This window comes from Tamandua tetradactyla, chromosome 12, assembly GCF_023851605.1.
Source record: "Tamandua tetradactyla isolate mTamTet1 chromosome 12, mTamTet1.pri, whole genome shotgun sequence".
Taxonomy (NCBI): Eukaryota; Metazoa; Chordata; class Mammalia; order Pilosa; family Myrmecophagidae; genus Tamandua; species Tamandua tetradactyla.
The window spans coordinates 4,915,322-5,037,786 of NC_135338.1; the positions used below are offsets into that span (position 1 = coordinate 4,915,322).

Consider the following 122,465-nt stretch of genomic DNA (forward strand, 5'->3'; position numbering starts at 1 on the left):
CAATTATTCTTGGACACTAATGAGAACAGAAATGTCCCCACACTCCCAGAAAAGACTCTTTTGTGGCCATGAAGCCACTGGTACCGATTATAAACTTATTTAATCATTTAAACCAGGGAAATAGACATGGACTCTCTAGAGCTGGTTTGAATCACATTTAATAATTAATAACTCACCTCAGTAACCATGCTTCTGCAAGGTAATTAAGCAGTGATAGCCCCTTGCTTTGGAAAGCTAGCCAACTGACATATTTTTCACCTAAAAATACTTGACTGTCCTGTGTACAACTAGAAATGCATTAAATCTCTCTAGAATAAGGGGAATATCTTTGGGTAATATTCACTCTTAAACTTGATATTCTATAACTTAAATGCTGTAACATGAACAATACAACTTATGTCATCTGATAAGGGGATAATACAGAGAGGAAAACAAGGACATTTGCGTGATGTACAGATCCAAATATACTCATAACAAAACCAGGAGGAAATGTTCATGTCATTACAGTCCTCATTTCTATAACTGGTCACATTGTAGTCGTTTATATTTCTCACTACCTTCTTCCACTACCCAGTCCATGTCCCCTTTACCCTGAGCAAGCACCTCAGCTGAGTGTGGTTCTATGCCTGGTGGGGTGACCCAACCCTTCATTCCTGAAGTTTCTGCAGCCCTGCCTATAGAGGGTTGTTGCAGTTCTCCATTGACTTTAACCACAGGGCCTGGCAGTACTAAGAGATGCCCTAGGGGATCGCCTGTATTCCAGGAAAACTATTCTTCACTTCCTTTGTGTAGTTGCAGTCTTATTTCCCCTTGAGTGTCAGGATCAATCACCCCAGCCACTGCAGTAATTCTCTTCCTTGCTTGTTGATTCAGAGGCATGAGAAGCTCAAAGTGATCAGGTGGAGGTCTTAAGTTCCAGTTCAATGGAATCATTATTGTGTCTCCTGGTAGGGGCACTTCTCCTTTGAGAACTAAGACCTGTAGACCAGCAGACCTTAATGTTTCAGAGGCAGGAAGAAAATTTTTTCTAGTGGATCACCATGGATGAGTGGTGCCACTCCCATTTCCACCTGTTGATTTCTAGACCTGCGACTCCTGGCCATGGGAGAAACAGAACCATAGAGTGGACACAGATTCAGAGCATACACAGCCTCCTGGAGAACACTGTCCCAGCCCTGCTAGGTATTGCCACCTGGCTGGCTTTCTCATTGAGTCTTCAAAAGGCCATTCCACCAGTCTATCAATCCAGCTGCCTCTGGATGATAGGAAACATGGTAAGACCAGAGAATTCCGTGATCACGTACCCATTCTTGCATTTCATTTATTGTGAGGTAGTTTCCTTGATTAGAAGCAATGCTTTGTGGAATACCATGATGGTGGCTAAGGCATTCCGTAAATCAATGGATGGTAGTTTTGGCAGAAACATTGTGTGCAGGGAAGGTAAACCTATGTCTGGAGTATGTGTCTATTTCAGCTAGAACAAATCTTGCCCCTTCCATGATGGCAGTGGTCCAGTATAATCAACCTGCCACCAGGTAGCAGGCTGATCACCTGGGGTCAGGGTACCATATCATTAGAGGGTGGGTCTCAGCAGTCGCTACAGCCAGGTCAGCCTTGGTGAGTGGAAGTCCATGAGGGGATTCTGCTCCTGATACCTGGAGGTTGCACACAGAGTTTGGAAGCATTGACATCTGGCTTTGTTCAACCTGGATACTTCCTTCTCCAGTATAATGGAAATCCAGTTCAGGCTGTACATTTGGACGCTGTTGGATTCCAGAAATTAGAGAGAATGCATGTTTTGCTGTATTAACATCTGGAACTTTCCCCATTTGACAAGGGATTGTTCTTGGACATGGCCTAGTTTCTATGCACTCTAACTGGGCCCCCAAGAGGCTTATAGATTGAAAACCCTCTTGCCCTTAAGAGCTTAACAGAAAGAAGCTTCCTATTGTGATGCTTGTCTGACCATGCTGGTATGTTCCAGGAAGCAATGAAATGTTTTGAAGCTCATTTCTAATGGAAATGAAACAAGAATAGTATCTTAATAGTTTATGTGTTAAAGTAGACTAGACCATCAGTTTTTTTTTTTTTTTTTTTTTTTTAAAGAGAGAGGGAGGAAGGGAAGGAAAGAAAGACAGAGAAGGAAGGAAGGATGGAAGGAAGGAAGGGAGGAAGAAAGGGAAACATCTTTTAAACATTTTCTTATTTTATTATATTTTGTTTGTTTGTTTGTTTTTTACATGGGCTGGGGCCGGGAATCGAACCGGGGTCCTCCGGCATGGCAGGCAAGCACTCTTGCCCGCTGAGCCACCGCGGCCCGCCCAGACCATCAGTTTTTACTGTGTGGTTTACATTAGGATGTGACTCTGGACTTACTTGGTTAAGAGGAAGATTTAGCACCAAGCAAGGGTTTGGTATGCCGAAACAGGTACTTTAGCTGAGGAAGGTGACGTGTGGGCAGGACCATGTTGTAACAGACTGCGGTGTAGAACACAGTTTCGGTCCTTTTTTTTTTACCTCTCACTTGGAAAGGACGCATCCTCACTTGGTCCTTGCAGGGTCTTGAGTGGTGACCACATTGCTCCTTCGGTGCTGCCCCAACCTCAGGAAAAGGTACTGAGACTTAGGGAGACTGAGCAGCCCAAATGGGAACGAAGAGGGCAAGTGTGACAGAGATTGTCCTCTTATCTCCTGGTGTTTTCCTCTCTTGTTCAGAAAGGAAACAGTATGACTCATTTTTTGCCGGTATATAGGCATTTGACTTCCTTAATTAGTTTATTCTGGAGATTGTTTTCACTCTTTTACCTAGGGTTTTCGTGCTGAATGGCTTTGTTTTCTATCTGTTCTTTGACATTCAGCTTATTCCAGACATCTACCATAGGTTCTGCTTATCTGATCAAAACTTTCCAGCTCTGGTTTTTCTGTTTCTCGCCCTGCCTATTTGGAGCCTTTTTTGAAGAGATTCTGCTTGGGTATTATAGACCCCAGTGAGATGTTCCCAGATGTTGCAGACGATTCTCTGAGGGCTCGAGCAGTTGGCTGACAGCCGAGGGCATGGGGCACACGCACACGGTGCTCTGCTAATGTGGTAACTGCTGAAGCAAATGCTCTCAAGAGTGCTGACTCAAGAGCCTGAAGAGACCTGATTAGAGAACATTCTGATAAGTAAGAAGCAGTTCCTGGGACAGGAACTGTGAACCAAACTTTGTAGCTTTGCAGGCATGACAGATATTCAAGAATAATCTTGCTTTGATTATACTCCCTAAAGCAGTTCCTGTGTACAAGCACAATAAATGTGTGGCTGTCAGTACATCCGGGGCTCTTGCTCCTGATGAGCTTGAGTCCCCTGACCCCACTGGACTCATTTCTTGTGTCTGTCATTTCTTAATCCTGCGCAGCGCCCCTTCTTCTCCCCTGTTCTCCAGGGAGGTCTTGGCAACTGGTGCCCGAGCAGGGACCTGAAGAAGGGACGGCTCCAACTGAATGGAGAGGATTTTGTCACATCACCAGGACCCAGAAGGAGGGAGAGTCCGGACTCCCAAGAACTTGGTAAAAGTTTTGTTCTGGAAATGCATTAATCAGGGTTGCAATGAGGCAATCTACTTCTTTCCATGCTGAATATGAAACCTCTTGTATAATTTGTTAAATTATACATGCATGGGGTGAAAGTAAAAAAGGATAAAATCAGAAAGTTACTTTGCATTATTGATAAATATTGTCACTGGTTTCCAGAAAGAGGAACTTCATGTCATTGATAAACAATGACATGAAGTGATAAAGGAATTAAAGAAGGTTTAGAGACACGGGGAAGATATTCCTGTTTCTATTTGGTCTTTGTGTAACTTAATTACAGCTGCATTACAACCACTTCAACATAGTAATTCAGAAAGTGAAAGTGACAGTGACCATGAAAGTGATGGGCCAGCTGATGCCACAGATGAAATGAAAAGGGAGGAAAAGGCCACTTCTTTCCATTTTGAGGAATTTCCTTTTTTTGCCCTCTGTAAATAAATTATCCCATAAATGAATTTATTTTGAACAACCAGAATATATTCAGTGTCCTCGTCCTTTTGCTCTTCCTAACAATGTAACAAATGAATGTCCCCCACAATTTTCGGTTGTGGTTCCTAAAGGATCAACAGTCTCACTGGGAATTTGACAAGCCCAATTAGAGGGGGATCTGAAAATTTATATGTTTCTAGTACAAATTACTCATACTCCTCCTAATGACCAATTTCCTCAAGGAGGGCACCAATTTGAGCATGCACCTCTTCCTTTTACAATTTTAAAAGTTAAAAACTGCTTGTACTCAATATGGCACCTCCTCCCCATATACTGGGGGACTTTTAAGAGGACTCGCATGTCTGAGAGATTAATTCCGCGGGACTGGGAGATGCTTGCTTGTGCTGCCTTCACAGCTTCTCAGTTTTTGCAAAGGAAAATGTCCCTATTAGATGAAGCAAATCAGCAAGCACCTCAAAATGCTGATGCACAGCCAACAGTACCACTCACAGCAGGTCAAATTATGGGCACTGGACCACATGCCAGGATTGGAGCTCAGATACAGTACGATGATGTGGCTATCGTTCAAACTCAGCTTGCTTGTATTAGAGCTTGGGAACAAATTACTCCTCCTGGGACTTTTACCCCCTTCTTTTGGAAAAAGTTTACAAGGAACTAATGAATCATATACTGATTTTATAGCTCGATTTAAAGATAACATAGAAAAGTCAGTATCTCAGGTGGAATTAAGAGATTTGTTATTACAAAGACTTGCTTTTGATAATGCTAATACTGAATGTCAAAAGGTTTTACGCCCTATTAAAGCTCCTGGGGGATGTTTAGAGGATTATCTGAAATGTTGCAGAGACATTGGTTCAGAACCACATAGAATGCAAATGTTAGCTGAGGCTATTGCTGGAATAAACATAAAAAGGGTCCCCAAAAGGGAAATGTTTCAAATGTGGAAAACCTGGACACATGAAAAAAGATTGCAAAACTAGAAAATAATTCTGGAGCTCATGCCAAAACTAATAATGGTAATTTGGAAATTAGATCAGATGGAAACGCTCCCAGAAAATGTTCTAAATGTCAGAAAGGTTATCATTGGAGCAATCAGTGTAGGCCTTGATTTGATATTGAAGGCAGTTTGTTATCGGGAAACTGGATATGGGGGGCTTGGCCAAAAAAATGCTGAGTGGATGCAGTACCCACTACACACTCGCTCCGGCGATGTAGGCAAGATTTGTCCCCTGCAACCAGCAGGAGTGCCACAGTGGACTTACCTACTGCTGAATCTAATCCTAGAAAGATTAAAACAAGAATATATGGCCCTATTCCTGCAGAAACAATAGGATTTATGCTAGGAAAAAGTAGTTTAAGTAGTAAAGGCATCTTTCTTCAAACAGGAATCATTGATAAGGATTATAAATATGAAATTCAAGTTATGATTTCAGTGCAAGGTCTGTATCAAATTGTAGAAGGAGAACGGATTGCTCAATTATTAATTTTACCATATTATAAAACGGGACATTCAGGAAAGGAAAGAATAAGAGAATTTGGCAATATTGGAAAACAAGAAGTATATTGGCAAGAGTTATTAACAAAGGAAAGACCTGAATGCATTATATGGATTGAAGGTAAATCCTTTAAATGACTTGTCGATACAGGAGCAGACGTTACTATCATTGCTTTAAAATACCGGCCATCCAGCTGGCCTCTGCAAACACTGGAGCAGCCTTCACATGGGATCGGCAGGTTTAACACCGTCCAACAAGGTGTTAATATCCTACCTTAAGGGGCCGGATGGTCAGACAGGAACCATTCGGCCTTATGTTCTGGACATAGCAATAAATCTCTGGGGTAGAGACTTATTAGAACAATGGGGAGCATATGTTAATATTCCATTCTTAGCTCCTGCAGTAAAGGACATGATGAAAAATATGGGTATAACTCACTTCAGAGCCCCTCACAAAATTTTAATATTCAAGGACAAAGTTCTCACACAGGTCTCAGCTACCCAAATTTAGAATTGGGGCGGCTGATGGCATTACACCTCAACCCATACCTTTAACTTGGAAACAGTGGCCCCTATCTAAAAAAAAATTACAGGCTGAAACTCGATTAGTTCAAGAACAGTTTAAAGCAGGACCTGTAGAGAAATAGCATAGCCCCTGGAATTCTCCAGTATTTGTTATAAAAAAGAAATCAGGCAAATGGAGAATGTTAACTGATTTAAGAAAAGTTAATGCTGTGATTTGACCTATGGGGCTGTTACAACCTGGTTTGTGAAAACTGATTTATTTTTAGGATAGATATAAAAGATTGCTTCTTTACCATGCCTTTAGCAGAGCAAGATAAAGGGAAATTTGCTTTTACTGTGCCCACATACAATCATCAAGAGCCAGTACATGGATATCAGTGGAAAGTTCTCCCTCGAGGCATATTAAATAGCCCTACAATACGCTAGAGATATGTTGGATTGGCTTTGCAACCACTCAGACAAACGCCCTGAAGCATGTATCATTCACTATATGGATGACATTTTAGTAGCCATAGAACGAGAAGAGCAGTTAAAAATTCTTTTTAAAAGCTTAGAACAAAGACTAAATAAAGTAGGATTACAAAGATTAAAAAACCAGTTCCATATAAATACTTGAGCAGTATAGTAGACAAAACTAATATTACACCTCAAAAGGTTCAGATAAGAAAAGAACATTTGCAAACACTGAATGACTTTCAAAAATTGTTAGGAGATATTAATTGGTTACCACTCATGCTCGGAATTCCTACTTATGCCTTACATCATTTATTTGATACTTTAAAAGGAGAGCCTCAGTTAGATAGTTCCAGAAAGTTAAACATTCAAGCTGAACAGGAAGTAGAATGCTTCAAGAACATACTCATTCAGCTCAATTGCATAGAATTCAAATTGGAGTATCTGTATGGCTTTTAATTTTCCCTCAGAACATTCTCCCACAGGAATTTTTTTTTAATTTATTTTATTTTATTTTTTTAAATACCAAAAAATGCAAAGCAAATGCAAACATTCCGACTTTGACATTCCATTCTACATATATGATCAGTAATTCAAAATATCATCACATAGTTGCATATTCATCATCATAATAATTTCTTGGAACATTTGCATCTATTCAGATAAAGAAATAAAACGGAAACAGAAAAAAATTATACGTACCATACCCCTTATCCCTCCCTTTCATTGATCACTAGCATTTCCAACTAAATTTATTTTAACATTTGTTCCCCTTATTATTTATTTTTATTCCATATGTTCTACTCATCTGTTGACAAGGTAGATAAAAGGAGCATCAGACACAAGGTTTTCACAATCACACAGTCACATTGTGAAAGCTGTATCATTGTTCAATCATCCTCAAGAAACATGGCTACTGGAACACAGCTCTACATTTTCAGGCAGTTCCCTCCAGCCTCTCCATTACATGTTGGATAACAAGGTGATATCTACTTGATGCGTAAGAATAACCTCCAGGGTAACCTCTCGACTCTGTTTGGAATCTCTCAGCCATTGACACTTTGTCTCATTTCACTCTTTCCCTCTTTTGGACGAGAAGGTTTTCTCAATCCCTTGATGTTGAGTCTCAGCTAATTCTAGGATTTCTGTCCCACGTTGCCAGGAAGGACCACACCCCTGGGAGTCATGTCCCATGTAGACAGGGAGAGGGCAGTGAATCTGCTTGTTGTGTTGGCTAGAGAGAGAGGCCACATCTGAGCAACAAAAAAGGCTCTCTTGGGGGTGACTCTTAGGCCTAATTTTAAGTAGGCTTGACCTATCCTTTCTCTCACAAGAATTTTAACACAACATGAAGCTATACTTGAATGGATATTTTTGCCTCATTCCACAAAGAAAAAATTAACAACTTATCAGAATAAAAGTATCAAATATCAATAAATATCAATCAATAAATAAATATTGATATTTAATGGCAGGTACGGCTAAGACAATTGTGTGGGCAAAATCCAGAGAAAATTATCGTTCCAATTGCCAAACAACAAACTGAAAGTGCTTATTAAATTAATTTAAATTGGCAAATAGGCCTTGCTGATTATATAAATGAAACTGATCATCAGTATTCTAAAACAAAATTATTTCAATTTTTAAAGCTTACTACTTGGTTTTGCCTAGAATAATCAATGGCACACCCTTAACTAATGCTGATACTTATTTTACAGATGCCAATAAAGCAGAAAAAGCTGGATATTCTGGACCAGATACAAAAGTATGGGACACCAGGTGTACTTCAGTACAAAAAGCAGAATCAGCAGCAATTGTTCAATTAATAAGAGAGAAACCAAATTCACTCAATATTGTAGCAGATTCACAATATTCTGTTACTGTCACTTTTAATATTGAAACAGTTCATTTAAACACCGACAGCTCTGAATTAGGTCAATTATTTAAACAACTACAAAATGCTATCCAACAACGTACTCATGAGATTTACATTGTTCATATTCAATCTCATACACAATTACAAGGTTGGTGGAAGGTAACGATAGAATTGATAAATTATTAATTGGAACTGCAGGGCTTCCAAATGGCATGATCTTACACACTGCAATTCTAAAAGTTTACAACAAAAATTTCATTTAACTCGTGCTCAGGCTCAGCAAATTATTCAGTGATGTCTAACTTGTGGTCCCTTACATTCTATACCATTCACATCCAGAGTGAATCCACGGGGTTTGCAACCAAATGAAATCTGGCAAACTGATGTTACACGTGTCCCCTCATTTGGAAAACTGGCTTATGTTCATGTTTGCATTGATACTTATTCTGGCTATATTGTAGCTTCTCCTTTAAGTGGAGAAACAGCTACACATGTTATTGCCCATTTTCTGGAATGTTTTGGACATATGGCAATTCCTCCACGAATTAAAACAGATAACGGAATAGCCAATAGATCTAGAAAAGTTCAATTATTTTTTCAATTATAGAACATAAAACATACAACAGGAATCCCATACAACCCACAATGTTAAGCTATTATAGAAGGAGCTCATCAAACACTCAAAATGCAATTTCAAAACCAAAAAGGGAGAAATGGGGGGATATTCTCTCTTACTCCTAGAAATCAATGTAACCAAGCTAGGGTAACATTAAATTTTTCAATATTAAAGGAGAAGGTTCTGAGACAGCCACAGGGAAAAAAATATTGGTCAAAGTTATTACACAAATAATTTTTAGAACAACCTGTTTGGTGGAAAGATTTAGATAGGGATGGATGGAAGCCTGGATGGGTAAAAGTGTGGGGAACAGGAGATGCTTGCATTTCTGCAGGTGATGGACAGTCATTGTTCTGGATTTTTCTAGAATGAAGCTGAGACATGAGCAGGAAGCCACAGAAGAAACAATGTGTGGTAACGCCCCGCACCCAACAAGCTAAGCTACCTTCTTGGGGGCAAATAAAAAAATGAGCACAGGAAGCTGAGGTCACTCTTAAGGAGTCAGGCAAGGAAAGAGATACACTTAATTTGTTCCTTTGGTGACCGTGGTTGAACTATCCGTAAGTCACCTTGTCTTACACTTTAGTAAGCACTTAAGTAAATTGATGTTGCTTGTTCTCTTTGCAAGTGTATTAAATACACCTGTAACTAAGGCTGAAAATTATACCTATTGGGCATACATACCTAATCCTCCACTGTTAAGACCTGTCACATGGCAAGATAATTCTGTAGCTGTTTCTATCAATGATTCAACTTATCTTCCTGGACCAGTTGATTCTCATCTCCCTGACTTCCAAAGGAGGAAGGAGAAAAATTCAATATCTCTACGATGGCATTTCAAGGCTCTCCTTTATGTCTCTCAAGCCATGATAATATTCCTTGTTTGAAATTAGAACTTCAAAGATGGCTAGGTTATGCTCCTAAGAAAAATAATTCTCTGGCTAAATTGCATTTGCTTTCTGGAATGAACTTGCATATATATATATTTTTTTGCATGGGCAGGCACCGGGAATCGAACATGGGTCTCCAGCATGGCAGGAGAGAACTCTACCTGCTGAGCCACCGTGGCCCACCTGAGCTTTGCATATAAAGAAAAATCAATTTCTGTGCCTGTTTCTAATGAGCTGCCTTTATGTAAAAATTCATATACATGGACACCTGAGTCAGAGCATATTCAGTGGGTACAATGCCATGCCAAACAAAAGTCAGTACTTGTTAATGGTTCCTATGGAATTGTAACAGATTGGTCCCCTAAGGGGTACACAATTCAAAATTGTAGTTCTGACTCGAAGTGTTCGGTTAAGTTACCTTGGTTTACTCTGAATAATTATTCTACTGAGATTTATACCAATGCTACAAATAAAATCTTGTGGCATGGGATGGGAATAGTCACCCCAACTCCTTTTGTTAACTCAGGTTCTCGACAAATGGCGATTTGGAAACTGGCCATGAGTTGAGCCCCTATTCATATTCAGAAAGGAAATACTCTTTAACAAATTCAATCTAGTCTTTTAGATTTCAAATTGATTAAACTAATTACATTCAAGCTTGTGTGATTAATCCTTATGCAATTTTAGCAAGAACAATTGCTTTTAATTCATGCTCATCAGAAATATAATGTTCTGATTATCAATTATTTACCTATCTTAATTCTTCTGTTTCTAAAAATCAAACTTTTCTTCTTTTCAAAAGGTTCCTCGGAGTATGGCTTCCTGGAACCACACTCAATCATGGGAATCTTTACCTGAGATACACGTTTTGTTCGAGACTTTACAATATATGCTTAAATGTACCAAAAGATTTATTGGTGCTTTAATTATGGTGCTATGGGGAATCATAGCCCTCACTACTACAGTTGCAGTAGCTGGAGTGGCTTTAACACAAATCCAAACTGCACATCATGTGCAAAAATGGCATGAAGATGCAAATAAAGTATGGACTCAACCAGTTAAAATAGATAAGAAAATTAGTCTCCATATAGATGACTTAGAAGAGACTGTAATTATGTTGAGAGAAGAAAGGTAATCGCTTAAAATGCAATAGCACTTGTTGTGCAATTGGAATATCACATCGTTCTGTATCTCTCCATACTTGTATAATGAAAGTGAACATAAGTGGGAAAAAATTAAAAGGCATTTATTAGGACATCAAGATAATATAACTCTAAATATTAATTAACTTCAAGCAAGAGCAGTAGCAATGCGAAACAACGCTCCAAAATTATTAGAAGGCACTGATGTTATAAATGGGATTGCTCAGGGGTACAATCTCTAAATCTACTAATGTGGCTGAAAATATTAAGAGGACTTACTATTAGCTTAATAGTGATATTAGTTCTTCTCTTGTCTTTTATGCATAATCTGGAAATGCTTCCAAAGAAAGCAACATGATCCAAATTAAGGACTGCTGCCTTGACCTCTATCATGCTAGTGCTACAGAAGTAAAAAGGGGGAGGTGTTGGAGACGGGGCTCTGAGGGCTCGAGCGGTTGACTGACAGCCGAGGTGCTCTGCTAATGCAGTAAACTGCAGAAGCAAATATTCTCAAGGATGTTGACTCAAGAGCCCAAAGAGATCTGAATACAGAACATTCTGATAAGTAAGAAACAGTTCCCAGGACAGGAACAGTAAACCAAATGTTGTAGCTTTGCAGGCATGGCAGAGATTCAAGAATAATCTTGCTTTGATTATACTCCTTAAAGCAGTTCCCATGTAAGCACATAATAAATATGTGGGTGTCAATTTATTTGGGGCCTTTATTCTTTCTCCTGATGACCTTGAGTCCCCTGACCCCACTTGAATAACTTCTTGTGTCTCTCGTTTCTTAATCCTGCATGGCGTCCCTTCTTCTCCCTTGTTCTCCAGGGAAATCCTGGCACCCAGACCCTACTGACCTCCTCTCAGGAGGAAAGAGTCACCGGCATCAGTGTTCCCTGAGGGTGAGACCAGCAGGTTGACGGACTTTCCTATGAAGCATCTGGACTCTGTGTTTTTCCTGTCCTGCGCAGTACGTGGCGCTTGTCTGCCTGCGGGTCCCGCCAGCATAAGGTGATGCGGTGCCTTTAACTGAGTTCTGTGTGGGGTCTCAGCCGGTCCAGCTGGTCCAGACTGGGGTACGCTGTGTGTCCGGTCACTGATATGGCCCCAGCAGTTATCTGTACTGTTCCTGACCATGTACTAGCTGCTCTGGAGAATGAGCTAAATTTCATGCCACACTAACCCACATCTTGCCCCAACCCAGAGAGGAAATAATGAAGCTCATGTTTGAGTCAGTTTTTGTATTATTGGAATTTTATATAAAAATGGTTAAAATTTTGTTGGCTTATGAACGGAATGTTCCCACAGAGGTCAGAGTTCTAATGTTGATTTATGTACCGCAGGACTTAGGTGAGTTCTTTTATTTGTTTCTCCATCCTTTGTTTGCTTTAAACACTGTGGTTCTAAATTTTGAGACAAATACTATGCAAAATGGGAAAAGGCAATCCTGAAGGAAGCCATTTGTGGAAAGAACGTGCTTAGTGTCTTCATCAGAAGCAGAATCTGAGATTGGATTTTTTTTTTCACAAGTGAACAGAACGAATGAAGATAATTTTGCCCTGCAAATACATTATTTCTAATAGTTCGGTTGTCTTTCTGCTTATAGTGATATATATATATAAACATACAGTTGAATTCCAGAAAGAATTATGCCTCTATTCTGATAAAATGAAATTTCTGATATTGATTTGGTTTCCTCTTCCAATATGAAAAAATTCTCTGGTTTTAGGATAGTTTGTAAATTAATAAATGGGATCCTTAATTCTATACCTAAGATTGCAACAGGTATGTACCCAGAAATAAAGGAGACATTCATTTGGACGAAATCATCAGATTAAAAGACAAAGACATTCAGAGAGAGCAGAGAATGCTGCAGCACCACAAAGCAGAGAGTCCACCAGCCAGTGACCTTTGGAGATGAAGATGGAAAACACCTCCCGGGGAGCTTCATGAAATAGGAAGCCAGGAGAGAAAGCTAGCAGATGATGCTGTATTCGCCATGTGCCCTTCCAGCTGAGAGAGAAGCCCTGACTGTGTTTGCCATGTGCCGTCTCACTTGAGAGAGAAACCCTGAACTTCATCGGCCTTCTTGAACCAAGGTGTATTTCCCTGGATGCCTTTGATTGGACATTTCAATAGACTTGTTTTAATTGGGACATTTTCTTGGCCTTAGAACTGTAAACCAGCAACTCATTAAATTACCCCTTTTAAAAGCCATTCTGTTTCTGGTATATTGCATTCCGGCAGCTAGCAAACCAGAACAGATTTAGCTAGAACAGATTTTGGTACTACCGTTCTGGACTGGGGGGTTCAGAGAAGGGACACATTGGAGGAAAAATAACTTCAGAGGCAAAACCATGGAGGCTGAGGTCTGAAGTCAAGAAGCCTCGGGCCAGGAGAGTGGACCCACCCAAGCCCGTGGAGAGGGCAGAGAGGCAGAGGATGGGCCTTCCACCTCGTTGCAGTGGAAGAGTCATGCCGCCTCAGGCCTTAGAAAGGGTGAAGCACATTCCTTGGGGTTTGGGGAGAGCCTGGCTGCCACCACATGGAGGGGTTGAGCGTGTGCCCCGGAGATGGCAGAGAGCCTGGGTGCAGCCCCAGTGCTTGGAGAGGGTGGAGCCGAGAGAAAGGTGGTCTCCCCAATATCCCCCAAGGTTGCATTCAGAGAGAGGCAGGCATAGGCATTTGGAAAGGGTGGGAAATTGCCGCTTTCTAAAGCCCTGAGGATAAATGAGTCTCAGACTTTGAAATCTAATGGACTTTGCCCTGCAGGTTTTCGAAACTGTATGGGTCCGGTGACCCCTGTGTTCCTTCCTCCCTATGGAAATGTGTATATGTATCCTATGACTGTTCCTCCTTTGTATGTTGGCAGCAAATAACTTGTTATGAGTTTTCAAAGGTACAGAGCAAATGAAGAGAATTTTGCCTTAGGACAGACCAAGACTGTAATTGACTTGATGAGATTTTATACTGTCTCTAATTTGATACTTCGTTTGTATTGCAACTGAAAGGTTTAAGGTTTCTGATATTGTTATGAAATTAATGTATTTTGTATATGGGAAAAACATGTCTTTTTTAGGGGCCAGAGGGTGGAATGTGCTGGTTTGAAAGGAAGTATGCCCCCTAAGAAAAGCCATGTTTTAATATAAATCCCATTCATAAAGGTAGAATAATCTCTATTCAATACTGTATGTTTGAAACTGTAATGAGATCATCTCCCTGAATGATGTGATTTAGTCAAGAATGGTTGTTAAACTGGATTAGGGGATGACATGTCTCCACCCATTTGGGTGGGTCTTGATTGGTTTATTGGAGTCCTATAAAAGAGAAAATATTTTGGAGAATGGGAGATTCAGAGAAAGCAGAGAATGCTGCAGCACTACGAAGCATAATCCACAAGCCAGCGACCTTTGGAGATGAAGTAGGGAAATGCCTCCCGGGGAGCTTCATGAAACAGGGAACCAGGAGAAGCTAGCAGATGATGCCACGGTTGCCATATGCCCTTCCAGATGAGAGAGGAACCCTGAGCCTGTTCGCCATGTGCCTTTTCATTTGAGAGAGAAACCCTGAACTTCATCGGCCTTCTTGAACCAAGGTATCTTTCCCTGGATGTCTTTGACTGGACATTTGTATAGCCTTGCTTTAATTGGGACATTTTCTCGGCCTTAGAACTGTAAACTAGCAACTTATTAAATTCCCCTTTTAAAAAGCCATTCCATTTCTGGTATATGCATTCCGGCAGCTAGCAAACTAGAACAGTGGTATTCAAACTAATGCTAACTCCAAAGCTACTAATCTCTCCACTGTAGGAAAAAATATTAAATGTAAGGGTTGGACTTAAGAGTAGCTTTGCTATAAGAATTTTAAAATAAACAAATTCAAATGCAAAAAAAAAAAAGACAAAGACATAGTTTTGAGACATCAATGTACAGAGCTCACACGGTCGTCTTCGTGTTCAGGACTCTTAGGGCCATATTTTTCCAAGTCCTTCTCCCCCTGTCCTCTCCCCAATTCCCACGATTGCCATTTGCAGGCTGTTTCCTGTCACCCTCCCCACAGCAGGAACCTGTGGAAGAGAATTGAGTTTACCCATCTATGATATGGTCTGGCGCAGGACACTAAATCTAACCCAATCCTTTTATTTTACAGAAGGGGAAACTGAGTCTCAGAGCAGCCTTTTGCATAGTGTTTTTTAAAGCAAGTGGGGGTATTTTAAAGCAAGTTATTTAAAAAGTCATTTATCATAAGGGAACCCCCCCCCAAATAGGACATGTAATTTGTGAATTTACGAGTGGCAGAACAAAAGTGGAACCACAGCTTCAAAAGAAAAGTGATGCGCTGTATGCCACAGAATAATCTATTTACTTTGTTTTTTCACTTTATAAGCCATATATTCTGGGGACAGACTTAATGAGACATTATTATATGTACTAATGAGGCTAAACATTGTTGTAGAATAGTATCCACAGTAAGAAATCATTTAAGTAAATTTTATAAATTGCACAAAATAATGTTACATATTGTTTATGGATTCATATACACACATACATATGTATGGCAAATAGACTTGATATACACTAAATTCATGCTGGTGATTGCTTCTACAGAGGAAGGGACGGAGAGACAGGATGGCACTTTGAGGATTTCAACTAACTTTTATTTCTTAAAAAGAAGTGTGAAGAAAATATGCTGTTTTGGTGTTAGTGATTTTTTTTTTTAATTTTAAGTGTGTTTGAGTGGAGGCTGGGAGAAGTAAACGTGGAGTGAGTTGGGGAGTAACTATTTCCTCAGTAAATGTGAAACCATTTCCTCAGCTAACGTGGACCAGGAAGCCATCCCAGGAGGTGTATATTCTTCACCGAGTAGAAGGTAACCCTTTTCCATGTGCGGGAATGTCACATCCAGCATCCAACAGCAGAATGTCACAGCAAAATGTCACCTGGCCCGACGGGAGTTCCTCCTTTAGCACCCACTTTGTGAGGATGGACAAGTTTGCTCAATTTGTAATTTTCCCCACAATCATTCATGGGGGCAACTCTTGGGCAATATTATCCCAAGTTGTAATTGGGGTAAACAGTCAAAATCAAACTTCAGGGAATCCAGAACCAGATCACCACAGTTTGATTCGTCACAATTTAAATATTTTTACTGCTCTTTCTTGGAGGGGAAAGCGATAGCTGCAGCGTACGGCAGTTATTATAGTGTCCCTGACTTTCAGACTGGAGTCTAAGAGATGATAGTTGCAATGGAAACAATAATGAATAACGCATGATACTTAGTAAATAATTAACACTAATATTCCCCAAGGAAAGTTTAAAGATAATTGCGTACCAGGCACTGCACTTTTCTCACCTGCCTACATATCGTTTACGGGAGCAGATAAGGAAACACCTTACTCTTGGGCGCAGCTACAGGGCTCCGCCGTGGTGGGTGCAGCTCCCCTCGGCTCATGGACAACACTGGCTGAAGCAGCACTTTCTATTCCAGCAATGGGTGACATTTGCAACTTGCTTTCCAGAGTTAGATTGACACGGGGACAGCCCAATTTAGCGTCTGGTTTCACTGGTGGTGGTGGTGGTGGGGAATCTGATGGAGTAAAAAAAGAAAAAAAAAAAAAAAAGGAGGGGGAAGAGAAGATGGACTTCAAAGGTTGCAATGTTTGTGTTTCCTCTGCAGACAAAACCAGAGTCTAAAAAACATTAAATATTTCCTCCAAACAATTGTTAAATTATCATTCTCGTCATTACAAATCCTGTGGTTGGATCAACAGGAGTGAGAGCGAGGTAACTGCGCCATCCTGGCACTTAGCTCCTCTTGCAACCCTTCTCGACGAGGCGCCCCTTTTGAGGCGCACGTTCAAGCCACAGGAGCGCAGCAAACGCCCTGGACGCGGCAGCCGCGCCCGGGCAAACCTCTCCCCTCCACGGGGTGCGGCCGGGAGGGCGCGCGAGGGGCGGAGGAGGGGGCGGCTCCCGGGCGGCTGGGAGGTCCCGGGGCGCGTCCCGGCCGCGGCCCCTTCCCGCCCGCCTTGTGGGCGGAGCTCCGCCCTTGCTCTCCGCCCCCCGGCGATCTGCAGGGCCGAGGCGCCGCTCTGGCTGGCGAAGAGGCGTCTTTGTCCGGCGGGGTGGAGGCGGCTGTGCACGGGCGCGATGAGCTGGGAGCTGCTGCTCTGGCTGCTGGCGCTGGGCGCGCTGCTCCTGCTCGTGGTGCAGCTGCTGCGCTTCCTGCGGGCCGACGGCGACCTGACCCTGCTGTGGGCCGAGTGGCAGGGGCGACGCCCAGGTGAGGACACCCCGCGGCCCCTCCCGGCGTGGGAGAGCGAGTTCCCAGCGGTCGGGGCGCACCCTGAGCTCTGCTGGCTCCACGCCCTTTCCGGTTGCGTGAAGCTTTGGGACCACGAGGCTACCCCTTTCCCGGGGGCTGCGGGTGAGGGTGGCAGGGGCCGGGGCTAAGAGAGCGTTTCTGCCCCTTTGTCTTCTGTCTCGATGAGTAGATGGCATGGAATTGCCTTCCAGCCTAGGAAACCTCTCGAGGGGCTGTCAGACTACCGCAGCGCTGGAGCGCGCGGGGCGCCTCGGGACTCCGAATTGTTTATCCGTATCCCAGTAAGCAAAGGGGGAATTCCGATCAAGTGTCACCGGGCGGTGCTTTGAGAACGATGCGTGCCAGCCTTGGTTTGTAAGGGAGACTCTGTTGTGAGGACGTCGCGAAGTTGTTTATCCTCCACTTCTCACTCTCCCGAAGTTTTAAGTAAAATCGGAGATGATCTGGAGTCACCCACCAGAAAAAGCTGGATTGGAATTTTGCCTGGAGAGAGATTATTGGCGTACTTGGGGGACATTCTACCTGTTCCACTTGTATCTGCGCTTTGCTTAATAGCAATCTGTGTCTTGCTTAATATTGATGGCCATTTACTAGCACATTCTATATGCTGGGCAGCGTACCAGGCATTTACACATGACCTTTAATCTTTACAACAAACCTTACAAAGTAGGCTGCAATTTCCAGAGAAACAATGACTTGTCCAGGGCCTCCTAGAAGCTGGGAGTGGGGTTGCCTGTACCCAATTTCCTGTATGAAAATAACCAAAGCTTTTGGTGAGGTTTGCTGGAAATGATAGCCAGTAACTCAGAAGATTTGACCATGCCTTGGACGGAGCAGGAGTTGGGAGTGGGGCTGTCGCTCCTAAGAGGGTGAAAACTGGTTCTTGGACAGTGAAAACCATCTTAGATATTACAGTGGTTTGTGTCCTCCAAAGCTCTGTTCCACCAGGCAAAATCTTGTCCTTTAGTATTTCATTACTCTTGTTGGACTTTCTTGGGTGTCACCTGACATTGGTTCATGGAAGGTACACAAAATGGAAGATACACAAAATATATGCGAGATCAGTGCTGCAAAATGATGGCAAATAGGAAGCTGTGACAGGCAGACCTTCTCTTCTTCAGTTGCTCCACCTGAAAATCATGTCTCAAGTGGCCTTCTGGCTGCCATTGACTACTTTTGGGTGTTTTGTTAGGGCATTTGTGTTAACTTGGACTTTTGAGAATTCAGTAAAAACAGTTTTATCTTGTATTATTTAATTCTACAACAGTTATCCAACCCCTCAATTTTGTTAAGTGCTGAAAAAGAAAAATGTTGGCAATGTGTGAATAAATAGCCAGCAGCTAGTTAAATTTGAAGTTATTTTCTCATGTCAAGCAGAAGTTGAAAGTTATGTCAAGAGTTAAGTTCAATTACATGATATAAAGTTAATGTAATAATTTTAAAATTCCAATTTAACTTTTAACTTAATTTCTAAATCGAGTCATTTTAAACCTGCACTGAATGGTTTATGCATAATTATCTTCTATATGTACAGTACATAAACAGATATAGTATGTTTGTATACACTAAGTATTAAAATTTCGTAGGGGTAGTGATTAGGAAAAATGTATCAAAAACGCCTCCTTGGGGTTAGAGGGGAAGGAATGATAATGAAAAGGAGGTTAAAGGAACACGGAGGTAGACTCAGATTCCCAAAACAGCTTAGGTTGGAAAGATAGGCAGATTCTGTTAAGATAAAAAACAAATTTATCCTCCTCGACTTCTCTCTGAGCTTATTATTATTTGTTACTTTTTAAAAGAGTTAAAAAGCAAAAAAATAATAAATGAGATAAGACAATCACATATTCACATAATGCAAAATTTTGAAAGTACAAAAGGATGCACCATAAAAAGTAAATCTCTCTCGGTGCTTGTCCCCCAGTCACCCGGGATACCTCTCTGGAGGCAACCACCATTTCCTGTGTCTTGTATATCCTTCTAGAGAAATTATCTGCATTTCCAAGCCTGATGAAATTTAAGGGTGGCTGATTTTAAATATTGCATATAGATCGAGAAGAATCTCGCGACCCAGCTCCAGAGTTGGAAAAGTCTCATCAGCAACACAAGAGGGGAAAAAGTCAGATTGCGTTGATAGTACCCTGTGACTCAAGTGTGAGGCAACAGCCAGAAGGTTGGACAAGCCTGGGCTGTGTGTGCAGACGCTCACACAGTTGGGTCTGAAGTCACAACTGCAAACAGCAGACGTCTTGTAAACACCCGCTGGTTTGTGCCAGTCTGTGTGCTGGTTAAGTGGGGACACAGGGGTGACTGAGCCAGCCACGGTCTGGTCCCCTCACAGAGCCTGCATTCTGGGGGACAAAGGAAGTGGTTTCCTTATCTCACCCTGACCTGTCACCACTCTTCCCAGCGCTGGCCAGACCCCATCACAACTCTGTGCCCTGCGCTGCCACCTCCCTTCCCTAGGAAAATTGATCAACTAGAGCTTGTAAAAGGATTGCAAGCAGAAGGGTGAGGAAATCTGCTGCCATGTCACGTGAGGAAAGTTGTTTGTTTAGTCTTAGAGAAGCAAGGGAGGAGATGATGAAGGGAGGATTTAGGGATTGTCACATGGAAGGCAGGCTTCATTTTTTTTCTTTTTCATGCCAAAAGGCAAAACAGCTGCTGCTTGCTGTGGGTCAGGAGAAGTCAGAGGCCTGTGTCACACCAGTATAAGAAAGAACTTAAATAATTAGACTTTTACAAAAAAGGAGTGGGTGCCTCAGAGATAACTGGCTTCCTTATCCTGTGAGGGCATTTAAATAGAGGCTGGTCTACGGCTTGATGAGAGAATTCTCAAGCTGTAAGTTTCCTTCTAATTCTAAGAATCTGCTTTCAGAGGCACCTCAAGGAAGGCCATTATGTGCGTTAGATTCTGTGGGATTGGTAAACAAAAGCTGTTGGTATATATAAAAAAAACGGTTTTCTTCTCTGGGGTAGGAAGAAGTGTGCCAGAGCTGTAATTGTACTAAGACAAACATGAGCCTGGAATTTGGCCCACGTTTGGTAATATCTCCTCATTGGTAGAAAAATGAACCTTTCAGCTCTAGGTTAGTACATAGTTCCAGAACAAATTCTGTCCACCCTCCGGTCCGAGTATTATTGCAGAAATTTTGGAGTGGTGAGTAGTAATAAATGAGTAGATGATTATCTGAATACATAGTCTCATGCTCCTGATGAAGTCCTGCGGGAAAGTTTTCATTTAGACCTTTCCACAAAAATGCATCATATCGCAGGAAAACATTGTAGAGCAGACATGGAGCTGGGATGTTTCCGTCCGTAGTTCAGGTATTACATGAAACTTCTTTCTTGAGGATGAGTTGCCTCTTTTTAAATGTCTAAGAAGCAGAGTTAGAGCTTTAATCATACTGAGCATATTAAAATATGCCTCAGAGGATAAAGGTCAGATATGTAACTGGGCTCGGATCCCAGCTCTGCCACGGGTCGTGGGTGTTTAACTGTTATTTTTGGAGTCCTCTCTATTTTCCAGTCTCTGTGACAGACTCTGAGGACATGGCAACTGTTCTAGTTTGCTAGCTGCCAGAATGCAATATACCAGAAACGGAATGGCTTTTAAAAGGGGTGATTTAATGAGTTGCTAGTTTACAGTTCTAAGGCCGAGAAAATGTCCCCATTACAACAAGTCTATAGTAATGTCCAATCAAAGGCATCCAGGGAAAGATACCTTGGTTCAAGAAGGCCGATGAAGTTCAGGGTTTCTCTCTCATCTGGAAAGGCACATGGTGAACACGGTCAGGGGTCCTCTCTCAGCTGGAAGGGCACATGGCAAATACAGCATCATCTGCTAGCTTTCTCTCCTGGCTTCCTATTTCATGAAGCTCCCCGGGAGGCACTTTCCTTCTTCAGCTCCAAAGGTTGCTGGCTCGTGGACTCTGCATCGTGGTGCTGCAGCATTCTCTGCTCTCTCTGAGTCTCTCTGAATCTCCAAAATGTTTCCTCTTTTATAGGACTTCAGAAACTAATCAAGACCCACTCAAATGGATGGAGACATGTCACCCCCTGATCCAGTTTAACAACCATTCTTAACTAAATCACATCAACCAGGGAGATGATCTCATTAACAGTTTCAAATATACAGTATTGAATAGGGAGTATTCTACCTTTAAGAAATGGGATTTATATCAAAACATGGCTTTTCTTAGGGGGCATACTTCCTTTCAAACCAGCACAGCAACGAACAAGGAAGATACAGTCCCAGCCTTATATATGAATTATAGTTCAGTGGGGATAAATTAATCTTTTTAAGCCTCAGTTTCCTTTTTTTTTTGCATGTGAAATTGTGATCATAATAGCTATTTCGTAAGGTTCTTATGAGGGTTTAAATGAGGTCCTGTGTTAAGCACATAAGAAGTAAGGAGCAGGGTTAAGCTATTATAGTAGTAACCTCGTTATCCCTGGCTGGAGAAATTGGAACATACAAGTTTAGTGAATATTCCATGTTTTACTGCCATGGAATCCATCTGTTAAAAACTTTTAGCAATAATTATGGTTGATTTAAGCACGGACTGTGTGTCAGGTACTGCTCTAAGTGCTGCACCTGTTTTAGCTTATTTCTCTTAATAAAACTGTGTCAGTTTCCTAGCTGCTAAAAACAGACAGTACTCAGTGGGTTGGCTTAACAGGAATCTATTGGCTCATGGTTTCAGACACTCGAGGGCTTGCTTTCTCCCTGGGTGGGTGTCCTCTGGCTGGCCAGCAGCCTTCGTTGTTTATTCTGTCACATGGCAATGCACACGGTGGCACTTTCTCCTTTCTCTTCTGAGCTCTCGGTTCCCTTGACTTCTGGCTTCATACTTCTCCTGCGGCTGTCCCCTAAGGGAACATCCCCTTCAGTAAGACCCACCCTGATTCAGCTGGACCACGCCGTAACGGAAGCAACCTCATCAGAAGGTCCGATTTACAATCGGTTCGCACCCACAGGAATGGATTAAGATGAAGAACGTGTCTTTCTGGGGTCCGTAATTCCAAGCCACCACAAATCCTGAGGGAGGTTTTATGATTATTGCCACTTTACAGTTGTGTTAAAAGTAAGGCTCTGAGTCCTCACATGGGAGCATTTCACTGCGGTGTGTGCTGGGGCTGGGATTTGACCCCTGGCAGTCTCCAGAGCTCATACCATTAACAGAACTGTTTGACTCCAGTAGATAACTCGTGTCCTGATTTCAAGTTTTCTGATCTTAAAGCAGAAACGTGTACGTTAGGTGATAGCTTGTTTATTATTTTTATTAAATAACACATAATTTAATACATAAAGCAGACAGAAACTTTGTACCTCAGTGACTCTGTAGGAATTCGGAGAGTGGCTGTCATGTCCTGCAGTGCAAACCAGCTTTTCATTGGATAAAAGGAGAACAAGCCACAGGGATTTCCGTATTTCTGTGTTCTGTATGCTGTAGCATTTTTAGTCTTTACCCAAGAACATAATGGACAAGCAGAGTACAACGTTTCAAAATCTTATACAAATTGCTAGATTCTTGAGCGAACTGCTAGATTCTCCAAAAATGAAAGCTCAGGCATTTGAGGAAAACATTTACAAAATGATCTTTAGCTGATTAGGCACCAGATATAATTGAGAAATGGGAAACCATGACTTTAAAAATACAGGATGATTCCACCATACCACACAGTAAATCTTCATATATTTGGATTCCTCATCGATAACTCCTTGGCAAGAAATTAGAGTAATAGAATTGAAAACAGACAGGACCGTTAGCTGTCATCTAATCTGAATCTCTCATTTTATGGATAAGGAAAGTGAGTCCAAGCAATGACTTTCTATTCATTTAGTCTTACATTTCCTTATCAGATACATAGATGAATAGAGCCTTGGAGTGAGATCATGAAGTTGTAAGACTTATGTGGAAGTAAAGCCTGCAAAGCTCACCGAAAATTTGTATTATATAGAATAATGTATTTAAAAAAATAATAATAATGTATTAGTAACTGTTACGGGTAGGTTCCGGTGTCCACTTGGCCAGGTGATGGTGCCCAGTTGTCTGGTTAGGCAAGCACTGGCCAGACCGTTGCTGCAAGGATAATTCCATCAGTCGGTTGATTGTAGTTGTGACTGATAACAGCTCTGATCAACTAAGGGCATGGCTCCCGCAAACAAATAAACCAGTCACTTGGGTTTGGGCCAATCAGTTGAAGACTTTCAAGGGAGCAGAGAGAATCTGCACTGCTTCTTCAAGCCAGCGAGCCTCTCCTGCGGAGTTCGTCGACAGCCTTCATGGGAGGCGCCATCCTCGCAGCCTGCCCTATGGATATGAGACTCTTGCATTCCCCCAGTTGCACGATACACTTTTATAAATCTTATAATTTACAGGTTATCTCCTGTTGTTTCTGTTTTTCTAAAGAACCCTAATACAGTAATTGTTACTCATAAGGTTTGTTGAAAGCTTTTTGAGTCATAGATGTAATCCACGGTGCATTTCTCACCTCAATCCTCAACTGCTTTCTCGACAGAATGGGAGCTGACGGATATGGTGGTGTGGGTGACGGGAGCCTCAAGCGGAATTGGTGAGGAGCTGGTTTACCAGCTCTCTAAACTAGGAGTTTCTCTTGTGCTATCCGCCAGACGAGTGAGTGAGCTGGAAAGGGTGAAAAGAAGATGCCTGGGTGAGTAAATCTATCATAGTAGCAGTACTTCCTAGAAACAAATCAGAGTCCGAACTCAAATGTAGTTTTGGAAATTTGAGAAGAATGGAATTTTCCCAGGCAGGATTCCCTGGCTGCAAACACTCCTGGGACTTTGACCCCAAACCTCTGCCTGTTGTCATTTCTTCATTAGTTCCCCTTGCCGTTCTCTTCTCTATTCTGCTACCTTCCTACTTTCTTGCACTGACCCTTGACATTGGGGAGTGACTACCAATTCTTTCAAATGCTGGTGGCTTTTTAGCAACCAAGTGACATACAGCTGTGTCTTAGAGAAATCACCTTGTTCTTCTTATGCATGACATATTTATGTAAACAGAAATTTAATTAAGAAGGATCCTTACTAATTTTGCTAAAATGTCGGGTATTAAAGTCACATGGAAGAAATAGGATTTCTGTTATAAAGGATAAAAGAGCAGGAATAGAATTAGATTTAAAAAATGCAACTTGAGGGGGATGCAAGGGTAGTTCAGTGGTAGAATTCTCACCTACCGTGTGGGAGACCCGGGTTCAATTCCTGGTCCATGTACTTCCCGAAACAAGCAAAGAAACAAACAAAAAACATTCAAAAATTCAACAAGTGGTGCTGCAATAATGGGATATTCACATGGCAAAAGAACGAAATGTGGCCCTGCCATACAACATACAAAAAAAAAATGCAACTTGAGGGATTATCTTTCATTTTCTTATGGCAGCATTGAAAGCATATGGTAAGGCAGCAGTGTTACCATGTTCTTTTGTGTTTTTTCTTTTTTGGTGTTCACATTGAAGGCATTCTCAGTACAGTTATTTGTCATGGGGCATTTAGTACCTAAGCTGAGATAATCTTGACTTTTCCTGAACACCATTTGTCAACCTGCCATCCTTTAACAATCTTTAACTTTATTTATTGAGCTAATTACCTGGAAGTGAGAGGTCATTGCCAAGTTGTTACTCAAGGCTACAAGACCTCTTTCACAACCTCGCTCTCAAAGGGCTCTTGTATTTCTGCACGGGGTCACTTATTTATGGCAGCCTCTCCTCCACGGCCGTGGCTCGCAGGTCCCTGCTGCAGAGCAGATGAATCATTGCAGTGTCTTTTAGCTGGAGTGTGTCCGATTGTTCTGCATTTTTCCGTCAGATAATTGGTGCAAACTTTTCCATTTCTTTTAATGCATTTGATGTTGCACAGTCTCACCTTTGCTCATAATGCCTTTATACCTTCGTATTTTCTCTCCTTGTTTTTCCTTTCTTATTGCTATTTCTGGTGGCATTTCAAGGATAGAGTCCAAGAAAATTACTTGCAATTATATTTTTAGATGATCAGAAATAGAAAGGATCACTTACAGTTCAGCATGTTGTTTCTTGGTTGGAATGTTAGGATTGTGTCCTTTTCCTTGTCTGCATCCTGGAATCCTTGATGTCTGGGGGGAGGGTGGTATATGCCATTTGGCGGAACGGCTCTGAATGTATGATTTTTAAGAATACACACATATATATGTGTATATAAACATTTTTTATTTTGAAATGTTGTCAAACTTACAGAACAATTACAAAAATAGTACAGGCTCCATACAGAGGACTCCGGCAAACCTCTACTCTCCCACATACTCAGATTTGCCAATTTAAATATTTTGCCACATTTGCCAAATCTGTCTATCTATCTATCATCTATCTATCTATACCTATATCTATTTATTCTTATTTCTGAACACTTGGATGTAGGTTGTATACAGTATGCTCCTTGATCACTTAATATTACCATGTACATTTCCTAAGACAAGGATATTTTGTAATCACCTTAAGTGCAGTTATCAAGTTCAAGAAACTTAATATTGATATAAACCTTAGAGTCTATATTCCAATTTTTTTGTATGCCTCAATAATGTCCCTTCAAGACTTTTCTCCTCCTTTGCTAGATCCCATCCAGGATCATGTATTGCACTTAATTGTTATTGTCTTTTTAGTTGCTCTTTCTTTCTTTAATCATGGGTGTATATATATATATATATATATATATTTTTTTTTTTAATGTGTGTAAAAGAACAACTAAACTTGGTGAGCTTATCACAAAAGAAAATGTACCTCTGTACTTCTAATTAAATTGCTCTTAAGCGTTTGCTTTTTCAGCTTGTAGGATAGTCTTGATTTCTGCCAAGTCTGTTCCAAGGTTAGTCTGTATATATTCAAATTGAAGTAAGCCATTACACTTCCTGTGAGCCCCACTAGCTTTTTGTCTGATAAAGGGTTGCATATCACCACCATCCTTGTCTTGATTACGGAGAGAAACTCTTCCACAGGGCCAATTAGATATGAGAGTTATTTGTACTCTTGTTGCACGATGGGTGTTAAAACTTTTTTTTTTTTTATCAATGGTGATTTATTAGTTTACAAATTTACAGTTCTAAGACCATGAAAATGTCCAAAGTAAGGCCTCAAGAGAAAGATACCTTCTCTGAAGAAGGGCTGCTGGCATCCAGGGTTCCTCTGCACATGGGAAGGCACATGGTGACGTCATCTGGTCCTTCTCTCCTGGTTCTGGTTTCAGTGGCTCTCTCAGTTCCTATGGGTCCCTCTTAGCAGATCTGGGGCATTTCTCTCTCTGAGCTCTCTGGTCTTTTACTGTCTTTTATCCTTTTTACAAAGGACTCCAGTAAAGGATTATGACCCACTTTGAATGGACTGGGTCATATCTCAATTGAAATAACCTAACTTAAAGGTCCCACTCGCAGTAGGTCTGCACGCACAAGAATAGATTAGAAGAACATGGTCTTTTCTGGGGTACATAACACATTCAAACCAGCATAGGGCAGAAAGAATAATTGAAGGAATAATGGCCAAAAGCTTGTCAAATATGATTTTTAAAACATTAGTCTAAACAACTAAGAAGCTCAGCAAACCCTAAACAGGATAACCTCAAAGAAATCCAACACAGACACATCATAATCAAACTTTTGAAAGCTGAAGACAAAGGGAGAGCCTTGAAAACAGCAAGAGTCCAAGGGATAATAAACCAGTTTTGCATAATAAGGGTGTTAAATTTAATATAAGTATGAGGAGCTTGATTGAGCCATGACATGGCTTCCATACTAATTTTTAAGTGTATTTGTTTAGAGAATGGCAATTTAAAAGGAAAAGATATACTCGTTTTGCCCCTGGACCTGACCAACAGAAGTTCTCATGAAGCGGCTACCAAAGCTGTCCTCCAGGAGTTTGGTAAAGTAAGTTGCATTTTGAATTGATATGGTCTTCTTTGAAGTAGAAAAGAAAAAGAGTTTCCTATCCATGGCACTGTCCTCAAAAGGGCTTTAAACAAATGGGATCCATGTAGTGAGAGCTGGCCCATGAGTTAGGTCTCTTGATCTCTGTCTTTGGCTTTAGGTAATTAAGCCACACTTTTCATATCTTTATGAGTATTAATTCCTCCATAGAGAACAAAAGAAGTTAAAAATTCACTGCTGCTGCTTTGATTTTTTTGACATTTATTATCTTCCACAAGAAGTCACTTAAATGGGAATTTAATTCCATAGGTGAACGCCATGGTTATTATTTGTATCGCTGACTTCTGGAATTCCAGCTTTGTCCCACTGATTCTTCAAGTTAACAGTGTAATTGGTCTTCCCTAGGAATTCCATTCGTCCTTTCACAGGGCACACCCAAAGCATCCCTTGTCTGATTTTATTGAACTAGATTGACATTCTGGTCAACAACGGTGGAAGATCCCAGCGCTCTCTGTTTGTTGACACCAACCTGGACGTCTACGAGGAGCTCATAGAGCTGAACTACCTAGGGACGTTGTCCTTGACGAAGTGTGTCCTGCCTCACATGATCGAGAGGAAGCAAGGGAAGATCATTACTGTGAACAGCCTCATGGGCATCATAGCTGCCCCTCTTGCTACTGGGTATTGTGCCAGCAAACACGCTCTTCGGGTAAGGCTCCTCCAACTGGGTTTTAATAGAATAACCTAGATGTGTGTATCCCTTATGGGGACTATGGCCAGCACTGCATGTGATGGTTAGAACTGGGCACTGAGGTAGGGAGCTGGGAAGAGAGGAGCAAGGAGGCTTTTTTTTTTATCGTCTAGTTGTCCCGACTAGATGATAAAAAAGACTTGAGCCACTCATGCTTCTAAGTTATCCAACAAACATGTACTGAGTACCGCCACTACGCCGTACAGCCTGGGGATATGACAGTGATGGGCTGTGGTCCCTGCCCTCGAGAAGTCTGCATTCTTGTGCACATGTCACTCTTCACCTTATGTTCATTCCTACTAAATCTTCATTGCAACTTGAAGCTCCAGCCCTCCTCCCTTCTACACACATTTCAGGATGTCCTTTTTCTCTGCATTTCTGTGACTTCTTTTTCCTTCTCTCTTATGCTCAGTCTTTATTTCACCTAGTTTAATTATAATAAGGATATCCCACTGAATGATTTGCCCTGTACTTCATACCCCTACTGGGACTTGTCCAGACAAAATTAACCTGGTTTCACTGGAAGAAGAAAATCTAGTCAAGACAGAGGCTACGAGAAAAGCTTGATTTGAGTTGCCCAACCTATATGAGATGTAAATGTTAGAAATGAGTGAATTTTTAATGTTGCCTTATGAGTGGATATAAAGAAATTTTATTAAACTAGTAACATGGAACAAATGAAATAATAAAGCCGGTAGGGAAAGAACAAATAAAGAAGACTCATACTTTACATTTAATTCTGTCAACCCCTTACCAATCCCTTTCATTGATCACTCATATTTCAGTCTACTCGATTTGTTTTAACATTTGTTCCGCCTATTATTTATTTATTTTTAACCCATATTTTTTACTCATCTGTCCATACCGTAGATAAAAGGAGCATCAGACAACAAGCTTTTCACAATTACGTAGTCACATTGTGGAAACCATATCATTATACAATCATCTTCAAGACACATGGCTAGTTTAGGTAGAATGTTTCAGGGTTGGAATAATGAATGCAAAAGCTGGATGGGTGTCATCATAGTTTCATGAGAATGTGAGGATGTGGTTTTTTAGGACATCCGCCTTCTGCTCGGAAGAGCAGACAGCTCCAGAGAGTGATGAAGTGGAATGCTACACTGATGAGTTCCTCATTTTTATTTATGAGTTATTCGTCACTTCCTGCAAGCAGCTGGGAACAGCCTCAGTCCGGGAAATGCAGGAGGTGCCCATCCCCATATGTTTGACACCATGTATTTCATAAGACATGCAGGATGCTTTCAATAAAATATGGGTAGATTGTCTGGCCTGCTCTCCAGGAAGCACTGTTTTACTATGGATGTGATCTTCTGGTAAAATGCGGCAGGGGAGACTATTTCTAACAGGAGTTGACTACTGAGGTCAGGAGGCTCTTTTATGAAGAGCACATTTCTTTCCCAGCTTCTCTTTGAAGCTTCAGTGTTTATCATTGAAAAGTTTGCACATCGTACGAGATGGGACTTCACACAAGGAGAGGTTTCACTGTCTGATGGATTGGCTTGGGTGATTCTCTCTCCTCATTTGCTATAGAGCAGAAGGTAAGGGTATGGAGGTTCATTTACCATGCTTTTTTGTTCAGTCCATCTCTGAGTTAGCCTCTGTGTTCACTCTGACAGCATGAACACTTGTAGGCCTGTGTTTGTTAGGGGACAGCATTAAAGTCTGAGAACTGTTTAATGTCATTGGGTCATGTATGAATGCTGTGGGTGAGGCATTGAGGCTTTTTAATAGGTTACCCAGCTTAATAGGACAATGTCCTGGGACGTTTCCTAATTTAAGAAAAAAGACAAGGGGAATTAGATGATCTTTTACTCCTTATTGGTTTAATGATCAAACAGACCAACAAAAGGTGAAATGACAGTGTCACTCATTCTAGAAGGTCTAGCTGGTCTTAGCAAAAGTCATTCAGTAGGTAATCATGTGACATTTTTAATTAGCCATGTACCTTCTTATCATCCCCCCAAAGATAAATGTTTGCTGAAACTAATTCCATCTGTTAAAATAGTAATATAAATTGAAAAAATAAAATTCTTTCTCTTTGATAGTTTCTGTTAAGTACTAATCCCTCTCTGCTCCTCCTTACCCCAAACATTGGCACTTTAGACCAACCTCAGTGATTCTTTTTTTTTTAATTTTAAATTTTTTAAAAAATTTTTTTATTGAAAAAAATCTTCACACACGTATATACTTTCCATACATGGTGCACAATCAGTGGCTCACAATATCATCACATAGTTGTGTATTCATCACCATGATCATTTTTTAGAATATTTGCATCACTCCGGAAAAAGAAATGAAAAGAAAAATCTCATATATACCATACCCCTTACTGCCCCCTCTCATTGACCACTAGTATTTCCATCTACCCAATATATTGTAACCTTTATTCCTCCTATTTTTTTTCTATACCCCTTACCAATCCCTTTCATTGATCACTAGTATTTCAGCCTACTCAATTTGTTTTAACATTTGTTCTGCCTATTATTTATTTATTTTTAACCCGTAGTTTTTACTCATCTGTCCATTCTGTAGATAAAAGGAGCATCAGACAACAAGCTTTTTGCAATTACAAAGTCACATTGTGGAAACTATATCATTATACAATCATCTTCAAGAAACACGGCTACTGGAACACAGCTCTATAGTTTCAGGCACTTCCCTCTAGCCTCTCTAATACACCTTAAACTAAAAAGGGAATATCAATATAATGCATAAGAATAACCTCCAGGATTACCTCTCAACTCTGTTGGAAATCTCTCAGCTATTGACACTTTATTTTGTCTCATTTCTCTCTTCCTTCTTTCGGTCGAGAAGGTTTTCTCAATCTCAGTGATTCTTAATGCAGAACTTGTAACCCTTTTGGAGTGGGGAAATGGTATATCAGAATCTCCAGGGATGGTTTTTCATCTATCCAGTGCTTGCCTACCATAGAACTCAATGACATGATGAGCTGCCACTGCTAAAGAGGGTGAACCATTCGTATCTGGAAAGAGCTGCCGCCAGTCAGTCATAAACTAAAACTGCCTACTAAGCTTGCATAATTATATTACCTGTATATAATTAGGCATTTCAGAACATATTTTTTTTTTTTTTTTTTTTTTTTTTTTTTTTTTTTAAAGGAAAGACAGAGAGAAGGAAGGAAGGATAGAAGGAAGGAAGGAAGGAAGAAAGGGAAACATTTTTAAACATTTTCTTGTTTTATTGTATTTTGTTTTTCCGTTTTTTGTTACATGGGCTGGGGCCGGGAATCGAACCGAGGTCCTCCGGCATAGCAGGCAAGCACTTTGCCCGCTGAGCCACCGCGGCCCGCCCTCAGAACATATTTTGATAAATGTGCTGCCATTGTTCTTCATAAAAAGTTGAAGAAAAATAATTTCATGCCTGTAGTAAACATGAGATTTGTCTGCATTTAATTAAATTAATTATTATTATTATTTGCTTGTTAGGGTTTTTTTAATAGCCTCCGAGCTGAACTTGCCGCATATCCAGGTATAACAGTTTCTAATATTTGCCCAGGACCTGTGCAGTCAAATATTGTGAAGAATGCCCTAACTGAAGAAATCTCAAAGGTAAAACTTTCTAGTTGGGAAATAATTTGAATGTATTAATAGATACATATTAGTGTTATGTCACTCCTCAGAGTTTTAGCATTCATATCTTATGAATTATTCAGAAAACTTAACTCATCAATTGTTTTCACATCGACTTAATTCATGGAATTATGAAAAGTGTTAAGGTTAGGTTATAGTGCTTTGGCATCCAGTTTTAATAGAGGCCAATGAAATTGTTAAGATATCATTTATAAGTAATCCACTATTAGATATAGTCAGTATTTAAGAAGCATACAAAATATAATTCACAAACTTAAGCAACATTGAAAGGTTCTGCCGGGCTTAAGTTTAGTACGTTAAATATTCCTGGGATTTTTAGAGGGATTCTGTTGAAGGAGCTTAGAAAATACCTTGTTGCTTTGTGAGTATTTTAGATTAGCCTTGCCAAGGCCTGTGCTTCCCTTAGCTCGCAGTTTGCATCCAGTGATCTATCAAATGAATAGCAAATGTCTCATAAAGAAGAATTCAGTATTAGTTGATAATACAGAATCCCTCTCAAGTCCTTGAAATGTTCCTTTTTCTTCAATTAAGGTCTATTTTTTACACATAAATCTGTATATGCTTTATGAGAATGTTCACAGATGTAATTTATATTTTCACATATTCTGTAGAAGCTCAAGATAAAATGGGATAAGGAACTATTGAAATCTAGACCTGGTTCTACTGTTAATGATTTGTGTGAACTCAGATGAGTCAGTATCTTTCTAGACCTCAGTTTATTTGTTTATAGAATGGTAGTGGATTAACTAGACTAGTGGTACTGATTTTTTTCACTTGCAAGAAATCCCTTTCATTTGTCCTTCCACTTTATCCCCATGGACTCCATGCTTTACAGTATTTTATTTGCTAAATGCCCTTCCACTTTATCCCCATGGACTCCATGCTTTAGAATATTTTATTTGCTAAATGCATGTATTAATAATTTGTTTAAATTCTTCCAGGGCTATACCTAGTAGTGGGATTGCCAGGCCATGTGGTAATTCTATACTTAGATTTCTGAGAACCCGCCAAATGTCTTCCAAAGTGGCTACACCATTTTACATTCCCACCAGCAGTGAATGAGTGTTCCTGTTTCTCCACAGCCTCTCCAACATTTGTAGTTTTCTGCTTGTTTAGTAGTGGCCATGTAAGTGGGTGTGAAATGAATCTCACTGTAGTTTTGCTCTAGTTAGCAATGTTGAGCAGCTTTTCATGTGCTTTCTAGCCATTTGTATATTCTCTTTGGAGAAATGTCTGTTCAAGTCTTTTCCACATTTTTAAATTGGGTTGTTTGTCTCTATATTGTTGAGCTGTAGGATTTCTTTATATATTCTGGATATTAAATCCTTATCAAATGTATGGTTTCCAAGTAGTTTCTTCCATTGAGAAGGTTGTCTTTTCACTTTGAGGTACAAAAGTTTCTAATTTTGTGGAGGCCCCGTTTATCTATTTTCCTTTTGTTGCTTGTGCTTTGGGTGTAAAGTCTAAGAAACCATTGCCTAGCCAAAGATCCTAAAGATGTTTCCCTACATTTTCTTTGAGGGTTATTATTGTCTTGGTTCCTGTATTTAGGTCTTTGATCATTTTGTGTTAATTGTTGTATATGGTGTGAGATACAGTTACTCTTTCATTCTTTTGCATAAGGGTATCCAGTCCTCTCAGCACTATTTGTTGAAGACTTTTCTTTCCCAATTAAGTGGACTTGACTGTTTTGTGAAAAATCAATTGGCCATAGATGTGAGGGTCTATTTCTGAATGCCGAATTCAATTCCCTGGTCAATATATGTATCCTTGTGCCCGTTCCATGTCGCTTTGACCACTACATCTTTGTAATATGTTTTAAATTTAGGAGTCCTCCAACTTCATTCTTCTTTTTCAAGATATTTTTGGCTATTTGAGGCCCATTACCCTTCCACATAAATTTGAAAATTAGCTTTTCCATTTCTGCAAAGTAGGCTGTTGGAATTTTGATTGGGATTGTATTGAATCTATAAATAACTGGGTAGAATTGATATCTTAACAATATTTAGTCTTCTAGTCCATGAGTGGATGCCCTTCCATTTATTTAGGTCTTCTTTGATTTCTCTTAGCAATGTGCTGTAGTTTTCTGCATACAAGTTCTTTACATCCTGGATTAAATTTATTTCTAGATATTTGATTCTTTAGTTGCTGTTTAAATGGAAAGTTTTTTTTATTTCTGCCTCAGATTTCTCATTATCAGTGTATAGAAACACTACTGATTATGGTGTGTTGATCTTTTATCCCACAATTTTATAGAATTTATTTATTAGCTCTAGTAGCTTTGTTGTAGAATTTTCAGGACTTTCTATATGTAGGATCATATCATCTACAAATAGTGAAAGTTTTGCTCCTTCCTTTCTAATTTGGGCGCCTTTTATTTCTTTTTCTTGTCTAATTGCTCTGGCTAAAACTTCCAATATAATGCTGAACAGCAGTGGTCACAGTGGAGATCCTTGTTTTGTTCCCCATCTTAGAGGGAAAACTTTCAGTCTTTCACTATTGAGTATAATGTCAGCTGTGGGCTTTTCATATATCCCCTTTATCATGTTAAGAAGTTTCCTTCTATTCCTAGTTTTCTAAGGGTTTATATTAAGAAAGGATGCCGGATTTTGTCAAAATGCTTTTTCTGTGTCAATTCAGATGATGTGATTTTTCCCTTTGCTTTGTTAATGTGGTGTATTACATTAATTCATTTTCTTGTGTTGAACCACTCTTGCATACCTAGGGTAGAACTCACTTGATCATGGTGTATAATTCTTTTAATGTGCAGTTGGATTTATGTGCTAGTAGTTTGTTGAGGACTTTTGCATCAATATTCATAAAAGAAATCTACAATATTCTTCTCTTCTATCTTTATCTGGCTTAGATGTTAGGATGATGTTGGTTTCATAGAAGAAGTTAGTGGTCCCTCCTCTTCTTCTTTTTTTTTTTTTTTGAAGAGATTGAACTGAATTGCTATTAATTATTCTTGGTATGAACGGTAGAATTCACCCATGAAGCCATTGGGCCTGGGATTTTCTTTGGTGGGAGATTTTTGATGACTTATTCAATCTTTTCCCTCTAATTGGTCTGTTGAGGTCTTTTATTTTTCCTAGAGTCATGGTAGTTTGTGTGTTTCTAGAAATTTGTCCATTTCATCTAGGTCATCTAATTTGTTGGGACACAGTTGTTTAGATTCCTCTTATGATTCTTGTATTTGTGGGGTCAGTGTAATGTTCCCCCTCTCATTTCTGATTTTATTTGCACCTTCTCTCTTTTTTCTTTTCCAATCTAGTTTAAGGGTTTGTCAATTTTATTGATCTTCTTAAGAACCAACTCTTTATTTTGTTAATTCTATTTTTTTTGTTGTCAAACGTCTTTATTTCTTCTCTAATCATTGTTATTTCTTTCCTTCTACTTTCTTTGGTATTAGTTTGCTGTTCTTTTTCTATTTCTTCCATGTCTGCAGTTAGGTCTCTGATTCTAGTTCTTTTTTCTATTTTAATGTAGACGTTTAGGGCTACAAATTTCACTCTCAGCCCTACCTTTGCTGCATCCCATAAGTTTTGATATGTTGTGTTCTTTTCTTTCATTCATCTCAAGATATTTACTGATTTTCTACTTTGACTTGTCATGAGCTTCTTCTACCGTTTTTAAAGCTATGTTTTCTTGATTTTGCACTCATCCAATTACTGCAACTCTTTTACTGTTTTCTGGAGTTTTGAGGAAGAGGGCACTGTCAGTTTTTGTGAGTTGTTTAAAGATTCTGTGGGAGAGTTGCCCCTTAGAGCAATTGGTAAATCCCAAACTTTTATCTTTTAGTTAGCTAGAACAATCTTATCTGGTAAATGCGTGAGTTTTGTTAGGCTCTTTGAAATATTAAAAATAGTTTATAATCCTCATTAGTATCTTTGGGGACTCATAAGGGGTGTTAGACTCTATTAAAGGAGCCATTCAGCTAGATGGCCTCTGTGTCTTTGGCTTAAAATTTCTGTCAGATATTTTAGATAAAAACTCAGCATTTACTTTAACTTTTCAATTTTCTTAGCCCATAGAAAATAGTGGAGACCAGTCCTACAAGATGGCAACTAGTCGTTGTGTGCGATTGATGTTAATCAGCATGGCCAATGATTTGAAAGAAGTTTGGATTGCAGAGCAACCTTTTCTATTAGTGGCATATTTAGGACAATACATGCCAACCTTTGCCCTGTGGCTAACCAGCAAGTTGGGAAAGAGAAGGATTGAGAACTTTAAGAATGGTGTGGTAAGATCAATTTATACATTTCTTAATATATATCAACCTTGCAGAAATATACAAAATTTTCCAGTGATTAAAAAGCTTTTCTTACTAAACCTCCCCTCAACTTTATGATGTACATCCAAAACGTAAAAAGTATTCTATTCCTATGCATATCTGCCAATTTACCGTAAATCATTAGGTTTTAGAGAATGAAGATTTTTTACAAGGTAAAATCGAAGTCAAAGATTGCCATTTTTTATCTACACTTACTATTTGACCAATGTGTTCTATAATCTATCCATGGAGGATCTGAAAAAGTGTTCCCTACATTTTTCATTGAGTACTATTTAGAATTTTAGTCAGGGTATTTGCCCCAGAACTCATCTCTCACCACTTGCATCATCTATTCCTGACTCCCACATGTGGCAAGTAGAATTCCCTCTGCACAAAATTCTCTTTCCCCATTGCTTCTCCCCACAAACTCCTACCAGTCCTGCTTGGCTCAGTGTCTCCTCCTTGGAGTGATGCCTGGCCTCCCTTTCTATTTCTCCTCAGGACAAATTGTACCTCAGATCCCGTGCTTGCCTCTGTCAAAACACTTATTGTACTGTTAAAACAGATGCAGGTACAACGTGTTGTTCTTGTCCCTTTTACCTCATTCCTAAGGTGTCTGCACATCTAAGATGTGCCTGTGTTCATGTCGAATGCTGATCACTCACTCTTTCAGCATTCCTTCTTACAGCAAATAGTGGTAAACACATACTATTTCTCAGGAAACCGTCACTGTCAAAATTGACTAATGTATAAATGCATGGGAAATGTAATGAGTTAAGCCTAAAGTTATAAATTATGATTATGCAAAGACAGATTACTGCTGTGATAGTTTTTATTATTAAAGCATTCCTTTCCATGATTGTTACTATAATTTTTTTTTTTTAGAAATCAACCAATAGAGATTGGTATATAAGAAAAAGAATATTATAAAAATGTGATCTTACTGTATGTAACATTATATATTTAAGCACTAGTTAAGCAATCCACTAATTGTTAGACATTTACTTTTATTCCAACTTTTTGCTGTCAAGCTTGGTGGCTCTGAAAATGAATTGGTGAGGGGTAGGGGTGGGGCAGAAAAATGGTTAAAGAAACTTAAAAGTTATTAAACTGTCCAGAGCTTGAAATATCATGAAGGGGCAATACATTTTCTACCAGGTTGGAATGCAGACCGGTTTGCTTTGAGCCAAATCATTTAGGAATGTTTTGGTAACATTGAGGCTTGATACCTAAAGATAGAGCTTTACCAAAAATTATTCCTGAGTTTTGGATTTGAAGACAGCTGACACAATAGCATTGTGCCCAGTGATGGGTAAGAATTGGGAGGAAAAGTCCACATTACTAAAGAGAAGGCACAGCATCCTGGTTAAGAGCTTGGGGTTCATGCCTGTCTCCCTGGATTAAATCCCAGCTCTACCCCATACTAACCTCATGACTTAGGCAACTTATTTCTCTGTAACTCGATTTCCCCATCCAGAAGATTGAGCTCAGTGATGGTGATAGTACCTAGTCGTAGAGTTGTTATTGAGATTAAATTAGTATATGGAAAATTTTTTTTGGCATGGGAAACGAACCTGGGTCTCCGGCATGGCAGGCAAGAACTCTGCCTGCTGAGCCACCGTGGCTCAGCCAGTTTATGGAAAACTTTGAAAGCACAATCTGGAATGTTATGCTTACTCAATGTTAGAGGCTGTGCTTTTACTTTTCATCCTGAGTTTGATGGCAGCAAGATATTCAGCTTATAGATAATAAAGATGAAATTCCTAAATAATCGGGCAGAGATAAAATGCAGTAAGCTGTTTCAGGAGGAAAGTGGGACTAGGGACTAGAGTTTCAGGACTTCATAGTAGTTGTTGCTCTTTAAGGAATGTTCACAGTGAAGGTTATTTTGTTAGGTTTCAGAATATATGACTATAAAATATAAGCACCGGACTTCCGGGAAGATGGCCGATTAGAGTAGCTCGAAATTAGCCCTGCTCCACAGAAAAGTTAGAGTAGGGACAGGAGGGTGACTGAGGCAGCGATTCAGGAGTGCAGCTGACCTGGGAGAGCCTCCTGCACCGCGTGCGGCAGCCCTGGCTGCAGAGGCCGAGGAAGTGAGAGGCAGAAAGCTGGAGCCTGCAGCAGAAGTGCGGAGTCCAGAGCCCGTGGGAGTGCATGGATGGGTACACGGGACTAGGAAGCAAACCAGGCCACGTTTCTTGGGCTCTACCCTCACCAGTGCAGCCCCCTGAACAGCGACTCACCCTACGCCGCACCAGAACCCCATCACCTGCTCCCATTCCCCGTGCTCCAGGCGCCCCCACCCCACCAGCCCCCAGTGCACGTTCCTGCCTCACACCCCCACCCCAAGTGCAGCCCAACCCACCTCTCCTGCACCCCGCCTGAGCACTGCCTCCCCCTCCCTGTTCCCTGCAGGCTGTTGCTGGCACGTAAAGGCTGCGGGCCTGAACCTTCATATCTGGGCCACCCCTGCCCCCCGCCCATAGTGTCGCACAGCCTCACCCCGCCCTCCCTGAGCTCAGTGCATCCATTTATGGCACTCCCGGGCCCACGCATGTGCACGGGCCCCCAATCACGTCATTCAGCTCTAGGAACCTTAGTGATAACCAAATCAATAGGCCATGCCCTCGATCAGGAGGCTTACTCTTGTGAAGCTTATGTAGGTAGCGGAGAACCTTAGACTACCTATAGGCATGCCTAAGAGTTACTTCTGGAGGACCTCTGTTGTTGCTCAGATGTGGCCTCAGTCTCTAAGCCCAACTCTGCAAGTGAAATCATTGCCCTACCCCCAGCATCGAGACATGACATCTAGGGGTGAAAGTCCCTGGCGACATGGGAGATGACTCCCAGGGATGAATCCAGACCTGGCACCATGGGATCAACAATTCCATCCTGACCACAACTGGGAAAAGAAGTGTAACTAATAAAGTATCAGTGGCAGAGAGAGTTCAAATAGAATCAAGAGGCTACTCTGGAGGTTGCTCTTACACAAGCTTCAGGTAGACCTTGCTACCTATCATAACCTGCCAACCCCCAACCAGGACCTTTCGAGCCAATCCTAAAGAACACCTAGGGCAATTTATAAGATTCCGCAAGGGTTCCATGCACTAGAGTAACTTTCCATAAACCTACAACCTCCAAATGGGTCCCTCGTCCAGATAAATCCTGAAACCTAGCCCAGCCTCTCCCGAATATCAGATAGTTCCATCTCCCTACCCCATATCAGTGACAGACCTTCCAATATAAAAAATTTAGAATTGCCATAGCCCAAACAACCCCAAAGAGAGGTATGGAAAGATCAAAGGTGATGGTGGAATTATTCATAGAAGATAGGACTTAACAAATGAATATGAATGTTGAATCATTAAATTGGTATCTTTTAGTCTTAAGGATTTTAGAGCATCTAGAAATAAAAACCTAAAATTGTGAAATTGTAACCTATGTCAAAGTTTGAAATATGTTCTACAACTAATTGTGGTGCTATGCTTTGAAATTTATAGACTTTTTGTATATATGCTATTGCTCACAAAAAAAGAAGGAAACAAAGTTGATTGTGATGATAAAGTATTTAAGCCCCTATATACTGGAGCAGCTAAAAGGAAAAATATGAGAGGATTGTATGGTAGCCCATGGCAAACCCGGGGATCTGTCCTTTAACCACTTTTTGAAGAATGCTTTGAAAACTATTGTTTTTTTATTTCTTTGCTTTGTATATATGCTATACCATACAATAAAAAAAAGTTAAATCCAAATATATATATATATATAAACACCACTCAGCAAATCTAGCATTTGATTTACATCTAGTGTTCTCTAAAAATGATTGTCTTTTTTTTTCCTACCATGGTCTTTAATATATTGTTTATGACATAGTCTTATTTATCACTCTTTTTAATGATAAAACTGGACATCCTCTCAATTCCCAATACTATTAATGAAAACAATACCTCATTTTTTACACAAATTCATAGAAACTTTTTTTTGTATTTCATTTTCATCCTTCTCTTCTCCTGCTTTTTCAAGCTCTCTACAATTATTTTCTGTAGCATATCTCCATTACCTTATTGAGCTATGCTTATAAGCATTAAGTTAAGAGAATGCCAATATAACTTAACCCAAACTAAATGTACTTGTTGGATTTCTTTCTATACTTTTGGCTACAAAATGTACATCTGTAACTTTGAATGTTTATGAATACTTATTTTTTTTTAGAAATCAAGAAAAATAACTGAATTGAAGTTCATGCTATGACTTTTTTTGTCTCAGTGGAAATTCTTGGAAGTGGTAAATGCATATCCTACCAAATGAAACATCACATCTAATGGATTACCAACTTGTCTAGTTTTACACTTTAAACAATGTACTAAATGTTTACAAATCATTTTAGAGTTAGTCCTAAATTATTTTAATTCTAAATACTCTCATCTAGTCTTTGTATTTATGAATACATACATACCACCTTGTACCTGCTGCCTGCTGACGAGAAGCTGCACGCCTGCTGCAAGTGCTTTTTTCCCCCTTTTTAAAAAAGTTTATTTTATTATCAAAGAGAATGTCCAGAAGCATTAAGTACTGAAGCATCTGTTCATGGCACTGTTTTACAAAAATTTCTAATGGAGTGCGTATATTTTATTTTTTGCTGTGTCCTTCACTTGTTAATGACAAAGTGGATGAACGGATGCAATTACTTAAAAAAGCCAATCAGATAACCTTATAAAGGAAAAAAAAACATCCATTCTCAATTTTAATTTGTTGATTGGAGTGAATTCAATGGTTATAACATCACTGCTGGCTAAGAGTCAAGTTTCCCCATAGTCGGGAACTGTTCAGTTCTTCTCTTTAGGTCACAGAAATCTCTCAGATAAAGGCACCAAGTTTGGAGTCTCACACAAAATGTGTCTGTGTCAGTTAAGTTACATCAAGTGGCAGTGTTTGTATGTTAGTGTAGGTGTGAGGGGCAGATCCAGAGGAGCAAGAACTAGAGAATTCAGCATTTAAGAAATGGCATGAGAAGATGTCAGCCAATGATATTTATTACCAGATAAATATCAGAGTTAAGTCCATTTGAGGCTTTTGTATGTGTATAGATCTAGCTATGATTTCTATTCTAATTTAGGCATTTTCCTAGGTTTTGTAAGAATTCTTAATGGTGATTGATAATGATACAACTCCTCAAAGCAGGAGAAGGTATAAACAGGGATTGATTTGTAGTATTCTCACTCTGTTACAGGATGCAGATTCCTCTTACTTTAAACCCTTGAAGAGAAAGCATAACTGAAGAGCCCTTGCATCATGGTCTTGGAAGGCGAGATGGGAGAAATGAAAACAGCAATCTTTTTATGCACTGAAGACTAATTTGTGAATTTATTTTTTAATAAATATAACTTTTCTTTCAACATGTAATGAATAAAAAAAGTCAAAGATTGCCATGAATCTTGCCCACACTACATTATTGGATAAAAAAATTTTTTAAATAGTCTAGGATATATGCTTAAAATCTAGGTTAACAGGATGCTAACCAAAGAACTACAGCAATTCATTGAATACAAATGTATGGAATATTTTACTCAAGGCAGAGTGCTGGTTTATGAGCAGATACAAAGCAGTATCTGAAATGGTCCTGCCTCCAAGATGCTTACATTGTCTTAGGAGACTGAGTTAACAGGTACACCAACATCTGTAATTGCAAAGAGCAGGTAGGACTCATACCAGCCATCATTTATTAAATACCTGTTATATGCCCTTTCTTATGCTGGGGTACTTTGTATCAGTTAATTAATTTATTCCTCATAAAAGTCCTATGAGGTCTGTAGTATTATCCAAATTCATTGATGAAGAAAGAGACACCCAAAGCAACTAGGTGTTACTTTCTAAAGGTCACAAAGAAGTAAAGGGTAAAACCAGGATTACACTCAGCTTAGGATGACTCAGTTGGCAACTCATGATTCTAGTTACTATAATTAGTTTTACTTTAAGCATCTTACAGTAGAAAACATGGTACACAACAGAAAGTCAACAAATATTCCTTGATTATCTACTGTCTTCTCCTGTAATAGGAGAAGAAAACATGGTTCTTCACTACAAGTGTAAAATTTAGCTGGAGTCCAAGTAACATATACACTATAACGATGGGATAGGTGAGGGTGCTGGAGGCCACCTGGTGGCTATCCTTGGGGAAGGGGGAAGGCGGTGTGGAGATACACCATGGTACAGCAAGTGGAAGCAATGGAACAAATGTACATGTAGCAACATGGATATACCTTAGCATGGTGATGAGTAAAGAACAACGAACCATAATAATACTGTTTACATACATTAAAATATACTCACACCCACCAGAATGGCCATTATCAACAAAACAGAAAATGACAAGTGCTGGAGAGGATGCAGTGAAAGAGGCACACTTATCCACTGTTGGTGGGAATGTCAAATGGTGCAACCACTGTGGAAGGCAGTTTGGCGGTTCCTCAAAAAGCTGAATATAGAATTGCCATACGACCCAGCAATACCATTGCTGGGAATCTACTCAAAGGAATTAAGGGCAAAAACTCAAACGGACATTTGCACACCAATGTTTATAGCAGCGTTATTTACAATTGCAAAGAGATGGAAACACCAAAATGTCCATCAACAGACGAGTGGCTAAACAAACTGTGGTATATACATACGATGGGATATTATGCAGCTTTAAGACAGGATAAAATTATGAAGCATGTAATAACATGGATGGACCTAGAGAACATTATGCTGAGTGAGTCTAGCCAAAAACTAAAAGACAAATACTGTATGGTCCCAATGATGTGAATCGACATTCGAGAATAAACTTGAAATATGTCATTGGTAACAGAGTTCAGCAGGAGTTAGAAACATGGTAAGATAATGGGTAATTGGAGCTGATGGGATACAGACTGTGCAACAGGACTAGATACAAAAACTCAAAAATGGACAGCACAATAATACCTAATTGTAAAGTAATCATGTTAAAACACTGAATGAAGCTGCATCCGAGCTATAGGTTTTTGTTTTGTTTTGTTTTGTTCTTACTATTATTACTTTTATTTTTTTTCTCTATATTAACATTCTATATCTTTTTCGATTGTGTTGCTAGTTCTTCTAAACCGATGCAAATGTACTAAGAAACGATGATCATGCATCTATGTGATGATGTTTAGAATTACTGATTGCATATGTAGAATGGTATGATTTCTAAATGTTGGGTTAATTTCTTTTTTTCCGTTAATTAAAAAAAAAAAGTAAAAAAAACATATATATATGCATAGAAGATAGTGCTCATTTTGCAAGAAAACATCACAAAAAGATACACATTAAATGTATTAAGATGATTGTGTATGGTGGGGAGGGGAATGGGGATGCAGTGTGAGAATATGTATTCTTGCACACCAGTGATGCAAGTGTGCCATAAACTGAGAATTATGATTTAATTGAATACATGGCCCCTGAAGCAAAACTAAAAAGGCTAATTGTTGGAACTCTTGAATGCTACAGAATGACAAATATCATGAAGGATGGAACAGACTGTAAGTACAACAGGAGTTCAGAAAGAAGAGTTCTGCAATGGTAGCCCATTATGGAGAAGGTGTGCCTTGCACTGAGACTTGAAAGAAGAGTAGAATTAGACCCAAGAGTTTGGAGTACAGTGGTCAGTTTTGTTTCGTTTGTCAGTGGATCCACAGCACCTGCTGCTGCGCTTTCCAATATTAAGGGTTTGTTGAGAGTACGTAAGGAAGACATTCCTGGCCTTCAGAATGTCACGAATGAAAATTTACAGATTGAAATTAGCAGGGTATGGGGACGAGGGAACACAGGGAGATCAGGTTGTTCAATTACTCCAGCCGATGAAGGGAAGAAGAGGCATACATAAAGTTAAATGATTTTAAACTTCGCTTACTATATGAGACCAAAGGAAGAAAGATTTATTTTTTCCAGAACCTAAATTTTCTGTAGCACATAGTCTAACTCAACCAGTATGGATAGATCATTTAAACAATCCAAACACAGGATACCCAGAATAAGAATAAGGGCCTGTAATCCTGTAGAGCTTAATGTAATTCCTGGATACATCCCAGAGTATATGAAGCAGATAATCAACAAGTATTGGCAGCCTGCTGTGCCAGAGACCTGGTTTGATTCCTGGAGCCTGCCCATGCAAAAAAAAAAAAGTATTGGCAAAGTCCCTTGAGGGATGGGAGAAAAAATACGGAACTATTAAACTTTACCATCTGATACTGATACTGTGTCAAGCATTAGGGACACCCTTTATAGGCCAAGCCCTTGATCCTGAGGCTTGCTCTTGTGGAGCTTATTTATGTAGTGGAGAAGCTTAGCCTACCCATAAGTACGCCTAAGAGTTACTTCCAGAGAACCTCTTTTGTTACTCAGATGGGGCCTCTCTCTCTAAACCCAACTCTGCAAGTGAAATCATTGCCCTCTCCACTATGTGGGACATGATATCCAGGGCTAAAGTCTCCCTGGCTATTTGGGAGATGACTCCCAAGAATGAGGCTTGTCCTGGCACCGTGAAATCAACAGTGCCATCCTGACCAAAAGGGGGAAAAGAAGTGTAACAAATAAGGAACCTTTTGGCTAACAGTGTTCAAATAGAGTCGAGAGGCTACTCTGGAGGTCACTCTTACGCAAGCTTCAGTTAGACATTGCTACCTATCATAATTTGCCAGCGCCCAACCAAAACCATTCTTGTCAATCCTAAAGAACACCTAGGGTGATATATAAGATTCTATAAAGGTTCCATGCGCTAGGGTAGCTTTCCAGAAACCTACAACCTCCAGGTCAGTCTCTGGACCAGGTAAATCCTGAAACCTGGAGGGCCCAGCCTCTCCAGAACATCAGCTAGGTCCATCCTCCTATCCTATATTATTGACAGCCCTTCCCAACATAAAAAAGTTAGAATGCATAGCCCAAATACCCCTAAAGAGTGAGAGAAAGATCAAAGATGATGGTAGAGTTCTGTAGAGAAGGTCGGGTTTCACAAACAAGTATGATTGTTGCATCATTATATTGATATTTCTGCTAAGCTCCCGTGTCTTGGAGCAGCTAGTAGTACATTGTGGAACTGTAACCCATACCAAACTCTGAAATCTGTTTACAACTAATTGTTGCGGTGTGCCTTGAAATGTATTGCTTTTTTGTATATATGGTATTTTTCACAAAAAGAAAAGAAAGTCAATTGTGATGATCAATGCATGTAGTAGTTAAAAGGTTGTTGTTTAACCTAAAGCTTGCAGACACATGTCTATGAGGAAATGCAGACTTGAGCTTTCAGGATCTGGAACTTCAATAGAAGCTGAGATACGCAGATAAAGCACAACGAGGTGTGGAAGAGACTTGCTTAAGGGAAATTAACATCCTAGCGTTAGAAGTATTTACTTCCTGGAACTTGTTTTTGCATTATATAGCTTTTGCATGCAAACAACCTTTATCACCTTTTTTGGTAGTATATAATTTTGTACTTGGCTGAAAATAAACTTGTCTGAACACTGATGTCTCCAGATCCCCTGATCCCTTTCTCTCTCTCGTTTTACTTTAACATTCCTTAGGGTCATAGCTGCGGCCAACAAATGCACAGCTATATGATATTGTGAACCACTGATTGTATACTTGGGATGATTACATTATATGTGACTATATAATATGTATCAATTAAAATGATCTTTAAAATTTAATTTCTGTGGTGCTTTTCTATAGCAAGTAATTAATTACACATGCTTTATCTATATATACCCTTTATCTGCCTTGGGCTTGTTTGTTGACAACCCAAGATGAAAAAGCAACTTTTTGCTAAAGTTCACTTTTTCAAATTTAGTCAAGAGCTATGAAATCAAGTATTCACATACAATTGTTTTGAAAGTGTCTATTGTTCTGCCATCTCATTTCCTAATCATTGCCTTGAGTGACATTTTGTAATGCAAACAAAACGATGTGTTCATTCAGCATTTTCATGCTGAACATGAGCCATAGATAGGGTTGCGCCATGTAACAGCTCTTGAGTTGGTAGGAGAGCTACCAGCAGAAGCTATGGTTTAGGGATTAGGCTGCTCAACTACTGGCTGCACCAGTAAGATAAGTGACACCTCAGTCACAATCGGTTATTCAGAGGCAGACTTAAACATCCTATCCTATTGTATTCTTTATTTTTATAAAAATCTATAATTGAACATACTATTTAACAATCTTTTTTCTCCATAACAATATAGTTTGACATTGTCTTATAACAAAGCCTAATTTTTCTACAAATTGATTTTTTAAAGCCACAGTGTGGATGCATAATTTTGTTGCCTGGGCCATGCCTTTTCCACACATTCATTTATTCAATAAACTTATAAGGATATTTTAATAGACTGGGTGTTAGTCAAAGGAATAGTTTGGTGTATGGGCAGCCATAATGGAATTTCCTGCTGGGCTTCCAGGAACTTCCCTGTATATAGACTCTACAGCTCTTTTATGTGTCTGAGACCTTGAAAAGGAAGGAAAGGAGGGAGGACCTGGGCTATTACTTTTGCCAGCATCTTATCAAGTAAGAACTGCCAGAGGGAAGACCTTGAACCACAGCATTTGGTGGCATTTATGGTCCCCTCATGTGTCCAATACCTGCTCCAGAGCCCTTCTTATGGAGATAATTACCACAGGACTGTTAACTCATTCCAACTGATCTCTACTATTCTACAATTTTAACATTATTACCGAGATAAAAATTGACATATAATAAGCTGTATATATTTAAAGTGTGCAACTTGATAAGTTTTGACATATGACACACTGTGAAACCATTCCCACAATCAAGAGAGCAAATATATCCATCAACCCCCCAAAGTTTCCTTAGGCCCCTTTATCATCACTTCTCCCGGTTCAGCCCCATTCCAGGAAACCACGATATGCTCTGTCATTATAGATTAGTGTGTATTTTCTAGAGTTTTATATAAATAGAATAATAGAGTTTGTACTCTCATATAGTGATGGTGGGAATGTAAAATTATTATTATAAATTGTACAACAACTTTGGAAAATAGTTTGGCGGAATCTTAAAAATTAAACATAGACCTACCAAATGATCCAGTCATTCCAGTTCTAAGTATTTGCCCAAAAGAAATGAAAACATGTCCATCAAAAAAAAAATGACCATCAACAGGTGAAAGGAATAAGCAATTGTGGTATATTCCATACGATGGAATGCAACTCAGCAATAAAAAGGAATGAACTATTAATACATGCAACAACATGGATGAATCTGAAAGTAAAGAAAAAAGATCATTAAGGCCTGGAGATTCCTTCTGAAGGGAACTTTTTAATAACAAATTCAATTTCTTTAATGGTTATAAGAATATTCAGATGGTCTCTTTCATCTTGGTTGAGCTTTAGTAGTTTGTGGCTTTTAATTGTGACAATTTGATAATTCTAAATCGTCAAATTTATGAGTGTATAGCTGTTCATGGTATTCCTTTATTATCTTATTTATGACTGTTTCTTCTGTAGTAATATTCTATTTCATTCCAGATATTGGTAATTTGTGTCTCTTTTTCTTATCAGTCTAGATGTTAGCTGATTTTATTGACTTTTTTCAAAGAACCAACTTTTTGTTTAATTGATGTTCTTTATTGTTTTCCTATTTTCAGTTTCATGGGTTTCTGCTCCCATCTTTATTATCTCCTTCCTTTTGTTGCTTTGGGTTTATTCTGCTCTTCTTTTCCTTGTTTCTTGAGGTGGGAAACTTTGTTATTGTGTTGAGACCTTTCCTCACCTCTAAGGTAAGCATGTAGTGCTAAAATTTCCGTCTTGGCACTCCACTGGCTGCATCCCACATTCTTGATGCATTGCTGTTTTCATTCAGTTCTACGTATTTTAAAAAAATTCTTCTTTGAGATTTCCTCTTTGACCTGCGTATTATTATTATTATTATTATTATTATTATTTTGGGGGAGAACCACCGGCACACCCTGACCTGGGTATTACTTTTAAAGTGTGTTGTTTCTTTACCATGTGCTGAGATTCTCCTGTTGTTTCTCTGTTACTGATTTCTAGTTTGTTTCCACTACAGTTAGAGAACATACTCTCTCTTTTAAAGAGTATGGTATGGTCTCAATTCTTTTAAATTTGTTGAGGTTAGTTTTGTGGTCCATGATCTGGTCTATCTTTTTGAATGTTCCATGGGTGCTTAAAAGAAAAGCATATTCTGGGAGCACGGGTGGTTCCGTGGTAGAACGGTAGACTGCTCGCCTTTCATGCAGGAGACCTGGGCTCGATTTTTGGACCATGCACCGCCCCACCCCACTCCCCCCAAAACGGGCATTCTGTTCTGATGTTGTTGGATGGAGTATTCTTTATCTGTCAGTTAGATCCTGTTGTTTTGGTCAGATATGCTATATCTTACTGATTTTCTGTCTAGAAATTCTGTCAACTTGACAGAAATCCCCGACTATCATTGTGCACTTGTTTATTTTTCCTTTCAGCTCTATCAGTTTTTGCTTCATGAATTTTGAGGCTCTGATGTTTGGTATACACTCATTCAGGATCATTATGTCTTCCTGGTGGATTGATACTTTTATCATTATATGATGCTCCTCTTTGTCTCTAGTAATTTTCTTTGCTCTGAAAGTCTATTTTATTGAATGTGAATGTAGCAATTCCCACGCTTTAAAAAAATGTTTGCATAGTATATCTTTTGCTGTCTTTTACTTTCAACCTACTTATGTTGAATTTGAAATGAGATTATCATAACAAGCATATAAGGAAGTTGTGCCACTCTGCCAATCTCTGCATTTTGATTGGTCTATTTAGACCATTTACATTTAAGGTAATAATTGATATTTTAGTGCTTAAATCTGCCATTTTATTATTTGCCTTTTGTGTATTTCCTCTGATTCTTGTTCTTATCTCTCTCATCTTGCTTTCCTGTGAGTTATTTGAACTTTTAGGATTCCAGGTTGATCTATTTGTAGCGGTTTTGAGTGTCTGGTCTTTTATAGTGTTCACAGCAGTTGCTGTGTATATGCATTTTGCAATGTATATATTGCAATATTCATATGTGACTTTTAACAGTCTACTGGTATCAACATTTTACCACCTGATGTGAAGTGTGGAAACCTTACTTCCATTTAGGACCCATACTTCCCCACCTTTAAATATCTTTGTCTTTAGTTATCATGTGGTATTTTAATTTTTATTTCAATAATAATGGTTTATAAAATGCATGAGGAGAAGGATGCTCTATTGTATGTATCCTTATTTCTACTCTTTGCTTCATATTCCTTCCTGATACTACAAGATGACTACTTTCATAATTTTCTTTCATTTCAAGAAATTCCTTAGGGGTAGATCTGATAGTGATACATTTTTTTTTTTTTTTAGCTTTTCCTTTATCTTAGAATGTCTTTATTTTCTCTTCATTTCTGATATATATTTTCATAGATATATAGTTTGCAGTTGACTGTTATACTTGAGTAATATTTGTCACTTCTTTCCAGCCTCCATAGTTTTCATGTGCCATTCTAAATGCTATTCCTCTATATGTAAGACATTGTTTTTTTATGGCTGCTTTCAAGATTTTTATCTTCAGTTTTCAAAAGTTTAAATATGATATGTCTTGTCATATATTTCTTTAGGTTTATCCTGTTTGGCATTTACTCAGCTTCTCAGATCTCTAAGTATGTGCCTTTTGACAAATTTGGAAAACTCTCAGCTCTTATATCTTCATTATTCTTTCAGCCTCACTTTCTTTCTCTTCTCCTTTTGGAACTTCAATTATATACATTTTGGATCTTTTGTTATTATCCCACAGGTCCCTGAAACTACATTCATTTTTTTACTGTGAAATGTAACATATATACAAAAAAAGCAGTAACTTTCAAAGTACATTATAGCAAGTACTTACAGAACAGATTTCAAAGTATGGTATGGGTTACAGTTCTAAAATTTCAGGTTTTTTCCTTCCAACTGCTCCAAGACTGGAGACTAAACAGAAATATCAACATATCAGCAGTTATATTCAGTTGTTAAATCCCAACTTCTCTGTTATAACTCCTCCTTTTCCCAATCCTTAGGGATATTTGGGTTATGCCCATTCTAACTTTTTCATGTTGAAAAAGGGTGTCAACAATATGGGATGGGGGAAGGAACTGCTTGATGCTCTTGGAGATACTAGCACCTGTGGGTTTTAGGATTTATCTGACCTCGGAACCATTTGAAGGTTTTAGGTTTCTGGAAAGTAAACTTAGTGCATGTAATGTTTGTAGGATATCAGATAGAGCTTTGGGCATCCTTTAAGGTTAACAGGAATGATAATGATTGGGGTTTGGCAAACCATGGCAATTAGCAATATGTAGCTTGTTCTAGTGTGCTAGCTGCCAGAATGTGATACCAGAAACAGAATAACTTTTAAAAAGGGGAATTTAATGAGTTGCTGGTTTACATTTCTAAGGCTGAGAAAATGTTCCAATTAAAACAGGTGTATAGAAATGTCCAATCTAAGGTTTCCAGGAAAAGATACCTTGGTTCAAGAAGGCCGATGATGTTCAGGGTTTTTCACTCAGCTAGAAGGGCACATGGCAAAGGCTGCTAGCTTTCTCCTCTGGCTTCTTATTTCATGAAGCTCCCTGGAAGGCATTTTCCTTCTTCATCTCCAAAAGTCACTGGCTGGTGGACTCTGCTTTGTGCTTCTGTGGCGTTCTCAGCCCTCTCAGAATCTTGTGGCTTTCTCTCTTGTTCTCTAGCTTTTTCCAAAGTGCTTCTTTTAAAGAATTCCAGTAAAACCAATAAAGACCCACCTGGAATGGGGGAAGCTAATTTAACTAATCAAGTTTACCCATACTTGACTGAGTCACATCTCCATGGAGATAAGCTAATTAAGGTTTCTAACATACAGTACTGAATAGGGATTAGAAGAAACCATTGCTCCCACAAGGCTGATTAGGATTAAAACATGGTATTTCTAGGGTACAAAAACCTTTTCAAACTGGCACATAGCTTAAGCTTGCATAAGAGTAATGTCAGGAATACCCTCTTGACTCTATTTAAACTCTCTCAGCCAGTGATACTTTGTTTTGTTACATTTCTTTTACCCCTTTTGGTCAGGAAGGCATTGTTTCCATGGTGCTAGGGCCAGGCTTATGCCTGGTAAACTCATTTTCAAGAAGAAACCCAACTTGACTGTGGTTTATCCTTTACACACACATGCCTGGGAGTCATGTTTCACATTGCCAGGGAGACTCTCACCCCTGGACATCATATCCCATGTAGAGGGGAGGGTAATGATTTTACTTACAGAGTTGGGCTTAGAGAGGCCACATGTGAACAACAAGAGTTTTTCTGGAAGTAACTCTTAGGCATAATTATAGATAGTCTTAGCTTCTCCGTATAGAAATAAGTTTTGTAAGATTAAGCCTCAAGATCAGGGGCTTGTCTCTCTCCAGCCAACACAACAAGCAAACTCACCACCCTCCCCTGTCTATGTGGACGTGACTCCCAGGAGTGTGGACCTTCCTGGCAACGTGGGACAGAAACCCTAGAATGAGCTGAGACTCAGCATCAAGGGATTGAGAAAACCTTCTGGACCAAAAGGGGGAAGAGTGAAATGAGACAGTGTCAACGGCTGAGAGACTCCAAACAGAGTCGAGAGGTTATCCTGGAGGTTATTCATTACGCATTAAGTAGATATCACCTTGTTATCCAAGATGTAATGGAGAGGCTGGAGGAAAATGCCTGAAAATGTAGAGCTGTATTCCAGTAGCCATGTTTCTTGAAGATGATTGTATAATGATATAGCTTTCACAATGTGACTGTGTGATTGTGAAAACCTTGTGTCTGATGCTCCTTTTATCTACCTTGTCAACAGATGAGTGGAACATATGGAATAAATATAAATAATAGGGGGAACAAATGTCAAAATAAATTTAGTTTGAAATGCTAGTGATCAATGAAAGGGAGGGGTAAGGGGTATGGTATGTATGATTTTTTTGTCTGTTGTCTTCTTTCTTTTTCTGAATTGATGCAAATGTTCTAAGAAATGATCATGATGATGAATATGCAACTATGTGACGATATTGTGAATTACTGATTATATATGTAGAACGGAATGATCATATGTTAAGAATGTTTGTGTTTCTTTCTTGTTATATATTTTTTAATTTAAAAATTAATAAAAATAATAATAATAAAAAAGATCAGGGGCTTGGCCTATTAACTTGGGAGTCCCTAGTGCTTGAGAGAGTATGAGGAGTTTTCTAGGTAGGAAAGTTTAATAGTTCCATGTTTTTTCTCTAGTCCCCCAAGGAACTTTGCCAATACTTTAAAAATATCTGCCCAACATACCCTGGGATGTATCTGGGCATTACACTGAACTATACAGAATTACAAGCCCTTGCTCCCAGCTAGTTTTTTTGTTTTTGTTTTTGGTTTTGTTCTGTTTTCTTTTTAATTTCTCTCTGTTGTTTAGTTGGGTGAATTCTATTATTTTGCCCTTAAGTTCACTGATTCTATCTGTTGTCAACTCCAGTTGAGCCCATTCAGCACATTTTTTATTTCTGTCAAAGCTTTTTAGTTTTATAACTTCCATTTGGTTGTTTTTTACACTTTCTATTTGTTTCCTAAGATTTTTTCATTTGTGTTGAGAATTTTTAATTGATTTTTGAAGCATTTTTACGACAGCTGTTTTAAAATTGTCAGTTAATTCTAACATCTGATTCATCTTCTTATCAGCTGATTGCTTTTTCTCATTCAAGTTGTGATTTTTTTTTTTTTTTTTTGGTTCTTGGTAAGATGGATGATTTTTTATTATATCCTAGACATTTTGTCTATCATGCTAGGAGACTACGGGTCCTATTTAAATCTTATTTCTGCATTTAGTCATCTCGTTGAAGTTTAGCATGGTATTTTTCACGTATTTTTGTGGGCAATGTTCCAATGGACCTTTGCAATGTTATTTTTGTCTGTTTGGTTTATCTGATGCCACCGGGGCCATTTGGTCCCTGCTGGTGTTGCCTAAAAGAGGCAGAAGTGATTTCCTCAGTTTGGTGCTCCCCAGTTGGGCGTCTCTGGGAAGAAGAGACTCTTGGATCCGTGTGGACAAAGAGGCTTCCTGCAGACTATCTGTCATAGATGAATCTGTCCTGTTAGTTTCATCTGACCACTTCGGTATTTCTTGGTAAGAAAAAGGATATTCCCTTGGCTGCTTATTTTTGGCAGGGTTCCTAACTGACCCATTGCCAGTGACACTGGCCTTGCCTGATGTTGACACAGGAACTCCCATTCAATTTTTGGGGAGAATGAACCTAGCTAAGTTTCCTTTATTTGCTAGGTTGGGGGTCAGGAAATGTCAGATCTGTAGGGTGGGAGATACAAGATACATAGCCATGGGGTCCTGAGGTCCAAACCAACTTGCAATCTTCTTGCTACCTTTCTGTACTTTCCTTTGGTTGTCTTTTGAGTCATTTTCAGGATTTATGGTTGTGCTCAGTGGGTCTTTTGCCATCTTGCCTGGACTGGAAGTCAAATAGTGTCTTTTCAAAAATTTTCAGGTTTTGTTTTTGCTGGTATATGCAAATATTGATTTATTAACTTGACCTTATAACCAGCAACCTTGATAAAAGCACTTATTAATTAAATTTTTTTTTGGATTTTCTATATATACAATAATGCTATTGTGACTATTTAGATATATTTCTTCCTTTCCAATTCTTAAACCTTTTCTTTCTTTCCCATCTTATTTGCTCTGGCCAAGACTCTAGAGCATAGTTGGATAGAAGTAGTAAAAGCAGTCCCATCCTTACCTTACTTCCAGCCTCAAAAGGAAAGCTTTTGACATTTCACCGTGAACTATGATCTCTGCTGTAGGTTTTGAAAACACTCCTTTTTATCAGACTCAGGAAGTTCTCTTCCATTACTGTTTTGCTAAGGGCTGTTGTGGTGGTGATTTATTTCTGTGGGGAAATAAAACTTCTCTGGATTTCTCAGTGTCCATGTACAAAGTTCTAGCTTCCTGAGACTCCTCATATAGCAAGAGAATTAGATCTATAATTCTCTTATCTCCCAAGAAAGTCAAATAGGATAGCCTGGAGTGGGTTCCTACATTAAGCCAAAAGGTGCCAGGCAGTCTGGAATAATTATCTTCCTAGTCATTGTCCGACCGAAGAGACATCTCTAGGAGATCCACAGGCTATCTCATCTGGCTTCTGGAAAGATTTTATTTGCATATTAAATATTAGAGTAAGGAGATGGCAGGGTAAGGATGACAGCTACCTCCTTCCCCTTTATAAGATGGGAAATAATTTTTTCCTTTTTCTCTTGCTTATGGAGAGTTCAGCCACTCATGTTGTAAATATTTCTATCAGCTTTAATCATGTTGCCCTAGAGGTAAGGACTAGGGAGGGAGCATGCTTATTACTGTGAAGTGATAAAAAAATCTGTCTCTGACTCAGAAAACTTCATGTGTATACAGGATAAGTTCAATCAAGATGACTATTAAAAAGCCAACTCTCACCCATCAGTTTTTTTCTTCTTTCTTTCCTCCCTTCCTCCCGCTCTTGTCATAAATGGATGTTGGTTGTATCGAAAACTTTTTCTAGATCTACTCAAATGATCATGACTTTTCTCCTTTAATTCTGTTAATGTGTAAGATATGGATTTTCAATTATCACAGTAAACTCACTTTTTTAAGATTAAAAAATTTTTATTCCTTAATGCAGCACATGATTACATTAATTTTTTTTATCATATACCTGTGCATTTATCATCATAGTCGATGTTTTTTTCTTTTTTGTGAAAAATAACATTAGTTGTAGAACAGATTTCAGAGTTTGGTATGGGCTACAATTCCACAATTCTAGGTCTTTACCTCTAGCTGCTTCAAGACACCGGAGACTAAGAGACATTAATATAATGGTTCAGCATTCATATTCATTTGTTAAGCCCTACCTTCTCTGTGTAATTCCACCATCACTTTGATCTTTCTCCCATTCTTTAGGGGTATTTAGGCTATGCCCATTGTCACTTTTTCACATTGGAAAGGGCTACTGATGATATGGGATAAGGGGATGGAACTAGTTGATGCTTTGGAAAGGCTGGTCCCTCTGCATTTCAGGACTTATCTGGTCCAGGGACTCATCTGGAGGTTGTAGTTTCTGGAAAGTTACAGTAATGATGGCACCTTTGTAGAATCTTATATAATGCCCTAGGTGTTCTTTTGGATTGGCAGGAATGATTCTGGCTGGGGTTTGACAAGCTATGATAGGTAGCAATGTCTAACCAAAGCTTGTGTAACAGTGACCTCCAGAGTAGCATCTTGACTCTATTTGAATTCTCTCAGCCACTGGTACCTTATTTGTTACACTTCTTTTCTCACTTTTGCTTGGGATGGCATGGTTGATCCCATGGTGCCAGGGCCAGGCTCATCCCTGGCAAAATCACTTTTCAAGAAGAAATCCAACTTGGTTGTGATTTATTATTCCTTACACACATACACACGCCTATTGCTGAACTTAATTTTCTAGTATTTTGTTTAGGTTTATTGTATTGATGGTTGGCATGGTGGCTTGAAGCTGTATATGTATTCCAGAAAAACATGCTCTTATATTTAATCCATTCATGTTGTGAACTATTTAAGTAGGATCTTTTGAGAGGTTACTTCAGTTAAGAAGGTGAGGCTCACTTCAGTCAGGATGGGTCTTTAACCTATTATTGGAGTGCTTTATAAACACAGACAAAAGAGACAGCCACATGAATCAAGAGGCTGGAAATCAACAGAACCCAGAAGAGAAAGGAGAGACCAGGAGAGGCGGTGATGTGCTTTGTTATGTGACAGAGGGGCCAAGGATCGCCAGCAGACAGGCCCAGAATACTGGTCTTCAGGAAGAAAAAGCATTGTCTTGATGATGTCTTGATTTGGACTTCCTGATGTTTTTCTTATTCAGTCTGCTAGAAAATCAATGACATGTCTTTTAAATAATCAACTTTTGGCTTAGTTGAACCACTCTATTATATTTTGGTTTTCCATTCCATTCTATTCCTTTTTTTTTTTTTTTTTGGCATGGATTGGCTCTGGGAATCGAACCCGGGTCTCTGGCATGGCAGGCAGGAATTCTGCCACTGAGCCATTGTTGCACCACCTCCCATTCCATTATTTTTTGGGCTTACCTTTATTCCTTTTACTTTCTTCAGGTTTAATTTGCTATTCTTTTTTAGAACTTCTTGAGATTAATTCTTGGCTTATTTTCAGCATTTCTTTTTTTTAAATATATACACTTAAGACTATAAATTTCCTTCTAAATATGGCTTTAGATACACCCCACAAGTTTTAATGCATAGCGTTTCCATTACACAATTCAAATATTTTCTAATTTCATTCTGATTTATTGTTTGACTTGTGGGTTACTGAGAAGGGTATCTCTTAATTTATAAACTTGCACAGATTTTCTAGGTATTTTCAATTATTGATCTGAATAATTCTACCTGAAGTGCACACAAAGAACATACCCTGTCATTAGATTTTTGAGACTTGTCTGAAGACCAGGAATATGATAAATTTTGATGATTCCATATATATTTGAAAATGCAAATTTTGCAGTTGTTGGGTGTCGTGTTCTGTTTAAGCCAATTAGGTTAGGTTTTTAAATTTTTTTCAAGTCCTTATATACTATTCTAGTTTGCTAACTGCTGGAATGTGATATACCAAGAACAGACTGGCTTTTAAGGGGAATTTATTAAGTTGCAAGTTTATAGTTCTAGGCTGTGCAAATGTCCAAATTAAAGCAAATCTATAGAAATGTCAAATCAAGGCACCAACGAGTGATTACCTTCACTCAAGAAAGGCCAATGATGTTCAGGGTTTCTCTCCCAAATGGAAAGGCACATGGTGAATATGGCAATGTCTGCTAGCTTTCTCTCCAAACTTCTTGTTTCATGAAGCTTCCCTGGGGGCATTTTCCTTCTTCATCTCCAAAGGTCTCTGGCTGCATGGGCTCTGTGGCTCTTTCAAAGATGGTTCCCTCTTAAAGGGGTCCAGTATGTAACCCCACCTTGAATGGGTGGAGACACACCTCCATGGAAATCATCTAATCAAGTTACCACTCGTAATTGGGTGGGTCTCATGGATAATCAAAAAATTCCCACCCAGCCATATTGAATGAGGATTAAAAGACATGGCTTTTCTGGGGTCCACAAATTCAAACTAGCATATATACTTACTGATTTTGTTTACTGTTCTATCAGTTACTGAGAAAGGTATAATAAAATCTGCTATCATGGAAAGCCTCAATTAAATTGGTAGAATAAGACACTCTGGGGGTCTGTTTCCTCATAGAAACTTTGAACAACCAGCAAGAACTAGCAGAAGCATTTTTCTTAGATCTCCAGGAAAACAGTGAAAGAACTGCAGGAACAAGGAAAATACCAAATCAAGAAAAAGGCTATTTAAAAGCAATAGGATCTTAGGGTGTCCCGGCTGGTCCTTCTCCATCCTCTCACCTGCTCAGCACAGAACTGACATATAGTCTCAGGGTGGATCCCTGGTCCCAGTTGTGGAGGGATCAGAGTAACCCTTGTGCTCATACTGGGAGCTTGTATGTTTGGTCCAGTCTGTCTGGTGGTGGCCTGAGGGACTTGCTGTCCCAGCAAATGCCCTGGGAATTGAAGGCACTTCATAGAGCTCTCCCATTGAATGCTGTGGGAAGGCAGTCAAGCGGTTATCTGTGGCAAGGAATTGCTGGTTGTAGGAAATACAGTGCAGTGCCCCAGGCTGTGAGGAAACTGGTTCCTCAAGAAGAGGAGACATTTTTATCTGTGTAATTAGAGGAATCCCAAAGGACACATATGCAGGCCCAAAACAAGATGTATTTGTAGAAAGGATCAGGACAGCTCCTACACATTGACTTCAAGCTATTCTCTAAACTCACTGCATGGATAAGCTCTGAAGGACAGTACTTGCATTAGTCAATTTGCAAAGATTGGAAAAAATGTTTTCTTTTTTACCTTTTTTTTGAAATGTTAGTTCCTGGCATTCTAGGAAAGCTCTATCATAGAACTAGCTAAATACAATTTTAAGGAAAAGATGCTATAGAATGTAAATTACAGTGGTAGCACCTGAAATGGCAAAATGTCCAGGTTTCAACGAAAGGCACAAAACATACAAAGAAACAGGAAGTGAAAGCCCAAGAAGGGAGAAGATTAAAGCATTAGAAATGTGGATTAGGAGGACCAGACCTGGGACATACTAGGCAAAGATGAAAAAAAAAAGTGCCCTAAATACGCGCAGAGAGCTAAGGGAAAACATGGATAAAGAATGAAAGGAAGTCAAGAAAAAGATAGATGAAAACAAAGAGAATATGAATAGAGAAATGGAAATTATGAAAGGACACAAACAGAGCTGAAGAACACAGCAACAGAAATTAAAAATTCCTTAAAGGTGTTCAACACAGATTGGAACTGGTAGAAGCAAGCATTTAGTGAACTTGAAGATAAGACTATTGAAATCATTCAGTCTAAGGTGCAGAAAGAAGAATGAAAAAAAAGACAACAGACACTGAGCAGCCTGTGGGACCCTGTTTTAGTTTGTAAAAGCTGCTGGAATGCTAATATCAGAAAAGGAATGGCTTTTTATTTATTTTTAAAATACAAAAAAAAAAACCCACCAAATAACTGCAAACATTCCTATTTTGATCATTCCGTTCTACATATATAATCAGTAATTCACAATATCATCACATAGTTGCATATTCATCATTTTGATAATTTCTTAGAACATTTGCATCAATTCAGAAAAAGAAATAAAAAGACAGCAGAAAAAGAAATAAAACGAAAACAGAAAAAAATATTATACATACCATAGCCCTTACCTCTCCCTTTCATTGATCACTAGCATTTCAAACTAAATTTATTTTAACATTTGTTCCCCCTATTATTTATTTTTATTCCATAAGTTCTACTCGTCTGTTGACAAGGTAGATTAAAAGGAGCATCAGACACAAGGTTTTCACAATCACATGGCCACACTGTGAAAGCTATATCATTATTCAATCATCATCAAGAAACATGGTTACTGGAACACAGCTCTACATTTTCAGGTAGTTCCCTCCAGTCTCTCCATTACATCTTGACTAACAAGGTGATATCTACTTAATGCATAAGAATAACCTTCAGGATAACCTCTCGACTCTGTTTGGAATCTCTCAACCATTGACACTGTCTCATTTCACTCTTCCCCCTTTTGGTTGAGAAGGTTTTCTCAATCCCTTGATGCTGAGTCTCAGCTCATTCTAGGGTTTCTGTTCCACGTTGCCAGGAAGGTAAACACCCCTGGGAGTCATGTCCCACATAGACAGGGGGAGGGTGGTGAGTTTGCTTGTTGTGTTGGCTGGAGAGAGAGAGGTCACATCTGAGCAACAAAAGAGGTTCTCTTGGGCGTGACTCTTAGGCCTAATTTTGAGTAGGCTTGACCTATCTTTTGCAGGGTTAAGTTTCATATGAACAAACCCCAAGACTGGGGGCTCAGCCTATAGCTTTGGTTGGCCACACTGCTTGTGAGAATATCAATAATTCAACTTTGGAGGTTGAATTTTCCCCCGTTCTCACCAATCCCTGAAGGGGACTTTGCAAATACTTTTAAGGAATAGCTTTTTAAAAAGGGGAATTTATTAAGTGCCAAGTTTACAGTTCTAAGACTGTGAAAATGTCCAAACTAAGGAAAGGCTATAAAAATGTCCAAATTAAGGTATCCAGGGAAAGATACTTTGGTTCAAGAAGGCCAGTGATGTTCATGGATTCTCTTGCAACTGGAAAGACACATGGCAACGTCCGCTAGCTTTCTCTCTAGGCTTCTTCAATGGCTTCCCCAGGGGCATTTTCTTTACGTATCTCCAAAGGTCTCTGGGTGTGTGAGCTCTGTTGGTTCTTTAGCTTTTTCCAAAATGATTCCCTCTTAAAGGGCACCAGTAAGCAACCTTGAATGGGTGGAGACACATCTGTGGAAACCATCTAATCAAAAGGATACCACTCACAATTGGGTGGGTTATATCTCCATGGAGACAATAAAAAAAGATCCCACTCAGCAATACTGAACGAGGATTAAAGAACTTGGCTTTTCTGGGGTTCACAATGGATTCAAACCAGAACAGACACCATCAGTGAACTAATATATGAATGTGGGAATCCTAAAAAGAGAAGAATGAAAGGGACAGAGAGAATATTCAAAGAAATAAAGGCTGAAAACATATTAAAAGTAAGGAAAGACAAGAATATATACATCCAAGACACTCAATGAACTCCAAACAGGATAAAACAAATAGACCCACATTGAGACATATCACAGCAAACTGCCAAATGCCAAAGATAAAGAATTCTGAAAGTAGCAAAAGAGAAGCATTGTGTCACATACAAGGTACTTTCAATAGGATTGTGTTGAAATCAATCTCATCGGAAATCTTGGAGGTAAGAGGAAGTGAGATGACATATTTAAACTGTTGAAAGCTAAAAATTGCCAACCAAGAATTCTGAATTCTAGAAAACTGTCTTTTGAAAATGATATTCTCAGATAAACAAAAGCTGAAGAAGTTTGCACCACTAGACTGGCCCTATAAGAGATGCTAAAGAGAGTTCTGCAGGTTAAAAGAAAAGGACAGTAGACAACAGATTGAAACCACATGAAGAAATAAGGATCACCAGTAAGGGTAATGATATGGGTAAATATTAATGCCAGTACTACTGTATCTCTGGTTTGTTACCTCACTTTATACTTTCTACAAGATCTAAAAGGTAAATGCTTGAAATCTAAGGATAAAGCAGTGGTTTTGAACTCATGAGGTACAAACATGCAATCTGTAATAAGAACTATATAAAGGTGGGGGGTAGAGGGGTATACACATTCTGGAAACTTTCCTCACTCCCCTTTTTGTCTTTAGTTCAGATACTTTAAGACACTAGTAACTGAGTCAGTCTTCAGGAGCAGTGTATTCAGTTGACAAGAAATGCCTAAAGTGCGATATCTAAACAGAGCCCTCCAGCACGCACTCAGATTACCCAACACCGCTAACCCTTGGAGTGCTCACACGGAGGAGGGAATTAACCCTCGACCTCTCACATATATCAAAAGGCTATCTGGAGAGGAGGGACAAGACTTTATTGGAAGATATTTTATTACAAGTTTTTAGGATTTTGGAATCAAAAGTATATGAAAAGAAAATGAACACATACATTATATGAAAACATTCAGACTATGTTAAAAGTAAAACTAAAACAGCACAAATGCCAAATGTGTATTATAAAAATTTTATTTCAAATAAATATATATACAATATGTTCATCTTCAGTAGGATTCACTATCACTAAAAACATTGACACACATATCTCTAAGTGTGTAAAAACGACACACTGTTGGCTTCCGCAATGTGAATAACCTATACACATTTAAGAAAGCATAAAAAATTCACTTTCTAATCTTATACAAATATTTTATTCTATTTCTAAAAGCCTACCATACCACAGTCCATAGGGCACAAATACTGGCCAACAAGTTCTAAGTCTTATGTTAGACATAAAGTGGTTTTTTTTAAAACCCATAGTATGGCTAGAAGGATAATTTTATGTTGCTTAGTTTTTCTCAGGCATCTAACTTGGGGTAAAAAATAGTCCAGCAGAATTACGGAAATCCTATTTTTACTTTTCTAAGATGAAAAATAAAACACCCCATTTGAAGATAAAACACCCCACCTGAAGACATTACATTTATAAGCTGCAATGGCTTCTAATACAAATGCATATGGAGCGGTTTTGAAGAATAAATGGGATATCCCAAGGGAGGATCAGCCGCTTGCACGGTAAGGTTTCGTAGGAGCAGCGGTTGCGCTTGTATGCTGTAACGCTCCTCGTCATCATTCGTGGCATACAGCAATTCCCACGAAAGATTGGCCCACTGTCCTCTAACCGCTTCAGCGTTTAACTTCCCCACCTGGATGAGTAATTCCTGAAGAGTGAGCACTCTCCCAGTGTAAACGCCCTTCAACGTATAAAAAAGATATGGAGAGAGAAAAGGAAGAGATTATATTCATGCCTTCACATTTTACTTATAGATTTAGGGGAAGATCCCACTGCAGATAGATAAATTTTTCCCCAAGAGCAAAAAAAAAAAACCAGAAAGTGGTGTATTAAAATGTACACATATGAGCTGCTTGTGTTCAGAATCAGAAATCACTGGTATTTCCTGAACACCCTCGGTATGAGAGGACGAATTCTCTGGCAGTCATTTCACTTTGTGACCAGAACACCAAATATAAGCTACTTTCCTTTCCTTTCCTTCTCTGCTCCCTCACCCCATCCAGCCTCGGTGACGCCTAAGTCATACATACTAGTCATTGGACAATAATGCAGTTGGCTCTTTTCCTTTCTTTTATTTGGCATGTGCAGGCTCCGGGAATCAAATCTAGGTCTCAGGCACTTCAGGCGAGAAAGCTCTTTTTTTAAAGCTACCTTTACTGAGATAGAATTCAAATACCATAAAATTTACCCATTTAAAGTGTACAATTGATAGTTTCTTTACAGAGTGACCATCAATGACAGTCAATCTTAGAACATTTTCATCACCTTAAAAAGAAAAGCTGTACACTTGAGCTATTATCCTATCTTCCCCATGTCACCTCACTGTAAGCAACCACTAATCTATTTTCTGTTTTTATGGATTTGCCTATTATAGACATCTCATATAAACAAAATCATAAAATATTTGGTCTTTTATGACTAACTAGCTTCTTTCACTTACATAATGTTTGCAAGGCTCATCCATTCTGTAGCTGGTATCAGTATTTCATTGCTTTTCATGGCCAAACAATTACCATTGTGTGGCTACATCACATTTATTTGTCAGCTGGTGGGCATCTGGATTGTTTCCACCTTTTGGTTATTATGAATAATTCTTTTTCATTTGTTTACAAGTTTTATAAGGACATATGTCTTCATTTCTCTTGGATATAAACTTAGGAGCGGAACTGCTGGGTCATATGGTAACACATTGAGAAACTGCCAGTCTGTTTGCCAAAGTGTCTGCACCATTTTATATTCCCACGGGCAATGTATGAGGGTTCTGATTGTTCCATATCCTCACCAACACGTTATTACATGACATTTAATTACAACCTCCTTAGTGAGCATGAAATGGTATCTCATGGTTTTGATTTGTATTTCTCTGATGAATGGGCATGTTTACATGTGCTTATATACCATTTATATATCATCATTAGAGAAATATCTGTTCAGATCCTTTGTCTATTTTTAAATGTTTTTCTCAGTTATTTAGTTTTAAGAGCTTTTTATATATTCTGGATATAAGCCCCTTGACAGAAATATGATTTGCATATATTTGATAGTTTCTTATCAAGTTTTAAATTTTTATAAAGTTCAATTTATTTATTATTTCTTTTTTTGCTCATGCTTTTGGTGGCATATCTAAGAACTACCAAATCTGAGATCATGAAGATTTGGCCCTACATTTTCTTCTATGAATGTTATAGTTTTAGCTCCTCCATTTGGGTCTCTGACTCACTGTCTATTAACTTTTGTATATGGGGTACAGTAAGGGTCTGTAGTGTGTTAGTTTGTATTCCCTAAAAAATTTATCTCTAAGTCCTAAGCTTCAGTACCTGTAATGTGACCTTATTTGGAAATAGGGTCTTTACAGATTTAATTAAGTTAAGGATCGTGAGATAAGATCATCTTGACTTTAGGGTGGGCCCCAAATGACTGGTGTCCTTACAAGACAATGGAGAGAGAAATCTGACACAGAGAGAGACACAGGAAAGAAGGTCTTGTGAAGACAGAATCAGAGAGTAATTATACTGTCCCAAGCCAAGGAATGCCAAGAGCTACCAGATGCTGGAAGAGGCAAAGAAGGATTCTTCCCTGAGACTTCAGAGAGGGTATACCACTGCTGGTCCCTTGATTTTGGAATTCTGGCCTCCAGAGCTGATAAAGAATAAATTTCTATTGTTTTAAGCTACCCAGTTTGTGGTAATTGTTATGGCAGATCTGCAAAATTAATACAGGGTCTATTCATCCTTTTGCCAATAATTGCCCAGTCTCCCAGAGCAATGTGCTGCAAAGACTATACTTTCCATATTGAAGTCTTGGCAACTTTCCTGAAAATCAACTGACCATAGACACATGATTTACTTCTGGACTCTCAATTCTACTTCACTGATCTATATGCTTATCTTTACGTCTCAATCACTCTTGCTTTGTACTAAGTTTTGAAATTTGGAAGTTTAAGTCCTACAACTTTGTTCTTTTTAAGACTGTTCTGGCTATTCCGGACTCCTTATAATTTCATCTGAATTTTAAAATCAGCCTTTCAATTTCTTCAAAGAACTGGGATTCTGAAAGGGATTGCTTTGAATCTGTAGATCAATTTGGGAAGTACTGCCATCTTAAAAATATGTTTGCCAATCCATTAACATTGGATAAATTTCTATTTATTTAGAATTTTAATTTCTTTCAACAATGTTTTATAGTTTTTAGAGTTTAAGGTTGACACATTGTAAAATTTATTCCTAAGTATTTTTTTCTTTTTGATACTACTGTAATTGGGATTTTCTTAATTTGGATTGTTTATTGTTATTATGTAGAAACACAACTGATTTTTATATGTTGATCTTGTACCCTGCAAACATGCTTAATTCATTTATTAATAATAATGGCTTAGTGGATTCTTTAGGATTGTCTACCTATAAGATAATACCATCAGCAAATATAGTTTTTCTTCTTTCTTTCCAATCTGGATGCCTTTTATTTTATTTTCTTACCTAATTTCCCTGACTAGAACCTCCAGAATGATGTTTAATAGAAGTGGAGAGAGTGAACATCCTAATCTTGCTCCTACTCTTAGGAGGAAATCACCCACTCTTTCAGTAAGTCAGCCAGCTGAAGACTTTCCACGGGTGCTTATGATGAAGCTGAGGAAGCGCCCTTCTATCCTAGCTTGTTGAGCGTGTGAAAGGAACTCTACACTGACCTTCAGACCCTGGCTTACAAAACGGCTCCCGGAAAAGGAGGTACATAGGGTGGACACCCTATGTTAAAACAATCAGATTTCAGGAATGCACAGTTTGGAGAAAGAGACTTGCAGGAAATAGGACAAGAAAGAAGAGACCTATGCTCCAACCTATTCTTTTCAGACAAATTTCCTTAAAACTTGCGGTTAAATAAGCTGCTAGAACAGAGCTCATCTGACAACCACCATTTCCCTTTTTCGTGGATTATAAATTTCCAATGACCCCTAACACTTTTACTTGATGTTGCCCAACTTGCAAATTATTATACAGTTAATAAAGCTCTCTTCTTTCTATTTGCAATAACATTTCTTTTGGCAATTTTGGCACCAGAAGTGGGATCTGAAGATATTCTCCTTCAGCCTCCAAAGTCTTTACTGGAAATGGGTTCTAGTACCACTGAGCCCTTCGGACTCACTGTCTCCTCCAGTCTCTTCAAAGGCCAAAGATAAGTTTTCTCAGATCTGAGCTCTGTATCCTTACATTGCAGTTCTGTTTGCTGTCCTGGTCACGGGTGCCAATGATTCAAATACAGGTTCTGAATTCCCTTTGGGGGCTCTAGGCCATTACATATTCAAACATAGTAGTCGTCCATGTTTGTTTTTGAACAAATGGAAAGAAAATTGTTTGGGATAGTCAGTCTAATCAACGGTCAATTTAGGGATCCTTTCATTAGATAAACTTGTATTTTTATAACTACAATTGGAAAATTGGTGGTTGCAAAATAAGATGAGCACAACGGAGTGTTTTTTTTCAATTGGTATTTAGAGGGGTCAAAAGGGGTTCAAGATTCTAAAAGCTGCATCCCTAAAAGATACTGTCTCTAAATGATCTCAAGCTGATCAGGAACTAAAATCCCAAATTCCCTTGAGTCTATACCTTCTGCTCTACCACCTCTATACCCTCCGCTCTACCACCTCTATACCCTCCTTTGCCAGCTTGCCCCATTGAGTCCACCACCTCTTCCTCTTCCTTACTATCTGAACTTCCTTTCCACTCTGAGCTCCATCTTCAAATGCTCTCAAGGTAAACCCTGCAGAAAACACCAACTCTGATAGCAGAGGCCTGACCAGTTTACCTTCACCCCTTGGTCTAAGGTGGCACTCTAGGCCATAGCTAAAGAATTCCCTAAGCCAAAGGAATACCCTCACAAATGTACTGAAGGATTATGCATCTGAATATAGGTCTTTCAACCTGCCTACCTAATCTTAGGTTAGGTTGTTTGGAGAAGCCCCAAATTAGATTAGAACGGCAAATTGGAAGGACCCAGAAGATATGACCATTTAAGTAGCTCCCCTCACTCAACATTAAGCTAAAATCATAACCCCAACAATGTTAGATGCTGTTCCTAAGGCCTTTCCCAGAAAAATTGATTGGGCAAGGTCTAAGGATGCAAGCAGCATAAAGGTGAATGCATCTTTTATCTTCAAGACTAGCAAGCACGTTTGCTGAACACTCCAGACTATCCCACGATGAACCCAGAGCCAGAATTGCTTTTCTTTTTTTTTTTTTTGACATGGGCAGGCACCGGGAATTGAACCCAGGTCTCCAGAATGGCAGGTGAGAACTTTGCCTGCTGAGCCACCATGGCCTGCCCAGAATTGCTTTTAATGCTGTTTGTCAATGGACTTAAAGGCTAGCTTAGTAAAAAGTCACAGACTTAACTGGGAAACAGTTTCCATTATCAAGCTGGCAAATTTAACTGAATGGTTAGCTTGTACTGTAGAAATTGAAAAGGCCACTAAACAAGCCAACTACTTGCTTTATAATTACAACAACTGTGGCCCCTCCTAAATCATCCCATAACCCAAGACCACCTAGTATCTGTCATGGCAAGAAACTGGGGCACTGGAAAATTAATTTAATTTTTTTAAATTAAAAAGCAAACATCATAACCATGCTGCCAATCCACATCTTTTTATCATGTAATACTCATTGACTATACTATAAGGGCACTTTTGGGTTGCTCTCAGCCCTCACATTTAACCAGCAAGAAGAAACAAAGCTCACAATTAATGGAGAAACTTGTACTTTCTTAATCAACACCAGTGCTATTCTCTCTGTCATTAATCCCTCGCTAATGAAGTACAGTACAAATTTACATATTATGGGGGTCTCTAATCAAGTCTGAACCACTTCCAAATGGGTCCCAATCTCTGTTACCCTAGGATCATTCACAGAAATAAATTCTTTACTACTTTGTGATACTGTCCCAATTAACCTAATAGGAATGATATCTTCTGCACAAGTGGAAATGTGATCTTAAATTTAATGAAAAGGGAGAAATAACTTTATTTCTACCTCACCCAGAATCCCCTTTAGACCAAGAATTTCTGTGTCACCTGCATACACTAAGTCTAGAAACAGATCAATAGATACTAATCTCCTGCCCTCCATCCCTGAAGAGTTATGGTTCTAATCTCCTAGGATATAGGAAAAATTAAAAGCACAGAACAAATTTTCATTCAAACAGACCCCTCCATACCCCTTCCCAAACTTTCGCAATACCCCCTCAAACCAGAAGCCAGCCATAAGTGGTTTAACCCCTATTATTCAAGACTTCATCCAGAGGGGCTTAACAATCCCATGTACTAGCCCCTGTAATACTCTCACTCTTCCTGTAAGAAAACCCAGCGGTAAAGGATGGGGATTTGCCCAAGATCTAAGAGCAATAAATAAAACTGTCATTCCTTGCTTCTCTGTTAGGCCCAAATCCTCATTTACTCCTATTCCAGGTTCTTCCTGGGACTAGTCATGTCATGTAGTTGACCTCTGCAGTGCATTCCTTAGCAGACCAGTCTACCCTGTCAGCATGGAAAAAATTATAGTACACCTGGACTGTTATGCCTCAGGGATTCATGGACTCCCTCAATTACTTTTCTCAAACTCTTAAAAATGACTTATAATCATTCCCTCAAGCTCCACTGTCATGCAATGTATCTATAATCTTCCTGTGTGTTCCCAGAACGAACAAACATGCCAGCTTGACTCCCAACATTTACTACAACACCTAGCCTAGAGTCAGTCGTACAGCCTCTACAAACTCCAATTTGTGCAGCAAGATGTCAAATATCTAGTGTACACTCTTTAGAACCAGGGAACTATCAGGTTCCCCCAAGATCTCTTCTATATAAGACTTTCCCAAGCCCCAGACAAAAATGCAACTAAGAGGATTCTTAGGACTGCTGAAATTGGATAACAAACTTCTCCCTTCTAGCTCAACCTCTCTATGAACTCCTTCAGCATACCGTACCAGATCCTTTGATCTGGAATCAAAACCAGATTGATGCCTTCTGTAATCTGAAGGAGGCCCTATGAGACACCTCTGCCCTTGGTCTACCTATGATTACCCTTCCAGCTGCGTCCATGAAAGGAAGCAAAATGCCTTAGGAATATTAACTCAAGGGCATGGAGAAGTCAAGAGGTCCACTGGATACTGCAGTATACAGTCAGATACTGTAACCTGAGTATACCTGTCTTGTCTCTGATCAGTGGCTACAGCAGCCAAACTAGTTAAAGTTACTGCAGATACAGTTATACATAACCAACTTATCTTTTTGTTCCTCATGCTATGGAATCTTTGCTTAATTCTGCTTTAACTCAACATTTCTCTGCTGCACAACTGACATATTTTTGAACTTATGCTTCTCTCTCCCTCTCATATATATGTGCCTTTATAATATGCCTCCTCTAATTCTGCCATTCTTATGAAGGAGCATCTGATCATGACTGAGTAATTCTTACCAAAACCCACGTTTCCCCTAGGCCAGACCTCAAGGAAATCCCACTAGAAAACCCAGATCTAATCATCTCTACTGATGGGTCATATTTAAAAACTGAAGCCTCAGAAGGTAGAGTCAAGCTGGATATGCATTAACAGAGCTGCTTGAGAGCGGTTTCCTTCCTACAGAAACTTCTGCCCCAAAGGCAGAATTAACAGACCTTACTCAAGCTTGCCAAATATCTATGGTTAAGAGCAAACATAATATTTAAATTAATAGTAGATATGTCTTTGGTGTAGTATATGATTTTGGTATGCTTTGGAATCAAACCTTTCCTGGAGTTGCCATTAGGAATGAAAAGTACGTAACTAAACTATTTTAGAAGTTCTTCTGCTCCCCATGGCTAATTACATTTATCAAAGTTAAAGTTCACACTCAGGAAACCCTCAATTCAGAAAAAAGCAAGAGAAATGACTTGGCTGATCAGACTGCTAAGGCAGCAGCCTGAATTCTCTCAAAAACAAACTGAGTGCTGTGCGTGGGATGATCAAGCCCCCACCCCCACCTAATCTTCCATTCTACCCACCCCTGCAAACCCAATGACTTAATAAAATATGAAGAAGTGGCAACTCCCAAAGAGAAGAGCCTAAACAAACCAAAACATCTGGATAAGGCCTAGGAGCCACCCGGTATTATCTGATGCCTTAAAATCATCAATATTCTGTGTACTTCCTTCACTCACACACCTTTGAACAGCCAAAATGATAGAAATAACGGAAAAATTCTGGAGGAGACACTTTTATAATATAACTCAACAGGCAGGGAAGCCATTAAAGTTTCCCACGGGACATTTTCCTTTCCTCTCTGGGCCTGTGCTAATTTGGCACATGGACTTTATCCAGCTTCTCCCTTCTCATGGATACAGATACGTACTAATGATGATCTCTGCATTCTGTCACTGGGTAGAAACCTTCCCTTGTAGACAAGTTACTATCTGTTTTGTGGCTAAGAAACTACTTGAAAACACCATTTCCATCTTGGGGCGCTCCCACGGAACTTCACACTGATAGAGGCACTCATTTTAAAGGAGAAATAATAAAAGAAATTCAAGAAATATGCAGAGCCTTCCCTGTATATCAAAGATTTCATTGCCCATACCACCCCAATCGATAGGCCTGTTAGAAAGGACCAACATGATAACCAAACAGTTAGACAAGCTTAGTGACTTGCTTCAATCACACTTGCCTGAAGACTTCCACTAGTCCTGCTCAGTCTACACTCAGCCCCCTGCGAGAAGCATAAACTCACACCCTTTGAAGTTGTTATTGGAAGACCTTTACTATTCACCTCATATTTTACTTATAGACCCTAATATTGCCCAACAAGACTGACTTAAATTTTGTGAGGTGCTAATGAGTTACTCTTAAGCTTATGTTTCACAGGTCAAAGAAGTCTTTGAAGGAGGAGAACACTGCCTGACACCAACTGACTACAAAAATCTGCAGCCTGGAAAAGTCTGTGTACTGGAAAAGATATCAATTAAAAAACTTTTTGGAAACTTGCTAGAAAGGGCCTTATGAGGTTCTCCTTACCAACTAACGGGTAGCTGAACCTGCTGGTGTAGGGCCTTGGAAACACCTATCTCAAAAGAGCACCATCTAACCACTGGAAAAGTACGGCCACTGGTAATCACAACTCATCCTTAAAAGAATTTCAGGTCACCCAAAAGTAGACAGCAATTGAATTCGATAGCTTTTCCCAAGACCTACAGATGAAAAAATGTGCATTCTTTCCTTTTCTTTCTCTTTTCCTTACCCTCCTGGTCCTGTTATTCACCATTATTTTTTCCCAGCTATACAACGGGTTGCCAACCTAGACAATCTGTCAAAATGCAGGATCTGTGCTAATTTAGATTCCACAGAAGGGTACCAGTTATTGGCCATATCTACAGACATTCAGACCCTGATAGATATAAACGAAATATTTCTCAAAGACCAATATACCTTTTGATATGTAAAAAAAAAAAATGGCTGTCTCATCATATTTATCTTACTCTTGAAGAAAAAGAAGCCCCAATAGCATAAAATGCCCAGACTGAAATAAATTTCTATGTATAAACAAGGAAAATGGCACTGGACTTTATCTAGGTATTATCCCAGCCAACCTCTGCAATCTTGGTATTACCAAGATGAAGGCAAATGGTATCCTCTCTAGAAATGACAATGATAATCAGAACAGAACTCTGATGATGATGTACCTGACACTTATGATTTTGAGCTAGAAGAAACAGCCTTTTCTTCCACTGGAAACTTTCCAGGGCATTGGAATGCTAGTTTTGTTCTTGTCATAAATCCATCAATCACACTAACTATCTAGACCAATGCTCGGGCCTCACTTGGATACAAATCCCTAAAAGTAACTCACTCTTACAATCACTCCCACAACCTATTATATCAACCACACCACAATGTTCATTGTCCATACTCCACTAGACTCAATAATTTTACAGACTGTGCCTGTAAAGATGCAAACTCTTCCATATCTGGGGATTAAGAGAGGCACAAACAAAGCTGCTGGGTTATGGGTAGTACTTTAACTCTCAGTCTGGCCAGCAAAGGCTATTTCTTCATATGTGGAAAGAAAGCCTATATAGCCTTACCACGTAGGACTTGCACAGTAACAGCCTTGTTCCCTGCTCTAGAAAAGAGGAACCAATTAGGAGCAAAAATGTAGCCAACCTGACATGTTTTATTAACAAAATGGCACTTCACATTTCCCTGAGTCTCTCTTCATTTTCATTTTTTCCCTCTGTTCTTCAGATTGCATAATCTCTATTAATCTATTTTTGAGTTAATATTTTCTGCCAGTTCAAATCTACTGTTGAGCACCTCTAGGAATTTTTTATTTAAGATGTGACACTGTCATCTAGTGAATTTTTCATTTAAGATGTGACTCTGTCATCATACCTTCCGTTATTTCTTTAATCATGGCTTCGTTTAATTCTCTGAACATATTCATGGTGGCTATTTTGAAGTCTTTGTTCGTTTAATTACTCTGACAGGCAGTTTCTGGTCTCTGCTTTCATTATGGTGTATGGTTCAGACTCTGTTTCTTTGTATGCTTTATAATTTTTTGTTGGAAACTGGACATTTTAGGTAACATATTGTAGCAACTCTGTGTACTGTGGCCCACCCCCAACCCTACCTATAATCTGTTACTATTGTTCGCTTTTCATTTGTTATTTACTAGTGAAGTCTACCCACTCACCCCTTCCCACGGCAGGAAGCCTTTCATGTGGCTCTTCATGGGGTGCAGCCTTTGGTATACCACCTGTCACCCTGGGGTGCAGCCTTTGGTGCACCACCTGTCACCCTGGGGTGCAGCCTTTGGTGCATCACCTGTCACCCTGGGGTGCAGCCTTTGGTGCACCACCTGTCACCCTGGGGTGCAGCCTTTGGTGCATCACCTGTCACCCTGGGGTGCAGCCTTTGGTGTATCACCTGTCACCCTGGGGTGGCAGTGGTTTTGACAGGGTGGTTTGGATTGTCTCTTTCCCTGACTACACCCAGATGTTAAGCTCTACTAATTTCTGGCTGGTTGCTCCATTGTTTCCAGTACTGGCCTGGGGTACAAACTGCTCCACAGACTGATCCAGTTATATTTGGCTTATTTGAAGGTAGAGTTTTTGAAGTCAGTATTTTGAGATTTGTTTCAATACCAGGAGGGCTCATTTTAGCTGTTTCTTTCCCTGATTCTCTGTTAAATTAGTCAGTTTATATTTGTAATGAATCTACCAAATAGCACTAATTGCTTTTCACCACAACCACCATTATTCTCAGAACCCCTTAGGCTTGAACTTCTCCATACTTTTACCAATGAAGTATATTCCTTTGGAAAGAGATCTGAAGCTCTTTGTTTTATGGCCTGTTTCTCCCACTGGTAAAATCTCTGAGCAAGGGCTCTTGAACAAGGGCTCTGGAGTGAGGGGTGGGGACAATAGGAAACTTCTGGAGTGATATACCTACCGTAGGAGACAGGTGCTCAGTGTGTGTAGGTGGGTGAGGTGGGGGCAGTAACTCAGGTCTTCTTGGCTGGCGTCTTCTGGAATGCAGCCTATGCTTTAGGAGCCCTGATAAGCGCAGGTGAAGCCCAAGTATCCTTAGTGGTACCACACTCAAAGTATAACCTCTGCCCCACGGGCAGGCCTGGCAAGAAGGGAGTCCCTGTATTAGGAACCCAACCTCAGCAACAGGCAGCTGGGAGCAGGATGAAAAATGCTTACATCTTACCCCTCCTGGGAAAACAGCTCCTGGAAGCAGGGAGGAAGAAACCCTGTGTTCTTGCCTATACTTCTCTGAATGGACTTTTTGTATCACTGAGCTAGGAGAGGTTAAGGGAGGGAATAGGTCTTGGTTCAAGTACCACAGTATCTTACTGGGTTTGAGTACATTTTCTTGAATAAATGTTTTTTCACTTGCTGTATGGCCTTAGGTCTATTTGCAGAGGCTTTAAATGGTTGTTTTAAAAACAATTTTCACTGGTTTCACTGGGAGCACATTTGTGGAACTCCACACACTGTCATGCCAGAAGTGGAAGCACTATAACTCTTCTAATAATAAATCTTTCATATTTGTGTACCAGATGACATTTTAAACTCAATCAGAATAAGCATTAAATCCTAGACAAATCATCACCTTTTTGAAGCTTCTTTGAATTTTTACAGGTCAAGTTTGTTTCAGATAAAATATACATGTCAGCAAAATCAAAACTTTGCCACTTACAAATTAATTTATCTTCTAGGAGTCGAATTCAAAGTAATAATCCACATACTTGAACTGGCTGGCTACAAGAATATAATTCATTTAATCAAATATGTTTTAACAAATTATGTTTACTAGGTTATCTCATAGGTCAGTTGTACAATGGCTACACAACATTTTTAATCGACTCCTATAAAATTGGCAAAAGACAATGAAGTGGCTATTTTACGGATGGAATATGTTGGAGATAAAGGCATGATTACAAATGCCTTGAAACTGTAATTAATGTATCTATAGCCAGAATGTTTTATCTCTTTATACTTTATAACCGATTTTCATTTTTTAAGGTCAATAAATGAAAATGTTTGAAAATATATCTTTAACCTTACCATATTAGAATCATACCCCAAAGAAAATAAGTATGGCTTTTCTTGTAAAACTGCTTCCTTCCATTTTTCATCAGATACCAAACCAATGTACCAGTCACTTTCATATTCATCAAGGCAGTTACTCAGCTCTCTGAAGTCTTCTATTGGACCTAAACTTGCCTTATCAATCATCAGTTTCACAGTATACCTAAAAAAATGGAGAAGCAAAGAGTTTTAGATTATTTTTTATCAGCTTCACTGATGATTTTGTTCAATCAATATTTTTAAGATGAACTAAAATCGTATGATTTCAGATAAAAAGATCAGGAAAACGATGCAGTTAAGGAAGAAATCCAATTTGCCATATGAAAAATAGGTTTTCCATATAAAACAAAGTATGAATTAAAGTGTATTCTTGAAATAATCACAATACATAGTAAACATTTTTTTTCAGCTTAAGGAAAATGATTTTTTTTAAAAAGAGAAATGAAGGAATGCCTCCTTCTAGCTGATTAAAAAAGCCTAACTTTTTTTCTGCCAATATTATGACTTGCATATATTCAAAATGAATTACCTGAATGCTTTCAGTGCCAGCTGGCACAGTTCTGTTTTTTCTGTGAGCCAATCCAAAGCGAGAGACCAAGGCAAAACACTATTGTAAACTCTCAGCAGATGACCAGGACCAGGAGTCACATTGTCTTTGCCAAACAAACTGAAGTAACAAGTCATTACTATATGAACATAAAAGTCTTTTAAAACTTTATCATTTGCAATTTCTTCCAGTATATTTGTGGCCTTTTCTTCTGAATGAAAACATTCCAACTGCCTTAAAACAAATTGGTACCAATCTTCTGGAAATAATGAGCTCATCTCCTTTATTTTGGAAATAGGCAAACACTTAGACCCCCACTCTTCAGGTAAGCGTAATAAGCGCGAATGTGAGGAATCAAACTCCATGAGGGGGATGTACGCCATGCCTTCTTGTTTTCCTCTGTCAAGAGCAGGGTATCCCAATATAACTGCTTCATAAAGACTGTTTTCAGGAACTGGGCCTGTACAATGTCCACCAACCCGCTGAGATTCTACTGATCCTGGAATAGGCACATTTGTACCTGGGAAAACTTTCAATTGATCTTTTTCTTCTTTTCCTTTTTTGATGGTTGGTTCATCACCAAAAATATTATCATCAGACCAATCATCAAAAGTCTCTGAATTTAAACTATCCGTGTCTTCTGGGCATTGGGGTTGTGGTGAAGTATTCAAAGCAGGTGGGATTATTAGAGACGCTTTTCCTTTATTTTCAGTTTCATGAACATTCTGCTCACTGCTCCTTTTGGAGCAGTACTGAACAAGTAGCCACACAAGTACTTTCACAAGGTCACCTTTAAATTCTTTTAAGTTTTCATGAGAATCAATTATGCCAGACAGTACATTCCTAGCATCAGAATACAGTTTCACAGGCAAAACAGTACAGGGTGTCAAGATATTTCCAAAGTGTTCATTAAGGGAGCATACTCTTGCATACCCTTCTTGTTCAAAGGCACTTGCAAAAACTTCATCAACTCTTCGCGCTTCAGCAGTATGGCAGGATGTCTCTTGCAGTTCTAACCCCTAAAGAGGAAATTAAAAATTCTTGAAATCTTGGTTATTTATTACACAGAGAAAAGCAACTAGTCCATAAATGCCTATGGATTGTCATAATAAAAATATGGGAAAAAGCACTTTTAACTCAAGAGCTACACCTTAACTCAAACTTAATAGCACTTAATAAATCTGATAATGGATACAGAGATTAAAAATAATGCTACCACTATTTATTAGAAATTCCACTAGAAACTGACAAAATAACTTTAAAACTATGAGCATACTTTTAAAAGACTACATCTAAAGTCAAGATTGAATCCAAATATATATATTTTTGGAAGAAAGCAAAATTGGAATTACACAATATGTACAAAAATTCTGTATCATTTTCACCTGACTTTATATGTGATTGAGGGTTACTGTATGTATGTGCCACAATTTATTTAAACATTGCCTTGTTCCAGATTTGTGTTTTTTTCACATGGGCAGGCACTGGGAATCGAACCCAGGCTTCTGGCATGGCAGGCGAGAACTCTGCCTGCTGAGCCACCGTGGCCTGCCCGTTGTTCCAGGTTCTTTTTAAAAAGATGTCAATGAAATAATAAAATAACAATAATATATCTACTTATTTGATTATTGTCTGTCTCCTCCAACTACAACGTTAACTCCATAAAGCAGCTCTCTTTCGGTTACTACCATATCCCTAATGTCTATGTCGGTACTTGGCATTGAATGGGTATACAGAAAACACATGCTGAATGAATATTATATGTTCAGACATGAACTCCGAATATATTTCAATTACTTTCCTAGAAGGAATCAATTGAAGAGAATGTACCTGTTTGCTATTATTATTTATTTACCTTTTAATTTTTAACTAAACTACCAGCGTCTTTGATTAAAAATAAAATGCTTCCAGGTTGTACTACGACCCAGGAGAGCACGGAATGTACTGTGAGAACACGTTTTCATTCAGGGCTCCACCAGGTGCTATAGAACTTTGAGGTTACCTAACCTCTCTGAGATTGTTTCCCTCTCTCTCAAAGAAAAATAATCTTAGCACATAGGGATGAGAAAATTAAGTAACAAAAATGCTCTGTAAACTTTAAAGTGTTATATAAATATTATATAGCTCAACTAGTTTGCGTCCAAAGTAAAAAAAGAAAAAAGTGCCTCTGAAAAGTATACCTCTATATGATATGTCCTATGGAGCACAGATTAATTGAAGGACACGTTATTATATATTATAAAACCACACCATTTAAAAAAATTGAACAAAATTAAACAATTAAAATATCCTCACTATTTTGCATGTTTTACTGACTTTTACTTGTACAGGTTAGACCAAAGCAGTGGTTCTCAAACTTTAGGTAGAGTCAGACTCACCAGGGCGCTCACTGAAACACAATTGCTGGACCCACCCCCAGAGTTTCTGATTCAGTAGTCTGGGGCAGGGACCAATAATTTCCATTTTCAGCAAGTTCCTAGGTGATGTTGATACTGCTGGTCTGGACACTACACTTTGAGAACCACTAGACTAAAGAAACAGCTTTAGATACCAGCAATTTTATCCAATCTATACTAAGACAAATATTTACTGAGGGCCTATTATGTACTCAGACACTGTTTCAGGGGCTTAGGATATAGCCCCTAATAAAACAAAGATCTCTGCTCTTGTGACATTTGCATTACAGAATGGGGTAGATGAGCATCACCAATAAAAGTATTAAATAAATTAACAAGTGTGTTGAAAAATATAAGTAAAAGAAAAAGTAAAGTAAGGCGAGGGGGATTTGAAGTGCAGATCACCAATATAAATACTAAATTGCCAGGTATGTTGGAAGGTATATATATATAAAGTAAAAGTAAACCAAGGCAAGGCGGATTTGGTGTGCAGGGATGGGGGTGGGGTGCAATTTTAAATATGATGTCCATAGTGGATCCCATTGAGCAGGTGACATCTGAGCAAAGATAAGTGGTAAGGTGGTGAGCATACGGTCACGTAAATGAAAATCGTCCCGAGCAGAGCAAACAGCCATAGGGTGGAGTACAGTCAAAGGCGTAAAGGAGCAGACGAGGCAGAGAGAATAGGGAGCTGGACCATTTAGGGCCTCGGCTTTAACGGAATGAAAAATCTATCTACTGCAGAGTTTTGAGCAAAGAGTAGCATGATCTGACTTAGATTTTGAGAAGTTCAGTCTGATTATTGAGTTGAGAATATACTGGAGGGTGGCAAAGAAGCCCAATTAGGAGACTACTGAAATCATCCAGGCAAGGGATAAAGGCGGATGGGCTCAGGGAGGTGAGCCATGTTGGGGGGTAGTGTACGGCTTACAGGTGGGGCTAACGGGATTTCTTGATGGATTGGATGTAGGGTATAGAATTAAAAAAGGAATAAAACATGACTCTAATGTTTTTAGCCTGAGCAACCACAGAGACAGAGTTGTCACCTTAGGATCTGGCTGTAGAATAACACGATATAAAGGGTTTAAGGAAAAGAGAAAAGAACCATCAAAGGAGACGGAGAAGGAATGACCTATGAAACAAATGAAGAGAAGGAAGTGATCAACTGTGTCAAATACTGCTGACAGGTCAAGTAAGGTAAGGTCTGGGAGCTGGATTTAGCAACATGACAGTTCCTGGAGAACTTGGCAAGAACAGCTTTGGTGGCGAACAGGGTCAGAAACCCAGAGTAAACTGAAGAGAGAACAGCAGAAATGCAACTGAAGACATGATTATAATAAGCACCACTAAAAAAGTATTCTGTCCTAAAAGGAGGGAGAGAAATGGGAGGTATAGGTAGGGGAAGTGGAGTTAGAAGAAGGTTTTTGTAAATCTGAAAATCCTAAGATGATGTAGGAGTTAAAGAAAATAACGCTGAAATATACTTTTGAGATGCTCAACTAGACAGGGATAAAAAGAACAGGACTGGAAGGAAAGGGAGCCGGTGTATTTTGTTACTATGCTCTATTATACAATCAGCATGGTTTGGGTCTATCAATATGTGCATGTGGAAATATTCTTTACAAAAATTTCTAGATGTTTTCACAGGTAATTAAAGATATCCTTCGATGAAACGGAAGTATTTATAGTGTTTGATGTGTACATAACAGATAACACTTTACACATGTTCTACAAAAACACTAGAAGTTTGAAATGCAAATCGACCTTAATGTTAATACAGCAGTAAGTATAGCCACGTTCTAGAATGATTATCCATATTAAACGATCCTGAAAACGGCCCAAGAAATGAGACCCAGGTAAGAGGAGACCTAAAACAAATTAAAAAAAGAAAGAAGTGAATCATTTTTCAAGGTTTTTTTATTTGGTCATGTGAACAAGAAAAGTTGGAAGGGGCAATCTATAGGTGATATACATAAGAATTCAAAGACATATTTTCCAGAAAAACTACAAATTAGAAACTGCTGTCTAAATCTTAAATACATGTTAAATATATTGGGAAAAGTATTAAATATATAAAAGCCAAGTCCACACTAATATTTTAAAACATTTTGGATATTTATATATATATATATATACATATAAATATATAAAAGTATATGTTTTATGGTTTAAAATTTTAAACCAGTATTTATAAATATCATAGTGTATAAAGTTTTATAACTTATGTTTTCTCTCAACATGACTTTGAGATTGGCCAAGTCAACTATAAACAACTCTAGTTCATTCATTGTAACTGTTGTAAAGAATTCACTGTACAGATATAACTGAATTTGATTATCTACCTCCCTGTTGATAAGCAATTCAGATATTTTTAGCTTTTTGCTATGACAAATAGTGCTATATAAATTACTTGCTTGTATACATGTTGTGTAGAGAAGAGTTAACATAGCAGGCCTGACTGCTAGCCTTTGAAAGACCTGTTTTGTCCTTGGCTAGTGCCTGGAAACGTGGATGTGGGGAGAATTCCTATCATCCTAACTGATAAGAATGGCTCACCATGCCTAAACTGTTTGCACAAACATTATAGTTTATGCTGAATACTTGCTTTCCTTTTGAAGAGTCTGGAATTTTAGTAGGTGCTAGGGAGAGTGTGTCCATGTTAATAGCCCCCAATAAAAACCTTGTGCACTGAGCCTCTAATGAGATTCCTTGGCAGTGAACATATCACAATATTGCCATAACTTGCTTCTGGGGAACTAAGCACATTCTGTATTACTCCAAATGGAAAGGGTTCCTGTAAGCTTTCCCCTGGTCTCCTCAGAACCTCTCCTCTGAACTTCACCCAGGTATCTTTTCTATCTGCAGACTTTGCTCTGTATCCTTCAGCTATAATAAACGTTAGCCTTTTGGCATGAATATCATACTATTACTGGTAAGAGGCAGTGAATTTTTTGCCTGATGTGCTCAATTACCAATTCCTGAGACATCCGGTTTTCGAAGAGAGAAAGAGTTTATTATTAGGTGCATAGTAGGAGATGGCTCAGCAGCCAAAAATCTGTCTCGTTGAACTACATCTAGTTTTATTAGAGACAGTTTTATTAGAGAACACACAATGGGTAGGGTTTAGGATAATGAGCACAGTGGCCCCAGATGATGTAATTAGAGGTGATCTGATTATCGAGCATGCGCAGATTGATTACATGCTTAGTCACACAATGTATGTAAGAAAATGGCGAATGAAGTATAGATGGACTTGTAGGTTAAAGCCTAAGTTATTGCATGTGTCCGGCAGGCCCACCTTGGTTAGAGCCAGTCTCGGTCATCAAGATAATTTTAGATTTGGGGTGGGTTAGTTCTGGGCTGACCCCAAGACCCTTCATTAATAAACATTAGGGGCTGTCTTTAGCAATTACACAACTCCAAACTTGAAAACTGGATAACTGGGTACAAATGAAGGTTAGTCACAAGGTTTTTACAATCACAGGGGCAGATGATAAGGGCTATATACAATCATTATCAGAGATCAAGGAAGTTGGATTATAATTTAGAGATCTCAGGTACTTCCCCTCTGTGTACTCCAATATACCAGAAAGCAAAAAGAAATATTTATATAATGATTCAGTAATCAAAATATCTCTTAAATCCTGATTTCTCAAAGGCTGTGAGACCTCTTGGTAAATCATCAAAATGGGGATTTGTCTTGGGGACTCCCAACACACTTTTACGTGCAAGAGTTTCTCTAGAATTGGAATCACTGGGTTATAAATCTAAAACTGGAATCTCTGGGCCATGGGATATGCACATCTTTACTACAGACTAACAGCTTACTCTTCAGAGTGGTTGTATGACTTCACATTTCCTCCAGCCGGGATTCAGAGTTCCCGATACACTAGTTTCAGACTCCTCAGTTTCTGTCACTCAGATGTGTGTGAAATGTTATCTTGTCATTTCTAGGAAATACTTTATAACATACTTCTTGGCTGATTTGATAATGAAATCTAATTTCTGGCTAATAATTAACATACTTCCTATTTCAGATGTGAGCTTAAACCCAAAAGTATTTTAAAAAGTAGCACAGCATTATTTAATGGAGACTAATTGGAACTGGATAAAATTCAGAGCACAAAATATTTCCTATAAAAAAGGAAAATGATTATTCATAAAACATTGGTACTACAAAGACAAAATGAAACTTTCTTAAATTATTTCAAATAACAGACAACTAGAAAAGTTTCCCCAAGTAAACATTTCATTAAAATTCTGATCTTCAATTATTACTCTGCCTGGAATCAGTTTGCCAGAAAGGAAACTGCATTTTACTGTCATCAGTTTGCACCTATACCTACCTAAAAGCAATCTTGAGAAGTACAATACAGTTGAATACGCAGTTAGTATACAACTCAAAAGAGTAATTCATTCCCATCAAAAATCTATTTTCTCACTAATATTTCCACAGCACTTCATTTTGGGAAGCTGCAGATCACTGACCAAAGGTTTTATATTACCTTGTCCAGTAATTTTGTCAGACTGCTTCAGAGTCTAAACAGTAACTAATTAGATATGACCAAATTTCCTTTGTGCTTCAACTAAAGCTACCTGACTCTCTATGGATCTAAGCTATTGCATCTACTTGAAATGAATGCATTATAATAAATTCATGGATCTCATGGGGAAAAAAGTATCTTCACGTTTTAATGGTCGAACTGTAACCTGATGTTATTCAAGAAAATGTTTTTAAAAAATCCCACTTAGTATTTTTGTTTACACATCAAAGTATTAGTATCTGTTTTATAGCCCTTTCTATGGTTACATCAAGAGATTGCTTTTCTCGTATGTTCTTTTTTTGTTTTTTGTACTTTAAGTACATTAGTGAGGAATTCTTAAGCACAACTCATTTACTTACCTAAGCTCCCAGCTGTCACTGCAGACTGCAGTGCCGCAATCAAACTCGGAACCATTTGGTGGTAGTACACTGTATCTGCACACACAGAGGCTGCAGCGCCTACAACTCCTGGCCAGCTCTGAGTAGGTCGGGGAAACCCCACCAAGAACACAGGAAGAGTGAAGAGGGGGAGTAAGGGAGAAGAGAATAATGCAGAAAAAACTACGAAGAGCAACACGAACGGAGAGAAGACAATGTTGAGTATACATAAAGTGGTAGTTGATTTTCGACGCTTTTTGTCTTTCCATGATACCCAAAGTACAGTCACAGCAAATTTCAATTTAGAGATGAACTGAATCAGACGATCACGCATGATACCAATCTGCAGAGATGCAAAAATGATTTTTATTTATTCGTAAAGACTCTTCATGAATTATCAAGATTACATAAGGAAAAAATGAATAATGATTTTCCTTTTGCTTCAATACCTTTTTTGGGGAAATAGTGGGACCCTTAACTGCACAATATGTAAAATTTAAAAGTAGGTCACAGACCCAAATATTAGAGCTAAAACTATAAAACTCTTAAAAGAAAACATAGTAAATCTTTGTGACATTGGAGCAGGCAATGTTTTTTAGATATGACACCAAAAGCACAAGTGACAAAAGAAAAAAAAGATCAACTACACTTCATCAAAATGAAAAACTTTTGCAGTTCAAAGGATACTACCAAGAAAAGTAGAAAAGACAACCTACACACTGGGAAAAAATTTTTGCAATACATGTCAAGGGACTTGTTTCCAGAATACATTAAAAAAACTCTTATAATTCTACAATAAAAAGACAACCCAAATAAAAATGTGTAAGAGATCTGAATAGACATTCCTTCAAAGAATATATACAAATAGCCAATAAACACATGAAAAGATGTACAACATCATTAGCACATCAAGAAATGCATATCAAAACCACAATGAAAGTGGGAGGTAAGATGGCCATATAGTGAGGTATGCACTTTAGTTCATCCTCCAGGGCAGCTAGGAAATAGCCAGGAAAGGTACAGAAATGCTGGGGAAACATCAGGGACCAGATACACAGTGTAAACCAATCTGGACCAGGTGGAATGCCTGAGATCCCACCCGGAACTGTAAGTCTCCCAAGCCATAGAGGCTGGCACCCCTCCCCCATAGCTGTAGCAGGTTGGTTCTCCAAGGGGAAGGGAAACAGGCTTTAATAGTAGCAAGGGCTTAGCTCAACCAAACTCCAATTGCAGAATTAATTAACAAATTCTGACTACTGAAAACCACCCCCAGCATAGATACACCTAGAATAAGCACTAAAGGAACTAGAAATTTCTGTTCCCACCAGAGAAGGGATGGGGCTGATGGAAAAAACAAACAAACAGAGGCCCTTTGAGTTGGACATCACAAAACACTGGAAAAGGGCTGGACCCCAAGAAAAGGGGGCAGAGAGAGTCAGGAGATAGAGTCACATAGAAAATCAATCTCTTGACAGGCAAACCTGAGGACTGGGGGTTGGGCTCTGAAAAGGCTTTTACTTTTTTTTACTTCTTAAACAGCTCATTACATAGAACTGAAAGCACTCTCAGGCTCTAGCACTGTCCCAGGCAAACGGCAGAACTAAGGCATGTATAAGAGACAAAGTAACTAGTCAGGTAAAAGGGGTTAATTCCCTAAAGGGCTATCTTCCCCAAGAAAAGGGGGGCAGGGCGCAGCTCAGGGAGAATACCTTCTTCAAGGAACTCAGGCTCCAGGTGCTGGAAAACAGAAGCAATCAAAACCTATGTACTGCCCCATCTCTGTCTCAACCACGCCCCTGGCAGGGAGAGCCTACTGAAATGAAAAGCACCACAGCACTTTAAGCTGGCGGAGAGCCTTAGGTAGACAAGTGCTACAAGCTGGGCAGGATGGGAAAAGCACAGGGTCCAGAGACTTCATAGGAAATTCTGACAACCTGCTGGATCTCACCTTGAGGGAAAACTGCTGCTGGCTGCTCTCTCTTTCTGAGACGTGGGTCTGTCTGGTCTGGAAAAATCTGGCTTGGGTCTATAATATCTGAGGAGACCCTCCTCAAAAAGAAAAAAAATGTTTCATATAAGCAGGGTAAGAAACAGAAAAACAGTAACTGAAACACTGTGATCAGTTACATAGAACCTAAGCTAGAAGTCTTGAATAAGTTGAACTGAACATCAAAGAACAGACAGAAAGAACAAAGCCATCCAGCAAGAAAAACCTAGGAAAAAAGAGTGAAAAAAATCTCCAGAATAAACTAATTATGGAAATAAAATGCAGAGAAGCCAGTAAGAAATAATGAGTCATAATAGGAAAATCGAAGATATGACCCAGTCAAAGGAACAAACCACCACTTCAAATGAGATACAGGAGTTGAAATAACTAATTCAGGATGTTCAGACAGAAATAGAAAATCTCATCAAAAATCCAATCAACAAGTTGAGGGAGGGTATAAAGAAGACACTGAGCGAACATTAAAGAAGAACCTGAAAGTTCGAAAAACCAAATCAGAACTTATGGAAATGAAAGGCATAACAGAAGACATGGAAAAACAATGGAAACCTACAACAATAGATTTGAAGATGCAGAAGAAAGGATTAGTGAACTAGAGGCAGAAAAAAGGATTAGCGAACTAGAGGACTGGACCTCTGAAATGCCGACACATAAAAGAAAATACAGGGAAAAGAATGGAAAATATGAGCACGGTATCAGGGAACTGAATGAAACGATGAAGCACATGAATATACGTGTTGTCAGTGTACCAGAAGGAGAAGAGAAGAGAAAAGGAGGAAAATGTTTAATGGAGGAAATAATCACTGAAAATTTTCCATCTGTTATGAAACACAGAAAATTACAGATCTAAGAAGTACAGCATACTCCAAACAGAAAAGATTCAAATAGACATACTCCAAGACATTTATTAATCAGATTGTTAAATGTCAAAAACAAAGTGAGAATTCTGAAAGTAGCAAGACAAAAGCAATCCATCACATACTAGGGAAGCACAATGAGACTATGTGTGGCTTCTGAGGAGAAACCATAGAGGTGAGAAGGCACTGGCATGATATATTTAAGATTCTGAAAGAGGAAAACTGCCAAACAAGAACACTATACCCGGAAAAACTGTCCTTCAAAAATGAAAGGGAGATTAAAGTATTTTCTGACAATCAAGGAGAAAGTTTGTGACGAAGAGACCAGATCAATAAGAAATACTAAAGAGAGCACTACAAACAGATAGGAAAAGGCAGGAGAGAAAAATCTGGAGAAGAGTGTAGAACTGAAGACTATTAGTAAAGGTAAAAAGAGAAAAAAAATTAGATATGACATATAAAATAAAAAAAATCAGATATGACATATAAAATCCAAAAGACAAAATGGCTGAAGAAAGTACTGTCTTTAAAGTAATAGCACTAAATGTTAATGAATTAAACTCCCCAATCAAAAGACAAAGACTGGCAAAATGGATTAGAAAACAGGATCCATCTATATGCTGTCTACAAGAGACTCGCTTTAGATCCAAGGACAAAAATAGGTTGAAAGTGAAAGAGACTGTGAAAAGATATTCATTCAAACAACAACCAGAAAAGAACAGGAGTAGCTATACTAACATCTGACAAATTAGACTTTAATATAAAACAATTAAAAGAGACAAAGAATTATTAATGTATTAATAAAAGGAACAAATCAACAAGAAGACATAACAATTATAAAAATTTATGCACCAAGCCAGAGTGCTCCAAAACACAGGAGGCAAACACTGAAGGGAGAAGTACACACCTCTACTGCAATAGCTGGAGACTTCAATTCCCTGCCCTCATCAATGGATGGAACAGCTAGACAGAGGATCATAAGGAAACAGATTTTGAATAATACGATAAATGACCTAGATTTAACAGACATTTACAGATCATTACACCCCAAAACAGCAGGATACACATTTTCCTCAAGTGATCATGGATCACTCTCAAGGATAGACCACATGCTGGGTCACAAAGCAAGTCTCAATAAATTTAAAAATATTGAAATCATACAAAACACTTTCTCAGATCATAGTGGAATGAAGTTAGAAATGAGTAACAAGGCAGAGGGCCAGAAAATTCACAAACATATGGAGGCTAAACAACACAATCTTAAACCCAGTGGGTCAAGGTAGAAATCACAAGAGAAATCAGTAAATATGTCAAGGCAAATGAAAATTAAAACATACATATCAAAATTTATGGGATGCAGCAAAGGCAGCACTGAGAGAAAAATTTATTGCCTTAAATGCCCACATTAAAAAAGAAAAGCAAAAATCAAGGAATTAATTGTCGCTTGGAAGAACTAGAGAAACAACAGCAAATTAAGCTTTAAGCAAACAAAAGGAAATAAATTATGAACATCAGAGCAGAAATAAATGAAGTTTAGAATATGAAAACTTGAGAAAAGTAACAAAACCTGAAGTTGGTTCTTTGAGAAAATCAATAAAATTGATGCACCCTTAGCTAGGCTGACAAAAAAAAAAAAAAAAAAAAAAAAGAGAGAGAGAGAATACAAATGAACAAAATCAGAACTGGAAGAGGGGATGTAACCACTGACCCGACAGAATTAAAAGAGGTAATGAGAGGACACTATGAGCAAATACATGCTAATAAACTAAACACAGATGAAATGAACCATTTCCTAGAAAAGCATGAACAATCAACATTGACTTGAGAAGAAATAGATGACCTCAACAAACCAATCCACAGGAGATTGAATCAGTCATTAAGAGCCCCCAGAAAAGAAAAATCCAGGACCAGATGGTTTCACATGTGAATTCTACCAAGTGTTCAAGAAATAATTAGTACCAATCATGCTCACACTCTTTAAAAAAATTGAAGAGGAGGAAAATCTACCTAACTCATTCTATGAAGCCAACATCACCCTAAGGCCAAAGCCAGACAAAGATACTACGAGAAAAGAAAATTACAGACAAATATCTTTAATGAATATAGATGAAAAAAAATCCTCAACAAAATACTTGCAAATTGAATCCAGCAGCACATTAAAAGAATTACACATCATGGCCAGGTGGGATTTATTCAACACAAGAAAATCAATTACTGTAATACACCATATCAATAAGTCAAAGTGGAATAACCACATGATCACCTCGATTTATGCAGAAAAGCATTTGACAAAATTCAACATCCTCTCTTGAAAACATTTCAAAGGATAGGAATAGAAGGGAACTTCCTCACCATGATAAAAGGAATGTAGGAAAAATCCACAGTTAACATCATCCTCAATGGGGAAAGACTAAAACTTTCCCTCTAAGATCAGAAACAGAACAAGGATGTCCACTGCCACCATCATTATTCAACACTGGGCTGGAAGTTCTAGCCAGAGTAATTAGATAAGGAAAAGAAATAAAAGACATCCAAATTGGAAAGGAAGAAGAAAACCTCTCACTGTTTGCCGATGACATGATACTATGTCGAAAATCCTGAAAAATCTACAGCAAAGCTACAAGAGTTACTATATGCATACAGCAAAGTGGAAGGGTACAAAAACAACACCCCAAAATCAGTAGTGTTTTTATATACTGGTTATGAACAATCTGAGGAGGAAATCAAGAAAAAAATTCCATTTATAATAGCAACCAAAATAATTAAATATTTAGGAATAAATTTAAGGATACAAAAGACCTACACACAGAAAACTACAGGTAATTGCTAAAAGAAATCATGGATAACCTAAATAAATGGACAGGCATACTGTCGTTCATGGATTGGAAGACTAAATATAGTTAAGATGTCAATTCTACCTAAATTATTTATAGATTCAATTCAATGCCAATTAAAATGACAAGAACTTACTCTGTAGTAACAGAAAAACCAATAATCAAATTTATCTGGAAGGGGGCGGGCCGCGGTGGCTCAGCGGGCAAAGTGCTTGCCTGCTATGCCGGAGGACCTCGGTTCGATTCCCGGCCCCAGCCCATGTAACAAAAACGGAGAAACAGAATACAATAAAACAAGAAAATGTTTAAAAATGTTTCCCTTTCTTCCTTCCTTCCTTCCTTCTCTCTGTCTTTCCTTTAAAAAAAAAAAAAAAAAAAAAAAAAAAAAAAAAAATTTATCTGGAAGGGCTGGGTGCACTGAATAGCTAAAAACATCCTGAGAAGAAAAATGAAGTGGGAGGTCTCATACGAACTGACTTTAAAGCATACTACGAAGCTACATGGTCAAAACAGCATGATACTGGCATAAAGATAGATATACTGACCAAGGGAATCAAATTGAATATCCACAAATAGACCCTCTCATCTGTGGACAACTGATATTTGATAAGGTGGTCAAGCCAACCCACCTGGGATAGAGCAGCCTCTTCAATAAATGGTGTTTGGAGAACAGGAAAACCATATGCAAAAGAATGAAAGAGGACTCATCTCACATACCTCAAACAAAAATTAACTCAAAATGGATCAAAGACCTAAACATTAGAGTTAAGACCATAAAACTGTTAGAAGAGAAGGTATGGAAATATCCTATAAATCCTGGAATAGAAAGTGGTCTTCTGGACCCTCCACCCAAAGCACAAGCACTGAAAAAAGAGACAGATAAATGGGATCTCTTCTAAAGCAAACACTTCTGCACATCAAAGAACTTTGCCAGGAAAGTAAAAGGGCAGACTATGCAATGGCAGACAATATTTGGAAACCATATGTCATATAAGGGTTTAGAATCCAGAATATATAAAGAGATTATTCAACTCAACAACAAAACAAACAACCCAATTAAAATATGAGCAAAAGACATGAAAAGACATTTTTCAGAAGAAATACAAATGGCTAAAAGGCACAGGAAAAGATGCTCAACTTCACTGACTATTAGGGAAATGCAAATCAAAACCACAGTGATGTATCATCTCACACAAACTAGAATGGCTATTATAAAAAAAACAGAAAACGACAAATGCTGGAGAGGATGTGGAGAAAGAAGGACACTTATCCACTGTTGATGGGAATGTGAAATGGTACAACTGGTCTGGAAGGCAGTTTGGCAGTTCCTTAGAAAGCTAAGTATAGAATACCATATGATCCAGAATTCCCATTACTAGGTATATATTCAGAGGAACTGAAGGTAAGCACACAAATGGACAGCTGCACATCAATGTTTATAGTAGCGTTATTTACAATTGCCAAGAGACCGAAGCAGCCTAATTGTCCATCAACAGACAAGTGGCTAAACAAGCTGTGGTATATACATATAATGGAATACTACACAACTGTAAGACAAAATAAAGATATGTAACAACATGGATGAAGCTTGAGGACTTAATTCTGAGTAAAATTAGCTAGAAACAAAAGGACAAATACTGCATGGTTTCACTAGTATGAACTAATATTAATGAGTGAACTTTGGGAGTTAAAGTGAAGAACACAGGCTATCAGGAGATAGAAAGAGGGTAGAGATTGGACAATTGGTACTGAAGGAGTATGGATTGTGCAACAGGACTGATTGTAAAAATTCAGAAATGGATAGCACAATACTATCTGATGGCAGAAAATATTATAAGTACTCTGAATGAAGCTGAACATATGGTTGAGGAAGAAGGGCTGGGGGAACGTATGAAACCAGAAGGTAAGATAGAAGATAGAAACTGAGACAGTGTATCTTAGGAATGCCTGTAGTGGACAACAGTGGTGATTAGATGTACAAATATAAAAATGTTTTTCACATGGGCAAGAACAAATGAATGTCAACACTGCAAGGGACTGAAAATGGATGGTATATAGGAAAAAGTACAATCAATGCAAGCTAGGGTTTATAGCCAACAGTAACACTGTAGTATGCTTCCACTGAATGTAACGAAGGTATTATGCCAAAACTAATTATCAACATGCAGGGGGCATGGAGGTAGGGTATGGATTCTATGTGGAAGAAAAGGAAATGTACTCATATAGATAATGGTAGCAAAGGCATGTCTATTTACTTTGGATGGAATGTATGATGTGTGAATAAACTTGTTTAAAAATGAGCAGAGAGAAACAAGTGCTAGAGAAGATGTGGAGAAAGAGATGCACCTATTCACTGCTGAGAGGTGCGGCCCCTTGGAGGGCAGTGTGGTGGCCACAGGAGGCTAGGGGCAGGGCTGCGATAGGATCTTGCAACTCAGTTGCTAGGTATAGACCTGGGGGACCTGAGAGTGGGGACAGGAATGAACATTTGCACACTGGTGTTAACGGCGGCAGTGTTCCTGATTAGCAATGGATGGAGGTGGCCTAAAGGTACAATGACTGAGGAACTTCCTAGGTTATGTGGTTTTTACCGACAATGGACTACTAAGTAGCTACAAGAAGGAATGTAGTTGGCGAGGCATGTAACTAGGTAAATGCCCCTTAAGGACAATATGTTGAATAAAATGTCAAAAACAAAAAGACAAATATCTTGTCTCACTCATACAGATTAACGATAATATACAAACTCAGAGAACTGAAGTTAAGAGCATGGGTTATCAGGCTATTGTATACGTTCCTAGATTGTAAGCTCTTAGAGCAGTCACATTATTTCAGAGTTGAAACTGATATTTTTAAATTCTGAGATACTGAGCAGTGGGGACAACCAATTCAATAGGTTAAGTCCTCCATCTTGGGGCTTGCCCCTATGAAGTTTATTTCTGCAAAACAGAGGCTAAGCCTACTGATAATTATGCCTAAGATACCCACCTGAAAGCCTCTTTTACTGCTCAGATGTGGCCTTTCTCTAAGTCAACTTGGCAGGGGAACTCACTGCCCTCCCCTCTACATGGGCCATGACTCCCAGGGGTGTAAATCTCCCTGGCAATGTGGGAACTGACTCCTGGGGATGACCCGGCATTGTGGGACTGAGAAAGCCTTCTTGACCAAAAAGGGGAAAAGTGAAACAAGACAAAATAAAGTCTCAGTGGCTGAGAGATTTCAAACAGTCAAGAGGTTATCCTGGAGATTTTTCTTATGCATGATACAGATATCCATTTTAGTTTATGGTGCATTGGAGTGGCTAGAGGGAAGTACCTGAAACTGTTGAACTGTGTTTCAGTAGCCGTTTTTTTTTGTATGCCGTATAACGGGGTCACATTTAATTCTTTTTCCATGGGAGTATTCTGTTATTGCAGCACCATTTGTTGAATTTTTGCTTTTGTTCTTTTGTTTGTTTATGATGAGAAGGCTGGGAATCAAACCTGGGTCTCCCATATGGCAGGCTAGTCTTGATTCTCGGAGGAGACTGTATAACTAGATAGCTTTTACAGTGTGACTGTGTGATTGTGAAAACCTTGTGTCTGATGCTCCTTTTATACAGGGTATGGACAGAGGAGTAAAAAAATAAGGATTAAAAGTAAATAAATAAATAGTAGGGGGAGACAAAGGGTAAAAATTGGGTAGGCTGAATTCCGTGGGTCAGTGAGAGGAAAGAGGAAGGGGGAAGGGGTACGGAATGTATGAGGTTTTTTTTTCCTTTTTCTGGATTGAAGCAAATGTTCTAAAAATGATCATGGTGAACACACAACTATGTGATGATATTGTGAGCCACTGTTGTATAATATGGTTGGATTATATGTATGTGGATATTTTTTAATAAAAATATTTTAATAAAAACAAACCACAATGAAAGAGCAGTTTGCATCTACTGAGATGGCTCTAACAAAAAATGTGAACCTTGTGCATTACTGGTAGGAATATAAATGGAATAGGCAATTTGGAAAACAGTTTGGCAGTTCCTCAAAGTGTTGAACATAGAGAGAGTATATGACCCTGCTACTCCGCTCCTAAGAATACACCCAAGAGAAACGAAAACATGTACCATACATGCATAGTCCATACATGAACATTACTCATGATTGCCAAAGAGTAGAAACTACCTAAATATCAACTGATTAATGAATCAACCAAATGTCATGTATATCCATATAATGGCACATTATTTAGCAATAAAAAATTAAGAAGTTATTGATACAGCATGTATCAATGTGAATGAGCATTGAAAGTAACATATAAATGAAAAAAGCTAGATGCAAAAGACTATCTAGAATATGATTCCATTTGTGTGAAATGTCCACATAGGCAAATCTGCAGAAGACAGAAAGTATATTAGTGGCTGCTAGAACTCAAAGACAGACTTGGGTAGGGAAGGATGGACAATAAGAATGGGGAATGACTATTAATGTACGTAAGGTTTCTTTTTGGAGGTGCTGAAAATGTCCTAAAATTAGACTGTAATGATGGTTGCAAAACTTTATGAATAGACATCACTGAACCACACACTTTAAGTGGATGAACTTATGGGTATGTGAAATATATCTCAATACATCTGTTAACAGATTTACCAGTAAGAGTCTGATTCCTGTATCCAGGCTATTCCACCATAAGTCTGTATTGAAGATCAACAAGTGCACTAACGACACAGTGACCGTCTCCAATAAAGCGTTTTCTGTATTCTGCCATACCTGCAGTACACAAATTATCCACTTTTATTGGGTAGAATTTGATAATCTAAGCAAACTTTTAGAGCAAATGAAATAAAAATTAAATTTAGCAAAAAGGAAATACTATTAAGTATGTAATATGATTACCATTCTAAAAGCTCTTGTGAATCCAATGGAGACAGACATGGAGGGGAGCCCTTGTAAGGAACTGTCCAGTGAAAGAAATGCTATCAAAGCAAAAGGTGACACTAAAACAGAAAAGAGACACATTTAATTGAGGCAAAGTAATTCCTTATCATTTTTTATTTTGCCAAAAAAATGAGAACTTTTAATAGCACTTAGGCAATTAACTATACAAACTAATAAAAACCAAAACATAAAAGAACACTTGTCTGTGCAATATGATACCATTCAAATATAGAACTCCCTAATATTTTTATAAATAGATATGGTTTATAACAAAAGGTTAGTAGTTTTTATATTCTTACCTAGAGTTAGCAATATTCGTCGGACAACACCAATCTTCATGAGTCTTGTTTGTTTCTCTAAAAATACGGTCAAAGTTTGAACATCCTTCGGATAGAAAGGGTTTCTGATAATTCCAAAGATATAGACACTTTGAATTTCTCTCAGCATCCATAGTATTATAAGTAACATCATCAAAATATAGCCAACAATTGCCTGTGGACTACTTTTGGAAACGGGTGAGAAACTAGCAAAGTGATGTAGCAAACTAACTTCTAAGAGAGCCAAAACCAATATACCGACGTAGAAAAGGAATTCTTTCCATGAAAACTGTTTTTCCGAACCACTTGGTAAAGCATTAGATTTGGTTTCAACTCTGTGTCTGGTGACACTGCGTCTGAAGTCAAAAGCCATCTCCCTTAGGTTAAGACTCAGTAAGAACCCAATTCCAGTCATGAAGAGAGCCACACCGACAGTGCTGGGAATGAAATACGATGCTATAGCTGCTCCAGCAGAAAGGATGGACATCACTAATAGTCTGCAGAAGAGAAAGAGGCAAAGATATTAGTTTGAAAAGGAAAATTTTCTTTAAGAATATGTTACATGTAACTGCAATATTTAAAAAAGTTACCGTAGGTGGGTTGACATGGGTGAGCCTCCAAGCCCAAAGGCTAAAACTTGTTCGATTCCCCATAAGAAAAATGCGTCTGGTGGGGGCAGAGTCCCCAGTGCCCAGAGGAAAGGTAAAAATATAAATAAGATGTGTAAAATCTGATTAATTTGTTCTAGAACTGGTATATTGACCATAAACCTATAAGAGAAAGAAAACATTTAAATTATACAAAATAACACACAGAAAACCAAATCCATGAAAAATGAAAAACAAAACACAGTACTGCACACAGCTCTCCACCCACCCTGCCTCCAAACCCCTCAAAACAACAGGACTACGTACAGAAAGGTCTTAGTCTCAACAAAAGATTAGCACACGTAAACTGTGGCCGTAGTCCTTCTCCTCTACAGCAACTACCCAAACACAACTGTGTAAAAGCTCGGCATTAAGACAATATGTGGATTCAAGTACAGAAAGGAGGAAGAAACAATTAAAAGCCATCACAGTAATAGTAAAATTGAATTTAGGGATTTATAAAACTAAACAGAGCCCAGGGGAAAAATATTTCTTTCCTATATATTTAAATTTTGCTGACTGAAATTCCACCAATGATTCTTTAATTTTAAATTTAAAATTCCAAGTAATTGGGAAAACTAAAGACTTGCTGACATTGATATACTAATAGTTAGAAAAGGGAGCAAGCTCTTTTCTTCCTCCTCCTTTCCCCTGAATTCGGGCAGTATAATTAGTGTCAGAAGACGGCAGCATTAGGTTATAAATGTGTGTCTGTGGGGCAGCCTTGGGACTTAGCCAGCACTTACAATATAGTTTTTCTTCTGCGTGAGCAGTGGCATGAATTTGAGAACACAAATTTATATAATACAATCCTCTCACTGTCTCTACCTTAAGTAGAGAAAGTGATAATTTGGATAGTACTTACAATCTAAACATAACAATTTAATGAAAACTTTATAGCAAAGAAGGATGAAAATTATCAAAATGTTGCTGATATTTTGGAGTAAGGCTAACCAAACACCTTGGTTTGTCTGGAGACTACAAAGGTGAGTGTCCTTATGGAGTTTCAACAAAACTTACAAAAGAAAAGACTAAATTTCAAAAATTATAGTATAATTTTCTTGAATACCGAAGCTATTGGGAATCAAAGTCAACCTCTGCAACAATTACCCACTTAAGCGTCCACTGACAGCCCAGGAGCAAATGTACAACCACTCTGGATATAATGGCACAATGCGGTTGTTTACACAGATACCAGGATCACACCAACCGATGCCTTCTGCCTCAGGATGTGTGTTGTTCAGATTTGTATAAACAGAGAATTAATGACTACAAGGTTAATGAGGTGATGCTAAATTAGCTGACAATACTTTCTGTTGTGTGGTTTTAAAACCAAATTCATTTAGTTTTGAGAAGAAAACACTCAAGTAATGAAAAAAGGAAATCAAACCACATATAATAAGCCTCAGGATAGTCAAAGAAAACACACAGATTTGTACAGTTTTCTTTTATTGAAAGACATATCTCTTGCTAATATATTCAAGGATAGGATAGTCTGCATAAAAATAATGTATACACAGGAAGAATTTTACCTAAATGTAATATTATCCCCAAATTTCTTTTTGTTTGTATAGTAAATAATCAGCAATGACAGGGAAAAATATTTATAAACAGGATATCATAAATAAATATAAGTACATGTAACTGCAGTAATCAAACTGTGATGGTTCAGTTGTGCGGTAAGACTCAGCCCCAAATCAAAGATCACTGTGGCTAACCACTTTACATGGAAAACATGTAAATTCTAATGTTTCTGATAATGAAAAAGGTATTTTCTGGGGTAAAAAAAATCTCATTCTTCAAGAAAAAAACTTTTCTTTGAACCTAACAATTTAAAAATATTTCAAATTCTGTGCACCACTGAAATCCACGTCAAGAAGAAAAAAGTTCTTTATTGTGGCTAAGTACATAATTCACTTAAGCGATTCCTAAGTCTATAAGCTAAATATTGGCAGATTTACTGCTTGTCTTTGATAAAATAAAAATGCATAAGAAAACATATAAAATTATTAATACACAACTGTACTGGATAGAACAAAGAAATGGGGAAAAGGAGGAAAGATTACTATACTGTAGGGCTGTGATCTCTTCAGCTTTCTTTCACATTCTCTAAAACAAAATTAAGACAGAGTTTGATAAATCTGAACTGTCCAAATTTGAAAACTACATTCATTTGAAGAGTGCATGCAATAATTTGGCTATAGAGTAATAGCTATTGTATAAAAAGCATCTTGATTCCTAATTATTTTGTTAATCACAAGCTAAAACTTTCTAAAAATAGTATACAGGTAATTCTTCTGCACAAATATGCCATTTTTTTTTCTTTAAAAACAGATTTGGGGATGGCCTTTATTTTTTCCCTTAGTTGTAATTGAGAGAAACTTCTTTGCAATTATCAGATTTTAAATATTAAAACTATATATTAAGTTCAACTAGAAAAGCATTTTTGATACTTTTTGATTTAGGAAGGACTAAAGCAGAAAGTATGGAAAATCAAGGTAACTGAGTTTTAAATTAACTTCAATTTCTAGAAATTAAAGAATCTAGAGCATCATTTTAAAGCAAAGAGGTATTATATTGGGTGTATAATTTCTAATTTCAGAAATGGCATGAGATAGTAACTCAAGAATTTGTTTTATAAAACTAATAATTTTACAAACAAATCTTTGAAAGGAGGTCATATGTACAGACTCATTTAAGCTCCATTTTGCTGCTAACTTTTCAAAATAAAGCATTCAACTGTAATATATTTTATCGTCAAGTAAATGACAATGGTACCAGGAAAACAACTATAAGTCAAGATCCTATAAATTCATTTTCCCCTTGCATATCTGATTTAGTGAAAAATTACATGGGTATTATAGTATCCTCTGGCCATGAATGCAATACAGGTAATAGATTAAGAGTTAGGGAACAGCAAACAGATACCAAGTATAGGTCAGTTTCAATATACAAACTGGCTAAATATTTTTAAATATCTGCATGATTCTACCTGGACACTAACCTGGGAAAGAAAAAGCTGCAATCTACAGAAACATATAAAGGAAAAATACCAGAAATAGAAAAGGCAAGCAAAAATGGTTATCAATCAACTTTAAAAAAAATTTTGTTAAATATTACTGTTTCTCTTCTGCAAAAAACTGATTAAAATTCAATATTCCTTCCTAAATTGTTATTACTATTAAAAATTAGAAATGTTATTCTAGCCATCTTAAGTTCATTTAATGTATATAATATTTATGTGTATAAATTGTATATTTTTAGTCTCCCTCCCCACCCTTCACAGGAGAGTGCCATATCTTTTTGTAAGTTTTAGCCAGGCTATCTTATAGATTCAAAGCTCCTTAATAAAAGTGAAACACAGGATGGAGAAATTGCTTATTTAATTATTTTTGCAAAAGGTTTTTTTTTATTACTCTCCATTAAGTTTTTACAATTGCTCTAGTATGAAAATTTAAGAGAGATTTTTTTAGTCCTACAAGATTAATCATCAAAATAACCTATTACTTGATAGCTTAGTCTTACTCATTTTTAATCCACAGATTCATATATGTAATACTAAGGACAGCTCTCTTATCATGTATACACAAAACAAAGCAAGTTGTAAAGTATTCAGCAGCTTTTTACCTGTGTGTTAGGTCCACAGAAACAAAAATATATATATAAAGAGGTCTCATAAGCGGAGTGATTTCATAAGTATCCTGGGTTTGGAAAGCTGCAGTCTCCGTAGCTGTGTTTACGATTAATGAATATTCTCCTATACATATTGTCACCCATCCAAAGACAAACAGGAGCACAGTGCCTCCTATATTGCCGTACAGCAATGTTATTCTGTTGGGAAGTAGATACCATGTTCCAAGACCACACAGTAACCCAGCAAGAACACAATGAAAGACTGTATTGCCTATATATTTCTTGCCAGGAATTAGGAATTTGATAGTCTCGGCACCAGCACAACTTGTAAATTCATGCTCATCCTCTTCTGCTAAGATATCTGTGGTTAGTATCCTTTCCACCGTCACTGACTGGTTTCTGGCATATAAACTGGTGAACTGGATGGCAAATGCAGTGAGAAGCATTAGTCCACCTGAAAGCGCTGCAGCACAGTAGTCTTCCAGGATGCCTAGTTGGTACAGAACTGTCCCTGCTCCACCTAAAACCCATGGCATCAGAAAAAGGATAATCTGATTAATATATATGTAAGGAGGGGCACAGTAGCCTAGCTTGAGTCGAGGGCCTCCAAGAAGAGTCTGTGGAAAGCGCTTCAGAAAGAAGTCCTGCTTGTAGTCATTCAGCAGAGGCACATCTGGACTCATCCTTGTCATTCGGGACTATTCCGAAAGGCATGTCCCTCACAGTTACACAGCAGTCTCTAAGAAAACAAAAATCACTATTTGAAAATGTCAGACTTAATATGGAAACCTCCTACAAAACCCACATTTCTATCTTATCTCCTCACTTAGACTCTTTGTTCCTTTCTGGGCAAGATTTATAACTTTACTTCCCTGGTTTGTCCCAGTGTTTGACACATATTTGGCACTAAACGAACACTTGCTAAGTTGTTTTTTGTTTAACTTTTTATTTTGAAATAACTTCAAACTCACAAAACAGTTGCAAAGCATCACAAAACCCATGTAGAGAATTCCAACATAGCTAAGCTATGTTTTATTTGGAAAAACAAACAAAACAATTCATTATTCATTTATCTATAACTTAATATTTGGAATTAGGTCTTACTTTAACCTATATTTTTAGATTTGAGGTTAAACGAAAGTTCAAAAGCCAGTGCGCTCTTCTCAACTCAAATATGCTATGGTTTAAATGGCTATATACACATAAATGACTGAAAGTGGTCTGGGCTCCAATACATACAGCTTTACAGCATTTACCAAACCGGGGGGTGGACCAGCTTTGGCCCATTGGTCATGGTTTGGCAACCCCTGCTCTATAAATAAGGATATTCTCCATACAGGGAAAAGAATGGAAACAGAAACACTAAGTGCTACTTATGATCAATAATTATAGTAAATTTAGGACTTTCTGATAATTTAAAAACTCAAATCCTGTTAAAATTGGTATTTCAATTAAAATCCACACACCTGTTGGCAGCTCAGCACATAGTGGGAAAAACAATGAACTAGAAATTGAAAGACTCTAGGTGCCAGAGTAGATGCTTGTTACTAGCTATATTATCATGGGCAACCCACTTAAGTTATTTTTCATCCTCTCTTTCTAGTGTCAGTTTCCAGAATCTTTCAGAACTGGGAAGCGTGAAATGATAATTGGACTTATACATGCTTTAGTCTAACTATTTTCCTTTAAGGGTCATGAAAATCTAAGTAGCAAATAACATGGATTCTCTTCTCATATCTTTCACCTTTCCCTCTTCCTGGGATATATATTCAGCAGTTTATTCTGAAGAACAATTGCTGACACAAGATCAGCTGGCAAAGTTATTACCTTAGCAGATCATATATTGGGCTAGAAAAGAAAAATTAAATTTAAAGCCATCTTAAAATAGCCTTTCTTCCAGTTAGTTTAAATTAGTCCTTCTGCCAGTCAGTTCTACCCAACTAATAGTATCGGTCCTAGAGAGAGTCTTTGGGCATCATGAAAGCTTTGGGGGTCACCCTAAAGAATTAACACCTGACATCACTCTTTGTTAAATACTACTAGGAATATTTTAAAACAGTACATGCCTATCTTTTCATATCTTCTAGTTGCACACAGAACAAATCACAATTTTTACTCACAAAGCAAGTACTCACTAACAGAATTAGAGTACCAAATGGTACCATTGGTGACTTATGGTCAATCTCAGGGAATGAAAAGATTGTGTCCCTCCCCATTGCTTGAGGTCACCTCCTATGCTGACGTCAGGCTCCGTGCACTGCATTCTGATACGACTGCTCTGTAAAGCTATGGAGTGAGGTTACACTCCTTTGGATAGTGTAAATACTTCTGATTTCAACTATCTATGGAAGATGCCATCAGGTATAAAAATGAACTTGGATGGCTGGCCTGGGCTTTTAAGAGTGTAAAGGTACTTAAAATTTCTCTAGGGAGTTAGCTGAAAGCTGGCCCTCCTGTTCCATTAAGATAAGTCAGAACAAGGTAGGGTAGTTCACTGGAAAATGAAGTGACTAAACACACCTTATGAACCAGATTAAATAGCTATGTTATTATCCATATTCATTTCCCTTTTAGTACTTCTGAGTCTTTTGTAACATTTAGTTTAAATGTTCTCATCTATTTAGTGGACTACTCTATAATCATATTCCAAATAGTGGGCTAATCTCAAGAAGATTGAGAGCTCATACAGAAACATGGAAAGAGCTCACAATATAGTATAAAGTAAAAGGAACAAGTTGCTGATCCATTTGTGTTAAAAAAAAAAAAAAGAGTACACATGTCTGTGTGTATAATACAGTAAGGAATAGTTTGTATAAGTGTGAAAAGTTTCAGAAGGGATATTCACTAAGCTATGTGTGTGTATGTATGCATATATATTTTATACATAACATTTTGACACCTCTTCAAATTAACAAAATGACCTCCAGTATTCTTTACCCTGCATACCTACAAGCATATCCTCTGTTTCCCCCCTGGGAGCTTCTACTCATGCCCTGTCCTTTGCCTAAAATGCCCTCTCCTACCTTCCCTAATTAGTAATCTTAGTCAGCTTCCAGGAATATTTAATCCTTTGTCAAAATTCTGCAGAACACTTTAGCCTAGCTATGTCTACCTTCTCTGTATACCAAAAGCACTGTTGGTTTATACTACTCATCTTGTAATATGCATTAACACAGGGCATTTCTTGTAGTGATTTACTGTTTTCACCTCTTTACATGTTACCTTTACATACACATTTCTTTTCTCCACTGAATAGTAAAGCTTTTGTAGGTAGGGGCGCAATCTTGAGATTCTTCTGATTTCCCACAATGTTTAGTAAAGTATCTTGGGATACAAAAGTATATAATACATTTACTGCATAGGTTAAATAAGATGATTAAAGTTGGAAAACATGAGATACGGCTATTTTAAATGTAAGTTGAGGGTATTTGTCATTTGACAATTTCTTTCTGCATTCCTTGGCTCACCAAAACCAGTAAGCCCATAAGCTCCTTATTTCCAATTTTAACAATTTCAGAAAGTATCTTCATTTATTTTTATTATAATTTTAAGGAATAATAACAGCATTTACTGATGGTGCTATTGGCACAGGGAAGTATATCCCAAAGCAACATAGGAGCACGATGGGCCTGAGGAAGAAATACAGCTGTGTTTCTCTTGTGGAGAAAGAAGCAGTTGGAGAATTTTAAGATGTTAGAAGTCTAGTTTTAATCGGCTCCCTGACCTATTCTCGTTCATCACCAGGAAAGAAGCAGCTAATTCACACGCAGAGAGAAGGGCAGAGAAAACAGCCAGCACAAGAGGCAAAATGAGACAGGAACAATCAAGAATTCAGCAAGAGAAGACAAGAAGTACCAAGACAGTATAAATTCCCTCAAGCTTCAGAAATACAGTGAACGACACAGGGATAGGCATTTGAGTAAGATAAAAGCTGAAGTATACAGGATCACTTGTACCTTAGAATGTTTCCTGAAAAAGAGTCTGTGGTAAAAGAAGTTTGAGATACTGCAAACCAAACTGTCAATCTGAAGCACCAAAGCATATTAGCATTCAAAAGGCTTTGAAATATCCTTGAAGTTAAAAACACCACCACAGGGGACTTCATCAACATGTCCGCATGAGACACCCCCTGAAACACTGCCCCAGAGAGTCAGTGAATAAAATGACAAATCTGACTCGCTTAAAACTCTAGAGGATAGAAGGAACCAGAGAAGGACTCCACAAATGCTGACATGAAGAAAAAGAAAACTATCAGGTAAGAAACTGCCTTCCCGAATCCCATTCCTTCTTCCTCCCCTGACTCAGACCCAGCCAGCTCGGGAGTCCCTCAGAGACAGGGTGACCCATGTACCGTGGTCACAGGCTGTAGAGAAACCTGAAGCATATTAAAAACCTTACACACATCCAGGCACCAGGTCCCAAGTCTGCAGAGCCCCAGGGCAGAACACAAGCCACATGGGAGTAGGGCATGAATAAGGATCCCTGGGTGGGGGGTTATTGGGGGAGGCATGGCCAGCAAGTCGTGCTCTCAATCCATTTTCTATTGGCTGGACCACCTAAATGCAAAATGTACTTTTCTGAAGTAACCAACCTTTCTCCATTGACCCCAACTGGCTGCCCTGGATGGAATATGCTAATGGGGAAGAAATCAGAGGCAGAAAAAACTCAGAGAAAAAGAAAGAAAAAGAGGGAGAGCTAAATTGAGCTACTTCAAAAACTGAACTTCTGAAAAAGAGGTTCCCAGAAGTGAAAAGTGCATAAAAAACAGGGCACTAAGTGAGGAAAAGAACTTAAGCAAATCAGGGGAGCTGTAGAGAAAACTGCACAAAAACAAACAGAAAAGATCAAGATTCCTGGAGAAGAAACAGAGGAAGAATTTTCCTGGAGGTGAAACAACTGCACAGACAGTGCAATCTTAAAAACTGCACTGTAGATCCAGGATAAGAGAGAAATAAGAGCTGAAAAAAACCTGACCAGTTAAACACGGGCTATTCTAAAAGTCTAGAATAAAGTAGATCAAGCTTTATTTTACATAAGCTGTCACAGGACAGCCTTAACACAAAGCCAATCAGAAATAAATAAATGGAATAGTAACATGCCTCGATATCAGCAAAAATTCAAGCCATACTAAGAAACAGGAAGATAGGGCCCAGACAGAGGAACAAATTAAAACTTCAGAGGAAACACAAAATTTGGAACTAATCAAAGTTGTCCAAACAAATCTCCTAAATCAATTCAAGGAGATGAAGGAAAATATGGTTAAGGCGATAAAGGATATTAAGACACTGGGTAGGCATAAAGAAGAATCTGAAAGTATAAAAAGAACCATAACAGAAATTATGGGAAGGAAAGGCACAATAAAAGAGATTAAAAACACATGAGAGGCACACAACCACAGATCTAACCAGGCAGAAGAAAGAATCATAACACTAGAACATAGGACAATTGAAATCTTACAAAAGAAGATCCGATAGAGATGAGGACTGAAAATATTGAGCAGGGTCTCAGGGAACTGAATGACAGCATGAAGCACACAAACATACAAATCATGGGTGTCCAAGAAGGAGAAGAGATGGGAAAAGGTGTAGAAAGAATATTTCAGGAAATAATGGCTGAAAATTTCCCAACTCTTATGAGAGACTTAAATTTACATGTCCAAGAAGCACAACCTACTCCAATCAGAAAAACTCTTAACAGACCTACACCAAAACACATACTAATCAAAATGTCAAATGCCAAAGAGAAAGAGAAAGCAGCAAAAGTGATTAATCACATACAAGGGAATACGTAATACAACTAAATGCCAATTCATCATCAGAAACCATGGAGGCAAGGAGGCACTGGTATGATGTATTTTCTGAAAAAGAAAAACTGCCAGCCAAGAATTTCTTATCCAGCAAAACTGTGCTTCACAATGAGAGGTAGTTAAACTTATTCACAGATAAAGAGAAACTGTGAGAGTTCATCAAGAGACCCCTCCTACACAAAATACTACAGGGAGTTCTGCAAGCTGAAATGAAAACAGGAGAGTGAGGCCTGGAATAGAGTGTACCAAGGAAGATTATCAGTAAGGGCAACTAAAAGGCTAAATGAGAAGACAACAAGACCAAGGTGCCCCAAACCACGTGAAGCAAACACTGGCAAAATTGAAGGAAGCAACAGATACCTCCACAATAACAGCTGAAGACATCAGCACATCACTCTTGTCAATAGATAGGCTGTCCAGATAGCAGATCAATATGGAAACAGAGAACTTAATTAATATGATAAGCTACACCTAAAAGACATACACAAAATAATGCATCCTCGACAGCAGCACATACATACTTCTCTAGGGCACATGTCGCAATACATTTTAAAAGACTGAAAATATACATGGCATCTTCTCTGACCTTAACAGAATGAAGCTGGAAATCAACAACAAGCAGAGAACCAAAAAAATCTGAAAATACTCTGAAGTTAAACAACATGCTCTTAAACAATCAGTGAGTCAAAGAAGAAAGAGCATGAAAACTCAGTAATATCTTGAGACAAATGAAAACAAGAATGCAACATATCAAAAGTTAAGGGATACAGCAAAGGCAGTGCTGAAAGGGAAATTTATAGCTCTAACTGCCTACATTAAAAAGGAAGAAAGCACTAAAACCAAAGGCCTAACTGAACACCTGAAGAATCCAGAGAAAGAACAGCAAGCTAAACTCAAAGCAAGCAGAAGAGAAAAAATAACAAAGATCGCCACGGAATTAAACAAAATTGAGAATAGCAACAACAAAAACAACAAACAATAAAACCAAAAATTGGTTATTTGAGAAGATTAAAAAAATTGACAAACACTTAGTTAGACTGACAAAACAACATTAAAAAGAGAGAGGAAGAGAGGAGAAGCAGCAAATAAAATACAAAATGAGAAGGAGGGCATTACCATAGACCTCAAAGAAATAAAAAAGATCATAAGATGATACTATGAACAACTACATACCAACAAACTAGATAACTTAGAGGACATGGACAATTTCCTAGAAACATAAGAACAACCTACTCTAGAAGAAATAAAAGACCTCAAAAAAAAACAATCACAAGAGATTGTAATCAGTCATAAAAAACCTCCCAACACCTCTCTCTAAGCCAACTTGGCAGGTGAACTCACTGCCTTCCTCCCTGCATGGGACATGACTCCCAGGGGTGTAAATCTCTCTGACAATGTGGGACAGAACTCCTGGGACGAACTGGGACCTGGTATCATGGGGTTGAGAAAGGCTTCTTGACTAAAAAGGGGAAGGGAAAAATGAGACAAAATAAAGTCTCAGGCTAAGAGATTTCAAACAGAATTGAGAGGTTATTCTGGAGGTTATTTTTATGTATTAGATATCCCTTTTTAGTTTATGGTGTATTGGAGTGGTTGGAGGAAAGTATCTGAAACTGTTGGGCTGTGTTTCAGCAGCCTTGATTCTTGAAAAATGATTGTATAACGATACAGTTTTTACAACATGATTGCCTGATTGTGAAAACCTTGTGTCTGATGCTCCTTTTATCCAGGATATGGAAGGATGAGTAAAAAAAATATGGTTAAAAATAAATAAATAATGGGGGGTATTTATAAAAAAGGGGGGGGTAAAATAAATTGGGTAGATTAAGATACCAGTGGTCAATGAGAGGGAGGGGAAGGGGTATGAGCTGTATGAATTTTTTCTTTTTATTTCTTTTTCTGGCGTGGTACACAAACATTCTAAAAACGATGAATACACAACTGTGTTATAACATTGTGAGCCACTGATTATACACCATGTATATAGACTGAAACTATGTAAAGATTTGCCATTAAAATATTAAAAAAAAACAACACAGAAAACTTCCAACAAAGAAAAGTCCAGGAATAGATGGCTTCAAAGACACATTTAACCAAGCATTCCAGGAAGAAGTGATACCAAACCTGCTCAAATTGTTAAAAAAAAAACGAAGAGGCAACACTTCCTAACTCATTCTATGAAGCCAACATCACCCTAATACCAAAGCCTGAAAAAGATACTAAAAGAAAACTACAGATGAATCTCTCTAATGAATACAGACGCAAAAAATCTTCAAGAAAATACTTGCAAATAGAATCAAACAGCACATTTAAAGAATTACACACTATGACCAAGTTGGTTTTACTCCAGATATGCAAGGTTAGTTCAACACAAGAAATCCAATTAACATAATAAGTCACACCAACAAATTAAATAGAAAAACCAAATGATCATTGTGATTGATGCAGAAAAGGCATCTGACAAAATTCAGCATCCTTTCTTGATAAAACACTTTGAAAGGTAGGAATCAAAGGAAACTTCCTCAACACGATAAAGGACATATAAGAAAAATACAGAGCTAACATGTTGAGGAAGTTTCCTTTGATTCCTATCTTTCAAAGTGTTTTATCAAGAAAGGATGCTGACAAAGAAGCCCACTGTAACCACTGTTAGTCAACACTGTGCTAGAAGTTCTAGCTAAAGCAATTAGGTAAGAAAAAGAAAATAAAGGCATCCAAATTGTAAAGAGGGAAGTAAAACCTTCACTAGTTGCAGACAACATGACCCCATATTTTAGAAATTTCTAAAAAAACTGTGACAAAGCTACAAAAGCTAATAAACAAGTTCAGCAAAGTGACACAAGATCAACATGTAAAATTCAGTAGTGTTTTTATACACTAATGAGCTGAGGAGGAAATCAAGGAAAAAATCCATTTACAATAGCAACTAAAATAATCAAATATCTATGAATAAACTTAATCAAGGATGTAAAAGACTTATACACAGGAAATTACAAAGCATTGTGTGCTGGTTTAAAACTGTTACATATCCCATAAAAGCCATGCTCTTCTAATCGAAGCTTGTGAGGAACAGACCTATTGCTGGGTGGTCTTTGTTTCCATGGAGATATGACCCCAGCCATTCAAGGTATACACAGAAGAGAGCAAACAGATGCTTGGAGAGTTGACATAGAGAGAAGAGAGATGAAACCAAGTGACACAGATGCTTGGAGATGAAATCCAGAGAAGCTAGGTGAGGACTCACAGATACTAAGAGATAAAGCTACTGGAATCAGAAGCTGAAACCTACACCAGGAGCAAGAATTAACAGATGTCAGCCACTTATCTTCCCAGCTGACCAAAGTGTTCCAGATGCTGGTGGCCTCTCTTTAAAGTCAGGGTATCTTTCTCTGGATGTCTTAATCTAGACACTTTCATGACCTTAGAACTGTAAATGTGTAACCTAATAAATTCCCTTTGTAAAAGCCAATGCATTTCTGGTATATTGCATTCTGGCAAACTGAACACATTGCTAAAAGAAATCAAAGAAGACCTAAATAAATGGAAAGATATTCTGGGTTCATGGATTATAAAGCTAAACGTTGTCAAGATGCCAATTCTACCCAAATTGATCTAAAGATTCAATGGAATACCAATAGAAATTCTAACAGCCTACTTTGCAGAAATGGGGAAACCAATTATCAAATTTATTCAGAAGGGTAAGGGCCAAAAATATCTTTAAAAAGAAGAATGAAGAGGAGAGACTTACGCTTCCTGACTTTAAAGCACATTTATAAAGTCACAGTGGTCAAAATAGCATGGTTCTTGCATAAAGAATGACATATTGAACAATGGAATTGTTAGTTCAGAAATAGACCCCTGAGATCTATGGTCAGTTTATTTTTGGGGAAGGTTCCCAAGTCCACTCAACTGGGGCAGAAAAGTCTCTTCAATAAATGGTGCTGGGAGAATTGAATATCCATATCCATAAAAACTAACTAAAAATTGATTAAAGACCTAAATATAAGAGCCAGTATTACAAAACTCCAGAAAAAAATATAGGGAAATCTTCAAGACCTAGTGATATGTTGCTTAGACCTTACACCCAAAGCACCAGCAATGAAACAGAAAATAGATAAATGGGACCTCCTCAAAACTGACAACTTCTGTGCTTCAAAGGCCTATGTCAAAAGGGTGGAAAGGCAGCCAACTCAACGGGAGAAAATATTTGGAAACCATATATCTGATAAGGGTCTGATATCCAGAATATATAATGAAATTTTACATGCAACAATAAAAAGACAAACAACCCAATTAAAAAACGGACAAAAGATTTGAATAGGCATTTTTCCAAAGAGGATATACAAATGGCTAAAAAGCACATAAAAATATGTTCAACATCACTAGCTATTAGCGTAAGATAAATCAAAACCACAATTAGGTATCATTTCACAGCTACTAGAATGGCCTTTCTTAAGAAAACAGAAAACTATGTGTTGAAGAGGATGTGGAGAAATGGGAACAGTTTTCACTGCTGGTGGGAATATAAAATGGTGAAGCTGCTGTGTAAGACAGTTTGGGAGCTCCTCAAGTATAGAACTACTATATGATTCGGCAATCCCACTGCTAGAGACATACACAGAAGAACTAAAAGCAGGGACTCCAACAGACATTTGCACATCGACACTCATAGGTGCATACTCAAAACTGCCAAAAGACAGAAAGCAACACAAGTATTCATCAGCTGATGAATGGATAAACAAAATATAGCATATACACATTATGGAATATTATTCCATACCTGTAAAAGAGAATAAAGTCCTGATGCACTAACATGGATGAACCCTGAAATACGCTGGACATAAAAGAGCAAAACATTGCATGATCTCATTGTTGTGATATAATTATAATAAACAGGCTCATAGAGTTAGAATCAAGAATGTAAGTATTAGGAGATACACTGGGGTTAGAGAATGGGAAGTTGATGCTTGTCTGGTGCAGAGTTTCTGTTTGGATTGATGTTTAAGATCTGGAAATGGATGGTGGGAGATGATAGCATGTTATTGCGAGTGAAATCAACATCACTGAATCGTACAGGTGAATGTGGTCAGAAAAGGAAACTTTACGATGTATGTATGAATGTTCTTCAGGGGTTACAATAAATATATGAATACAAGGTGGTAATAACAAGAGTAGTTTATGGGAAAAATACACTTAATGTAAATAATGGATGACAGAACTAATTTAATAATCTTTCACTTGTAACAAAGGTAACTACTGGTAAAAAAAATAGTACAATTACCAAAAAAAAGTGCTATCATCAGTAGTAACAAATGTCCCACACCAATGTAACGTGTGGGCGATGGGGTGTACAGGAATCCTGTATTTTATGTATGATTGTTTTGTAAACACACAACTTCAAAAACCACAACAAACAAAACCACCACCACTAACCTGCTCAAAAGGTACTGTCTTAGTTTTCCAAACATACTTGAACATGAAACTTATTCCATAATATCTAATAAAAGTTCATGTAAAGACTTTTTATGGAAGCTACTTTGAGAAATATTGTGCTGGGCTTCTAACAGGCCCTTGAAGATTTAGTTAAGTCAAGGAGAACTGAAAGGGTACACACCAGTCAAGAAAGAATGTCATGAAGAAAAGCATGCAAGGAAAAAATGACAAGGTAAATTTGATAGTTAGCAAATATATTAGATTTGGGAAAGGCTGATATAAAAATGGGTATTTTTTCCTAACTTGTGAAAGATAATAAAAAATTACATGACAGACGCAGGGAACTTGTTAAACTATAAAGACAAGAATTATGATAATTGATATCATCTGAATTTAACATTATTTATAGATACTTTAATATTTTAAAAATATTTTCTTTGTTAGAAGCAACAGCTACATTTATATAGAGAAATTTTCTAAACGCTAAATTGGATTACTGGCATAGAAAATGAAATCAGAATAATAGCTTACTCCAGTAACTTAAGTAAGCATAACTAATCTTTACTGTGAATTTGGCATACACTTCTGAAAGACTATTAATTCCCAGATAGACTGATGCACTTATATGTCTGCTACCTTCAACATGTTAAAATGGAAAATGGCTCAAGACCTAGGGGAAAAAAAAAAGCTGTGAAAAGAGAGCTCAAGGGATAAAAAAGGCATCACAACAGATTTAGGCCATACGCTTTTTTCATCTGCTATTCTGAAAGCGGGCCAATAATATATCCATAGAAACGCAGCTTTATTTGGAATTTAAGTCTTGTTTTTGTATGGATTACTCATAAGCCTAGGAAACAAGAATCACTTTGACAATCTCTGGGGAAGGAATTCTTAGTTGACAAAACTCAGTGGTCATGCAAGTGGGAGTTTTTTTGAATTATACTAAATAATGTAATTCCTTAAGTTCAGCAAAAAGAATTCTTATAAATGGTAGGCTGAGCAACTGCATGATTTTTGTTTTGGAAAGGCTACATTTAAAAAATGTCTCATATTTTTATTGTTGGCTGATTTTATTCATCAAATCATCAAATATTTACTACCTCAATTGTATTTTTGTTGTACTTACAGGAAATTTACTGTTCTTCTAATATGTCTGCTGAATTTCATTAAATTTTTGCTCTCATAATTTTTTTTTTTTTTAACATGGGCAGGCACCAGGAAACGAACCTGGGGCCTCTGGCATGGCAGGCAAGCATTCTTGCCTGCTGAGCCACTGTGGCCCTGCTCTCATAATTTTAATTTCTAGGAGCTCTCCCTTAATCTCTGAATTTCCCTTTTTTAAGTTTTCTATTATTGTTTGTGAGTGTGTCCTAACTCTCTCAAATATTCATCATATGAATGTGCATGGCTGTGTATGTGTGTATATGTAAAAATACTGCTTAAATATTTTTTTGTAAATTGGCTAGCCTTTGTTATTTTTCTGTTGGAGTGACCACCTTTTCTTAGTAATTTAAAAGGGCTTTCTATAAATGAACGATATTAACTCTTTGATGTTTCTCTTGAAACACTTGTTGGGAGATACTGGTGAGGATTAAAGGTCACATTTTGATAAATGTTAACACAGGCCAAATATATTTTCCTTCCTTTTATACAGGAAGGGCTAAATGGTAAGGTAGTACTTCCCACACACTTAAACTTTTGAGTAACCTTTCAGTGCCTAAAATGTGCTAGGTGATGGTAAGAGCGTTAGTAGCGGACCCAAAGGAAGTTACAAGCCAATGGGGTAAAGATCATTTTCCCCTCAATAACTGTTACTGGAATTACTTTTTCATTATCAGGAGCAGATGCAAGAAAGTTAGTTTTAAAATGACCTTAAATTATTAAACAGAATTAAACTTATCAAGAAAAACTAATTCTGGCTTAGGTTTAAAAATGACTACTCAAACTTTGTCAGTAAATTAAGGTAGTGAAGACTTAGTGAATAGACTACATTCACATGTTTCTAAAAATGTGAATGGTAAGATGCTAAAGTTTTACTTTTCCAAGCATTACCACCTTTACTAATTTGGAAAACAGAAAACTTTATGCTTAAAAAGAAAGAAGCTGGCCTATGCTAACTACTCAGAAAGCATGATAAAAATCACCTGTTACTACCAGAGCAGTTTCAAAAAGTATGCACTTTTTTAGGAATCCAGAGATAAAAAGATCACTGCCCTATAATTCCAAAAATACCATATGGGATCTTAACTGAACACCACACCATAAACAAACAACTAAATCCCTGAAGAGCCTTTGGAAGACATTCAGTGCTTAGACCATGAAATACATCTCATGCTCTGGTTGACAGACAACGTGGGAAGCATCCTCCTCTTCTAGAGCAAGGAAAGGAAACTTGATCCAAGTACACGAAAAATCTTAAAATAAAAAAATGTTAAAATCTCTTTGGGGACTTCCGGAGAAGATGGTGGCTTAGTAAGACGCGTGAGTCTTAGTTCCTCCTCCAGAACAGCTACTAGGGAAGTAGAAACGGTACAGAACAGCTCCTAGAGCCACAACAGAGACCAAGAAGACAGCGTACCCCATTCTGGAACGGCTGACTTGCTGGGAGAGCCCGCTGCGGTGAGATCACCGAGGGGCACGGGCTTCCCCGGGCTGGGGGCGGCAGGCGGCCGGAGTTCCTCCCTCCCTACTTCCCGGGCCGGCTGGGAGAATTGGGCAGGCGGTCCCCTCAAGCCGCGGCGGCTGGCGCCCCCCACCACGCGCGGCCCCCTGGACCAGCTGGGAGAATTGGAACGGAGATCACCCAAGCTGCGGAGACCGGCGACCGGGGTCCGTTCCAAACACGTGGCTTCCCGTTCCGGCTGGGAATGGTGGATAGGCACTCCCCCAAGTCGCGGCGGCCGGCACCCCCGCCCGTCACGCTTGGCGCCCCGGGCTGGCTGGGAAATTTGGACAGGTGCTCCCCCAAGCCGCGGAGGCCGGCGACCCTCCCCACATGCGGATTCCTGGGCCGGCTGGGAGATTCTGATTGGCACTCCACCAAGCCGCTTTGCCTGGCGACCCTCCCCTACAGCGAGAGTTTTCCAAAGTTAAAGGAGTCACAGCATCTTTTACTGGTGGGACGCTCAGACAGACGAGCACCACAAGCGCCACCTACTGGGCAGGATAAGAAAAACAGAGCCCAGAGATTTCACAGAAAAATCTTTCAACCTGTTGGGTCCCACACCCAGGGAAACCTGATTAAATGCCCAGATGCCAGGAGAAGATAATGGATCACGCTCGGAAAATTGAAGATATGGCCCAGTCAAAGGAACAAACCAAGAGTTCAAATGAGATACAGGAGCTGAGACAACTAATGCTGAATATATGAACAGAAATGGAAAACCTCTTCAAAAACCAAATCAATAAATTGAGAGAGGACATGAAGAAGACATGGGCTGAACAAAAAGAAGAAATAGAAAAACTGAAAAAACAAATCACAGAACTTATGGGAGTGAAGGACAAAGTAGAAAAGATGGAAAAAACAATGGATACCTACAATGGTAGATTTAAAGAGACAGAAGCTAGAATTAGTGAACTGGAGGATGGAACATCTGAATTCCAAAAGAAACAGAAACTATAGGGAAAAGAATGGAAAAATATGAACAGGGGATCAGGGAACTGAATGACAATATGAAGTGCACAAATATACGTTTTGTGGGTGTCCCAGAAGGAGAAGGGAAAAGGAGGAGAAAAACTAATGGAAGAAATTATCACTGAAAATTTCCCAACTCTTATGAAAGACCTAAAATTACAGATCCAAAAAGTGCAGCGCACCCCAAAGAGAATAGATCCAAATAGGCATTTTCCAAGACACTTACTAGTTAGAATGTCAGAGGTCAAAGAGAAAGAGAGGATCTTGAAAGCAGCAAGAGAAAAACAATCCATCACATACAAGGGAAACCCAATAAGACTATGTGTAGATTTCTCAGCAGAAACCATGGAAGCTAGAAGACAGTGGGATGATATATTTAAATTACTAAAAGAGAAAAACTGCCAACCAAGACTCCTATATCCAGCAAAATTGTCCTTCAAAAATGAGGGAGAAATTAAAACATTCTCAGACAAAAAGTCATGAGAGAATTTGTGACCAAGAGACCAGCTCTGCAAGAAATACTAAAGGGAGCACTAGAGTCAGATACAAAAAGACAGAAGAGAGAGGTATGGAGAAGAGTGTAGAAAGAAGGAAAATCAGATATGATATATATATAATACAAAAGGCAAAATGGTAGAAGAAAATATTATCCAAAGAGTAATAACACTAAATGTTAATGGACTGAATTCCCCAATCAAAAGACATAGATTGGCAGAATGGATTAAAAAACAGGATCCTTCTATATGCTGTCTACAGGAAACACATCTTAGACCCAAAGATAAACATCGGTTGAAAGTGAAAGGTTGGGAAAAGATATTTCATGCAAATAACAACCAGAAAAGAGCAGGAGTAGCTATACTAATATCCAACAAATTAGACTTCAAATGTAAAACAGTTAAAAGAGACAAAGAAGGACACTATATACTAATAAAAGGAACAATTAAACAAGAAGACATAACAATCATAAATATTTATGCACCGAACCAGAATGCCCCAAAATACGTGAGGAATACACTGCAAAAACTGAAAAGGGAAATAGACTCATATACCATAATAGTTGGAGACTTCAATTCACCACTCTCATCAATGGACAGAACATCTAGACAGAGGATCAACAAAGAAATAGAGAATTTGAATATTACTATAAATGAGCTAGACTTAACAGACATTTATAGGACATTACATCCCACAACAGCAGGATACACCTTTTTCTCAAGTGCTCATGGATCATTCTCAAAGATAGACCATATGCTGGGTCACAAAGCAAGTCTTAACAAATTTAAAAAGGTTGAAATCACACACGACACTTTCTCGGATCATAAAGGAATGAAGTTGGAAATCAATAATAGGCGGAGTGCCAGAAAATTCACAAACACGTGGAGGCTCAACAACACACTCTTAAACAACGAGTGGGTCAAGGAAGAAATTGCAAGAGAAATTAGTAAATATCTCAAGGCAAATGAAAATGAAAACACAACATATCAAAACTTATGGGACGCAGCAAAGGCAGTGCTAAGAGGGAAATTTATTGCCCTAAATGCCTATATCAGAAAAGAAGAAAAGGCAAAAATGCAGGAATTAACTGTCCACTTGGAAGAACTGGAGAAGGAACAGCAAACTAACCCCAAAGCAAGCAAAAGGAAAGAAATAACAAAGATTAGAGCAGAAATAAATGAAATTGAAAACATGAAAACAATAGAGAAAATCAATAAGACCAGAAGTTGGTTCTATGAGAAAATCAATAAGATTGATGGGCCCTTAGCAAGATTGACAAAAAGAAGAAGAGAGAGGATGCAAATAAATAAGATCAGAAAGGAAGAGGAGACATAACTACTGACCTCACAGAAATAAAGGAGGTAATAACAGGATACTATGAACAACTTTACGCTAATAAGTACAACAATTTAGATGAAATGGACGGGTTCCTGGAAAGACATGGACAATCAACTTTGACTCAAGAAGAAATAGATGACCTCAACAAACCAATCACAAGTAAAGAAATTGAATTAGTCATTCAAAAGCTTCCTAAAAAGAAAAGTCCAGGACCAGACGGCTTCACATGTGAATTCTACAAAACATTCCAGAAAGTATTAGTACCAACGCTCCTCAAACTCTTCAAAAAAACTGAAGTGGAGGGAAAGCTACCTAATTCATTCTATGAAGCCAACATCACCCTCATACCAAAACCAGGCAAAGATATTACAAAAAAAGAAAACTACAGACCAATCTCTCTAATGAATATAGATGCAAAAATCCTCAACAAAATTCTAGCAAATCGAATCCAACAACACATTAAAAGAATTATACATCATGACCAAGTAGGATTCATCCCAGGTATGCAAGGATGGTTCAACATAAGAAAATCAATTAATGTAATACACCACATCGACAAATCAAAGCAGAAAAATCACATGATCATCTCAATTGATGCAGAGAAGGCATTTGACAAGATTCAACATCCTTTCCTGTTGAAAACACTTCAAAAGATAGGAATACAAGGGAACTTCCTTAAAATAATAGAGGGAATATATGAAAAACCCACAGCTAATATCATCCTCAATGGGGAAAAATTGAAAACTTTCCCCTTAAGATCAGGAACAAAACAAGGATGTCCATTATCACCACTATTATTCAACATCGTGTTGGAGGTTCTAGCCAGAGCAATTAGACAAGAAAAAGAAATACAAGGCATCAAAATTGGAAAGGAAGAAGTAAAACTATCACTGTTTGCAGACGATATGATATTATATGTCGAAAACCCGGAAAAATCCACAACAAAACTACTAGAGCTAATAAATGAGTACAGCAAAGTAGCAGGTTACAAGATCAACATTCAAAAAATCTGTAGCGTTTCTATACACTAGCAATGAACAAGCTAAGGGGGAAATCAAGAAACGAATCCCATTTACAATTGCAACTAAAAGAATAAAATACCTAGGAATAAATTTAACTAAAGAGACAAAAAACCTATACAAAGAAAACTACAAAAAACTGCTAAAAGAAATCACAGAAGACCTAAATAGATGGAAGGGCATACCGTGTTCATGGATTGGAAGACTAAATATAGTTAAGATGTCAATCCTACCTAAATTGATTTACAGATTCAATGCAATACCAATCAAAATCCCAACAACTTATTTTTCAGAAATAGAAAAACCAATAAGCAAATTTATCTGGAAGGGCAGGGTGTCCCGAATTGCTAAAAGTATCTTGAGGAAAAATAACGAAGCTGGAGATCTCACGCTGCTGGACTTTAAGGCATATTATGAAGTCACAGTGGTCAAAACAGCATGGTATTGGCATAAAGATAGATATATCGACCAACGGAATTGAATAGAGTGCTCAGATATAGACCCTCTCATCTATGGACATTTGATCTTTGATAAGGCAGTCAAGCCAACTCACCTGGGACAGAACAGTCTCTTCAATAAATGGTGCCTAGAGAACTGGATATCCATATGCAAAAGAATGAAAGAAGACCCACATCTCACATCCTATACAAAAGTTAACTCAAAATGGATCAAAGATCTAAAGATTAGGTCTAAGACCATAAAACAATTAGAGGAAAATGTAGGGAGATATCTTATGAAACTTACAATTGGAGGCGGTTTTATGGACCTTAAACCTAAAGCAAGAGCACTGAAGAAAGAAATAAATGAATGGAAGCTCCTCAAAATTAAACACTTTTGTGCATCAAAGAACTTCATCAAGAAAGTAGAAAGACAGCCTACACAATGGGAGACAATATTTGGAAACGACATATCAGATAAAGGTCTAGTATCCAGAATTTATAAAGAGATTGTTCAACTCAACAACAAAAAGACAGCCAACCCAATTACAAAATGGGAAAAAGACTTGAACAGACACCTCTCACAAGAGGAAATACAAATGGCCAAAAGGCACATGAAGAGATGCTCAATGTCCCTGGCCATTAGAGAAATGCAAATCAAAACCACAATGAGATATCATCTCACACCCACCAGAATGGCCATTATCAACAAAACAGAAAATGACAAGTGCTGGAGAGGATGCTGGAGAGGATGCGGAGAAAGAGGCACACTTATCCACTGTTGGTGGGAATGTCAAATGGTGCCACCACTGTGGAAGGCAGTTTGGCGGTTCCTCAAAAAACCGAATATAGAATTGCCATATGACCCAGCAATACCATTGCTAGGTATCTACTCAAAGGACTTAAGGGCAAAGACACAAACGGACATTTGCACACCAATGTTTATAGCAGCATTATTTACAATTGCAAAGAGATGGAAACAGCCAAAATGTCCATCAACAGACGAGTGGCTAAACAAACTGTGGTATATACATACGATGGAATATTATGCAGCTTTAAGATAGAATAAACTTATGAAGTACGTAACAACATGGATGGACCTAGAGAACATTATGCTGAGTGAGTCTAGCCCAAAACTAAAGGACAAATACTGTATGGTCCCACTGATGTGAACCGACATTCTAGAATAAACTTGGAATATGTCATTGGTAACAGAGTCCAGCAGAAGTTAGAAACAGGGTAAGATAATGGGTAATTGGAGCTGAAGGGATACAGACTGTGCAACAGGACTAGATACAAAAACTCAAAAATGGACAGCACAATAACACCTAATTGTAATGTAATTATGTTAAAACACTGAATGAAGCTGCATCTGAGCTATAGTTTTTTTTTGTTTGTTTGTTTGTGTCTTTTTTATTATTATTATTTTTTTTCTCTATATTAACATTCTATATCTTTTTCTGTTGTTTTGCTAGTTCTTTTCCTAAATCGATGCAAATGTACTAAGAAATGATGATCATGCATCTATGTGATGATGTTAAGAATTACTGATTGCATATGTAGAATGGAATGATTTCTAAATGTTGTGTTAATTTCTTTTTTTTCTTTAATTAATTAAAAAAAAATCTCTTTGGATCTACAAAATGGTATTTATTCCAACCCAAGACTTTTCGTGGGGGGGTGTCTTTGAATCTAAGGGTTTTCTGTAAATTCACAGGAATCAGTTCGTAGAGAAAACCATGATTGGGCAGCAAGTGTGACTGGATAGCTCAAAGGATACATGGCAAGTGTTGGCAATGCTTCACAAGCGGAATTGTGAGTTGTTGGCTCTACACTTTCCAAATCCACAACACTAAAATACAGATCACGTCAAAGCCTCATAAACATGCAGCAGGGCCTGGCCAACACTCCAAGTCCCACCTCCCCTTCCCGCGCCTCACGCACCTTGTTCCTAATACATTCAACTGACTTGGTAAGTTTCCTGTTTAAAATTAAGTATCAGGGAGATAAAGGCTGCCACTCATTGCTATTACTAGAAATAAATCAATTTATTTCACAGAAAAGAAAACTGGAAACTAGTAATGTTAAGTGATTTAACCAAGATGCAGCGTCAGTTAGTGGCAGACTGGGTCTCTGATTAACACTAATATACAGTCAAATGAAAGGGAATTTTATTTTGAGGATACAGAAAAAAGGATAATTTGAGAGAAAGGGTCCTTCATGGAAATGTGCATCTGAGAGGAATTTAAAAGATGCTCCAAACAGGAAGCTTCTGATAGTCAAGCTTGCATGACAGCATCTGGGCCTAGGATTCCCTGAGAGGGGATTAAGAAAGACATGGGGGAAAGCATTTCAAAGAAAAGGTCCTTGCCATGAAGAAAGTGAAAAGACACTCCACTAAATAGTTGAAAATACTTGCAAATCATGTAACTAATAAGGGATTTGTGCTCGAATATACAAAGAACTCTTACAACTCAATAATGAAAAGACAACAGAATTTAAAAATGGGCAAAGGATCTGGATAAAAATTGCCCTAAAAATGAAATACAAATCATAAGACATGGATTGTTTATTTTGGACATTTTCCATGATTCCCATTAGATGGAGGAGGCCCAGGGGTAGAAAGACTGAGAAGGAGAATGGCAAACTGTCATGTATACATATTATGGAGTATTGTGTGGCTACAAAAAGGAACGAAGTCATGAGGCATGCAATGAAGTGAATGAGCCTTGGGGATACTGAGTTGTGCAAAATAAACCAGAAATAAAAGAACAATACGATATGGTCTCTTTTAGAAAACACTTCTAAGAAACCTGGAGCCCACATATAAGCTCTTATAGCAGTCAGACTTTGTCCGGAATTCTAAGTGTATTTTTAGATTCTGAGATGCCGTGTTATATGTGTAAGCTGGTATCTCCCTGGAACTTTGGGTACCTCTGTGACACCTAAAACTCAGAGCTGGAGTTCTGCAGCTCTGAAAGTCAGTATTGCTACAAATGACTGTTAAAGTAAACAAAAAAAAAAGTCAGGCTTCAACTAGAGATAAATACAAAGCTGTTTTGGTTGGAACTAAGGTAAATCAGAATACAGGGAAAAGGATGATAATGTATTCTAGAACTTCGCTTACTGTATGAGACCAAAGGCAGGGAGGTTTATTGTGTCTAGAACCTAAACCTTCTGTAAGACACAACCTAAATCAACCTGCCTGGATAGCTCAACCCAAACACATGGCGCACAGAACAGGAACAAGGCCTTGCAATTCTGTATAGCTTAAAGGAACACACAGACACATACCAGACTACGGTGGGCTGATGATTTAAAAGCATTGACAGAGTCACTTAGGGACAGAGAAAAATATGGACTTACTAAACTTTCCAACCTAGTAAACCCTTGGTATGCTCTCAAACATTAGGGACTCCCAAGAAAATAGGCCAAGCTCTTGATTTTGAGCCTTGTTTTTGTAGTGGAGTAGCAAAGACTACCTATAATTATGGCTAAGAACTGCTTCTAGGAAACCTCTTTTGTTGCTCAAATGTGGCTGCTCTCTGTCTAAGCCCAACTCTGTAAGTAAAATTACTACCCTCGCCACTATGTGGGACATGACATCCAGGGATGAAAGTCTCCCTAACCCATGGGACATGACTCCAAGGCACAATGGGATCAACAATGCCTTCCTGACCAAAAGGGGGAAAAGAAATGCAACAAAATAAGGTATCAGTGGCTGAGACAGTTTAAATGAAGTCAAGAGGCTAATCTGGAGGCTATTCTTATGCAAACTTAAGCTGGATATTGCTAATTGCCATGGTTTGCCAAACCCCAATTATTATTATTCCTATTAACCCTAAGTCTACGTTTCAGAAACCTAAAACCTTCAGATGATTCCTCATCCAGATATGTCCTGAAATCCAGAGGTGCCAGTCTCTCCAAGAACATCAACCAATTTCTGCTCTCATTGCATACTGTTGACACCCCTTTTCAACATGAGAAAATTAGAATGGGCATAGCCCAAATATCCCAAGATTGGGAGAAGGATCAAAGGAGGAGTTATAACAGAGAAGTTAGGATTTAATAAATGAGTATGACTGCTAAATCATTACATTGATTTTTCTTTTAGTCTCCAGCTCCTTGGAACAACTAAAAGGAAAATCCTGAAATTGTGGAACTGTAACCCATACCAAATACGGAAATCTGGTCTATTAATTACTTGTTAAAATGTACTTAAAAATTTATTGCTTTTTTTGTATATATGCTAAACCTCACAATAAAGAATGTTAAAAATTTAAAAAAAGAACTTTCCCTATGGAAAAAAGATGATATATAAATGATGAATAAGCACACAAAGAGATGTTCAACATCATAATAATTAGGGAAATGCAAACCAAAACCAAAATGAGATGCAACTTCATGCTCACTAAGACTGCTAAAATAACAAGAAAGAAAAAATAGAAAATGAGAAATTAGAATCCTCATATACTTCTGGCGGGAATCTAAAATGGTGCAACTGCTTTGGAAAATAGTCTGACAATTCCTCAGAAGGTTAAATATAGTTACCTGATGACCCAGCTAAGTATATAACTATCCAAGAGAAATAAAAACATACATCCACACAAAAATTTGTACACAATGTTCATAGTAGCATTATTCATAAAGCTAAAAGATGGAAACAACCCAAAAAACCATCAGCTGATGGATAAATAAAATGAGGTATATTCATACAGTGGAATAAGATCCAACCATAAAAAGAATTAAGTGCTGATGCATGCTACCACGCGGGTGAAACTTGAATATATTATGCTAAGTAAAAGAAGCCTGTCAGGAAAAGCCATGTAATAACTCCATTTATATTAAATGTCCAAAATAAGCAAATCTTTACATAGACAAAACAGATTATATCAGTTGCCTAGTGCTAGTGGGTATGGGGAGAATGGGGGCGGGGAGGTGACTGCTAAAAAGTGTTGGGTTTCTTTTGGGTGACAAAATGTTCTAAAATTGATTGTGGTGATGGTTACATAACTCCATGCCTATAATAAAACCCAATGAATTGTACATCTTAAGTGAATGAATTGAATAGTATATGAGTTATATTTCAATAAAGCTGCAGAAAGGAAAGGAGGGAGAAAGAGATAGAGAAAGAAAAGATCCCTGACCTGGAATCCTTTTCTGCAGCAGTTAATAAGTAGCAGGCAGGTCTTGAAGTAGAAAATCTAGGGATAGCCAATAAGTGCCTCCAACAGTTAAATTACTAAAATAGCAATATCTGACCTTAGATTCCAGCTCCAGTTTCTATGATAGGGTTTGGTGTTTGGGATGGGTGGGGGGTCGGGGGCAGTGGATAATATAATCCACATAGGAAAAGGGATGGTCTTCACCCTAAGTGCAGGAACGATTTAACGAAGGAACAAAATCACCTGTTATTATACACCAGAATAATGAAAAATGACTGGTACAGAGCAGATAATTCAGATGCATAAATAAGTCACTTGGAACAGGACTTGTGGGGAAGAGGGACCAGACCAGTGAGGAAGGAGCTATGTTCAGGAGACCACGAACTGGTCAATTTGGGGCAAAAGGGGTTTAGGCAGGAAAAAGTCAAGGGCCATATCTAAGGGACACAGGTTGTAAACTTTATTGGGGTAATGGGCCTACCCCTACATCAGGGGTGCACAAAGGCCATTTTCATTCTATATGGGTCTCTTGGAAACAAAATGCTGCAACTTAACGGACTATGGTAGTCGTTTTTCGAAGGAAAATGAAAATCAGTCTAGATGAATCCCTCTTAACTACTGAATTCATCTTATGCCTTTAAAACTAAAAGGGGAGCCCTTAAAAGTTTTATATTGAAAAATGAAAAGTGTGCTTCCTGTGCCAATTAAAACTGCAAAAACGTCGTTCTGCACAGGCTGAGACCTTAAGGCGGCGAAGAAATCCCCAGGCGGGTGTCGGGAATCGCACGTACCTCGACTCACCCCTGGGAAAAGGCGACGCGAAGGCATCCCGGGGACTGCATGTCTGCAGGTAAACCCGGGGTGGGCGCTTCCGCCGGGAGGTTAGTTGTGGACCGAACCCGGCTGCAGAGAAACTGCAGCGGTCCCGCGACCAGCTCCCGGAGCATCAGACCCGGCCGGCTCCCGGTTTCCATGGCTAACGTCAACTCAGCCCGAGTCACCCGGGACGAAGGAATGCGCATGCGCGCGGGGGCGGGGCGGGGCCGAGGCGACCCTGGCCCCGGCCCCCGCTCGCTCCGGAGGCGGGCCCTACTCTATGCGGCTCCCGCGTTCCGGCCCGATCGGCCCGCCGAGGCGGGGAGCGGGGGAAGAAGGGCAGTTACTTCGCCCCGGGCTAACGCTTGCCTGGCTGCGGGCTCTCGCTCGGTGCAGGGCCAGGAAGCAGCGGCCACGGCAGCCCTGACCTTTCACCCGGGCTGCGTTCCTACGCAAGAGCGTCATTGCCGTGGCGACGCGACGTCTCCCCGCCGGGCAGGGCTCCCGGCGTGGGAACACGTGAGGCCGCCATTTTGCGACCTTCCCCTCGCCTGGAGTTCAGGCGCAGTTGGCTGATGGTGGACTCAGGAGTGTAGCGAAACCACAGCCGCCCTTACCATCGTGAATTCTGTCAACGACACCCGTATCCTGGTTTTCACCATCTGACACACCGAACGTAATAAGTGCGTTTAAGTGGGCCTTTTCCAGCCTGTTGTCTTGGAAGGTGGAACGTCACATGCGTGCTCGCTGTTTCGCGTTTTCTTTCCCTGAGTGCATTTGTGGCAGCATTGTAAACACGGGGAATCAAAATGCCCATCATTGAAACATGCTCAGGTATTTGTTTACTAATACGAGGCTACGTCCTCCTGTCCCAGTTAAAAGAAGAAGCCATCGCGGGTTCTCGTCGGCGCGGCCTTGGTTTCAGGTCTGGGAGTCTTCAGTCTGGCCTCGGAGTCCCCAGGCCTGCCGGCGCGAAGTGCTCCCTCGCGCTCCCACCCCCAAGTGCTCCGTGTGCCTCGCGCTCCCACCCCCAAGTGCTCCGTGTGCCTCGCGCCTCCCACCCCCGAGTGCTCCGTGTGCCTCGCGCCTCCCACCCCCGAGTGCTCCGTGTGCCTCGCGCTCCCACCCCCGAGCGCTCCGTGTGCCTCGCGCTCCCACCCCCAAGCGCTCCGTGTGCCTCGCGCTCCCACCCCCAAGCGCTCCGTGTGCCTCGCGCTCCCACCCCCAAGCGCTCCGTGTCCCTCGCGCCTCCCACCCCCAAGCGCTCCGTGTGCCTCGCGCTCCCACCCCCAAGCGCTCCGTGTGCCTCGCGCTCCCACCCCCAAGCGCTCCGTGTGCCTCGCGCTCCCACCCCCAAGCGCTCCGTGTGCCTCGCGCTCCCACCCCCAAGCG

The 122,465-nt window shown here is 38.6% G+C and overlaps 2 protein-coding genes across 3 annotated transcripts; one reads left to right on the top strand and one right to left on the bottom strand.

Annotated features, from left to right (window-relative positions):
• Window positions 1-17,089: 17,089 nt before the first annotated feature.
• Window positions 17,090-41,350, top strand: DHRS7 (dehydrogenase/reductase 7). The gene is made up of 7 exons (XM_077122471.1): window positions 17,090-17,305; window positions 23,870-24,022; window positions 27,152-27,258; window positions 27,728-27,967; window positions 31,477-31,599; window positions 35,669-35,884; window positions 41,148-41,350. Exons 1-7 carry the CDS (start codon window positions 17,173-17,175, stop codon window positions 41,193-41,195), a joined length of 1,020 nt encoding a protein of 339 aa, XP_076978586.1. The 5' UTR covers window positions 17,090-17,172; the 3' UTR covers window positions 41,196-41,350.
• Window positions 41,351-61,182: 19,832 nt separating this feature from the next.
• On the bottom strand, window positions 61,183-121,524 carry PCNX4 (pecanex 4). Of its 2 annotated transcripts, none has more exons than XM_077122473.1 (11): window positions 121,049-121,522; window positions 96,925-97,669; window positions 93,241-93,420; window positions 92,633-93,147; window positions 92,292-92,392; window positions 92,046-92,165; window positions 81,707-82,067; window positions 78,568-78,671; window positions 74,390-75,426; window positions 73,837-74,023; window positions 61,183-61,925 (listed from the first exon to the last, which is right to left on the bottom strand). In XM_077122473.1, the coding sequence occupies exons 2-11, from the start codon at window positions 97,620-97,622 to the stop codon at window positions 61,674-61,676; spliced, it is 3,555 nt and encodes a 1,184-aa protein (XP_076978588.1). In that variant the 5' UTR covers window positions 97,623-97,669; window positions 121,049-121,522; the 3' UTR covers window positions 61,183-61,673. The 2 variants fall into 2 exon arrangements, with proteins under 2 accessions (XP_076978588.1, XP_076978587.1); XM_077122472.1 differs by lacking the exon at window positions 61,183-61,925 and adding an exon at window positions 69,291-72,892 and having other exon boundaries at window positions 121,049-121,524.
• Between the last annotated feature and the right edge of the window lie 941 nt (window positions 121,525-122,465).

What these genes read in the sequence shown, in the direction of transcription:
- DHRS7 (XM_077122471.1), top strand. Translation starts at nt 17,173, where the DNA reads ATGAGCTGGGAGCTGCTGCTCTGGCTGCTGGCGCTGGGCGCGCTGCTC. An exon ending in GTGGCAGGGGCGACGCCCAG is followed by an intron (nt 17,306 to 23,869) that starts GTGAGGACACCC and finishes CTTTCTCGACAG; the next exon opens with AATGGGAGCTGACGGATATG. An exon ending in GGTGAAAAGAAGATGCCTGG is followed by an intron (nt 24,023 to 27,151) that starts GTGAGTAAATCT and finishes GTATTTGTTTAG; the next exon opens with AGAATGGCAATTTAAAAGGA.
- PCNX4 (XM_077122472.1), bottom strand. Translation starts at nt 97,622, where the DNA reads ATGACAAGGATGAGTCCAGATGTGCCTCTGCTGAATGACTACAAGCAG. An exon ending in CCCATGTCAACCCACCTACG is followed by an intron (nt 93,148 to 93,240) that starts GTAACTTTTTTA and finishes TCTCTTCTGCAG; the next exon opens with ACTATTAGTGATGTCCATCC. An exon ending in CAGGAATCAGACTCTTACTG is followed by an intron (nt 82,068 to 92,045) that starts GTAAATCTGTTA and finishes GCATCTCTGCAG; the next exon opens with ATTGGTATCATGCGTGATCG.